The following is a 115,873-nucleotide window of genomic DNA, read 5'->3' on the forward strand; positions in this document are numbered from 1 at the left end:
TGAGAATAATTCTGTTCACTAACAAATGTTATGGAAAACTACTGATGGGTGGACCTCAAGGAGCTTGGTGATTCACTGCAGTTATGATAAATATCCAAAAAACACATACAGGAAATCAGCTAACAATGGCACAGGTCAAAGGCAGAGTTCAGGGTGAGTTGGAGATCTCTCTCTCTCTCTCTCTCTCTCTCACACACACACACACACCAGAAATCAATCAACTCTTCCATTCTCAGTGTACAGGAATTAAAAACTACAGTATTACCAAGACATAGCTAATCATCACTTGGAATAATTTACTTGTATCCTAATTCCCTTCCCTCTGTTCCTCCCCTCACCCCTTTTTTATTCTTTGAACTGGTGAGTTCTTTAAAGCACGCATTACTCCTTCCAGGATGTTTGACTAGTACCTCAGTAGTACCTAGCATATGATGGGTGTTACTGAAACAACCAAATTAATCAATAATGAACTTGTGAGGTCTGAGTCTCCTCTTGTACTGATTTTACACTAATGCTGTTCCACTCAGTTTAGCTGAGTTGCTCCTGATTTATTCCAGTGTAATGGAAAATAGAGTTTGGCCTCAGTTTCATAGCTGAAGCTTAGACATGCTGTCCAGACTTCTTTAGTCTACAAAACTCGTCTGGAAGTCTCATGAAAGAACCTACTGGGAGCTTCCCAGCAATTCCTCCTTCAGGGCTAGATGGAAATAGATACAGAATCCCCTCTGATGTGCCACTCTAGCTCTTCCTGGTATCAGTAGGAATCAAGCATTGATCAAAAATTTGAAAAAAAAATATTTTTTAAATTTTAAGGTTTTTTTAGCCTAGAAAAACTAAAATCCACTTCTAAAATGGAACAGGCCCACCCACCAGGGTTGACTACATCTACATGTGAAAGTTACAAACATGTCTAAGAACTATCACAAGGACAATGGATATAGCTATTGAGAGCCTGTGGGAAAAAAGCCAAGCACAGCCAAGTACAATGCAGAGGTTTTTATATTACATATGCTTCTGCAAACGAATAGCAGAGAATTATAAGTCAAGAGAAGCTTCTGAGATCTGCAGGAATCCTAGTCCCTGCTTTGTCTTTTCTCCATATTGTAGCCACTGCACCAGTTTACCATTTTTCATAAATAAAGTTATTTAAAGGTTTTTTTTGTGGTGTGTTTGGGGGAGGGGAGAGAAACAAACCCTATTTTAAGGCAACTGTCAAACAAAAGCCTCCGTTCAGAGAGAGCCAGGGTTGTAATGACAGATGCCCTACATCAGATGAAAAGATTATTAAGCCAAATTGTAAAATTGTAAACCGTTTATTATTTGTATTTATATGACAGTGGCACCTTGTGGCCCTGCTGAAATCAGAGCTTCCATTATGCTTTGCACTGAACTATCACCAACAAAGATACAGATCTTACTCCAATAGCTTCCAATCACCTGATAATAGCCCTGGTCTGGTCATTCCTTCTGAAGCATCTGGCATTGGCCTCTGTCAGAAGACAGGATTTAGAGCTAGATGTACCATTGATCTGACCCTGTATGGCAGTTCTTATAGTGGCTGTATTCTCCAAAACACTGCATTCTGCAACCAGACAAGGTTAGGATCTTACCTTTGGCTGGTAGAAGTTAAAGAGGAAGTGTCTCAATTAAGTGTGATAGTTACCCATGTGACAGAGCCAGCTTGATAAGGCACCATGTTAACATCAGAGACAGACTTAAAGCTAGTAATAGAGATGTAGCCGTGTTAGTTTGGTCTTGCTGAAACAAAAGACAGGACTATGCAGCACTTTAAAGACTAACAAGATGGTTTATGTGTTCACTTTTTTTGATTGTATCCCTTTGGTATATGTGGTCATGCCAATTTTCTTCCACAATTTGATCTGAGCAAGTGGGTCTGGTCCACGAAAGCTCATCACCTAATAATCCATCTTGTTAGTCTTTAAAGTGCTGCATAGTCCAGACTTAAAGCTGTTTGAGGAACCTTAATGCTGAATTTCCAGATTTTCAAATGCTTGTTTTTTAAAATATATATCTCCTTAGTTTTGTGTGGATACGGTACAAGAGTTTATCAGACCCAACTGATCTTTCTTTACAAACTTTGCTCTAGTTCCATGAGGCACTGTGGCTGGAGACTGACACCTATTCATATTTTGAACACCTTTGTGCTTTGAAAAGAGCAAAGGACTGAAACAGTTACACCCATCAACCTGCCTTATTGTTGACTTCCTTTCACAGGCATGTGTTCTCCCCAGCATACTCACGGGCCACATGCTGGACCTCACCTGCTCCTCACACAATAGGAATTATAAACATGTAAAACAAAGATCACCTGATCAAGAGGACTCTGAGACTCAGCAAGGTTCCCTATTACTTATTAGCCAGCCTGTCTGTCTCTGTCCTTGGCAATAAAACACAGATGAAAGGGAGCCGCTTATTTGGAGGCAGACTTGAAAGTACAGTAGCTATCTCAGCCACTAGCCTTATCAAAGCTTGGGACAGCAATCGCCGCACTATATGGAGCAACAAGGACACAGTGGGCTAGATTGTCAAACAGTTCTGCCCTGTGCAAAAATAGCACTTACACGTCCCAGTGGGCAACAAAACACAATGGGCATCTAAAGGTGAGCTTCAGCAGATGGCGCCTAACATCACAATTCTCAAACATACCTTCCTATGAAAGCATGAAGGCTGTGGTAAAGTCGAACAGGGGCACAACCTCCTAGATGGGTGAACTTTTCATGATTAATCAGCTAATGACGTCTCTGGCATTATTGTGGTCAAACGTCCCTAATCACAATTGTACCATGGCACTCGAAGGCACAACTAGACCAGACCCCTTGGAGCTGCAAAACTAAAAGCAAAATTTTGCAAACTCCATGTTTCTCACAAGCTTCCCACTAATTCTGCTTCCAGTCAAGCTGGAAACAAAGTTCTGTGAGAACAACCATTGCATATGTCACAACTTTTGCTTTTAGGATTGTTTGGACCCTGGAAATACAGAGGCATGGGAAATCTAATGCCATCACATGTAGTTTTTATGTGCAGTGCATACCCTCTTGTCAAGATGGCTGTCATTCATATATTAAGTTCATCCCCACGGTATTTGAACTCAAAGCTCCTCAAAGATCGTCTGATGTTCCAGATGAGGACCTTCATTGACAACTCTGTTCCCTGGGCAAAATGAAATTGCCTATTGTAAAAGGGAAGCATATGTGTACAGAAGAGCAGGTTTTCTCACATCGCCAAGGCAGTGGAATAAAACTCCCAGGGAACCACAAATAGCTAGCAAGGATTTTTTTTCTGTGAAAAATTATGTCTGCAAGTGGGGGGAAATAATTTGGCTTACATTTTCATATCTTTGGTGAAAATTTGAAAACGGAAAGACATTTTTTATGAAAACCAAAATGTTTCAATTTGAAAATGCTGCCATAGAGCCTTTCTGGAGTTATCATTTGTAGTTTTATCATCTCATTCTCTGCTAGAGGCCAGGCTCCTTATTTGGTCTACATCAGGGGTCCCCAACCTTCTGGGGCTGCCAGGCGCCCGGGGACGGGGCCACTCACGCGCCAGGCACCCGGGGGTAGGGCTGCACACGCGTCCGGGGGCAGAGCCGTGCACACTCCCGGGAGTGGGGCTGTGCATGCGCCTGGGGGTGGGGCCACCCATACGTTGTGTACCCTGTGCCGGTGCCACCCATGCACTGCACTCCCAGGGCCAGCGCTGCTACTGAGCTGCACGCCCAGGAGCCGGCATCACCCACACGCTGCGCACCTGGGACCGGCGCCGCTCCTGCGCTGTGTGTCCAGGGGAAGAGACGCCTGTACACCGCGCGCCCGGGCCAGCATAGCCCATGTACCGCACAGCCGGGGGCGGGACCGCCCATGTGCTGCGCACACAGGGGCTGGCTCCACCCATGCGCCATGCGCCCAGGGCCGGCACAGCCCATGCACCATGCACCCGGGGCTGGCACAGCCCATGCACCACGTGCCCGGGGGCGGGGCTGGCCCCGATCACTCGGCGGGCACACAGAAATGGCCTGGCGGGCACCGCGTTGGGGACCACTAGACATCTTCTTGGATGCAAGATTTCCCCTGGAAGGAGGAAGCAATTGTGTGAGAGATGCTGGTAATGTCACACTAAATGCATTATAGGGAGGCATCAAGAGATCAGCATAATGGGTGAAGTGTAAGAACCTGAGTGCAATAGAAAACAGAGTTATGTAGGGTCATCAAAATGCAGCCAGACCTGGAGACAAAATACTAGATGAGTCTCTACAAAAAGACTTTGGCTACGTCTACAGTGCAGGCTTCTTGCGCAAGAACTTATTGTGCAAGAGTTCTTGTGCAAGAGAATGTCCACCCTGTCATGTACTTTTGCCCAAGAGATGTGATTTTGTGCAAGAATGTCCATGGCAGTGTGGATGCTCTCTTGCACAAAAAAGCTCTGATGACCATTTTAGTCATAGGGGTTTCTTGCACAAGAAATCCCAGTTCCCATCCACACTGCCTTCTTGCAGAAGAGCTCTTGCGCAAGAGGGCTTGTTCCTTGTGGAGAGAGGAATAACTCTTGTGCAAGAAGCCCTCTCTTCTGATGCTTTACTGTAAATTTACTTGTGCAAGAACACAAGGGCAGTGCAGACGCGCTGCAAGTTTTTGCACAAGAACAGCCGTTGTTGCGCAAAAAAGCCTGAAGGGTAGACGTAGCCTTTGGGAGTCTTACAGATTGTGCATTTACCATCAAAGGCAGGTGAGATGTTGTCTTCCTGAATTTAGCATCGGATTTTGCATCCCATTGAGGAATATTGGTAACAAGCCCGCTGAAAGCACAGATATTTTGTGATAACATCTTGATAAAGTTTAGTGTGTTTAAGGACAATTAATGTGACATTTTAAAATATGGGGAACCAGGTTTCTGTGCTGCAGTTACAACTTTTGAGTCATCAGTTTGGAGTTGTGGAATAACAGATGCATATAGAAGGGAAGATTTAGAAAATTCTGGGCACTTTAGTACTGAAATTAAGGCACAATAGACGGGCTGAGTTACTGGGAATCTTGAACTTTAGCAACTTTCTGTTCTGAGAAACAGTGTGTAACACGTTGAACGAATTACTGCTCTGCTTTCATTTGAAGCTCATTGGTGTTACATTACTAACTTCTGTCAGTCCCTTGAGCAGTCTCTGAAGCCAGTTTCTCCATATTTGCATGACCATTACTACCTAATGTAAGCTAAGACAAGAGTCTATACTGTATAACACATTGCCTTGTGTATCTTTGTCATCCTTTGCAGGCCAGAGCACATTAGCCCGCTATTTCTTCCAGTTAATAGACTTTATCTAAATTTTCAAAAGTGCCGAGGGATTTCAATGCTTCCCTTTTTGGGATCCTGACCTCAAACATTTTACAGGAGCCTGATTTACAAGAAGCAGGTGCTTAACACTTTCTGAATAGCAGGTTTGAAGCTGGATACTCTAAAATTGGGGCACTTTAAATGATGGAGGCTTGTGCTTTGAGGATAGAGGCCCTGACAACCCAGTGAGAACTTCTTTACAAAACACTTTTTCATATTGTATATTGCTACTCGAAGGAATGCTACTGATGAATAAGTGCTCAGTGTCAAGTATGCCATGCAATCTCCCTTCCTTCCTCTGTAGTCCTCCTCAAAAGTACCTTGTCCCACAATCCTTCAAATCACAGTTTTCAAATTTCGTCTGAACAATTAAAAAACTTATTTTGAAATAGATCTGTAATTTTTATGTTTTAACACATTACATCCCATAACACCAAGAATCTGACAACTGAGTCTCTTTTCTCTCCTCCCATCCTTACATATTCTTATCTGGAACTTCCTCCTTTTTTCCAATCCTGCTACCTTCTCCCACTCCTTTGTCTACATATTATCCTTTTAGGACTAAATTATGCACCCCAGCTCACTTTGGCTGTTTGGAAAATGTCAATTATTTTCCATGGGAAATTTTTCCCCAGTCATCTCTGATTTTTTTTTAAAGTTTTCACCCTTATTTTTTCTGTTTGTCCTTTTTCCATTTTGCCACTAGAAAAAGGAAAGGAGGGAAGGAAACGAGAGAGAGAAGAGGAGAAAAATCCTGAAAACTGAAAAATGTCAAATGAAATGAAAAAAATTCTCATGACAACATTGGTTTTAGGGGGGGAAAGGTCAATTTTGGTCAAAATATGTTTTTGACAGAAACATGTCAAGTGGCCCTTCTCACATTGGTAAACAGTTCCTGCGAGAATAGTCCCATTGGGATCACGTGAGTAACTACTCACCAGCGGGAGCCTGACCCTGAGATTGTGAGCCTTGTGGGAGAGTGACCTGTTGTATTCTGTGTTTGCTGGGCACCTAGCACATTTTAGCTGCTATATGAATAGTTAGCAATAACAATTCTTATTAATGCTCCTCTTATTAAGGGTCACTGAGCTCTATCTGGTTCCAGCAGAGGGTGACACTTACAGGGATGCTTTTGAGAAGGAAGATTAGCAGTTTCAGTGGCACTGGCTACCCCCTTTCCTATGGCTCTGTAGGACACGTTTCTTGGCACAGAGAAGGCATTGACTGCAGCATGCTGTGTCTTAACTATCAGCATTGCTATTGAATTAATTGGGAGCAAAATCAGGCCCTATCTATAGTAACACTTGCAAGGTAAAGAATGAATTGAGTTGTCTATATTGAAGATGATAGTGGAGAGAAAGGAAATAAAATGAAGATGTCCTAGCTAACCATATAAGGTCACAGTGGTCCCTAGGGCAGGTGGGGGTGGGGGACTTTCATTTCCTGTACTTATTGGGCTGTTTAATAGACAAGGCAGGAGGTTCTCAATTGTTTTCACACCACAGGTACCTTCTGAAATCAGAGATATTGCTCTGGCCCTGATTCCACATGCTCTCTGTACCAAATTACAATGCTCAGAGACCAGAGGGTTTAGATTGTGACATTGGTACTTGCAGTGAGCAGTAATCTTACTCTGCTGAGAGCTGAATTGAAATCAAAGGGCCTATTTATGGGTAAGGGTTGTACAACTTGGCACAGAATGACAGCAACAAAATCATGGGTGTGGCGGTTCAGGTAACTCTTTCCAAGGTACAATTCCACTTCAGTCTATGAACTTTGGATTCAACCCACCTACCCTTGTTACAAATTCTATCCTGATGTACGAGTGTAGTTCCCATCAAGTCAACAGAAGTAGCAGACATGGTTCAGGGAGCAGAGTTTGACCCTTTGTGAGTACAGGCAGTCCCTGGGTTACGTACAAGATAGGGACTGTAGGTTTGTTCTTAAGTTGAATTTGTATGTAAGTCGGAACTGGTACATATTGTAGGGAAAACTCTAGCAAACATTTCTCCAGAGCTCAGTTTTATTCTCCCACACCTCACTTCCCTCAGTTCTTTATTCTCAAGCTGAGGTGTCTGCTGAGAGAAGCCGCTCCGCGTCTCCCTGGTCTGCTGGGGGGGGCGCTAGCTTTGCGTCTCCCTGGTCTGCTAGGGGGAAAAGCAGCTAGTGCAGGGTTGCCTCACCCCGTTTGTAAGTAGGGATCTGATGTAAGTCGGATCCATGTAACCCGGGGACTGCCTGTATAGTGGAATTGTAAAAAAACAATATCCAATTAAATGTCCCCCAGCAACTACATTTTGCTATAATTTCCACTGGTGCACATCCAAAACTGTTCCAGTGAAGTCAGTGGAATTGCGATGGATTAACTTTGGGGTAACTAAGAACAGAAACTGGCCACAAATATTTAACCGTGACTAAGACGGGAAATTATTCAGATAACAGCCCTGTGGCTGAAAGATGTGTGACTGGGATCAAACCAACTTCAGCTGCCTCAAAGCTGCAGGCAACTGCCATTAAATAAACAGATAAGATGAATTAGTCAATGTTTGTACAGCACAATGGATGTATAAAGCCCCATATAAATGCTAAGTATTATTACTAATGCAAACGCCCTGTGTCTTGGTGAAATTTCCCACAAAAGCAGTTGAATGAATGCTACAGTGAATGAACTGCTGTGTTGGAGGGGCTATCAAAACAAATCATGTCAATAAAATAATCTCTGCTGGACTGCACCCTATCCTGCCATATTAATGTCATGAGAGCAAGATTAATACCTACCTGTAGCGCCACTGTGACTAGAGTGATAGACACAGGGCTCAGGCAGGCCTTGCAGGCACTGCCCATATTAAGGGGCACTGAGGGCTCACTGAAAGGAATCCTGCATCATTTAAAGCCGGATTATGGCCCCTTGCTCAAAGAGTAGCACCTTAGTGCAGCACTGGGAAGGCAGCCCCTGAATGTCCAGCAGCTCTGGGAGGCATTCTAGCAAAGAGCAGATTCTAACCTCTTTACTTACGTGGGATGGCTCACTCCACATGACTTTCCCCCTTGTTTTCAGTAGGACTACTTTTGCGTAAGCTCACACTTGCGTCTACACCGCACCAGGAGCTCGAAATAAGCTACGCAAGTTGAGCTATGCAAATTGCATAGCTTATTTCGAGTCAATTTCGAAATAACTTATTTTGTAACAGTGCCAAATTTCAAAATAACCCCCTATTCTGAAACATCCCTTACTCCTCATAGAATGAGGTTTACAGGGACATAAGAACTGCGAGCCCATTATATTGCAAAATAACGGGCGTGCTGTTAAGATGCAGGATAGCTATTTCGGGATACCTCTGGCATCCCGAAATAGCACTGCAGCGTAGATGTAGCCACTGTGAGAAAGGAAATCAGAATAATTCCCCTAGGGAAAATGCCTTCCAGGGCTTTTAGTACACATGAGTGGTCTGATTGATACTGTATCCTCCATGGGGTGCAGAGTACTACCCCTTGTATGGCTGGCAAGCTCCACAAGCCAAAACATGGTAGATGGGTAGGGAGTTGATTCTGTTGCATTGGTGGCACCATAACAGCCAGCAGTCTCCAGTCCCTAATGAGTTGATTGTGCCCGATGTTAACAGCCTTGAGAGGCAATCAAAGAGTGACAGCTATCATGCTTGCAGTATATTAAAACAAGTGATATGCTGGCTGATGCATTTTCTCTGTGTAAACTTTCCCAGGATCATCTGTGTAGCTTTCCTCATTCCCTCAAGCACAAAGCTTAGAAATGGGATGAGTGCCACCAATATTCATTTCCACAGGCTTTAGGAAACACACACACACCAAGTTGCCTCATTTGCATTAACTATTATAATTGACTGTTGATTTATCTGTTTTGATGCACCATTAGCCTAACCAACATTTCAGACTTCCATATCAGCAAAAGCACATAGATGATCCAAAAATTCAAGGTGCAGTGCAGACGTCATACCTAGTTTAAGTAACTCATGCACATTCTGTGTCTTAGCCTTGTACTTTGGTGGGAAAGGGAACAGGAATCTCTTTAACAAATTTATAATAAGCAAAAACTTTTGCTAGCAGATTTTCCATAATGCTGTGCTCAAAGGAGCCATCCCATGCCTTTTGCCCCAACTTGCTGAGATAAAGGATGATGACCAGGGAATGGCAATAAAGGTGTCTACCTTCATTGGGTTTCTTAGTTAGAGTAAGGCCCTTTACAGCTCTTTCTTTTTGCCCTGCTACCAAATTGCTGTGAAGAGGCCTTAGTGTAATATTTAGGTATTGTAAAAATTGAGTCTAAATTCATTAACTTAAAAATAGAGATGACTGGTAAATCATTATTTTTCCCACAAAGAATGTCAGCTTCCCATCAAAAACTAAAAAACAGAAAGTTTTCAGTAAAAAGCAGAGTTTTCAGTTGTTGAAAACTGAAAACATGTTTGTGGCTTCTTCTTCTTTTTTAAACAAACACCTGAAAAAATCATGAAGAACTTCCTTTTTTGACTAAAGCTAATTTTTTATCACAAAAAATAACTTTGAAAATATTTTGAACAGCTCTACTGGAAAGCTACCTGCACTTTTTCTTGCTTATTTCTTTCAATTTTTCTGTCTCCTATTTCTGACCCATTCAGTTGGTACTTAGATACAATAATAACAGGCTTCATAAAAATACCTAACAGACATCTAAATCTTTCTTTTTCTTTTCTTTCTACCCATCCTTCATAACATTTTCTCTTTGTTCACATTTCTGGTCTTTTCTCTCCTCTCCTCTTTTCTTTTGTTTCATTTTCACCACATGCGTTATTGTCAAGCCCCTTGCTCTCTCCAGTATTACATGGGTTCTTCCTCTTTTGTTCTATATTCTATTTTTCCTGGCACCTTTAATCTCTGTGCTTTCATTTTTCTGCTCCCCCCTTATTCTTACCCATGAGAGATATTGTTTTCTCTCCACAGTCCTCACCATCTCTCACTTGCAATAAGATTTACTTTGACAATGCCGTGCAAATGTTAACTAATTAATCATCATACTGCCCTATGTAGTAAATAATACATCTAATTATCACAATTTTATAGATGGGGCAACAAGGGTGGAAAGATCAAATAACTTCACCATGGTCACGGAGAAAGGTTTTTTTAGTGATGGGGTTAGAAAATTATAAGGTTAGTTAAGCATTGGTTAACAAGGGAGGTTGTAGAATCCACATCATTGGACAAATACCTGTCACAGATGTTCTTGGTGTATTTATTCCTGAGTCCGCAAGGGAATGGACAAGACTCTTGAGGTCCATTCCATTCCTACATTTCTATGATAATAATATGGGAATCTCCTTCACTGTTTGTTAACTGCTCCCTGTATCACTGAGGCTATGTCTAGACTGCAGGCTTTTTGTGCAAGAAGCTTTTGTTGGAAGAGATCTTCCACAAAAACTTCTTGTGCAAGAGTGTGTCCCCCCTGCAAAAACACATCGAGAAAGCAATGCGCTTTTGCAAAAGAGAGCATCCAGATTGCCTGGATGCTCTCTCACAAAGAAAAAACAGTTTCTTGCCATTTCAACCAGAAAGGACACTGTCTCAACGACTTAACTACCTGCATCCTGCTACAAAGACCTTTCAAATCTGCACTTGAAAGGGAATCCTCTGAACTGTCATTCATGCTAAAATTCAACACTCTACATCTGAGTTTAAACAAAGGATCTAGTTATCTTACCCATTACAAAGATAGCTTCCCCAATTATCACCTCTAATATCATTAGCCCACAGACATTCACCTCCCCCCCATCCCCCTTCTGTTCTGCAATGTGATTTGTCCTTTTCATATGTGTTCATTTTTTTAAATTGTATCCTTTGGTATATATGGTTGTGACTATTTTCTTCCACTACTTGATCTGAGGAAGTGGGTCTGGCCCATGAAAGCTCATCATCTAATAAACCATCTTGTTAGTCTTTAAAGTGCTACATAGTCCTGTATTTTGCTTCAGCTACACCAGACTAACACGGCTACATTTCTATTACTATCTCACAAATAAGCAGTGATTGCTATGCACAGAATGGCCACCAGGACACCTGTGCTTTTTCCTCTTTCCTCTTATTCTGCAAAAAAACCCTCTTCCCCATCCACACATGCCTTTTTGCACAAGAGTTCTTGTGCAAAAAGGCATTCTTCCTTGTAGAATGAGGATTACCAATTGTGCAAAAACCCCTCTGACCTTTTGATTTACTTGCGCAAAAATGCGCTTGAGGTGTGGACGCTTTGCGAGTTTTTGCGGAAAAACAACTGTTTTTCCGCAAAAACTCTGTAGTGTAGACATAGCCTGAGATGCCTTCTACATTCTGTCTCCAGCAGACAGAACATCTGAGCCCTGCATAACCACACACAAATGCATTGTCTTCGGGAAGGGGACAGTTGTCTCCATCCCCTTCTCTTCAGATATTCTAGATGTTTTATCTAGAAAATGCTTGTGAGTTTCTGGGATGCTCAGGTAGCAAGAGGCAGTTGTAGAAGCAAGCTGCTTGCCACTCACTGGGTAAAACTGGGCAGCTTCTGACACCCAAGAAAACCTTTACGTGTTTTGGATTGCACCATGGAGTCATGCCAACCTACCAACATGACCAAGTAAGGTGGGGTAAACAGCTCTCTATCACCATTTGAGGATAGATGGGAGGCAGCCACCAGTCTTCTACTGAAGAATGGAAAGATGTATGTGTGGAGAAGACACAGGCAGAAAAGACTGTTAAATGCTACCTGAACCACTTACCCCTGAGAAACTAGAGGGCCCCTGGTGGCCTGTTGGAAAGATAGCCCATGGGTAAGAATAAAAACACGGATGCATTTGCAGCTGTACAAACCCCACATTTGAGACACCCAGAGTGAGTTTCAGGTTCACAAACAAAAGCAAAATACAGATGATTCTTTTATGTGGGTGTAAGTTTCTAAATGAAAAGCTCACACAGCTGTAAAGTGCATTGTGTCGTGAGTTATAGAACACAAATCTTCCAGTATGTGAGGGGTGATGGCTTCAGCGTTCATGACATTTGTGATTTGGATATTTTTTCAGATAGTGTATTATTTTCTGAGTCAAGTACGTATCTGGGTGTAGTCTGTTGTGCTTGTAACCAAGGACATGGAACATAAACATTCCACACCTAAATGGTTCCTTCTTTGGGATGCTGAAGAAAAGGAAAAACTAATAAACCTTGGGACAGGCATTCAAGGTAAACTGACCAGCTCTCAGGGACCACACATTCTCTCTGGGGCTTCCACCTTCCATCACAGTCCCAGATAGGAAATAAAATAAATCCCCAGCCCCTGTGTTTATATCAGATCCCTGGGATGCATGGGCTAGCCACTGCTCACATCTGCATGCAGCATAGTCAATGAGTGGTGGCTTTCCATTGTTTCAGCTGTGCATTTTATTGTTCCCTCATTTGGCCCGAATAGAAGGCTGATATCATGCCCAACAGCTTCTATAAAGAGGTGTCATTGCCCAGCATAACAATATCATGCAGAGCTGAACTCCTCATCCCCCTGTCCCCCGCCTTTTGCAGATATGGACCTAGAATAGATGATTCAGTCAATTCAGCCTTCATTCAGGCTATTCTTATGGAGAGTTTGAAGGGAGAAGATGACCATTTAAAGCACCTAAGTTTCCATGAGATGGCAATGGTATTTAGTCCAGAAATCACACATGGCAGTTCACAATGCACATACTTTATACCACTGTCCCACCTCGGGTTGTGATATTGTTAGCTCTCATGAGCAAAACGTGTCTGGGTTCCCTCAATACTTGGGATGGCAAACCAGTAGAGAAAAACCATGCGCTGAGGGAAGTGGGGATTTAGTAGGTGGCATTCTTCCTTCTGAGTCCCCATTGAACCTGATGGACGGGCATTGTGCTGCTGGAGATGCTGACTTTCAGATGAGATGTAAAACTGAGCTCCTAACCACTTGTGGTCATTAAAGAACCCATGTCCTTTCCCCAGTAGGAGAGGAATTAACTCCAGTTTGGGTAACATGTTCTACTTACCCACATTTTCCATTGTCTCAATCGGGCACCATATTCTTTGCTTCCTGTCCTGTGGTATTGCTACGCATGATGTAGCAGGATCTGTTTCACCCCAGATGTGGTTGCATTTCCCTCTGCAGGTGGGTGATGTGGTTCATATATACCGGGAAAAATTCTCTTTTTATGTACACACAATAGGTCTAAAGTGATATTTTTGAAATTCTGTGCTTTATACCCAAAACTCCCTCAGATGTTTATCAGAGTTCTTCATAAAAAAAGAGCACCAACATTATCACCTGCCACGAGAACTGATAATTTATCCCATAGCAAATAACTCAAGGGAGTTATGTAGGGCCTGATCCTGCAGGGTTTTTTTTTTTGCATCCTCAGGTCACAATAAAATAATTGGAAGCCCCACTGGATTCACAGGAGGTACTCAGTCCCTTGCAGACATGAGCCCTCAATATATAAAAGTTCAGGAAGTATTTGGAAGTCCTCCTACATGAATGCTGCTATATAAAAGCATGGGCCTGATTCTCTACTGTCTTGTGTAAGCAGTTACACTTTTGCAAAGCCCATATAAAATGCTTCCAAATTGGAATGGCCACGTTGTACACTCATTTTGCACTCACTCACCTCCATTATCATTGCTGACACAAGGTGCAAGGCAGTGGAGGATCAGGCTCTCTATGCCATTCTCCAAACAGGTACATTGTTTGGCACAGACTTTGTTTGGTCCAGGCTAGCCACAGTTAATAGGTGCTTGGGAAAAACAAACGAATACAGCAGCAGCTCCTGTAGGCCACTGTCAGTTACTGATAATTCCCAACAATTAGCTATCCTAAACTAGATCTGATGTTTCTTATGGATGATGATGATGATGCATTGCGTAGGTGGAGTGTCAATCATCACAAATTAAAAGTTGCTGTAGGGCAGAAACAGCCACTGTGAGACTTCTTCATGTTTGGTATTCACAGGGGAACTGTAGCAGAATCTCAGTGCAGTAGCTTATGTGCTTCACAGTCACATTTGCTTCATGTGCTGTGGCCAAGACACTCAAAAGCAAGTGACTGGGTAGAATCAGACCAGATTCTCAAAGGTATTTAAGGTTCTTATTTCCACTGATTTCAAATAAGTAGCTTGTACGTCACACGATCCCCACCCCTCCAAAACACTCCAGTGAGCACCCAGCATCTCCCATTGACTTCAATAGGATTTGCAGTCCTGCCAATTCCAGTTGTTCAAAAATGATGTCTGGGCCTCCAGAATCAAAAGATTTTAAAATATAATTATTTGCATTATCGTAGCACCTTGAAGCCCCAGCCACTGACCAGGGCCCTGTTGTGCTGGCACTTAGAGAAACACAGAATAAAAAAGACTGTGCCTGCCCCCAAAGAGTTTAAACACTAAGAATCTGGGGGCTTGTTTTAGGAACATTTAGAGGTCACCATTTCAAGCTTTTCTCCACATGCAGGAGGGCTAGAGTTTTAGCATGTGTATACCTGCATAAAAGCTGAGACTCTCAGTAACTTTTTTCCAGCGGCTTGGGCTTTAAGGGTTTGTCTTCACTACAATTACACATCTGATTCAGGCTGAGGCTGCGGGGCTGGGAAGGGTCATCACGGAGCAGACGTTTGGGATTGGGCTGAAGTCTGGGGCCTACGACCCTGTGAGGTGGGAGGGTCCCAGAGCCCAAACATTTACACCCCAATTAAACCACCCCACAGCCGGAGCTCCGAGAGCCTGAGTCAGCTGGCACAGGTCTTTAACTACAAGTGTAGACAATACCCTAAGAAAACATCAAATATCTTGCAACTTGCTATACATTCATGAGAAGTGGCAACACTGGATCTGGTGGAAGTACAATGCTTTGAAAAACAGTCCAGTAATTCAGGTGCCAAATAAGGATTGAGGAGCCTAAACATAGCATGGCTTCTTTACTCTTTGTAGAAATAAAGTGTTCTTAGAGAACTGAATAAAACCTGTCTAATTTTAGGTACCCATATTTGAAAATATTGATTTATTCTGAATAAGAATAGTTCCTCTAACATTAGATAAAACACACATTTACAACGGATATAAACTCTCATGCTTCAGGACCTATATGTAGTTGGGGTTCGGCGGTAACTTCTACAATAGAAATGCCAAAACTGTCAGCAACGGCGATTTCTCACCTTCCTGTATAGCAATGGTTCTCAACTCATTTCAGTCCACGGACCACCAGGCTAATCAAAAATTTTTCATTCACCACCTCCAGCACATGTAGCACAGGACAAACGACACAGCAACTGCTCAGCACAATGGCGGCAGCTACACTGACACTCAGAGCCTCAGACGGAAGTTACTGGCAACATAACGCGGTTGCTTCCTAGGTGATGCTATGGATGACACGCCGTGTGCTTGTGAACATGGCGTAAAACAGTCTAACAGTGGTCCCTGCTCACATTGTGTGACTTTGGACAATGTTCCTGTGGACTACTGAAAAAGTCACCATGGACCACCAGTGGTCCATGGACCACCAGTTGAGAATCACAGCTGTATAGATCCGGTACTAATCTCTATAATGCGTCCTAGATGGAACCAGTATGTCAATGGTTCATATAAAACCCTATTTCCAAGCAAATATCTAATGTTAAACAAGCAAAGCAAAGGAAAATATGAAAGAAACAGGAAGCACTCCATCCCAGCCCAAATTCAAACACATAGTTGAATGTTGTACAGCCTTTCTGTACAAAACCATCGAATCAACTATACTACATTTAGTCTGTCTTAAAATACCCCTTAGCTCCCCAAAGTGGTTTCTCTTTTGTTTGAAAAGTGTTCGCCACTAGGACTGGTCAAAAATTGTCTGCTGAAGCTATTTCTCAACAGAAAAGAGTTTTAAATAAATGTAATTTTTCACAAAAAGCGTCCATTTTCTGCAGAAAATATTGATGTTTTATTCAAAAAATAGAATAACTGAAATAAGTAGTATACTGGTCAAACAAAAAAATATTTCAATTTGGAGATGCCCTCATGGTGCCTCATGGGAGTTTTAGTTTTACTTTTAGTCCTGATGCCTTGATTGTCTGAGATTCTCCTGATGCATTGCCTCACTCCTTCAAGATGGCTGACTGTGGTCCATCATAGAAGATGGAGTCGGACCATTTTGCCCAGCCCATAGAGGAGAATGGGAACATGGGGCACCCAAATGTCACCTTCATTATGGCAACAAGACATTCCCAAATTGTGATACTTTGGTTTTCAGATGAAAAATTTTGAAGTTTTGAATTTCTGCCACAATACTGACATTTTCCACAGGAAGTTTGTTTTCACTAGCTTTGTTTATCATTCCTTTTCAAAGAAACAAGCTCAAGTAAAAGAAGTTAAATCAGGATTTATTTGCAATTACTTTTTTTCTTCAAAGAGGTTGTTGCTTTTCATCACACGCAATTTTCATATTATACATTTAATATTATTGAAACAAATTTGAAATTAACTTCACTAGATAATTTACCTTAATATCTTCCTGACAAGAATCCACATTTTGTCTCAATTTCTTCTCTATTTTAAATCCATGGGATCCCAAAGTGCTTTACAAATGTGAACATCTATATTTTTAACTATAGGTCACACCCGCACCTGGTGTAAACTGGCATAGCTCTGTCAACTTTGGTGGATCTTCACCTAGGATCTACCCCCAAACTATAGCTCTAGAGATCATTTAATACACCTCTGACATGCAGACAGTAGTAGTTTGACAATAACCTGTAGTCTTACACACCATTTTACGATTGGAAGCGAAGAAGAATTGTGGGGTGAATTTATATAAGCAAAATTCAGTTAACCAAGATGGAATTTGGCTAGGACTCCATTGTTACTTTCCTAGAAATAATGGTCATGTACTTCATTATACAACTCTTCTGACACTTCAGATGAGTCATTTTGGGCTTAATCACACAAGGTGATGAGCACTGTGGACTCTCATTGACTTTAATAGGAACTGGGGGTATTCAAACTCGCAGTATTTGATCTTTAGCTTCTTTGTGCCTTAACTCCCCAATCTATAGCATGAGGATAAAATATTTGCCACCTTGCAGGCCTGTCATGATGATTAATTCGCTAATGTTTGTAAAATGTTTTAAGGTGCTTAATTACAAAATGCCTTGCAGCTGTGATCCGGTCAAGGATTTATTTATGTGCTTAATTTGAAGCACGTGAGTAGAACCCTTGAGTTCAGTGAGACTATTTGCATGCTTCAGTGCTTTGAGGAATTGAAGTCTTTATATGCAAAGAATTTTATTATGATTCCCTTGGAAGCATCATGAGACTTAGTTGCTGTGTGTGCATCTTCTCTTCTGACCCTGCCACCTGCCAGAGGGAGTAGATTAGGTCTACAAGAGCTCTTGCAGCTGTAGAGAGGCAGTAGCAATTACAGAGTTACTCCTGAGCTGCTCTACAACCTTTGTGAGTCTCAGAGGGGTAGCCACGTTAGTCTGTAAATTAAAAAAAAAAAAGCTGAAAAAACAAGGAGCGGTGTTGTAGCACCTTAGGGCACGTCTACACTAGGAAATTATTTCATTTCAAAACAATGACTCCCAAAATAACTATTTTGAAATAGCCTGTCCACACTAAAGGGAAACTTCAAAACTGGTTCAAGACAGACTCCCTTAATGTGGACATGCTACCTTGACTTACAACCCCAGGAAGTACTGGGGAGTAATTACTTTGAATGACTCTGGGGAGTAGTTATTTCAAAATAGCAGCAGTGGAACATCCACACTCCTGCTATTTCAAAATAATTATTTCAAAATAAGCATCATTCGTTGTGGAAAGCAGAGTTATTATTTTGAAAGAATGGGCATGGTAGTGTGGATGCTCTGCTTGTTTTGAAATAAGGGGAGTTTTTTCAAAATAACTCCCTAATGTAGACCAGGGCTTAGAGACTAACAAAAAAATATAGATAGTATCATGAGCTTTCATGGACACAACCCACTTCTTCAGATGACAAATATGGAGCAAGAGGTACAGAGGGCCAAATATAAAGCAGAAAAAGAGGAAAGAGGGGAGAGAAAAAAACTGTCCATTAAAGTGTCAGTGTTAAATGAGACTAATAGAGAGGGCTGTAAGTGGAGTGATAAGCCTTTGTGGGATGATTCCTTCCCTCCAGCTCTTTCCTGTGGTCTATACCTGGCATCCAGGCTGGATTCTGGATAGAAGGACTTCAGCCTTAAGGTAATGTAAGTACATGTTATTGTGCAAAACCAGAAGTATGACTGTCACAACGTTATTTCCATTGGAATCAAGTAAAGACAGGCTTGAGATGCAGATCTGTGACTAGAGTTCAAACAGTCTCAAAAAGCCAGCATTGTTTTGATTCAGATTTCTGCTTCAGCCCACTATGGAGCTGGACCATAATCTCAGAATCCAAATACCCATTAATGACCTGAGCCTCCCAGATTTCAGATGTGTTTGAAAGAGGGGAATTCTGCTCTAAAGCCACTCCTCCAAAATCAGTATCCCTGAATCACACATTACTAATTATTGGATATGTTTATAAATAGCCATTATAATTATTAACAATAAATGTTTTCTGGAGAACTAAATTCTCAGGTTCTGTAAATGAATGGCCCTCCATTGATGTCAGTGAACTGACGCTGACTGACCCCAGTTATGTCTTATCTCATGGTGTATTTGAACCTGTATTATCATGACCAATCCATTTCTTGTCTATGAACCATATCCTGTGTCCTTGATGTCAGTAGGAATTTTGCCACATTCAGAGGAGAAGAGTTAGCCACATAAATCTCATGATTTGCTGAGCATAAAATGTGTTTTCCCCACTTTTGTGTTAATTAGGGAAGTGTGAACTGGTTTGAATCAAATTAAAACCAACTCCTGACTCACTTTTCATGTTACTCTAACAACTAGACCATGTTCTTTCACTCAAGCAGCCAAATTTCACAGAAAATTGGCCGTCACAGATACCAGAACTTTCACATGCACTGCCTGCACATGTGACCAGCACACCACAATATGTGGATCTCAGTCAGCAATTGGCAAACCTCAAAAAGTTCAGAGGTTTGGAATTGCATATCAGAATTTATTTGAAGCCTTCAGGGCTGGAAATCTGAGAACAGGCTCACTTGTGAAAATGCCTCGTGATTCTCTTATTGGCCCTGCTTGGAAAGACCAAAGGAGCAGTATTTTCTCACCCACGGAATGTACTTGCCATAATATGAAGTCATGTTGGCTCTATCCTGATGAAGTCTGCCTTGTGTGAAATGGGGTATTACAATTTGGGGCAAAAGAGCAGTTTTATGGCTATTTCATAGGGAAATATCAAAAGTGTCTTTCAAATTGGTTGCCACTTTATTGATAGTACTGTGTGTTGTGGTAAATGAAGAGAGACTGAGCCTGCAACTTGCTGCTTTGTTTGCATAAGCACAACTGCCCTCTACTGGATACAATCAGACCTCTTCAAATGTTGTAGTTTAGGAAAATCCCACCCTCTAAAGGGCTGGTCTGAAAAAGACACACCCTGCTACTGTTGACTTGCAGCTTGCTTGATACAGGCCACAGTTTCTGGAAACAAACATGAGAATATCCACATTGACCAGAGAGTTTGTTGCATGCCCTAAGCCACAAAACATCACACACCGTCAACAAGACGGTGCTAGGTACAACTGCCTAAGAGATAAAGAAGAGAAAATATGCTGGATATATCAGGCCAAATTCTTCTCTTTGGTGCATCTACACAGCGCCCTAAACTTGAAATAAGATAAGATACACAATTTGGTAGCAGAAATTGTGTACCTTATTTCAAAACTATTTCAAAATAGCTTATTTTGAAATTTGGCAAATTTTGAAAAACCACGCTATTTTGAGCCATCCCTTATCCCTCGTGCAATGAGGTTTACCGGGATAGCAAAATAGCATGCCTGTTATTTTGAAAAATATTTTGAAATAACGGGTGGCTTGTGTAGACGCGGGTAGCTATTTTGGGATACCTCTGGTATCCTGAAATAACCATGAAGTGTAGACGTACCTCTAGTTACACAAGTGAAAAATCAAAAAGTAGTCTGCTGAGATGAATTGAGTTACTCTGGGCTTACTCTGATGTCGCTGCCGGAAGGGTATGGCCCCTCTACTTGCACCATCCAGGAGGCATTGTGTATTCCTGTGGCACCTTCTATTAAAAGAGCTCCAAGCCTTGTGCCAGCACTAAATCATGTAACCACGACACTCTTGTGAAACATCTGGGTATTATGCACTCCCTTCACAGATGGGGAAACGAAAGCACACACTGTGTCAATGGCCTGCTTTAGGCTTCACAAGTCAGGGCAGAGCCAGGAATAGAAACCAAATCACCTTTACCCCCTTTTAACCTTTACATAATGTTTCTTCTTAACAGCAGGTAAGCCTTGGGAGAGGTATGACAATAGGAGACAGAAGGATTTCCTCCCAGGGTGAAGGCCATTCAGTACCAACCAGGCTCTAGTTTGGTGAGAAGTAACCCGAGAAATGCCATGCATAATTCAGATGCCTGCAAACAATTTGGAATGTGAAAGTTCAGATGTAGGAGGCAGCAGTGCCTGGCCAGCAGGGAGGGAGGGCAAGCCTAAACAATCCAGGTGGATGACTGTCAGGAGGTCTGACTGTACAATATGCCTTTCATCCATGTTGATGGCACAGTGCATCACATACTTTAAGCAGGTAGCCAGGCCAAAAGAGACGAATGCCAAATACCACAGCTGCAATTCTAGAGAAGGCAGATAAACTGCTTCTAGCTAAAAATCCACCCAAACATCAGCTAGGAAACGAGAGCCTGATTCAGCAAAGCATTGCAACCTATGCTTAATTTTAAGCACTTGCTTAAGCCCCTCTTTATTCAGCACAACTCTTAAGGACATGCCAAATTTTAAACACAGGCTTAAATCCCATTGCAGTCCATTGGTTTCTCTCTCTGGCTGCCACGGACCTGCTCTGCAACCTAGAGCACAGCTCCTGAGTTTATGACTCAATGCCTTTTTGTATGCATCCCTGTGGCAAGGGCCCCTCTTCCCCAGGCCACTGCTTGGGCTGGCAGCTTGCTTCCCCCTTCCCCAGGGGTTGGGCTTGCAGCTTGTTTCTGGGGTAGAGAAACAAGCCACTCTTTCTGGGACCCTCTACCCTGCTGTTTCTGCTCTAAAGCAGATACTTATTCTCAAACTCATGCTGTCTTGCTCACTTTCTTTCTTCCTATCCGCTCATGCTTCTCCCCACCTTCTAACTGGGGAAGCTTTTAAAGGCCTCCAGCAGGCCTGCAGTGGAGTCAGCTGGCCCCAGTCTGCCTGGGCCCGCTCCCTACCAGCTCCTTCTAATTGTCCTGTGGCCATCCGCTTCTATTTAGTAGGCCTTTTATCCCTTTTGGGCTGCCTTTCTCCCACTCAGTAGCAGCCCTCTGGCCTTGCCCTGCCACACATCCTCCTCCCTTGCTCAACACCACGGGGTCAGGCTACTTGGGTCAGAAAACTATGTACCCTCAACAAGCCATCTGTGTTCCCATGCTGGATTCCCAGCCTGTGTTGCACATGAAAGAGGAAGGGCTGCAGGGACAGGAACCACCTGGTTATCCTCGCATTACTATCCTTCTTTCAGTGCATCCATTGCAGTGGTGCATGAACGGTGACAAGGGTAAACTCTCACCAAAGGAGGCAACAGTGTAGGCTTTCTGTGGCCCATTTTGCTACAAGGCATTCCCTCTCTATGACAGCATCGTGTTGTTCCCTCAGCAGGAGCTTCCTGCTGAGATACAGGATGAGATGTTCTTCTTCCCCAACCATTTGTGATAATGCTGCCTCTAACCCCACTTCCGAGGTATCTTTCTGCAAGATAAACTCTTTCTTAAAGTCAGGGGCTATGAGAACTGGGTCACTGAAGAGGGCGGTGTTCAGATCAGTAAAAGCTTCTTCTGCTGCAGTGGTCCATTTTACGATGTCTGGGCCACGGGCTCTGGTCAGGTCAGTCAAGGGGTATGCCTTAGAAGAGAAGTGGGGAATGAACCTGCGATAATATCCAACCAGTCCTAGGAATGCCCTGACCTGCTTCTTCCTGGCTGGCCAGGGCCAATTTTGTATTGTTTCTACTTTGTTGAGTTGGGGCTTCATAATATATATGCGAAGTATTTAGCTTCGGCTAACCCGATTTCACACTTAGTGGGGTTCACTGTATCCTCAGGATATCCAACACAGCCTCCACTTTCTCTAGGTGTATATCCCAATCTGGGCTGTGGATAACATTGTCAAGATACTCAGCTGCATAGTGGGCATGTGGGTGTAATAGCTTGTGCATGAGCCTGTGGAATGTTGTGGGGGTCTCAGGTAGGCCAAAAGGGAAAGCCATATACTGGAAAAGACCCTCTGGAGTTGAAAAGGCCATCTTTTCCTTTGGGGTCAGAGGGATCTGCCAGTAGCCCTTGGTCAAGTCAAGAGTGGACAGAAAGCAGGCCTTTCCCAGTTGGTCAATGAGCTCATCTACCTGTGGCATGGGGTAGGCAACATCTTGTTCAGCTTTTGGAAGTCATTGTAAAATCATAGGCTTCCATCTGGGTTGGGTACCAAAACAATAAAACTAGACCACTGGCTACGGGATTCCTCAATGACTCCTACTTCTAGCATTTTCTTAACTTCAGCCTGGCTCTCCCCTCACTTTGCCTTGGAGATTCGGTAGGGTTTAACATTCACCTTCATTCCTGGATTGGTGATGATGTCGTGGTAAGCCTCAGTAGTTCTACTGGGCTTTGCAGAAAACACATTGTAATTTCTCTCAGTCATGTCAGCCACTTCTGCTTGTTGGTCTGGGGTCAACTAAGGGAATATTCCCTCTTGCCTTTCCAGGATTTCCTCTTGGGGTTGCTCCCAGAGCAATCAACTGTACTTCTTTGTCTTGCCAGGGTTTTAAGAGGTTGACATGATATGTTTGTTCCATCTTCTGCCAGTCAGGCTGATGAACCTTGTAGTCTACCTCCCCAATGGCCTCTGTCACATCATATGGCCCCTGCTGCCTAGCCAGGAGCTTATTTTCTGCCGTTGGTACCAACACCATCACCCAGTCTCCCGTGTGGAATTTCCAGATTGTTGCTCGATGGTTGTAATAGGCCTCGTGGGCCTCCTGCACCTTCTCTAAATGTTCCTGCTCTATTGGAGTAACTCAGCTATCCTTAAAAAGCAATAAATAGCCTAGCAGCACCTTAAAGACTAATAAAACATGTAGATGGTTTCATGAGCTTTTGTGGGTACAGCCCATTTCTTCAGATGAGTGGAGTATTAAAAGTCCAGTTCCAAAATAAATAGGGGAGGGGGAAAGGAAGGGAAAAAATAGTGAATTAAAGTGTTCATGTTAAGAGAAGGTGTTTACTCTCACACTCTGTTTCTCCTCTACCTCCCCTTCCATCCTCTCATTCTCCACCCCACCTTCAACTGGGGAGGCTTTTAAAAGCCTCCAGCAGGCTTGCAGTGGAATCAGCTGGTCCAATCTGCCTGGGCTAGCTCCCTACCAGCTGCTTCTAATTGTCCTGCTGCCCTCCGCTTCTATTTAGCAGGCCTTTTACATCTTTTGGGCTGCCTTTCTCCTACTTTGTAGCAGCCTTCTGGCCTGACCCTGCCACAAGCTCAAACTGCATTTAATTTGTTCTCTGCAGTGTTGCATTACAAATTTATATCTGATTTGCCCCCTGCTTTCCATATTTCTCCCTCACGCTGCATACTGATGTTTCTGATTTTTTTCCTTCCAGCTATGCTAGCTCCTTATTTCCTGACCATATTTCCTATCCCTCTAGGTCCCTTTGTGCTATTTCTCTGTCCATACTGCTGTTCACAACAGTACTAATTTTAGTAGGATGCCAAATTCAGATCTTCTTATTCACAAAGGTGGTTTCAGAGAAGTCCATCAGACTCTTTTTGGGTATGTCTACACTACCCCGCTAGTTCGAACTAGCGGGGTAATATAGGCATACCGCACTTGCAAATGAAGCCCGGGATTTGAATTTCCCGGGCTTCATTTGCATAAGCGGGGAGCCGCCATTTTTAAAACCCCGCTGGTTCGAACCCCGTGCACCGCGGCTACACGGGGCACGAACTAGGTAGTTCGAACTAGGCTTCCTAGTTCGAATTACCGTTACTCCTCGTGAAATGAGGAGTAACGGTAGTTCAAACTAGGAAGCCTAGTTCGAACTACCTAGTTCGTGCCCCGTGTAGCCGCTCTGCACGGGGTTCGAACCAGCGGGGTTTTAAAAATGGCGGCTCCCCGTTTATGCAAATGAAGCCCGGGAAATTCAAATCCCGGGCTTCATTTGCAAGTGCGGTATGCCTACATTACCCTCCTAGTTCGAACTAGGAGGGTAGTGTAGACATACCCTTTGTGACTATCTCATTCTCTAACATGGGTTAGAGAATACAGTCTGGCTCTTCATATGCTCTGTAGCCCATCTTCTGGATTATAAATGCTGTTAAAGAAAACTAGTTTTAGATTAATTCCCTAGGCTATTTCAATTAGACACCAGCCCACAAGTCAGAAAGTTGCAATTTACCAACTACCCGTTGTGTAGCAAGTTTTCAGGGCACAAGACAATACTAACTACTAAACCAGGTTGAATTATTAAGATTTCAAGTAAGCATTCATATGTTACAGTAATAAAAAAAATAATGAGGCATTATATCTAATGCTTTCCTTCTCTGATATCTACAGCATTTCCTTCATCTACAAATCAGGAGTAAAATTGTGTATATGCTATACAAATGAACTTTAAAATCTTGAACTTCCTGCACATTTAAAATTATATATTTTCTTTGGAATTAGTGCAATTCATTACAAATAAACACAGCTTGAGTGAGAGAGACTCCTGTACTTTGTAACTAACCAAAATGTGGTGCTGGTAGCTGTTTTGTGGGTATGTGTCCACTCCTGAATATACAGTTGCACAGAGTACACCAGGGCCTTGCAACATCATGGCCTTTATACAATGGAGGTCAAAACTAAAGGTGTCTTCTGAAATTAGCAGCTTGCACAGTTCCTTCAGGCAGTACTTAGGGTCAGTTCTCCCCTCCCCTATGTGAATGCATGTGAGGCACTGTGGCTGGTTTTATGAGTTGCAAAGCAATTGGATTGACTGAGTGTTGAAGGGCAGAGGGTCAACTGTCAAGCCCTTAGTCTGCTGCTGGCCAACTGGCAGCCCCTGGGATTCAGGGAGCCTGTGGGAAAGTATGTGTGGCCCATAATGATTCAGGACTTTGCATCCTTCGCCCCAGCTGCAACCATTCCCCCTCCCTTTAGCCGGTCTCCTCCTTCCATGAAGGAGTTTCAAACCAGTATGGCATACTCCTTATGGTTAAAGCAGCATAGCTTTCTAGTGTTGACAAGGCATTGAGAAGTGTCTGTGAACAGATCTCAGTTTCTCTACTGACAATTATTCATTGTCTAAAGTGATTTGAGAGCCGGTTTAAGCCAACTCACTTCAGCCTCTGGAGCACCCCTCAGCTACTTACCCCAGCTGTTGCTTCAGACAATTCCTCTACTTATTTGACTATTCACTTTTTGTGATTGGTCACTTTAGCTCACATGACTTGGGGTCTCCTTTCTCATTGGTTGTCTGAAACCCAAGATGGATCCCTGAACACTTCCAGTGCATACACTCATGGGACACACCTTTGCACAACAGGCATTCACACGTACCTCTTTGTGAGAATCATGCTGCTTTCCCTTTACTCAAGGTCTTGAAAGGCCCAAAGAATAAAAATTCCCATGTACCAGTGTTTGTGGAAAGTGGGTTAAAATGGATGTGTGAATGAATGAAGTGTTTATTGAATGGCTGCTTAGAGTTTTCAGTTATCACCCATCCATGGTCTGTGATGCTTCTGGCAGGGGTGGCCTTACCATGAGGCAAACTGAGGCGGTCGCCTCAGGTGCCAGACTGTAGAGGGGTGCCACTAGGACCCAGAGAATTGAGACTTTTCAAAGTTTTGGCCCAAGCGAGGCCATGTTCTTATGACATGAGAGCATCATTTGAGCTCCCCGCCTCAGGTGCCAAAATGTTGTGGGCCGGCCCTGTCTTATGGAATCTTCATCACTAGAGATTTTTAAGAGCAGGTTAGACAAACACTTATCATGGATGGTCTAGCTAATACTTAGTCCTGGGTTGAGTGCAGGGGACATAACTAGAAGACCTTTCAAGGCCCCGTTCAGTCCTACAAGTCTATGAGTTAACTTTTGCGTGCCTCCGTAATGCCTCTCTCAATGGTGTATGTTTGGTAAAGTTAATGGATTTAATACTGGTACAGCACTTTGAGCTCTTTGAATGTAATACTTTTGTATTAATAGAAATACAATATGTAACAATTATTATTCAAGTCAATGGGAATACTTCTGTGCTTAAGGTTAAGCATGTGTTTAAATGCTTTGCAGAATCAGGCCCAAGAGAGGTGGAAACCAATTGCCTTTGCTGAGATATATAAGGAACTGACAAACTACAACTTACTTAATAATATGCAATGCATATTTCATTCAATGAATTTAGCCTTTCCTTAACTGCGGAATATATCTTTGAGCAAATCATGTTTCCCATACATTTATTTTGTTAGTTAATATTTGCACAGTTTTTTCAAAGTTTTCTAAATCTTTGGCTTTACCATGAACAGGATTTTTTTGGAGGTGCCTTGTTTGCTATTCAAGCTGTACTGGTTAGCTGTGAATGGCCAGATAAGTCTCATGAAGTTGTTTCTGTTCTCTGAATGGATATGTGCTTGAAAACTTGTAGGGTGTGAGTTTCAAAAGTGCTCAGCATTGACCTTACATTGCTCCCATTGGTACCAAAGGGACCAGAGTCAGGCAAATACTAAGTGCTTTGAAGTGCATCAGACCCAGCATGAACTAGCATTACACATGTAATTCCATGACCACAGACACTTGCAAAAGTTTTTTTTATTTGTTTATGCAAATATTTGTGCAGGTAAAACTCAAACTCTGTAGCATTCATAGAAAACAGACAGATATAATTAAGAAAAAATAATTCATTACAATATTTTAGTGAATATTTATAAAACTTTTGTGCAATATGGCTTTTTTTTTTCCAGAGGGCACCTCAACCACCACCATGAAAGGGACAATTCTCCAAACAAGCCTTGGATCTATAGACCCCTGGGCTGCCTTCCACCAGTAAGACTTGCACAGATTCTGGAGAGATCAGCTATTTTCTCTGTCTTTTCTCTGATTGATTATAACAACAGAATCCAGATTATCCAGTTAATAAATGAATGACATCAGGGAACAAAATAGCCATTCTATCCTTTTCGTAAGTAGGTAGCAAAACTGCCAATCTGTTGGGAAATGGTAATAAAATAAGTAATCTTAAAATAAATGAATTGCCTATTTTTTTAATTATCTATGTAGTAGTAGAGCTTAGGAAACCTAGTCAAGAACTTGGACTGCAAAATGCTAGGTGCTATACTCAGACAGAACAAAGACAATCCCTACCCCAGACAGATTGCAATCTAAGTTGTGTGTTCCCTGGCTTAGAGTCTTATTCCATTTCCTTGTTCCCCTTTTCTCTCCTCTTTCTGAACTGTTGGAGCCATCTCTCCATGACTTTTCATTTAAATGCAAGTAGCCACTTAGCACTTGGTGGTTTGAAGATAGGGTGACCATATTTCCCTGTGCTCCCTCTGCACAAGGCTGTTGCCTGGTCACTAGAACCCTGCCAGCTACCCCTTCATCCCCATACAATACTGGAATGCTATATCCCCCCCTCAGCTCTGCCACCTTCCCTCCCTCTTCTCCTTCCCCCCACTCCCCCATGGGGCTGGCATCTCTGCTCCCTCCCTTGCATATTCTTTTACACCCCACTTTTTTGACAAAAGTGGGCATTTGTCCCATGGGCACTGGGCACGGACTGAGGCAGCCTGGGGGAAATTATGGTCATACTGAAGTAATGGAAGTTTTGTTCTTGACTTCAGTGAGGCTAGGATTTCATCCCTGCCTTACTTAGCTCTGCCTGTGTTACCTTAGGCAAGTCACCTCTCATTCTTCTGCTTCTGTTTATCCTCCTACCCTCTGCTTGTCCATTTAGGCAAGCTCCTCTCTGTGTGGGTGTATGGAGATTAGCACAATGAGGCTGCTGATTTCAATTGCAGTATAATAATAATTATTATAATCTCTCTACCTGGACCTGTGAATCATCCTGGAGTTCCCCCAATAACTGAAAGGCACATGGGTTTTCCAGAAGCCCCCCAAAAGCCACCCAGGTTGATCAAAGAGTAATTAGGGATTTTCCAGAAGAGACAATATGAAGAGTTTTCAGCCCCTACTGATCAGTTTACAGTGCCAGGGCTAACCCCACAACAGAAATAGCTGGTAAATTACAGGGTTTCTTTTGAAGTTAAGCCACAACATGTATATAATCTCAAAAATTAGGGAACCCCCAAAGCTATACACTCCAGTGGGTGGATCTCTGATCAGAGAACAAAATGTTAGAGGGATCACTGAGGACTCTGCTCGTCCATGGGAGGAGGCATGGATTGCACGCATAGGTTCAGGCCTACCTCAGGCTGCTCCGTGGGCTGCCGTATGCACAAGGAGAGTTAGGTAACAGTTCTTTTGATCCTTTGGTGCATTCAGTTCCAGAAACAGCATTTGCAATTGCACTAGGTAGTTTCCCAGAGAGATGAAACGCGGCTGTGCATGTACCATTTAGATCAGTTGTATGTGGGGCCTTTCAAATACCATTGAGTCAAGTACTGAAAGCTTTGTTGAGAAGGAGACTGTGAAGCTGGATCTCCCTTGGCCAATGATAAACAGGATAATCCTAAAATAATGAGAATAACTCTAGGCCTGTGGTTCTCAACTGGTGGTCCATGGACTGGTGGACCTTTTCAGTGGTCCACAGGAACATTGTCTAAAGTCACACGGCACGAGCAGGTGCCGCTGTAAGTCTGTTTTACGTTGTGTTCACAAGCACACGGTGCATCATCCATAGCGTCACCTAGGATGCAACTGTGTTGTGTTGCCAGTAACTTCCGTCTGAGGCTCTAAGTGTCAATGTAGCTGCCGCCATCGTGCTGAGTGGTTGCTGTGTTGTTCGTCCTGTGCTACACGTGCTGGAAGTGGTCCACGAAAAATTTTTGATCTGCCTGGTGGTCTGTGGACTGAAACAAGTTCAGAACCACTGCTCTAGGCCCTGAAGTGGATTCAAGAAGGAGAATCTCATCTCCACCGGAACAGGCTCCAGGAGCTCAGAGAAAGAAAGTTACATCACCATAACTATGGTAACGGCCTGTTGGAGTGTGAGGATCCAAAGCCCACTGAGGTAAATGCGAGTTTTTCATTGACTTCAGTGGGCTTTGGATGAAGCCCCTGTTATGTAAAGCATGGCTAAATAATGACAGGAAGACTGATGTACACATATTTAACAAATATAAGCAACACTAAGGGGTAAGGCGAGGAATAATATAATGAAAGTAAGCAAAGGAAAGGTTAAGCTGAACATAATTTCAGGTCTTTCAGACTGGAGTACATACTCAAAGGAAGCACCGTCCTTTGGACCAATCCCAATGAAACTTGATAAAACATTAAAAAGAGCAGCAATCCATTCTGTTCTCCAAGGATGGGGGATCCTATAAATGTCCTAAGAGACTTTTTCCATCCCTAATTTCTTTCTCCTTATCTGATGGATACTTATATTAGGCATGTACAGTCCTACTGCACTAATACTGGGAACTTTGATAAAATCAGGAATGACTTCAGTAAAGTCAGAAAAGGTTTAAAAATTGAGTTCTAGATCCTAAGTCAGCTTAGGTGATCTCTGAAGTCCTTCTTGTGCCCAGTGCAAGCACGGAAAGGAGCTGGCTGACATGATGGAGAAAGTGGTCAGGGTGTCAAAAGATTGATGTTTGGATTAGAGGAGCACTAAAAAAATCTGTGGTGATGAGAAGTGACCTCCAGGTCTATGGAGTACCAGTCTTTTGGGTTCAACACACCGCTGGTTAGTGGAGCTTCAACTAGACAGAATGCGGGGAAGGGTATTTTTGTTTAGCTTAGCCTCAGAGAATGCAAAATGAGACAGAAAACAAAGTTATTTCCCAGCAGAAAGATAAGAAGAACATTGTTGCATTAAGTTGCCTTCATATGGGGGAAAAGCAAATCTCGGTGATGGAAATTATGACTTGCTTGACAGTAAATGAAACCCGGTAGGTAGATTTTTATAATTAGAATGTCGTTGTATATGAGCACAATCAATCTATATACACTGACATTCTATAATTAGAATGTCAGTGTATATAGGCACTGACTCCATGGATGCTCCGAGGCTGGAGCACCTATGGGGAAAAATCAGTGGGTGCTGATCATCCACTGGCAGCCAATCTTCCCCTCTGGTCCCCTTCTCCCCACCCTACCCTGCTGGTGGCCCTGGGCCACCCCTCTCCCCCTCCCCAGTGTTTTCTGAGTGCTGCAAATAGCTGATTTGTGGTGTTCAGGAAGCCCTAGGAGGGCAGAGGAGGAGTTGTACTGGGGTAAGGAGGTAGGGCAGAGTGGGGAAGGAAAGAGGCTGGACAGGGGCAAGGGTTTGGGGGAAGGGTGGAATGAGGATAGAGCAGGGATGGGGTTTGGGGAAAGGGGATGAGACAGGGGCAGAGCAGGGGTTGGAAAAGGCAGGCCAGGGAGCCTGGGGGAAGAGGAGGCAGGAGTCCAGCATGCAGTAGCCCCCCCAGCTAGAAGGGAAATCGATGTCTGTATATCCAGGAATGATGGAAAAGGGAAGACATACTGTTCCATATGCCAAAGTTAAGTACAGGCCAGAAAAATACAATGGAGAAATCAGTGGGATAATTCCCTGGGTTAAAAATAAAACCCCCAAATCAAAACAAAACTAAACAAAAAACCCCACAAGGAATGAAAAGCAATAAAGAAGCTGCAGTGGAAATCTAATACAGATCACCAGAAATCTACACAATGGGAATGATAAATAGCTGCCTCAAACTTCAAGGTTCTTGGGTCACAGGGTATTCACTTAGGGACTCTTAATGCCTTGAGAGCTACAGGGTTACCTACCAAACCAAACATGTCATCAAGCAGATTCCTAAGTAGGGATTAGCCACTTCCTGATTGAGAAATCAGTGATTCCAACAAATGAAGAAGCCACTTTCAATCTGATCCTCTTGAGAATGGGAAAATAATAAGGAAGCTGGATATCAGCTACTTACATCCATCACAAGGCCTGGGATATCAAAAACAATAGATCAGAAGAATTACATTTTGAGAAAGCAAAGTTTGCGGGAAATTAAGCAGTAAAGTGGCAGCGCCGCACTGAGCCCGGGGTCAGCTGGAGACTCCCCAGTTGATCCTGGTTCCACCTGGCATGTCAAAGTGGCTGCACCGCACTGAGCCCGGTGCTGCCGCTTTGAAATGCAGGGGGAGCCAGCTCTTTATTGCTCTTTATTTCTCTTTATTGCTTTATTGCTCTTGGCTATGCCACTGTAAACCAGGAGTAATCCCAACAAAGTCCATGGAGCTATTGGGGCATAAAGCTGCTCTAAACAAGACCCAAATTAGATCTGTAGGGTCTGATTCATTGTTGGTACTGACACACTGCCATCTTCTCTAATTTCAAGCACCAGCACGTGTATTTGGGACAATATGTGCCTTTATCTGGACTAAAGGATGGATCCAAGCTCCATTGAAATCAATGGAATGGTTCCTAATATTTTCTTTCACTCCAGTGGTACTGAGTCATGGTCTGAAAAAAAGAACCCTTCCCCACTATTTTTGTAGGTATTGGAAGTCTTTGAAAAGATCTACCTCATTGCAGTGCTGCCTTCCTGGTATAGCCCAGCAAGTAATAGAAGGGATGAACATTGGTCCAGCCTCAACTCACCAAAGTATAGCCCCTCCAAGCCCTCTGCTGCTGCTGGCAGGACTTTCCAGCTTTTCCACCTTCCCAGCCACTACGCAATGCAGCCAGACACGAGGGTTGTGTGCAGCATGGCTACACGGGGGTTAAGAAATGTACACCCTATGCATATACAGATGCTCTCGCTCTCTCTCTTTCCCCTTCATCTAGCTCCCCTGCGCAGGGCTCATTGTAATCTGGCCGATGGTGTGTATTGAACCTGATTTAGTAGCGTGTGCTGTAAATGATGCAGAAACTGTAATCATTTAGCCAGCTTTAAAATGCTTGAAGAAGTTTGTTTGGTTTTTTTTAAGTCCATTGCTCCCAGAAAGTTTAATTACAATGCTCAGTCCATTTCTAAGTGATTGTGGGAAATCCTCACACTTCTCCACAGAGACAACAATGGAAGTCAGATTTTTTGCCACTTTTACAGGCACATACTTATGAACCTCCAGTAAACATATTAAGTACAGTATGCATTTTATGTGGGACAGTGACTTAGGGCAGTAGATTTAGAGTCAGGAGACCTGGGGTCTTTTCTGAACCCATAACTAACTCACTGGGATAAGTTACTTCTTTGCTCTGTGCTTCACTGTTCCCTTGTATAAAGTGGAAATAATACTAAAATCATTTGAGCAACACAGGAAAAAGCATAACATAATTAGTATGGCATGTTGCACAATTAATTATTTGTCTTCATCACCCCTTCACTGCTTAATCTTCATAGGCCAGATATATTCAGCTGGCTAGGCTCTGGGAAAGAAATACAACTGATAGCACTATGCAGTGTAGGAACTAGTATTCTCCATCAAAAAAAGAGAGGAAAGGCTATGTACTAACACTTGAAAGTCAACATTCCACTGTCCTATTCTTGTCACAAATGTGTCAGATAGTTGTTTCACTATCCCACATTTTCTGTTTGACGAGAAAGTAATAGTCTTGTGATAATGCAGATCTATCACACTTGTATAATACCTTTCATGGCTGGAATTAAAAAAAATATATTTTTCACACAAAATGAAAAATATTTATTTTTGTTTCACTTTTTTCTGCTTAAAATGTGACTTTGTCTTTTATACAAACCTGCGAAAGATATCTATCATCTTTGCCAATGTCACTCGCTGCCAGTTCTCCGAATAGATAAAGCAGAGGCTTACCCATTTTAAAGTATTATTTTGGTTCTAAAATCAACTAAAAAATAGCAGCCAAAATTCTTGGAGATGTTAATCTAAAGCTCCAAGCTTGTGGGGGTGGGAAGGGTTTGGCTTACATTTCTGTTAGTGACAATAATAAATGCCCTGACAAGCATAGATGGAAAAAAATGTGTCAGAAACCTGCTTTATATTTCAAACAGACCATGAAAGACATTCAAATTCTTCATCTGGAAAAAAAAGAGAGAGAGAGCGAGCAAGCGATTTCCTACTACCACTCGGTGAGAGATCGCTTCACGCTTCTCTTTGGGATGTTACATGGCCAATTGTAAAGCCATGTCATGTGAACAGATGGAAGCAAAGGATCTCAGCTTTCACTGAGAATGGGTTAAAGATCTGATGCCTGGAATGGTGGGCTAGACAGGGCCCAGCAGCGGGGGCTTTCTGTCCTGTGACAGCAAGACGTCTCCAAGGCCTGCTGGGGTGGCAAGAATCCTTACACTAGCACCTCGGCAGGTTCTCAGCAGACCGGCACCAGCTAAGCCCCAGACTTGTATAGGCACTTCACATTTAAGAGCATGTCTAATCCAATCACCAGCAGATTGGAAGCTATCTGTGTACCTCCCATATAGCATATTCTTGTGGGCTTGAAAACAATCTTCTCCTCCTCGGCCTTCCCTGTTGTCTTCCTATCAATCTGTGTAACCAGTGGAGCTCCCCCTCTTCCCCCCCGCACACAGAGCTAATCCTATTTACGCAGTCCATCAATTTAACAGCTTTAAATATTCACATTGGTTAGAAGGACACAGCTGAAACTGAAGCAGCATCCCTCTGTAAGAGAAGGGGAGAGCAGCATGGTGATCAGTGGGAGGCTGCCTTCCCATGCTGGCAAGAGCAGAAGAAAGTCATTCAAAATGCTGATGATCCAAAGTAGTGTGGATCTCTCTCTCTCTCTCTCTCTCTCTCTCTCTCTCTCTCTCTCTCTCTCTCTCTCTCTCTCTCTCACACACACACACACACACACACACACACACAGAGGAACGTAGATTATACAATTCATCACACACACACACACACAGAGGAACGTAGATTACACAATTCATTACACACACACACACACACACACACACACACACACACACACACACACACACGCTATCATATGCAAACCCCAGCAGAGTTTTTGTTCATGTCTGTTAGTGACTCATTTTAGGTTAGAAACAGACTTTAACATTGCCAATTCAACAAGCTTGTTTAAAATCATTCCTAGAAAGCCAGGCCTGCCACACTGCCTGTGTAGAATGGGCCAGAATATCTGTTTTCCTGCTCATGGTGTTGTTGCTGAGGATGGCTTTGAGGGTTTAACATACTACTCACTGGAAGTGGTGACAATTTGCATTCGCTTCGCACTAATGTAAATGGATATCCAGGGAGATGGGAGTACAATGTTTTCTGTGGTGTATCTGGCCCTGCTTGTAGGGGCTATAAAATAATAATGATTAACAATACATTGTCTATAGGATAACAGAAAAATTATTCTAAAATTCGTGTTTTTTCAGCTAACAAAAATTGGTATTTTTCACGGTAAGGTCACAAAATCATTTTGAAACATTAAGGCACTAGAGTCAATGGGAGTGTACAGTTGACTTGAATGAGTGTAGGACTCAGCACTGAATGAATGAAATATTAAAACAGCCCATGAAGTAATGAAGTAGCAGTAAACATATTATTAGACTTATTTTATAGATGGGTAAACTGAGGCACAGACACGTTAAAAGGAATTTGTCTTAGGTCATACATTAAGTCAGTAAAAACAACGAGGAGTCCTGTGGCACCTTAGAGACCAAGGCTATGTCTACACTCCAGGGAAAAGTTGGAAAAAGATACGGAAATTGCAAAGTGCAATTTGCATATCTTTTTCTGCTTTTCTTCCAAAAGAGGCTTTTCCAACATGGCCCGTCTACATGGGGCCAAATGTCAGAAAAAAAACCCTCTTTCAGAACATCCCTTCTTCCTCGTAGAACAAGGTTTACAGGGATGCCGAAAAAACGCATCTGCTTTTCTGAATTTTTTTTCAGAAAAGCAGACCTGTTCCTTGGACATGGCAGAGCTTTTCTGGGATACCTCTGGTCTCTTACTAGTGCTGACAACCCAACAGCTCAGCTGTAGATTTCAAGATAATCACTCAGTTGTTGTTTAAGGTACTAGAAGGCTGCATAATTTGTTGCTTCTATATGCCAAACTTCCCTATCTGCTTGTACTGACTTCTGTTTCCCTACAGCCAGGACAACTGCTTTCCTGTTACCAATTGTGGGAGCTCCACTATCGCTCTATCAATGTACAGCAGAGAATTTGGCCCAATCATCTTTCCATGTCTGTTTTCAATTATATTTATCTACAGTTGTTACACCTCTCTGTGAGAAAGAGCCCTTCACTGGAAAAGGAATGGAGTAGCCTCTCGATACTGGATGGATAACTGGCACATTGTGTGTGTGCTCATAGCTTGATGTTATTTCTCAAATAGAATGGGAGAAAAAAAATGCAATCCAGGAGCTCTCCAGACAGACAGGAACTGTGGTGTCGGAACTGAGTGGGTGGCTTGGAAGAATAAGCAGGAGCCCAGTATATAAGGAATGGAGAGAGGATGAAATCCAGAAATAGAACAGGATCAGAGCTGTTCTGATCAGGGGAGTGATCTGTAGAAAGGAGTTTGAAGAGCAGCTCAGAGAACATAAGGTCTAAAGAGAAAGTTGGGGAATTGTTGGATGTGAGTGATCCAAAGAGTGAGAGGGGTGATTTGGCAACACAAGTGGTGGAGAGGAAGATCTGGAGAGCTTGAATGGGTATAATACAGAAAGTGAGTAGGAACATAGATGGGATTTTGGAAAAAAAAGCAAAAAGTAAAGAGCTAGGAGAAGCATTTAGGCAACTAAGCTCAGTCTCACCAAGCTATTTGCTCACTCAGATTAGGGTGAAGTAACAAGTGAGAGAAATGCAGTAAACCAAAGAGAGTGAAAAATAAACAGCTCTATCCCCTGGTTTTATTTACATTTTCCTCTGCTCAGGATAGAATGACTAATAGATGGAGGGTGAAAGCCCACCTTGATGTTGATGCTTATGAATGAAGAATTTAAGGTCTGAGCTAAAAGATAGAGTAGGGGAAGGAAATAATCAACAGGTATTTGCTCACCACAAGCCAGCGTTGCGTCACATACTGTGTGCCACATTGGTCATCACCGTGTCTGAACAATCAGTATAGCAAGACACTCTATTATAGAGAGATTGTGAGCTGAAAAAGCTTCAGAAGTCAGTCACGATGGCTGTGTAGAACACCTGGTGCAAAACTGGGGTCCCAGCACAATATGGTGCATCTGACTTTCAGTGGTCTGATCTCTCTACAGGAACAGAAAAAGAGGGTTCCCTGGATGCAGGGATTAGGGGCCCTAATCCAAAGGCCATTGAAGTCAGTGGGAGTGTTGTCTCTGACTTCAATGAGATTTGGATCATGTCAGATGTGAACATAATAATGGAGTCCAGATTCATCATGCAGAGCTGAGAGCAGAATTGTGCACATCTATACTTATTATGAATTATTTGGTTATATCATCTTGAAGATAGGGTGTGTAACTCTTAAGTTTCCTTCACAGATGTCTATAGACTCTTTTGTTTGCCATCCCTAATATATTTAGCTGGTGGGTGCCATAAGTGGGTGTTTTAAGCATAGTTTGAATTTCATAAGTGAACACAACTGCCTGTGTAATTCAGTGGCATGATTTTTATAGCTTATCTGCAGGACGTCTACACACAAGGGCATTTGTTCAATAATGAGACAGATGGAAGAGCCAACACTACAGTCTGTAGCATTTACTAAAAGATATTCTTTAGCAATCTCCCATGCAAAAATTGATCATATCCATTCCTACCTAGTTTATGAGCCCTTGTAAAACCAAAATCTAAAAGGGTACATCTACACAGCAGCATTATTTTGGAATAACTGACTTTATTCTGAAATAATATAGTCCGTGTCTACAGTATAAGCAGTTATTTTGACATAACATCAAAATAATGGCAAGCTGGAGGACTTCTTATGCTGACTCCGGTAACCATCATTGTACGAGGAGTAAGGGAAGTCAGAGGAAGAGTGCTTTTTCTTGGACTTCCTGATATGTAGAAAACGCCAAAAGCCGAATTAAATTATTTCTACTTAAGCTACACAATTGACATAGCTCAGGTTGTGTAGCTTATTTTGGCTTTAGCCCTGCTGTGTAGACGTGCCCAAAGGGATGATCCCATAGTTCAGGTGTTCCCAAACTGTGGGCCGCTGCCCAATGGTGGGCGACATTACAGTTCCAGGTGGTCTGCTGGTGCAACTGCATTCTCCAGTCAAGCTCCTAGTAAACCTTTAACTCCATGTGAGTTGTGCAATTGAAGTAAAAGTCATATAAATGTAATGGTTTGTGCTGTATATATTGCATGGAGTCTAGGAAAAATATTTTTTAAAAAACAAGCTGCAATATACTGAGTTTAATTCTTTCAAGTACAACAGTGCGTCTCACTGCAAGGTAGCCTAGCAACATACACACAGTCTGCCATTTACAACTGTAAAAAATTACAAGAAGGATTATAATCTGACGTAGTTCCATTTATTTTTTGAAAATGAGAAGGGTACAGTGGTAGAGAAGATAATGAAAGTCCTGGACCTTCTACATCAACATAAAATGAGCCATCAAAAAAAAAAAAAAAAAAAATTAAAAAAAAAAGGAAAAGAAAGAAGTAAGAAATTGAATTATCCTATGCTGAATCAGATGAGTACCCATTGCCATAGGGTGATATAATATAACTGTTATGTTTTATTTTTATTTACAAAAATTGATTATTTTTCTAATTAGTGGAAAGAAGGGTTGGGACTTTACTCATATGGCACAGAAATTCAGACTGTACTCTAAAAAACCTGAAAACACAATATAGTATTCAAAGTTGGGCAACTACTTGGTTTTAAAATTAACAAATATTTTAAACAATTTTGCTAATATTATTCTGTTGCTTATTGTTCAGTTTTACATATTTTAGATTTATACATTGCATTGAACACTACATTTTGCTCTCAACAATTTTTAAAATGTAGTTTTACTAAAACTGTTTGGTTTAAAAAAATCCTGAAGCATTTTTGAGTGCATATTGTTAGAGATTTCTACCATTTCAATTGTTTACATTAAAATGGAAAGGAAATATGTACATTGCTTATAGCTTATATATTTAGAAATTGTGATTTGCAGTTAACATTTACTGAGGAATATTCTATTCTATTCTATTCTATTCTATTCTATTCTATATAGTAGCCCAGTGTCTGAGTCTGTAATGACGAAATGCTGGCTGTTCCCTCTGGGCGGCGCTGTTGCCTCCCTGGCCGTTCCCTCTGGGCGGCGCTGTTGCCTGAGTCACGTTCTTCGCCTCCCACCTTGGTGCTCAGCTGACTTCTGCGCCGCTCAGCTGGGCCACTGCGAGGGAGCAAGCAGTGCAATTGGCCATTTGGGCACCGCGGTCCCCATACAGTACCCCCGTGCTGTATGTGGAGCGCGGGGCCCAAATGGCCGCTTGTGCTGCTTGCTCCCTGTAGCCAGACAGGAACCCCCCTTGTAACATCCATTTTTGCTTGCCTGGAGCATGCAGGGCACACAGAACAGAAGGCCCAGGCTGCTGTGACCGTGAATGGCTGTAAACAGAGATACGCCAATTGCTGACCAAGAGGCTGCCAAGGAGTGTCCTTGACTCAAACCCATATTGATACGAACACACAACCGTCCACGGGGGGAGGAATCACTTGCCCAGTAAAAGAATATCCGGCACTCCTAATTTAGCTATCTTCCTCTCTTGCAAGTGTAAATTAACTTGAAACTTGCTTGTAAGAACTGGCGCCACAAAACGGACCAGTACAATTTGGCCTCTTAGATAAGAAAGAGGATACGGGCCCCCAGGGGTATATAGATGGGTCCAGCAGTACATTTACTCTGCGTGGCAATCTACCATCTATCTGCTGGTCGGGTTAGGTGTTTGATCTCCCGAGGTTCCAAGGGGACACCCACCTCGTATTCGTCTTTCCTAGGAATTGAGAGACCGGCCCTGGCTTGACACGCTGGAGTCAAGAGGCACAAAAAAAGGTAAAAATTGTACCTAGATGTGGTCCTTTGTCTTAAGTGTACACATAGACTTAGAGCTCTTTAAAGATTAAGCAGTCACTTGGTACCATTATTTCTATTTTCTATCTTTATTTTCTTTGTAACTATTTTTTTTAAAATCTATATTTGCTAGCAGTTAAAAAATAGAGCAATAGGCATTGTAACCATATGCTTTTATAAGTCTTTTTAAAAAACCTGTAACTGTTTAAGCTTTAACCTGACTCCTTCAGTTGCTGTAACAGAACCAAGCACAATTTAAATGAACTTCAGCCAGTCAAAAAAGACAGACATAGGAAGAGCTTAGGCGTTTAGATTTGTGTCACTCCCAGGTGGCAGATCCGTTGGGGCACCTCTCAGTCTTTCCCAGGCTGCCCGCTGCGAAGGAATCTTGCATTCTAGCAGCTAAAATCTAAGGTGTAATAAGCTCTTCCTATATAACAGGGCGTCTGTTGGCCTTCTGGCCACCCTCTGCGACGGGACCCCGGTCCTAGCAGTAAAAACACGGACGTTAAACCTTTTCTCTAAAACACACACACACACACTGCCCTGACCGTCGGCTGACACTCCCCCGCGGCAGCCCGGCTGAGCAGCACAGAAGTTAGCCGAGCACCATGGCGGGAGGGGAAGAGGGCGGGGCGCTGACGTACATGGCCAGGGGGCAGGGCCTAGCCATGTATGTCACTGCCCCACCCTCCTTAACATCCTTCTTCGCCTCCTGCCATGGCACTCGGCTGACTTCTGCGCCGCCCAGCCGGGCCACCGCGGGTGAGCCCAAACGGCCGCTTGCTCTGCTTGCTCCCCTGCAAAAGCCTGGCTGAGTGCCGCAGTAGTCAGCCGAGCGCCATGGCGGGAGGCGAAGGGGGACGGGGCGGTGACGTACACGGCCAGGGCGTGGGGCCTGGACGAGCATGCATCCCCGACAGAGACAGAGGAAAGTGGAGAGAGAGTGAGAGGCAGGAGGGGGAGAAGAGAAAGACAGAGACAGAGAGATAGGCAGAAGGCGGAGGAGAGCTGAGAGAGAAGAGGTGGAGGCAGGAGGAGGAGGAGGAAAGAGAGAGAAAGAGACACGGAGCGAGAGACCAGAGGCTAAGGAGAGAAGACTGACATGGAGGAGAGACCTGAAAATCCCGTCTGATGACGGGCTAATTGGCTAATTATGTTATGTTATGTTATGTTATATTATTGAAATGAACAATTTTCCTCAACAAGCGTTAGCAGTAGATCACAATGCCTATTGTAACTGCACAGGTAAGCATCAGGGCAAAATGTTTGGGAACCCCGGCAATAATCTACTGCTATGGCAAATTCTGTTATACTCTTGATACTAGAGTCAAGGAAGAAATTTCAGAATCTTGATCCAGAATGAGTATAGGCTTAAGTTTGGGGTTCAAGTCTCAGTTTGGAATTGATGGCACTGAAATTGTGACCAATATTTCCTCTAATTTTTTCCATCCGTGTGCAAAATAAATTTTGCTATGTGTACCAAACCATGTGCAGATACGCACCGCCAATAGAAACACATGCTGCCGGCTGTAAGATGCTGTGGGCACTCTGATAATCAGCGGGGCAGCATTTGAATCTCTTCTGGGTGGCCGCCCAACTGCTTATCTTACAGGGAACACTGTTTGTGACCACTTCGCAAATCTGCAGCACAATCAACTGTTTTGTCAAGATTTTGGCTACACATGAATCAAAACCAGAAAGCATGTCCCTTCTGGTTTTGGATCTGACCCAGAACCAAAGTGACATGGTGGGTTTAGAGATGGGGATTCTGAATTCAACGCTGAAGAAGCTGAACGCTTTGAATTTGAAGATGCATTTTTGCTCCATAGTGCATACAAGCCAAAATACTATAATCTTGAAAACTATAATCTTTAAAATAAATTTTCTGTGGATCTAAATTAAAAACCAAACTCCAAACTTAAATCTTACCACTCAAAAAAGGCCTGGTTAACAATAGGAGCCTTATAAATACGAAAACAAATTAGCTAGATTACATCAAATCTGCATATTGTTTTGGTACCAATTTAAAAATATGTCTACACTGAAGCTGAGAGCATGCTTTCCCGTGTGAGTACACAGACATGAGCTAGCTCTGTTCAAACTTGTAGATTAAAAATAGCAGAGTAGCCAAGGGTGGCATGGGTGGTGGCTTGGGTTAGCCATCCAAGCACATATGATGTGGGAATCCAGGGGTGTTTATACTCAGGTGGCTAACTTGAACCAGCTATTTTTATCATGCTAGCTCAAATAGAGTGTCTGTCTGCATGGGCAGAAGCATTCTCCCAGAAGCAATGCAGAAATACCCTAAGAAACTGATATTGTTTCTAGTGTGGGTCATACTGGTATAAAGATGCCCAAGCCGATATAGCTCATTTTAGTAAAATTAGGGGAATAAGCTTTATTGGTATAAATACTTTTATATTCAGATAACTGCATCCACATTAGGGGTTGGCATCAATTTAATATCACTTTCAAAATGGATATAGCTTTAAATAGGTACAAAACTGTGTTTAGACCAGTCTTTAGATGGGAAGAATGATAGTGGAGAGAGAAAGACAGACTGTTAGAGTGACTAGACTCTATGAGGAGTAGGAGTATGCTCTTCTGACCTGTTGTTGGATAAATGCTGCATGCCTCCGAAACGTATAGAACAGCCATTGCAGTAACTAGGCCACATTCTCATCTGGTATAAACCAGTACCGTCCCAGTGCCTACGGAGCCAATAATTTACCCCTGCTGAGAATTCAGTCCATGCTTTTTAGGCAATACTCTGCACTTCTGTCCTATCTGTGCTGCTGCTTCTGGCAAAGTCCGTAGCCAACCCCTAAAAAGGCAGAGGTCAAGCAGACATGCCTCTTTAAGACCACACAGTAACTCAATAGGCAGTTTGAAAATCAGAATTTTTGCCTAAACTGTGTTCAGTCGCCTCTATCCAATTTACAGGGCCTTGTATTATAAGTGCTCAGTTTCCATAGAAAAGGGGTTGTGGAGTCACAGCTTTAGGATGCTATTTTCTCAAGCTCCTGGGTATGAAGACGCAAGGGCCAAATGTCCCACATCCTCCTTGCCATTCCTCAATTGCTGTAGTATATATAGGACCTTATGCTGCACCAATCTCCACGCCCCTGGCCTCTCTTTCCTACCCCCACCTCACCTCACAGTCAGTTTAACTGGAGCAAGATTGCACACATCACTGTACCCCCCTGCTCTGAAAACAGAAACCCAAGTGACTCTGGTGAGTCTCAGGAGAGAAGCCATCATCTACAAATCCCTGTGGAGGGAAGGGGCTCTGTATGCTGCTGTGCACCAGTGAGAGCAGGCAAATTCCAAGAAGATGTGGTCATCAGCAGCTCTGTGAAGACTAGACAGTCATTGCAAATGCTTTCTTCCTCAGACAGGGAGAGATGAAACCAGGATCTGGCTGTAAGCCTACCTCATGCTCTCTGCTCATCTGCTTTTTGCAAGCATTCTGTGAAGCACTGTAGTACCTGTGACTAGGTAGTCGTGAAACGACACTAACGGGCAGATACAAAAGGAGCATGGTTTATCACTAACCAGTGCCACAGCATACAATGAACAGACAATAGCATCCACTCAGGAGGGAATGGAGAGAAACATTTTTCCTCTTAATTGAATGAGTCATGTACTTCGGGATGAGAGAAATGCATTAGGTCATGTAGACTATGTTCATCCACAGAGCACTCTCTAGGACCTTATGCACTGAAATTTCTAGTGATTCGAGTAATGGGGAACCCACCAAATCCCTTGTGAGATTGTTCCACACACTCCCAGACCTCATTGTTCAAAAGTTATTTCCTGATTATCCATTTCTTAATAACTGCCTTGTGCTCATTTGCATCTGGCATTCATGAACAGATGAGGAAACACACTGCAAACTTTCCCATCTAGACAGAAAACTGAACAATTAACAATAGGATTGACTTTCGGTGAACTCTGCTCTCTAGTCTAAAGTTTACTGTAGCATTTAAACAGCAGTTTATGGCTCCTATTTTTCTCTCTGCCCCAGCTCCATGTGCTGCAAAAAGAGAGAGTACTGGGTTTTAAGCCAACTTTCTGTCACCTCATATTCTGAGGTCAGCAGAGAAGGCAGCATGATTCCTAGTACAATTTAGAGCTACCTCAAGGCTTTTCTAACTTAAGCCAGTTTGCACTGCCCCATTAGGAACATTATGCCAGTTGCGAATAGCAGGATTGCAACATACTCTGGCTATGTGTCCTTCCTTGCCTGAAATATGTCCTCTACCTGGGAGCTGCAAGAAGGGGTCAGAGCATCACATATCTCTGTGCTACATAAGGAAGCCTCATACGCTAAGAGGTTCTGCAAGCTGTGCATCTCTTCTGCCTCTGTTTAAGGAGCAATTGCAGAACACATAAACTGGCCTTCCATTATCAATCCCTTAGATTTCAAAATTTCAGTATCACAAGGTTGTATTAAAGTTGGGAATTTGCCACAGTGGGTGTCCTTTAAAAACGTGCTAAATGTGTTTAGAAAAAGAGATAATATTCCTTTGATGTTTGTGGTATTCCTTGTATTGTGCTTCCCCCCCTGCAGTGAATCTCTGATTACTTATATTTGGATGAGGATCTGTCCTAGATCAATTTAGGAATAGAATAAAGTGAATGTAGTTTAATATCAAAACAAATAACACAGATGCTAGAGTAAAGCTTGTATTATGCAGTCTCTTAGGATACATCTACACTGCAGAACTATGTCGGGATCCTGGAAATATCCCAAAATAGCTATTCCATGCCTAGTGAAGCAGCTTGTTATTTTGAAATAGATTTCAAAATAATGGGTGGCTTATTCTGACAACCGTCGTTCCATGAGAATTAAGGGGCATTTTGGAATAGTTCGTTATTTAGAAATTTGGTGCTGTGTAGACAGCACCTAATTATGAAATAAGTATTTCAAAATACACTGGAAATAAGCTGTGTAGATGCACCCTATTTAATTACATTTTCAATTTACATGAAGCTGCCCCAGAAAGTATAGCCAGTTGCATCAGAATCTAGTGGCCTTTAGGGTATGTATCCATTGCAAAATAAGCCCAGAGTTTGAACTCAGGCCCCAACCTAATCCCCCTCCTGTCTGCATGCAAACAGGGAGAACCCAGGGTCCCAAGATCCATCAGGAGTTGAGGGTCTAAGCCTGAGTCAGCCCAGTCAAGAGTCTTCCCAACTCTCATCTCTACTCATATGAATCTTCCCGGTGCTCTGAAAGCATTAAATGTCTTAAGAGAGAGAGCGGCCCAGATCACTGATTTAAGTGGAAGTTAAGAGCTGGGTTGGATTTCCCATTAGGCATCAGCATTCTAGGAGCATCTAAAAATTCAGATTTTGCCGCTCCAGGGTTCAGGCAGGGGGTAGGGCTGGCTAAGAGGGAGATTGCTCCACACAGCTTTGCTGGAGTGCTTCTTACTCAGCCCAGCAGACAGTCTCCTCTGAGCAGGGCTGGCAGGTGTGGCCAGGGAGCAGGACTTGGGAGAGTGTGTTTCTGGCAGGGGAGGACCCTCTGGGTGAGAGGGTGTGGCACTGGGAAATTCTGGCGGGACTGTATGGCAGGCATTTGGCAATGGGGAAATCTGTGGGTGGAGAGGCATTTAGGCACCTCCAGGTCAAAAGTGACTGGATACCCCCACTGCTGATGTTTAGGAGTTCTGAGCCACTGTGGGCAGCTGGGTGATCCTGCAGCTCCCTTCTGCCACTGGGCAGTGGTGGGGAGGGCTTCAAGCCACTGTCCCTAGAGGTGCCCAGGTATAAATCTGAATCTGTTTAACAGCCTTGATACCTTTGAGAGTCTGGGTGAGCATAACTAGCACGGTATCGGGGTGGATCTGGACACTTGCATAGATGCTGCATCTGGAGTACAGCCAGACATTGCAATTCAAAATGTGGATACTTCCTGAGAGGACTGGAGATGTTCTGTAACAAGAAAACCAGACAGATTTGCTCTATGTGGGCATGACCCCAACACACATTGTACACCCTGTACATAAGTGCATTGTTTTCCCCACCTATTCAGGCCTAGCACCTGCCAGGGAAACTCAGACAGAAACTAACAGACTTGGCCCCCAAGTGGGAGTTAGGGTCTGTGTCTGCAGTTACTGTTGGAGGATTGAGGCCTTAGAACGATGTTTCGTAAACTTTTTGAGAGCATGGAACACCAAACAATAATTTGTTTTATGCAGCACACCTATGAAAAATTTTTTCCAAAAAAAATTATCTGGCAAAAAAAGACAAAAACAAAGAGCTCGCAGCACACCTGCGAGTTGTTCACAGAACACCAGTGTTCCACGGAACATAATTTAAGAAACAATGCCTTAGAAGGTAGATTCTTTGAAGGCAGGGTCCTCGTGTCTTACTTGTTCTGTAAGGGGCTATGCAGACTGTCAATACTCAATAAATAATAATAATGGTACAAGAATTCTCCCATCTACGTAAGAAATCTACACACCTCTGGGCAGGTTTGGCAGCAGCCAAGAGTTTAGCATGCTGAATAAGAAGAAAGGGAAATTGTAACCTTCTTCCAGGCAATCCTTAAAACACCACAGTATTTTAATATCCTGGCAAGACCTTGGTTTTCCTGCTGTAAATTGCATGGAACTCAAAGAATCAGAGACGCAGTCTTAATGTTCCAGAAAGACTAGAGATTGCAAACATGACCCTCATCATTAATACCATCCCCTCTGCCTTCTCTTCTTCCTTCCCCCATCACACATTCCCTACATCTATCTGCACCTGCGACATCAAGAGATGATGCCTATAAGACCATGAAAAACAAAGCAACACTATGGTGTTGTGTTCTAGATGACTAGTAGAGCAGTGAAAGTTTATAAAAGGCATTAGAAGCCATTGGTTAAGATGGCAGGGTTTTTAATCCATATTTCTTTTTCTATACCATAAGCTGCTCTATTCAGTACACAGTTCTCCCAAAGGGATATAGAGTTCTCAGATAGCACAGCCATGCTAGAAGAAGTCACCTGATGCTATACCAATGGCTGCATCTAGACTGGCAAGTTTTTCCGCAAAAGCAGCTGCTTTGGTGGAAAAACTTGCCAGCTGACTACACTTGAATTTCAGCAAGAACACTGACTTCCTACTGTCTGAAACCAATGCTTCTTGCAGAAATGCTATGCTGCTCCCGTTCGGGCAAAAGCCCTCTTGCGCAAATGCTTTTGCGCAAGAGGGCCAGTGTAGACAACACGGTATTGTTTTGCGCAAAAAAGCCCTGATTGCGAAAATTGCGATCGGGGCTTTCTTGCGTAAAACCACGTCTAGATTGGCACAGACGTGCTTTTGCAGAAAAGCGTCCATGCCAATCTAGACGCTCTTTTCCGTAAATGCTTTTAACGGAAAACTTTTCCGTTAAAAGCATTTGTGGAAAATCATGCCAGTCTAGACGTAGCCAATGGCTTTGACAACTAAGACTGAGGGTATGTCTACACTACCCCCCTAGTTTGAACTAGGAAGCCTAATCCGAACTAGCTAGTCCATGCCGCGTGTAGCCACGCAGCACGGGGTCCGACCTAGCCGTCATTTAAAAATGGCGCCGGCCGGCTTTATGCAAATGAAGCCCGGGAAATTCAAATCCCGGGCTTCATTTGCAACTCCATATGACTACATTACCCCCCCTAGTTCGAACTAGGGGGGTAGTGTAAACATACCCTGAGAGACAGAAGCAGCTGCAAAATCTTGGAGGCGAGATTGCTAAAACTCATCCTCATCAACAAGGTTCTTTTTAGTTTCTAAGAAACTATTATCTTGAAGACACCTTAACACACTTGGCAATTAGCTACTGACAATTTACTACTGAGCACTGCCTTAGGGACCGAGCTGTAGAAGACTTGATCATGGTTTGATTACAACAGGTTCGACTTCTGTAATCTGGACTTTGCTTGTATGGCAACATCTATGGTCCAGCATCCTTGTGGGGACTCTTGGGCTGGAGCAATCATGGGGAAAGTCACGGAACTGTCCTCAAGGGGGCTGACAGAATGGCCGGGCCCTGGGCAATGGGGTGTGTGGCTCCATACTCCTGGGAAAGGTCTTAGGCAGAAGAGGTGGGCCTGAGGCATCCAACTCTTGGTGCCACCTGGACTGTGCTATGCACCCCTACCCCTATCAGCCCTCAGAGCAAGCTGGAGTGTACCACGTGGGGTTTTTGGCATTCATTTAGACGGCAGTTGCCCACTTTGCACCCCCTTGTCAGAGAGCCTGCCCATGCTCAGCCGCTCCTCCTCCACCTTCCCAGAGCTTCTGGGTGCCTGCAAATAGAGGAAGATGGTGTGTGGGGGGGAGGTGTTGCTCAGGAGAAGAGACTGGATGGTTGTAGAGCCCCATGGCTGGGGGCAGGAGTGCTCAAGGCCTCCACAGCCATCCTGCCTCTTCCCCCAAGAGTCCCCTCCATCCCGACTAGGTCAATGCTGGCTCCGGAGCAGAACCCCACATCCAGTGGCAGCAGAGGGCCAGAATTCACCTCCCCTGGTCTGGCAAATTCCCTGGCTCTGAGGTTGCAGTCCAGGGAGGTACAACCAGTATTGCCTTTGAGACATACTTTCCTACATTGTCTTGGGGCTTTTACAGAGTTGGAGTTTAGATTTCATTTTCCTGTTGCTGCAACTTCAGTTGGATACTAATAAACAAAGCCAGGTTACAGTATCAAGCACAGTTTCCCACAAATGTACCATATTGAAACAAACTTTTGGGTTCAGTTCTCCTTTCACTTACACGGGTGTAATTTCACTGGTACCAGTGGAATTATTTCCAGCTTACATCGGTGTGAGGTCAGAATCAGGTTCCTTATCTCTGCTTAACCTCTTCCCAGAATATATCCTATTATTATCATTGTGAGAGCTGGTAGTGATTCTCCCTTCCCACTCCCCCCTCCCCCCATTTATGTTGCCTAACACTTTTGATCACAAAGGATTCTTGTGATTTTTTTTTTTGAGTTCTAACATCTCCATTGTTGACAACAGACCTTTGCAATTCATTGGGGGAAGCCTCCAGAAGTCACCTTTTTTTGTCCCATGAAATCCCATTCAGGTTATACATTGTTTTATAAGTCCATTTTTCTTTTCTTATTTGCATTCTTTCAGAAAATGTTGGTAATCTGCTACAATAGTAACTGTTCATGCAGGGCCATCCCAAAGAGGGGGGGGAGTGCAAGTCCTGGGGCAACCCCTCAGTGCCCCAGGCCCACGGCAACACCCTGACGGCAGGCCCTGCTCCACTCACCTGCGCTCCACTCCACCACGTTCTGCTCTACCACACTGCCCTTCCGGCCCGCTGCACCTCACTTTTCCACGGCGGCAGCAAACGGACCACCCTGGGGCCAGAGTGCTCTACTTCTCACTTCCACTGGGAAGCTGAGCACAGCAGGCCAGGAGAGGGCGAAGGGATGGGGCCACCATGGTGAGTATGCGGGGCAGGGGAAGGCAATCTCTGCTGTCGCCCTGCGCCAGGCTCCCATAATCCCTCAGGTCCCTTTCATCCATAGGGTAATTGGGACAGCCACTGCAGGGACCCCAGAAGCACAGAGGCTGGGGTGGCTACCCCAAACCATCCTATGGATGGGTCAGCTGTGTGTCATAAACATTCTAAAGAGTCGTGCTCATACCATGACCAAAGTAGCAGCAACAAACACTCTGCTGGGGAATACCTGGGAGCTGCTAGAGCAATTGTTGCTGCAGGGTGAGGTCGAAGTGGAGAGTGCTGGCCTGAGCAATCCTCTCAACCACACTGCCGGACCTAGCACATGGCTTCACCCCCACACTCCTGGGATAACGAACAGCTTGCTTTTGCTGCCAGCCAATGTAGAACAAGGAGTAGCTGTCTTCACTGCACTACTGAAGGGTCAGCATTCAGCTCCCATTGATGAAGGACGAAGAGGTGTACATAACTGAATTCATTTTTATCTTTTTCCTTTTTAAATAAAACCTAGGAAGTTACATAGGAAATTGCATTAAAACTATGTTATTTATGTTTCACGGTCAAGCATTTGAAACGTGCCAAATGTAGGATGTCCATGAAATTTTAATTCTGTTCTCTTGTTCAAATGTGTTATAATGCAGTCTTTGATTACATGATGATATGCTATTTTTTTTCTACAAGACCCTAACCTCATTCAGTTCAAAGTCTGGATGCACAAGAGGGCAGCACTAAGATTGCATGGGCTATTGTAAATCTGGCATTTTCTAACATTTGAGAGCTTGATTCTGCCATGTAAATAATGTTCTTTTCACAGCGCTTTTTGTATGTTTTTCATATTCACAGTAGTACCCAGAAGCTCCAATTGAAATCAGGTTTTAACCGTTTTAGGCACTTACAAATACATATTTACACAGTCCCCACACAACATAAACTTACAATCTAAATAGACCAGACAGACAGAAAGTGAGAGGGAAAATTGAGGCAAAGATAAGTGAAGGGATGTGACAGCAAATCAGGGCCCAAGACAAGAATAGTGCCAGTCTTTTTATTCCCAAATCTTATACCTTGTCAACTGGATAATACTGTCTTCTAAAACCTCTTTGTGCTAATTTTGAGGTTATCGTGATTTTCCTGCTTGTTGATATAACAAAGTCCCATTTGTAAGATATAGAAGAATTGTAATACTTTAATAGAATGATCAAATTTCTATTTGTGCAGGCCATCTGGTCTCCTTTGGATATTCAGGATTACTGGTACGTATCCCTGAGAACCTGGGGAAAATTATACTCACTCAGTTTTGCCCTACATCATGAGGCTATTAAAGATCTAAAGCTCTGGAAGTCTCTAACCTTAACCCTGATGCTCTCTCTGACCCTGCTTCTGACCCCAACCCTGACCCTATTCTGGACTGGCAGACTAAATATTCTAAAAATAAATATGTTGCTCAGGTTTTTAAACATCCTTAAAGTTGTAATGTGTTAGACAAGTTCTTCCAAGCACTGCATAGTGCTTCTACTACATTTATCTAAATTTGCTTAACAAACAGGGCAAAAGCTCAGATAGGCTGATACATGTGCACATCCCTCCAAAACTCAAGATTAATCTCCAGCGATCAGCTATCCAACAACAAAAGTGGAGACAAACTTATTATTATTATTGTCCCTCATGATTGTATTACATCATGAGGATTAAAAAAGCCTGAAGAGCCTTCACAACATACAAGATTTTTGATCATAAAGAGAAGAAAGCTCCTGTCTAAAATTCTCAGTAGTAACCAATAAATCTTGACCACGCACTGACTCCAAAGATGTCAGTAGTCAGGAGTTCTTTCATACTTGCTGCAGAATTTTGGTATTTTAGGTGCTCACACACATTTGTTCTCCTTTGACTTTATTATTAAATATTGTTATTTTGTTTTATGATTTATATTCCAGTAGTGCCAAGAGACCATAAGCCAGATCCATTCTGCTGGATGTTGCACAAAAGCACTACTGAGATCCACTATGCAAGTTGTACAGGAATACAAGTTAAGAAATAGTCCATGCCCCAAAGAATTTACAATCTGAGGAAACAAGACAGAAAAATGGTAGGGAGATTAAACAGAAGCAAAGAGGTTAAGTGACTTGGTCACCAGCTGGTCAGTGGCCAAAAATCAAAGTCCAAATCTCCTGAGTTTTACTCACTAGATTATATTTCCTCTCTCAAGAGCTGCTAACCTCCAGTCAGATTTTAAAGTGGGATACAGGGCAGAAGTTTCAAAGACAACTAACACTGACTTAGGAACTTAAGTCCATTGAATAAGGTGCTTAGGAACCCAAAGCCAAGATCGTCAAAGGTGTTTAGTATTTCAGTGGCTCCATAATGTTGATCCTGTTCACAAGTGAAGACAATTTCTATTGACTTTAGAGGGAACGGGGAAAGACTCTATATTCAGTTCTTAAGACATTGGTAAAAGAGAGATTTATCTATAATAGTTAATTACATTATTTTCTAGGGCTCCACTAGCTACCCTTTGATTGAAAAGTGTTATAAGTGCAAAACAAAAATTAAGGTTAATTGTCATTGGTCACTACATGAGGGCAATTTAAAAATGTAAAGGGTGAGGCTTTAAAGAAACCCCAAGCTCATGGAATGGACACCCTATAATAAACAAAAATATTCAGCATTTACTTGTGAACTCTTTGGGCAGGTCTACTGGAATTGTAGTAGAGACATAATTGCACTATGCCAGATGAATAGGAATGACATAGTTTTTTGAACAATGTATAAGTTGAAAAGGGATGTCTCTCGTCTCTGCTGCTATCTAAGCCCTCAGTACATTACTGCAGACTTGATTCATTTCAAACAAACTGTGGCAGTGTGTCTTTAAAGTTGTTGTAAGGACCTGAACTCTGAACTTCCTGACTTTCCTGTGCTTAAAATAAAAAAGCTATCAGTTGCATTTACACAGAGCTGTGTTTGGGGGTGGTTTGCACAAGGGCAAGTATATCCAGGATGGAAAACTGTACAGAAGTTAGAACTTACAGGCTATGTCTACGCTACAAGGTTTTTGTGTAAAAATGGCTGGTTTAGCGCAAAAACCGGCAGAGCAACCACACCTCAAGCACATTTTTGCGCAAGAAAGTCGACAGGACAAAGGGTTTTTGCTGGTAGAGTTATTCCTCTCCCCACGAGGAATAACTCCTTTTTGCACTACAGTTCCTGCGCAAAAAGGCAGATGTGGATGCTCCGGAGGGGTTTTTGTACAAGAAACCTGTATGGAAAGAAGCACAGGTACTCTGATGGCCATTCTGTGAATAGCAATCAGAACTTTCTTGTGCAAGAGTGTCTGTGCAGTATGGACTCTCTCTTGTGCAAAAGCACATTGCTTTTGTGATGCGCTTTGAGGTCTGAACGTGCTTTTGCGCAAGAAGATTTTGTGGAAGAACTCTTCCGCAAAAGGCTTCTTGTGCAAAAATCCTACAGTGTAGACTAAGCCACAGAGTATTGAGTACCCACAATTCTACATAATTCAAGCCCTTAGTTAGGCAATAATTTATGTGCAAGTAAACACTGGACTGTTATTATTGTTCAGACTGTCGATACTCCACTGACATGAACAATTTAGAGAATCACAAAGATTCTTTATGCAGCTTTCCTACCAGCTCAGGCTAGGTGGACACAGCTACTTCTGCCTTTTTAAGAAGATTAGCTGGATTTTAGTTGTCAAAGAATTTACATTGACAAAACCACTTACTACACCCAGGAAACAATCATTAAAAATGAGTAATTGCACATTCTTTTATTAGCTGTGTGGCTACCCTTAGAATCCTTAAATAAACACTGTGTGCAATAGTATATGCCCTGCAACATGTTTTCCAGGTCTTCCAGGGTACAGATAGTGCACCACTAACTCTTATTTACCCACATCAGCAAAATAGCAAAGATTGTGCATGGAATATACAAAACATTTCCTGAACTAGGCATGATCCTTGAATAATTACCTGACCTTCCACAATCCCTGCTCTTTTGCCCCTATGAAAAGCCCCGTATAATCCAGATTGATATTCTGGGGAACCGTCTGTAATAAGCAGAAGAATAGGGCCTGATTCTCCATTGCAGTAAGGGGCCTTTATATCTTTAATCTGCTTGGACAGTGTAAAGCAGCCTTTAGGTATAGGAAACCAATTTTATACTATGGTCTTCAATCAGAGTGGTATAATGTGGTCTTAATATAAATGAGATAAATCTGCTTGTTACCTAATCTCTTGAGAGCTGTGAAGGAAACACCATGCAAATGTATGTGACAGGAATGTAACATATTTGGGGAAACAGCAAAAGTTTAATCTGGCCCTTTAAAAATGCATAAGAGGGGAAAGCTCCTGTCTAAAATTCTAACCTCTTCCTCTCTATCGTTAATTTATTTGTATTCCAGTAGCAATTAGAAAGCAAGTGGATATCAGTGCAGCTTCGTGCGAGGTGCTGCACAAACACTTAATATGACACAGTCCCCTGGTCCAAAAACTTTAATTTGTACTTAAAATTACAATGACTTTTTTCAATGCAGTCCAGGATTTTCAGAAGGGACTAGTGATTTTGAGCACCTTGGTCTTTAGGTGCCCAACTTGGCACTTTGAAGAGGCCTGATTAGGAAAGTCATTTAAGGACTAACTTCATTCTTTTTAATCAGTTTAGAGGGCTCCCATACATGAGTGTACAAGCTCAAACAGAGGAATTAAGATAAACTAGCCCTAATTTACAAGGTGAAAATCTACCATGTTTGACTGGTGGTCATGAAGCTGTCACATTCACTCAAAATTGTATAAAAGGACAATGGCTTTTTTTTTTGTTTAGGAAAGAAGGCTAGAGATTTTTACAAAAGTGATGGGCTCTTAATACTCACCTCAACTGGAAGAAATGCATTTTAAAGAGAAGAAGTACTAAATTACCCTCAAAGGTGGAACAAGTTTGCCCTCTGCAGGTGCTTCACAGCATTACTGCCTAGATTAACATTTATATTTTTGTCTTGATTGTATTGTCCAGGATTATATTATTTAAAGATCTGAGCATTCCAAACCATGGCCAGCTAGAGCTCTGCTCTCATTTAAGTACCAAGTAAAGTAGCTAATTTTTTCAGAGGGATTTACAACTCATTGAGTGAGCTGGTTGAAACATGAAATCCTTATTTGTCAAATTTCAAAGTAGTTTTCATTTCAAAGTGTTTAATAATGATCTTCGGGGTTTTTTTTTCAAAAGTTGACATGGGTTAAAAATACTTTTTGTTTTTAAAAACAAAACACCATTAAAATGGTTACAGATATTCTGGTGCATTGAAAACTACATCGTCATCATCATGGCAAACTCCAAAGGGTCATGGACTCCTTGCAAACGGAATGCCATCCACCTTGATCTCAGGCAAAGTGCTTCAGTATGCTGATCATTGGCAATCTTGTTGTGCCACCCAAGCTTATGGCACCCTCAGGATTTTTGTCTGTGTAATGACATTCATTGGTCTTTCATTCTTATATTCTGTTCTCCGGGTATGGCCATGTCATAAGATATTAAGCTTCAGAGGGGTAGCCGAGTTAGTCTGTACAGGATAAACTTAAAAAACAACCAATGGTCTGGTAGCACTTTATAGACTAACAAAACATGTAGATGGTATCATGAGCTTTCGTGAGCACAACCCACTTCTTCAGATGACAAGAGTTTATTCTTATTTGAAATGCACTGGCCAGGAAGCAGTGTAAAGAAAGTTGAGGACTATATATTTTTCTTTACAGGCTGCCCAAAAGGGTTGCTTCAGAAAGGGGTGGCTATTATACATTTTACCAAAAACCTGTTTTTTGGGAAATGAATCATTTCAATTATCATTTCCATCGTGCTTTCAATAACTGTAAAAAAAAAAGCCCAATCCCAAATGGGGAGATTTTTTTTTTGTTGGCAAAATAAAACAAGGTGAATCATTTTGATCAAGATCAAAGATTTTTTTAAAAAATGTGTTTTTAAAAGGCTACTTTTCAACCTGATGACCTTCAGGCAGTAGCATTTCAATCAGAGATGTGTTGATTTCTTGTGGAAAATTTGTGAGTATCTCAATGGCAGTTGTTGAATGTGGCATGCACATCGGCTTCTGACTCACATTTAGGTGTGTAACAAAGAGCAGACCTCTTTTGAAAATCTAATCATAACGGGGGGGGGGGGGGGGGAGGGGGGTGCAGAGCCCAAGGAAATCTAGCTCTGAACTTTTTGAAAGATAACAATAATTAAAATGGATTCCTTGTATTGTGGTAGAACCTAGTGGGTCCCAGTCACAGATCAAGGCCCATTATGGTAGGTTCTCTACATACATGTAATGAATTGGAGACTATCATAAAGCATAAGCAAAAGATAATCCCACTTCATTTCCCTCCCCCTCCCTTGCTGCCAGCACACATACTCTTGATCTGGATCTGAAGTTGGTGGCCCATCTCTAGCACGTGTTTGCAGCATCTTATATACAAAAGCAGTTGCTCATTCCCACAGGCCTCACACAAAAACTACAGATTCTAAAACAAAATAAGGGCCCTGTAAATCCTTACTCATGTGGATGGCTCCACTGAAGCCAATGGGAATGCTTTTGCAAGTAAGGCTTGGTCATGGGAGCAAGAATTGGCTGAACAAGGCACTAAATTTCCAAGCCTTTAGTGAGGTGATACTTGCTCCTCCCTGTCCCCAGAAGCACGGGGCAAGGCTCCTTCCCTTCAGCTGCAGTGGCAGATGTCAGTAGCCTGAGACTCACACAGCACTTCTTCAGGCCTGCAGTCCCAGTTCAGTCAACAGAAACTCTCCATGCATCTTCTCATAAATCACACCCGTGTCCTGTAATCTCCACTGACTACCCAGCTCTTTCCAGATTAAATCCAAAGTCCTTGTCCTGATGTATAAATCCTTTCCAGAGTTAGGGCTGGGCTACCTTGAAGACAAACTACTACAAAAACAACCAGCAGTCCTATGGCACCTTAGAGACTAATATATTAGATCACAAGCTTTTGTGGGTAAAACCCACTTCATCAGATGAGTTGGAGTGGAAATTACAGAATCCAGAGTACATATAATAGCAAAAGCAGTTTACCTGTCAATTGTAGGACCAGTGTTAATGACTTATATACAGCTATCCTTGACCAGGGATGCTGCAACTTCACTGCTCCAGGATCAAAGCCTCAGGTCCAAGAGGGAGAACATTCTGAGGAACAGGTCAATGGAATACCCTAACTGGGGAGAGTATACTGAATGGTCCATCTCCAAAGCAAGTTTCACCTCTGTCATAAAGCCTTCTCCTAGGAGCAATATGACAGTCAGGACCAACTCACAATGGGGCTGCTAGAAGCTGTACAAAAAGTTCACTGGGAAAGGATGAGACACAATAAGATTACAGCATGTAATGTTTCATTGCTGTATAGCTCTTGAATGTATTGGTGCAAGTATTGTAGTCTTAGGGAGCTTCTCAACTTGCTGCACCATGCCCTCTTTTGACACTGTAGACCAAACTATAGCAAATTCTGGCCTTGGATCACTATGAAATCACCAAATCACATCAAATGAATCTCTGTGGTGAAGTGTAATCAAACCTGTTTCCATTAATTGCTCTAGCTGAGGGACTGATTGCTATTATGTAGTCACAATCTGGATCCTAATAGACAAATGTCCACATCATCAAATCATCACTATATTTAGTATCCTATCTGGCAGGCTCATAGATACTAAGGAGGTTTTGAATTTTCAAAGAGGCTTAGTCCCCATTGATTTTCAGTGGGAGTTGAATAACTGACTCCCTTAGGCTTCTTTGAATAGGCAGGGAAAGCAAACTCCTCTCTTATCACAGGAAGTAGTTCTCTACAAGGTCAGGAATAAGGCACAGTTGGGGCGGTCAGCACAAGAGGAACTTTGCCAATGCGCATATCTGTATCTCTTTGGTTGATTGGAGGCTTTAGACTCCAAAGCTGTCAAACCAGCACCTTACATAGACCCTAAATTCACTTTATAAAGATCCTTCTCTCTATTAGCTCTTTTCAGCCTGTAGTAAGGTTGAAGGACCTCCCTCCAATATGGAAAAGGCTGATGCCCACTGCTCGGTGCAGCCAAACCTACACTGCCCCTCTCACAGGAAGTGCAGGGGCAGGGGCAGGGCCAGAAGTACAAGAGCAGAGACCTGAAGCTCTTGTACTTCAGCAGAGCAGAGACCCGAAGTTGGGGCTTGACCAGGGAAGGAAGCAGACATTGTTCCGAGCCCTCTGCAGAACCAACGCCAGGCCACCGGCAGGAAAGGCACGCCTCAGCTTTGGGAGACAGAGGAGCCCAGGGAGCAATCAGAGAATGTGTTGTCTCACCACCAGGCAGAAGAGCTGACCCCCACAGCCGTAGAGCATTTCCCACCAAGAGCAGTAGGAAGTAACCCTGGGTAATCCAACCTTGTTCCAGTTGTGATGCTGGGAAGTGAGACAGTGTGCGCTAGTGGTTTCCCTGCAGACCCAATGGTGGAACCATCTGCCACTGTTGCGGCCCTGGGCTGGACCCTGGTGGAATAGGGTGGGCCCAGGTTCCCCTCCCCTCCTGCTGTCCCTCCTTGCCTGAGATGGCTGCCAATTCACTGTAGGCCAGAAGGCCTACAACAGGGATTGGGAGACTTTCTCTGAACTGCCCCACCCTGCTTGGTCCAGCCAGAAGGCTACAAGCCCTAAACCAGGACTACTCAACATGCAGCCCACAGGCCGGCCCATTTGTGGCCTGCAGTGCGGTTTGGGGTTTGCCACTGACTTCAAGGAGTTTTTGATTTCACCCTTAAACTTTGGGTGTGAGCTCCCTATAAAGAAAGGGTAACAATGCTTCCTTTATCTGACTTGTCTATTTATACTGTAAGCTCTTTGGGGCAGAAATGGTCTCTTACTATGTCTTTGCACAATGACTCCACAGTGGGAGCCAAATATTGACTGGGACCTACAGAGCATCAATAATGTCAATAATAACCATCTAAATATAGTGAATTATAGGACTGAGTGGGGGAGTTAAAGGCAGGGTTTAATGCCGTGATTTTATTTTTTTTAAAAGTACTTTCATTGTGTAAAAAGAGCATGCTATGTTTGTGCACCTGAATGAATCTACTTTTTTTCAGAGTCCATAAGTCAGAAGGAGAAGTACATGTGTAAATCTTTGCAACCAGGAGAGCCAGATTGGACTGAGAGGTCAAAGCAATTTAATGCTGATAGCAGGTCAAAACAGAAATTTTAGCATCAAAGAAATGAAGAGCAATTCTAAAGCTCAGCTCCCACAAATAGCACTTACAAGAGGTATCATATAAACGTAACCCTGCTGTCATTATTCCTGTTGGGTAGGAAATGAGGTGAAGGCCATGACCTACAAAGCAGAGGTCAGATGTTACAGGCCACCAGACAAAGGAAGTGACAATGGGGAAAAGTTTTTCTTTGAACAATTACCAGATGGTAGTTAATCTGAGTCGGAGGAGAAAGCAAAGCCACGAAATCTCCACAGACTCCCTGAATCTGACACTCAGACGTAAGAAGGGAAAAGAGCTGTTCTTCCAACTGTTGCAAGGAAGACCACACAGAGCAGCTAATACAGTTAATCATGACATTGTGCTGGCTTTGAAAATAAATTGTCAAGACCAAACACATAAGCTGTCTTAGCTGAGTAAAGGCTCCTATTTAAGAACACAGGTTTAAAATAGTCTAGAAGGACTGCTTGTTGTCTCTGCCCCCAAAACAAAAAAGTAACTTAGGAACTCCATTTAACATTTTGTACTTTTGCTTTAATGGTGTCAAAGTCAGGGCACGTCCAGCCAGATCCTTAGCTGCTGTAAACGGGGATAGCTCCCGTGACTGTCGCGGAGCTGCATGGATGAATGCCAGTTGAGGATCACTCCCAAGAAGCTCTGTGCATGTAATGAGTGAAATCTTGGCCCCTTGTAGTCGGTAGGAGTTTTGCCAGGAGTTCAGTGGAGTCCGGGTTTTACCCTGCATGTTGAACTTAGATCATGTGCCCCTTAAAATATGTTTTGTGTTTAAAATTAATAAAGAAAATACAAACTGGCCTAAATGTAGAGATGATGGTCCCCATCACTTATTAGGAGACAGTATAGCCTAGTGGGGCTACGTCTAGACTGCAGGCTTCTTTCGGAAGAAGCTTTTCGGGAGGAGATCTTCTGAAAAAATGTCTTCTGAAGGAGAGAGTCTGCACTACCAACACGCATCGAAAAAGCAATTGGCTTTTTCGAAAGATAGTGCACGCACTGAATGGACGTTATCTCACATGTAAGCTGTGATTGCTGTGGATGGAATAGCCACCAGAGCACCTGTGCTTTTTCCTCTTTCCTCTTCTTTCGAAAGAACTCCCTCTTCCCCATCCACACACACCTTTTTCTGAAAAAGATCTTTTGGAAAAAGGCTTCTTCCTCGTAGAATGAGGATTACTAATGTCAGAAAACCCCTTCTGTTCTTTCGATTTTCTTTTGAAAGAATGCGATTGTAGTGTGGACATAAGTGATGTTTTTGCGGAAAAACAGCTGTTTTTCTGAAAATTTTTTGTAGTGTAGACATAGCCTGGGTGAAACATAGGTCTAGGAGTCTGAAGATCAGATTTATCACTAATGAGCCATGAGTGACCTTTGGCAAGTTACTCTCGGCTTCCTTGCTCTTCAGTTTCTCTGCCTATAGAAGTTGGATAACAATCCCTATGCTGGTAAATGATTAACACAAAGCAGTGTGAGGGATCCAGAGCTGGAAGAGCGGGTGCTCTGTGGACTGGGCTTGAGATGCCCCTGTCAGAACTCTGTGTGGAAAGCACCTCCTCACACTTTACCAGCGCTCCATCTCCAGGACTGTTAATGACGGCGCTTGTGAGCCTGCTGAGGCTGTGCCGACACTAGGATTTTCATTGGCAAAACTTTTGTCCATCAGGGGTGTGATAAAACACCCCCTGACCAACCTAAGTTTCACTAATAAAAGTGCCAGAGTGGATAGTGCTACGTTGGGGTCGGGGTGGGGAAGAGACACTCTCCTGTTGGCATAGAGTGGTTACACAGAACACCTTCCAGCAGTGTAGCTGCAGTGGTACAAGTATGCCGCTGTAAGTTCTGTAGCATAGAGGTAGCCTTTGTGTTAAGCACATGATAAAATCCATCTCTACTGAGGAAGTCACTCCAACACATGCAAAAAGTCCCATTGAAGCCAATGGGAGTTAAGCATGGGCTTAAACATCTGCGCAGTGCTTAATTTGTAATGAAACAGGTGCCAAGGCAAGGCTAGAAGCGCTGGAACTATGAACTGCCAGTCCTAGCAGTGCTGGGGCTTAGGGCCATGGCAAGCCTTGGCACACATTAAGCACTGCATGTGTGAGAAGAGGTGAAAACTCCATCACCAGTTAAACAGGGCTAAAGCCAGGTAGGCACATCTGCTACATGTGTGCTGTAGTTAATTAGTTGCATCTTAGGGTGCATCTACACTGCACTGCTTTTCTGGAATAACGGCCATTATTCCGGAAAAACAATACTGGCATCCACACTGCAACTGTGTTATTTATAAAGCAAATCGAAATAACACAGGGCTTTTTCTGATGTTGGTAAACCTCATACCACGAGGAATAACACCTCTTCTGAAAAAGCTTTTTTGGAAGAAAGAGTGTGTGGATGCTCCTCTTCTGCAATGTCAAAATAGATCCCCACCAGGGCCATTCTAAAGTTATTCCTCCTCAGTGCCTCGTGGGGCTCTAAATCGAGATAGCGCAACCACATTAGGGGAGCCGGCCTTGGACTAATTTTGAAGCTTCCCAGTAGTGTGGAGGCTCTATTTTGAAACAAGCTTTTCCAGAAGATATCTTCCAGAAAAACTTATTCTGAAAAAAGCTTTCAGTGTAGACATAGCCCTAGACAGAACAGGCGGGACTAAGATGGTTCAGGTGATATTTCAATAAATACTTGGGTCTGAAGGGCTAAGGGAGCTCAGTGTGAGGGGAGGAAGAAGTATGGCATTTCCTGTGGTGGGGGTTTGAGTCTGCATGGGAACAGACCCCTTGGGGAGACTGTCTGAAAGGTAAGTGTTGAATACCCCAGCTGGGGAGCAGATTTCAGAGCAGCCCCCAAAAGGGAATGACTGTGGAGCCCAGAGGAAGGGCTCACTTCGAGACACTTTGGATGTGAGTTTGAGCTTCCTTTACCACCAAAGAAATCTGTATTAGATGCTTCCCAGCCAAAGGGCTGCATTGTGCATGAAAGCAATGGCTTTCAGAGATACTAAGGCAAGCACCAGGGCTGGCCTTACCATGAGGCGAACTGAGGCTGCCGCCTCAGGTGCCAGACTGTGGGGGGACGCAATTAGAACGCAGAGTGTAGAAAATTGTGTCTGCTGCTGGTGCATATGTAGGGAGCAGAGCAGTACCATGAGAGGAGTAGAACAGGAAGAAGGCAGAATTGAGACCTTTCAAAGTTTTGGCCCAAGCAAGGAAGCATGGGGGCCTCATTTGAGCTCCCCGCCTCAGATGCCAGAATGTTGTGGGCCAGCCCTGGCAAGCACCCACTCCAGTGCTATGCTCTGGAAGGAAGGGATACACTAGAAGGGAGTATGAGCTATGAGGATATGCTTTAGTGAACCGTAGCCTGAACTCATTAACCTCACCCTTGCAAGCAGTATCTGTTGCTATCCAGAACTGGATTATGTGTGTGCGCACACATGATTTCATACTGTACAGTGATACTTGCTTTGACCTATAGCACCTTGAACAGTCAGGGTATGTCTACACTACAGCGCTAATTTGAACTAACTTAGTTCGAATTAGTTAATTCGAACTAAGCTAATTGGAACTAACGCATCCAGACTAAAAAACTAGTTCGAATTAGCGTTTTGCTAATTCGAACTAGCATGTCCACATTAAGTGGACCCTGAACTGGGCTTAAGGATGGCCGGAAGCAGTGCTGGCAGGGCATCAGAGGAGGACTTAGAGCGTGGAGATGCTGTCTCAGGCTAGCCGAGGGCTGTGCTTAAAGGGTCCCAACCCCCACCCCAGACCAACAGTTCTCAGGGGTGCCCTGCTTGCAAAGCAGTCCTGGCTTGGATTGCCCAGACTGCCCACACTGGGCACATCACACCACTCAGCCATCAGCCCGGCTGCACTTGCCGCAGGCTGCCATCTGGGGAGAGGGGGCAATTGGGGGGCTGCAGGAGAGCTTCCACCCCCAGAAGCCCGCAGAGCCAGCCTAGTCCTCCCCATCGGGGGCTTGTGCCCCATTTCTCCCTCACCTCCTTCCACTTACCCTTCCCTAGCCCCTTTTCTTGATGTACAAAATAAAGGACAATTGTGTTCAAAAATGGAATCTGTCTTTATTGAACAAAACTGGGGGAGACTGGGAAAAGGAGGTGGGAAAGGGGAAGAGAGAGGGTGGGAGAGGGGAGGGCAACTACAATAATCAGGGGTTGGGAACAGGTCCCATATGAAGAGAGGCTAAAGAGACTGGGACTTTTCAGCTTAGAAAAGAGGAGACGGAGGGGGGACAGGATAGAGGTCTCTAAAAGCAGGAGTGGGGTGGAGAGGGTGCATACAGAAAAGTTCTTCATTAGTTCCCATAATAGGAGGACTAGAGGACACCAAAGGAAAGGAATGGGTAGCAGGCTTCAAACTAGTAACAGAAAGTTGTTCTTCACAAAGCAAAGAGTCAACCTGTGGAACTCCTTGCTGCAGGAGGCTGTGAAGGCTACAACTAGAACAGAGTTTAAAGGGACGTGAGATCAAGTCATGGAGGTTGGGTCCATGGAGTGCTATTAGCCAGGGGGTAGGAGTGGTGTCCCTGCCCAAGGTTTGTGGAAGGCTGGAGAGGGATGGCACGAGACAAATGGCTTGGTCACTGTCTTCGGTCCATCCCCTCCAGGGTCCCTAGGGTTGGCCGCTGTCGGCAGACAGGCTACTGGGCTAGATGGACCTTTGGTCTGACCCAGGACGGCCATTGTAAGCTCAGGGCTCAGGGTCGGGGGTCTCAGTGGACCCCCTTGATTTTAATGCACACCTGCTCCTGGGTGGCCAGGCTGGCAGCTCTCCTGCCCTAGCTGGCCACTTTCCTGTGCCTAGTGTGGAGATCGTTGATGAGGTCCACGATATCCGCACTAGCTCAGGTGGGTGCCCACCTCTTGCGGTCCCGGGCCAGCTCCTGGGAGCCGCCAGCCTGGTCCCGGGAAGAGGGGGAGGGCTGGGGGGCATCGGGTGGGTGGCTCGATCCGTGCCAGGTGCAGGGTCTGCTGGCTGGGTGCTGGCAGGCTTGCACCTGGCACGGGCACCGTAGCCAGCCCATGCCCCTTTAAGGGGTCCGGGGCCGGGAGGGGGGCAGACGAGTTTCCCTGGTGTTGGCCAGAGTGGCCACCAGGGAAACCTGGGGAGGGCTAGCCTCCCACTAGTTCGAATTAAGGGTCTACACAGCCCTTAAGTCGAACTAGTAAGCTCGAACTAGGCTTAATCCTCGTGGAATGAGGATTACCTAGTTCTAACTAAGCGCTCCGTTAGTTCGAATTAAGTTCGAACTAATGGAGCGCTAGTGTAGCGCCTATGAAAGTTAGTTCGAACTAACATCCGTTAGTTCGAACTAACTTTGTAGTGTAGACATACCCTCATAGTTTATTTATGGCTCTCATTATGACTGCTTGAGACAGAGAAGTGTATGGTACCAGGTAGCAGTTTAAATAAATTGTGATGTGTCAGGGATGCGGGTGGGGGTGGGATGTGCTGAGAAACGTTTACTCAAACCGTAAACCCTGTATATGATAGAAACCACATCAAGCCAGGAGGTGCAACTGCACCCCGACACCTGTAGCTGCTGTGCTTATCATTGCACATGTGTCTGGCGTGAACTGGGAGAAATATCATTCTCACATCATTGTAAAATGCCATATATGGGTAGATGTCTATATTTCCCTATGCTAAATATGGGACACTGGGTAAAATAACTCATATTCAAGCAAATTCAATGGCAATCAATCAGAACTCTGCAGTACAAATGTTCAAATTAACATCAAGGCGAGTGAGCCCCTGTTAAAAAAAATACTGTGTAGCTGGGGTCTTTATTTACCTTCTTATCTTTAAGTTTTGCCCGGGAAGAAGGGAGACACACACATTCCCAAACAGCTCTCTCACATAGGGATGGGGGTGGCTGACTGAACCCTCTCTACCCAGTTCTTTCCACCCTCTGTGCCTGGCTGGGCCCCCCCAGATGGACCCACCTCTTCTGGTATATGGAGCTGTGTCCAACACATGGGGGACATGCGGGGTCAGAGACCTCCCCCCATGTTTCTGAGAGGGTTCACACCAGACCGTGAGAAGCAACAGCCTTTTTAGCACCGTGCAGGAGGGCAGGGATGGAAGCTGTTTTTAGCTGAAGGGGGACAAGGGTAGGTACAGCCTGTGTCTTTTCCACAGGTCATCTCTTTTCTTCTGCCTCCCACTGCTCTATAACCCGGGGTTCCCCTGCGCTGTGATGTGTGATTCCCACTGACTCACCCACATGTGTATTGGCCCAGACACCTAGTCCCAGCCTGAGCAGATAACAAGTCTCTTCCCAAGGGGAGAGACAAAGGAAGGGAGGTGGTGACGGCCACCTGGCTGGGGGGCAGGGCATGGGAGTTGGGCAGTTTTTGGCTGGAAAACGATGAAGAGAATAGACTAAGCAGAGTGCTGGGAGTTGAGGGCCTATGCACCCTTGCCCCAAAGGGGTCGAGGGCTGCCAACCCCTGATTCCTTATGTCCACATCATGTCTATGCTGTGCTGTATCCTGGAGAAGCAATAAACCCCCTCTATTCTACTGGCTGGTGGAGTCTCATTTTGCTGCTACAGGGGTGCAGGATCGGGGGGATCCCCGACATGCCATCACATCCCCTCCTGCCTTCACAGTGTAGAAAGGTAGCTAATACCTCCAGGCTGCTGCTGGCCATCTGCCTCCTGTCCTCTAGCTACATCACAGGCAGGAAGGGTTAAGCACTAAGGATGCACTGAGCACCACGACCTGGGAAACCTGGCTTCTGGGGCTTCAGTGAGTTCACCAGTCAGAATGGTGGCTCAGCAGGGAGGATGCCTATGAGACAGAGCAGTCCTGCATTCCCTGGGGATAGGACCTAGGATGGGGGCAGCATGTGAAGAGGGTGCTAAGTTCCCCTGCCTGGGGTCCCTGGGGACCTGCAGGGTTGGGGTGCAAAGAAGCTGGAAACAGCTTCCTCTCTACCACTCCAGAGCTTAGTTGAGGGGCAGAGAAGCTTCCCCAGGCCAGCTCTGTGTAGGGCTTTGGCACATGCAGGGCGTGGCTCCTCCTGGCCCGTGACCAGAGGCACTCGGGGGAGGAAGAAGCCTGGCAGCCAGGCTACTGGAGAGCTGAATGACCTCACCAGGGGCTGGTTCTTCACAGTGCTGGGAGTAGGATGCACACTTCTGCGGGGTGGGGAGGGCGGTAGATATGGAGAAGAAGTGGCGCTCCGGTTGGGGGGGGGGGGGGGTCACTGCACTCAACAGCCACCACAGCAAGCAGCCAGTGCTGGCTGGAAACCGGGGTATGCGTGTGTGGTGGGGGAAGCTTTTGGCCAAGAGCTGGCACAGCGCAGGGACTGCACTGACAGACCAACAGGGACAGCGGTTGGTACTGCATACTGCAGCTTTGCCTGATTATCACCTGCACACCAACTCCCATTATCAGCCACCAGACCCCCCCCCCACACACACAACTACTGCTAGTAGGTGGGTGGCTGGTGAGCAAAGATCTGGCCACCAGTACTGATGGGAAGGGAGAGACAGAAAATATGGGACAATTTGCCCATTTTTTTAAAGTAGGGACTCCTGCAAGAAGGCTTAAATATGGGATTATCCCCTTGAAAGTGGGACGTCCGGTCACCCTATATATTGGCGTGTATGTTACCGAACCCACATGTTACATCTCAGAAGAGCCAAATCCAAGATTATTGCTTGTGGGAGGGGAGGGTGATAAGCCTTCTCCAGAAACCAGCAGAGAAAATATAAAAATCCTCTTCACTGGCACATTTGCTGCTGCTGCTTCCTGAGAGCAAGAAGTAGGTATGCCTCCTCCTTTCTCGTGTTTGATGACTGTTTTTCTGACATTAATCACACAGGAAGGGTAGGCTCACACAGAACCGCCCTCTGCCTTTTCATCAGATATTTACTGTCACAAGCTACAGCCCTGGCCCTTGACAATTTTTCCTGCTATTCTGAAAAAAAGAATGTCTTTTCTTCCTTCTGTCAGACCTTAGTGGTGATCCCCAGATGCCCTCAGCAGTAAGTGAGGCATTTTAAAGGCAAAGGACTAACTGCACCATATTAGGATGTGTATCCCAGCCATTTTTTGCACACTGCACACACACACCTGCCCCAGCCCTGAGCCCACATCCTACATCCCATCCCCTTGCCTCAGGCATGAGCCCCCCACACTCCAGCTTCCTCCCAGAGCTCACATCCCCTCCTGCACCCTAACCCCTTGCCCCAGGTTCAGCCCAAAGCCTCCTCCCACACTACAAACCCCTCAGCTCCAGCCCCAAACCCAAACCTTTCCAAACCCCTGCACCTTCCTGGTGAAATGAGTGATGGCGGTGGAGAGCGAGCAATAGAGGGAGGGGGTGGAGTAAGCAGGAGTAGGGCATTAAGGAGGGGGTGGGACATGCAGGGACCAATTAACGCTGTTTGGCTTTGTGTGCTTAGACAGTTGGCAACTCTATCTCTTGATGTTATGAAGGTCAGGAATATAACAGGGTTCAAAATATAACTAGGTAAGTTCGTGGGTGATAGGTCCATGCTGGGCAGTATAGTGTCCCCTAGCCTCTGTTTGCCAGAAGCAGGGAAATGGACTTCAGGGAGTGGGTGGATCACTTGATGATTCCCTGTTGTGTTCCCTCTCTCTGGGGCACTTGGCAGACAGGATACTGGGCTAGATGGACCTTTGGTCTGACTCAGTGTGGCCGTTCTTATGTTCTCCAACTAGACAAAATGCTTCATGGAAGGCATTGTCTCACATTGTCCCTGTAAAGTGCCAAATAAATGGAGCCCATAAGACACTGTTGGAATACAAACATGGGCAATACTGCATTTGTGCAGGGCTCCAGCAAAGAGAGGAAGAGTTCTTTGGCCCTTGACCTCCAATATGCATTTGTGTAAAGGCTAGGTATGGGCTGACCCTATTTTACGTTACAGTACATCAGTTACTTTTCTTAGTAACACTTTGAAGCTAAAGTCTTGTCAAAAAAAGTAGAGAAACATGTTAGAATACTGGTAAGAGATGCATATAATTCCTAGAAATGCTTTGTATCAGCATCAGAGTTCCTGCCATCAGTGCTGAGTGTTCAGCTGATACTCTGACCAGCTAATTTCCTTTGTAAAGGCAGCAACCAGTGTCTTTTAAACTTCTTTGCAACAGTTGGTGCCTACGTTTCCTTCCACCACAAGGCTTACTGCACCAAACCTTTTCAGCTGACTGAGGCTGCAAGCAAAGTGCATGTTCAGCTGACTTGAGGTGAAATCCTGGCCCCGCTGAAATCAAGGGGCCTTCTGCCTTAGTTCTTTGATTTGTTGAGGGAAGCAGAAAGGAAGAAAATTGTAGCAATGCTGATGGAAAAGACCATCAGAGGCAAAACCCAGCACAAGATAGTCCCTTGGCTGAACTGAAAAATCCTTCTTTCCTTCCACTGCTAGGTGTATGTCTACAATGCACGCTTCTTTCAGAATAAACTATTCTGGAAGAAATACTCTGAAATCATTTATTTCGAAATAGCACATCTACACTATAGAGAAGCCTCAAAATTAGTCCAAGGCAGGCTTCCCTAATGTGGATGCGCTATCTTGATTTAGAGCCCCAGGAGGCACTGGGGAGTAATTACTTTGAATGGCCCTGGGTAGGAGCTATTTCAGTATAGTGGAGCATCCATACCACTCCTATTCTGAAATAGCTATTTCGGAATAGGCGTTATTTCTTGTGGAATGAGGTTTGCAGAAGTTGGAATAAGTCATCTGTTATTTCAAAATTATTTTAAAATAATGGAATTGCTGTGTAGATGCTATTCCAAAATAACGTTGCTTTGTAAATGCACCCCTAGAGCAGTTAAATCCTTCTCTGCAGAACTCTTTGACCATGAATTGCTTTGAGATTTTGCAAGCGTGGGATAAAAGTGGCATTTAAAACTGTTAGCTAACCTGCGTTGATTGACATATCTTTTTTTAAAAAAAGATTTGGCATATAGTAGAGACAAGGAGAAATCATATTGAAAAAATCTTTCTGCTAGTTACGGTCAACACTAGGTATGGTCACAACTGCCATGAAAATTTTAAACCTCGCAGTGTTTGTGGAATGTTTACTGGAGGAGATTAGTGTAAATGAAAGCCTTTCTGTATAGCAGCAGCCATTTCCCAAAACCAGGTAGGCAAACACACCTTCCCCCTTGACTGAACTGAGCACATTCCTGGACTAACACACACCAGGAATGCTGGAAAGAATTCAAGCCATCAACCTGCAATTCAGATCTAGGTCCATTTATGAAAAGTGCCAGGGAGCATTGTGCTCTGTCCATTGCAGCTGGCTTTTTGGCTCTGTGATTATTTTTTTATTCAAAAAATTAAAAATGCATTCCCCATTTTGATTGATTAGTTTAGTACCACAGAATAATTATTTCATCATAACATTTTTTTATTTGAGGCAATTAAGATTTTTGGAGGAAAAATAAATTGTTATATATTTCAGTGGATTTTTGTAAAAAGTGAACAAATGCTACTGAAATGTCTTTTTTTAAAACCAGCATTACATACAAGTACCTAGACAGTTGGAGCTGTCTTTTCTTATGCTGAAATGGAAACCTAAATATGTTTCCAACTTTCTTCCTGGTTCAAATCTAACTACCTCTCATTCTGTTTCATTTTTCCCCGCTTTTGAATGAAATCTTAGCCCTCCTAGGGGGCTTTGTCATTGACATCAGTGGGGCCAGAGTTTCAGTCTGAATCTACAAACATTCAAAATGCTCTTAGTTTGACAGATGTAGCCAATTCTCTGCTGTGCTATAGAATATGAAACTAATTCATATTACTCATTTGAGACTCTAAGAAAAAATTCAGAAACACTCAAATGAATAACATGAAACAGTTTCCTCTATACAGCAGAACCTCATTTATCCAAGCTTCCATTATCCAGCTCCATGTATTAACTGAGCAACCAGCGCACCCTCAGGAATATGGGAAATTGGCATCATCTCCATAGCAACACAATTTTAACTGTCATGTCTTTTCAGCCTTGTAAAATGACAGTGAGTGGAAACACACAGTATTGTCATCACGAAAGTGGAGATTATTAATAAAATAAAAAAGGAAAGTAGCTCAAGATTTTAACTTTGGAAAAATCACAGTATTGCAAACCATCAGATTTTTTTCCCTTGCCTTCCAGTTTATAAATATTAGTACTCATGTACTTATTACTGTGCTGCAGCGGGTACCGTATCTTAATTTGATACTTTATTAATATTATTTGTTAGTTGTTACCATTAGTATTGCTGTTTGTTGCAACTTAATGATCAATTTGTATTTTTTAAAAACTGGTACAAGAGACCCTTAACATTTGTGGAATTGCTATTTGCAGTTCTACAAATTCGTGGGGGTCTCCTATCCCAGCCTGCAGTGAGGACAGGGGCCCGGAGCTGTGCTGAGTTCCCTGAAGCTCCCAGGAGCATATCCACTGCAAATGGTGAGGGTTTCCTGTATTCTTTACTAGAAGTATCAGCTTTTGTATACTGCAAACAATGCTGTTTTTAATGCTTTCCATCAGGGGTCAGCTAGTTTAAAAGCAACTTCGCATTTTAAAATAATGGATAGAAAATTCTTTGTCCATTCTCCTGATGATCTGAATTTTTTATTTTTTTCCGATCTGGCCCTGTTTCCTTCTAGAGCTGATAAATGGAGTTCTACTGTATATATCTCAGTCTGTGTCATATTAATCTCCCCAGCCCTCAACAAATCCCTATGTTCTGGTGTCCTGGTAGGTTCCAAAGAATGGCCCACCAATTGGTTTTTAAGAGTGTGTCCATATTGCAATAGACCCATTCCAAGCTCAGGGTTCAGCCCAAGCCAGATGTCCGTATAGAAATTTTTCTAGCCCTAGAGACTATGCCCTGTCAACCTGAGAGAGCTGACCTGGGCCAGCTGTGAGGTTTTTTTACAGCGGCGGATATATGGCAGGGCGAGCAGGGCGGCTGCCCCGGACCCTGCGCTGCAATAGGCCCCGCGCCGAGCTGCCGTGAGGGGCCCAAAAGGCCACTTGAGCTGCTTGCTCCCGCGTGGCGTCCCGGCTGAGCGGCGCAGAACTTAGCTGAGTGCCACGCTGGGAGGCAAAGGGGCATGGGGCGGTGAAGTACATGGCCAGGGGGCAGAAGGTGAAGAGCATGACAGAGGCTGCAGGTCCCACCCCCTGGCCGTGTACATCACCGCCCCGCCCACCTTCGCCTCCCACTGTGGTGCTCGGTTTAGTTCTGCGCCGCTCAGCTGGGACGCTGTGCGGGGCCCAAACAGCCGTTTAGGCTCTGCGAGTTAGAGGCAGGAGGGGGAGGACTAAGGAGAAGAGAAAGAGAAAGTGAGGCAGAAGGAGGAGGAAAAGAGAGAGAGTGAGGCAGGAGGAGAAAGAGAAGAGAAAGAGAAGAGAAAGAGAGAGAGGCAGGAGGAGGAGGAGAAGAGAAAGAGAGGGTGAGGCAGGAGAGGGAGGAGACTTAAATACAAATGAAAATTTTTAATTATTAATGCAGAATTTTGTTTAAGAATGACTTACAATATAATTAAAATAACTAAATTAAGTTTCTATCAAATTTACCCAATTCACATTTAATATGAAAATAGCCTTCAATTTGCGCATTGGATGCCTTTTTTCTATTTTTTCTCCAAAGGGGGGCCCTGTGAAATTGTGCTGCCCTGAGCCCCGCAAACTCTCATGCGCCCCTGTTTTTTTATCTACATTGCAGTTAAACACCCACGACTGGCCTCTGTCAGTTGATTTGGGAGTTCATGGGCTATTCAATTGCACCGTAAACATTTGGGCTGGGACACCCTCAGAGATGTATCTAAAGCTCAGTTGGTCAATATTCAGCAAACCTACTTTCTCATTCCTTAAAAAAAAACAAATGGTCTGGTAGCCAGTCATCTGGGCTGTGTCCAGACTCAGGGTTTTTTTCGAAAAAAGTAGCCTTTTTTCGAAAAAACGTCACCTGCGTCCAGACTCAAGCCGCGTTCTTTCGAAATTAAATCGAAAGAACGCGGCTTTTCTTTCGATGGCGGTAAACCTCAATTTACGAGGAAGAACGCCTTCTTTCGAAAGTTCCTCTTTCAAAAGAAGGCGTTCTTGAATGTAAATAGGTCTTCTTCGAAAGAGAGCATCCAGACTCACTGGATGCTTTCTTTCGAAAAAGCAAGCCGCTTTTTCGAAAGTTCAACGTACAGTCTAGACGCTCTCTTTCGAAAGAGGCTCTTTCGAAAGATACTTTCAAAAGAGGCTCTTTCGAAAGAGGCTTGCAGTCTAGACATAGCCCTGAAGAAGTGGGCTGTGCCCACGAAAGTTCATGATACCATCTACATGTTTTGTTAGTCTATAAAGTGCTACCAGACCATTTGTTGTTTTTTAAGTTTATCCTGTACAGATTAACTCAGCTAGCCCCTGAAGTTTCTCATTCCTGTCCCTCTGCTGCCCTCCAGTGGTTGTTTCATTTCACTCATTCTATGCTGAAGAATTTTTTTAAAAAAATTTCCATTGGCTTTTAATTTCTTTATTGCATTATTCAACTTGCCTCTGAGTCAGATAAACAAGGGCCAGAATCAGCAAGGTACCTTAAGCACATGTCTAATTTTAAACATGTAAGTAGTCTCATTGACGTCTGTGGGACTAATATGATTAGACTTCTGTTAAATACCGTGCTGATTCAGGGCTTAAATGAATAAACTGCATAGTGAAGAATGATATGCACCCATTTAGATGGCATTAACAAATGCCTAACATTTAAAACAAGCAACTGTTGTCAAGCAGTGGGTAAAATTAAAACAGAAGTGCAAAGAATTTAGAAACATGTTTTGTACAGATTTGTGTTGTAACTAAATACAAATAGCAATACTCAGTGTTATTAGACACCTTACATAGTATTAGGACCTGTGATAGGCTGTGTGCCACACCCTGGCCCTACAAGAGCTAAATTGTGCCAGGTGGGTCCAATCAGCTAATTAGGTTGCAAACAAGGGAGCTTTCAGCTGCAGGCAGCTAATTAAAGAGAGGTTTACCTGTGAGGGACAGGTGGGCTATTACAAAAGACAGGAAATTGGAAGTGGAGGGGGCTGTAGGGAAAAATATGTGGGTTGACAACTTTCTAACTGACCAAAACCAAGCTGCCCTGCCCTGCCCCTTACACCCAAGATCCAACTCCTTCTCTTTCTCTGAGGTCCTGCCCCTATTTTCCCCATCCTCACTCGCTTGTCAACTAGTCTCAGAGGGGGAGCCGTGTTAGTCTGTAACTTTAAAAAGCATTGAGTAGTCCTGTGGCACCTTAGCGACTAACAAATAGATATACATGGTATCAAGGAGCTTCTGTGGGCAAAACCCACTTCCTCAGATGAGATGAGCTTTGGACGCCTGACAACCTGTGGGGACACCTCCCTTCTTCAGGGCGTGACTGCAGGGACATGCAGGTTGCAGTTGCTCCTTGGGAGAAGGGAGCAGCAAAACTGGGAGATACAAAGAAGGGAGAACCAGGAGGCTAGGAAAGGGCCTAGGGCAGGGGTGTGCAAGCTTTTGGCTAGGCAAATATGGCTCAGTATGGAACCAAATATGTCTCTTTGTCATTCCCAAAACATACACACAACTTTTTAAATTAAAATGAAAAAAAAATCAAAATTTTAAAAATGTGTGATTACTCATGTCAAGGTGATTTTTTGGTCTATTTCACCTTTAATTGTTCATTTTAGCAACAATCCATCCTCTCCACTCATTGGGGGCCATGCATATTCTCTTTTTATTTGATTGGTCAAAAAATCTTTCCATCATCATACATGATGGTGAACTTTGTAACTCCCTAACAGTAAACATGATGAAGAGAAAGAGAGATGATGAACACCGAAATTTTCAAAAGGGGTGGACAGATTTGTATGTATTTGTGGATAGGATCGCCACACTCTCATCTGTAGTGAGAGACTGTTCTCAAACAAACAAACCAACAAACCAACAAACAAACAAATTTCGTGACAAAACATGCAGCATTTGCTACAAAATTCCCCAAGGGTGATGCAGGAAAAAAAAAAAAGTCCGCGAAGAGCCGCAGCCAAAAATGAATATTGGACAAAATAGTCTGCTGGTATGGTAAAAAAAAAAAGTAGGAGCTTAAACTCCGCACGTTTTTCAGGCTCATACAGCATTGTTCAAGAGAAGAAGCCTTTTACTGATGGGGATTATGTGAAGAGATGCATGCTAAAAATTGGTCATGAACTATTTGACAAGTTTCACAAGGACAAAATCAAAATTCAAAACATACCATTAATCGGGAAAAACATTCCATGCCAGAGCTGTGAAAATGGCCCATCAAATCAACAAGAAACAAACGCAAAATTTGAGTTTAGCTTCTTATTTTTCATTTGCTTTGGACAAGCCAACTAACATATGTGACATTGTGTATTCTGGGACGATATATTTGTGGAAATGCTGTGCATAAAGAAATGATGGAGATATTACCAATGAAAAATCAAATACAGGGGATTCCTTACTTTTGAACTTTCATTGCATTGTGCATCAGAAGGCACTTTGTGTGCAATCTTCTGGAACAGAACTTGGAAATGTAACGGGACTAGTCATTCAAAGTGTCAGTTGTATTCCTGCGTAAGCCCTTAATCACCATGAATTTCAGTACCAGGAAGGGAGGAGAGGGGGCGTCCAGACTGTATGGTTTTTTTTTGGAAAAACAGCAATTTTTCTAAAAAAACGTCACTTACGTCCACACTGCAATCGCGTTCTTTCAAAAGAAAATCAAAAGAACAGAGAAGTTTTTCCAACAGTGGTAAACCTCATTCTACGAGGAAGAAAACCTTTACCGATAGAGCTCTTTCAGAGAAAGGCATGTGTGGATGCGGAAGAGGGAGTTTTTTTTTAAAGAAGAGGCCTCCAGGAAAAAGCACAAGTGTCCTGGTGGACACTTTGTTCAAACTAATCACGACTCTATAGTTCCTGGCTCCTGCCTGCTCTTAAAGCTGCAGGCACCTGGATTAGCCTTGTGGCAGGAAGCTGGCCTTGCAGCAGCAACCTGATTGTGCGGTTCTGACTGCTAAAGGCCTGCTGACCCCTGGCACAGCCACAAGCCCCTTGAGGTCCCCCAGCCCGCACAGGGAGCAGTATCAGGACTTCAAGGATCTACCCAGGAGTACCAAACGCTGGGCACCCTCCTGCTCCAAGGCAGAGATCCTGTGCCTCCTTGAGCTGTGGGGCAAGGAGAAAACAATGCAGGATCTCTGCTCCCGGAGGTGTAATGCAGACATTTATGGGCACATGGCTGAAACTCTGGCCCAGAGGGGACACCATCCCTGCACCTTGGACCAAGTATGGAGCAAGGTGAAGGAGCTCTGGCAAGAACCCCACTCCTGCCCCTACTACAAAGAGCTGCACCAGATCCTGGAGGTGGGGAAGCTCTTTCCCCACCCTTACTGGTGGACTTGGTCCTGGAGACAGCCGTGCTCGCCTGCCCAGATCTCCCTGAGGAGGACAACGATGAACAACAGCTGCAGGAGGAGGAGGACACTGGCAGCGTTGTCACCCTCAGCCTGGAGCCAGTAGCCCGGGCCCTGGAGATCTCCCCGGCATCATCTGACATCATCTCATACAGCATCTCAGGCTTCCCTTGTCAACCGCTCTACGTCTAGACTGCCGCGCTGTGCCGGATCAGCTGATCGTCGGCACAGCGCGGCGGCCATTTTTATTTTAATGAAGCGGGGATTATTTAAATTCCCGCTTCTTTGACTATGCCGAGTAAACTATTTTACATGGCTCCGTCGACAGAGCCATGTAGTCTAGACGTACCCTGAGGCAGTGAACACAAGACTGACAGAGTCTGGAGAGCAATGTTAGTAACCTGATCACTGCTAACCATTTGGTGAAAAGTGAATCAAAACAGGGCACTTCACTCTTTAGCCATTGCTGTATTTTCTGTTGTCTTTCCTGTCTCACTGAATAATGACCTTACCCTGTCCTTGGTCTTTCTCTTACTTCTAAAGTATTTGTTATAGTCACATTAAAGTCTCAAGTTAACTTGTAGAACCATTTCCTAAAAAGTGCTGAAAGCCCTATTACTTGGGACTTTTAAAACTCAACTGAACAGAGCACTAGGATATGTACTGTATATTTCATATGAAATATCTTATTTTTACTTCCCAACTCACTCTGCACATTTTAGACTAAAGTCTTTTTCAGAAGGAAAGAAATTACTATTTCAGGCAAGATCTGGCAAGTGAGTTCTTGTCAATTGTCAAAAATGTCTTAAAGAACTCTGAACCCATGGCCACAAAATGACTCTCCCGGGCTACATATTTGGTCTTAGAGTTGGAACTGTTCTACCCTGTGACAAATTCTTCTGTCTGATCTGTCTTCTAGAATCATTTCCATCTCCCCTGGTAAGAGAAATGAAGTCTGCATTCTGCACTAATTAATTATCTTTAGGAGCAGGCCGCCAGGTGAAATGCTGACACATTTGCACATTTATTTTGTAAAAGGGTATCACTGAGCTGCTTTGACAGTCCCTCTGTCCTTTCTGCCTTCCAGTGTTTTAATTGGGAAACTAAAATAACAGCTAGTTCTCATTCAATAGTTGAGCTGTTAAATGTGTATGACTGCAGTATTTTTTTTAAAGTTATAGCAGGTTGTTTTGGGGCTTTTTTGCATAATGTATCAAGCACTGAGGGGATGTCTAGACTGCAGAGTTTTTCGGGAGGTATCCTGGAAAAGTTCCGCCACATCAAGGAACGCGTTTGCTTTTCCAAAAAAAATTTCAGAATTTTTTCAATATCCCTGTAAACCACGTTCTACAAGGAAGAAGGGATATTCTGAAAGAGGCTTTTCCCCCTGACATGTGGCCCAGTGTAGATAGGCCAAATGTCGGAAAAGCCTCTTTCGGAAGAAAAGTGGAAAAAGATACACAAATTGCGGTTTGCAATTTGTGTATCTTTTTCCGATAGAACTTTGCAGTGTAGACATAGCCTAAAAAGGATGATGTTACATACTGGCCCAGATCTTCAATACACTGATGTTGAGTGACCTTTCATGCAACTGTGCTGACTTACATGAGGTGAAGATTTGGGTTGGTGAGTTTCACTGCTTTTCAAAGGAGAAAATGCTCAGGACACTAGCTAGACACATGGTGGACAGTGTAGAGGAAAGACGTATCTTTGAGCAGCCTCCTTGGAGTGAAATTGTACTCTGACCAAGTCAGCGACAATAGGTTCCACTGTTCCTTACATGTGTTCCCAGCTCACTGAGGTAAATGGAAAGAAAGAAGAACATGAGGATCTCTGCAATGAAAGAATTCCCTCCCCCCAGCCAGTGTCTTTTCCCCTAGCTTATGTTTTGCTCCCCTGCATTTTGTGGCAGTATTTATCCCTACCGTACTCTAAAGTACAATTGCATGCCTTCTGTAGTCCCAGACACAGGAAAAGAACTTTTTCTACAGAGAAGCAACTATACTCAGGAATGAGAGTTCTCTTTTAACCGCCTCTGCACCCTTCCCTCCAACAAGGTTATCTCAAATGGAGTTTCTTTGACCACCTAAGTCTGGAGTTTCAACAAGCCCAAGTTCTTCTGTCTTAATAGGTATTGACGACAGGTCGGTGTTTTGTCTCTGTCTCTAAAAAGAACTGCAACTCTCAAACAAGCCATTTGCTTTCAAAAGGAAAGCATTGTGAATTCTTAAATGTCTCTGTATATCCATGTGTTTTTAACAGGGCAAAGCATCCACTAAAACACAACCAGCATGGAAGCTATATACGCTGCTATAAGCAGACTGAATGAACTATCCAGACAGTTTGGGGAGAGACTCTCCTCAGAAGAGAGTCTTCAGGAGAAAATGATAGAAATGTAGCCGTGTTAGTCTGGTGTAGCTGAAACAAAATACAGGACTATGTATTTGCATGAACATAACTGCTCTGCATTGGTATCCAGCAGACAGGAGTTGAGTGGCTCCAAGTGGTCAGTTTTGGCTGATGTTGGGTTGCAAATCACTTTCATAGAGAATGCTGAGGTAATGAGATGTTATCTTCAGTGTATGTCTAAAGGGAAGCTGAACTATGCTGAGTTTGTCTGGACTTAGGGGTCACCCTCAGCTGAAAGGAATTTGCTAAGCTAAAGGCTTGTTTGTCAGACCCTTGTGGAAGTAAGAGGGGTGGGAACAGGCAGGACCCTCCCTGCCAACAGGTAAAGCACACAGCCACATTGGTACCCCAAATGCAGTCATGCCATAGACAACTGAATGCTGGGTATAGGACTGCGCTAGCTCCGGTGGGCTGCCCCCAGCAGGCTGTCTGGGAGTGGGGGAAGGATGCAGGACATGGGGTTCAGGACATCTCCTGCTCTGTCCCTGTCCTGCCCCTATTTCACTTCTTCCTCAAAGAAACACAGCATGGGGGACTAACAGAGGGAGGCAGAGCTTGGTGCCAGCAGCAGGGGTGCCCTTCCTGCATTCAGTGGTGGTGGCAGCATGGGAAATGGAGCAGCCTGGCCCCAGCTCCCAGCCATGTTGGGGTGGGGGGGAGTTGCTTTTCACTTGTATGCAGCCTTGACTGATTTTTCTGGGTAAGCGGCCCCCAGCCCAAAAAAGGTTCCCTGCCCCTGCTCTAGCAGATCCAGAATTTAAGTGTAAAATAAGGTTGGTTTGAAGTCCACATTCTAGTCCCTTGAATTCTTCCCTTTCTAAATGCAGAAAGAATATAAATGACAAATTCAGCAACTTTTTTTTTCATTTCTATATTCCAGAGATATATTTTTTTAATTTTTGCTATTTGCTTTAGTAAAGTTTTCCATTCTGGCAGTCATATGCTTCCTTTAGGTCAAATCCAAAAGCAATATCACTTCCTAAAATAACTTACGTCAGTTGGCAGCAGCAATGAGAGGGTGTCTACACTGCAGGGTTTTTTCGAAAAAAAGTGGCCTTTTTTTGAAAAAACTTCCTCTGTGTCTAGACTGCTGCCACATTCTTTCGAAATTAAATTGAAAGAACGCCGCGGTTTTTTTGACCATGGTAAACCTCATTTTACGAGGAAGAACGCCTTTTTTTGAAAGTGCTCTTTTGAAAAAAGGTGTTCTTGAATGCAAACAAGGCTTTTTCGAAAGACAGCATCCAGACTGCCTGGGTGCTCTCTTTCGTAAAAGCGGCTCGCTTTTTTGAAAGAAGTGGTTGCAGTCTAGATGCTCTCTTTCGAAAGAGGCTTGTAGTCTAGACGTACCCAGAATGTCAGTGTTTATACTATGTGTGATCTGTGGCCTCCCATTATGAGCTTTCACTATATAGGCTACGTCTAGACTTGCATGATTTTCCGCAAATGCTTTTAACGGAAAAGTTTTCCATTAAAAGCATTTGTGGAACAGAGCGTCTAGATTGGCACGGACGCTTTTCCGCAAAAGCACTTTTTGCGGAAAAGCGTCCGTGCCAATCTAGATGTGCTTTTCCGCAAAAAAGCCCCGATGGTCATTTTCGCGATCGGGGCTTTTTTGCGCAAAACAAATCTGAGCTGTCTACACTGGCCCTTTTGCGCAAAAGCTTTGCACAAAAGGACTTTTGCCCGAACGGGAGCAGCATTGTATTTCCGCAAGAAGCACTGATTTCAGACAGTAGGAAGTCACTGTTCTTGTGGAAATTCAAGCGGCCAGTCTAGATAGCTGGCAAGTTTTTCCTCAAAAGCAGCTGCTTTTTCAGAAAAACTTGCCAGTCTAGACACAGCCTATATGTACAGAACTTTCATGCAGCACCTCCAGCACTTGATTTGCAATTTTTCTCTCCCTTTTTTCAATACAATTGGGTTATTTTCTCTTGACAAGAGCCTAGTTATGCACTTGCATAGGAAATCTGATGCTATTGTTGTTAACAGAGCAATATACAGCCTGAGAAGTCTGTGTGGAACTCCATTGAGATGACCCTCAAAGAGTAAACAAATCCTTCCTGTTCCCGCTGTTGATACAAATTCCCCATCCAAGATATGCTTAAGTGGACCTCACAGACTACTTCATCATGCATTGAAATCAAATTACCAGCTGTATTCCAGCAAATGAGGCAGATCTGGGTGGTCCTCCATCTGTACAGAATTCTTTTCTCCGGGGAATTTCTTTTCTCAATATAAGGGAAATCTTGCTATTTGACAGGTTTTTTTTTTATTTTCTCTTTCTCTTTTGCAGTATCATAGCAATGGGGGAAACTATTCTGCTGTTACAACAATGTGACTGTGGAACAGCTCCCTTAGATAGGACCAGACACAACCATTGGATTCTGCTAGCCAATACTGCCCAGAAAGAGGGCAGGGTCAATTAAGAAGGTACAGGCAGACCACTCAAAATATGTGCTGACTCCCAGATTTTAAAGCTGCCTTCTTCTATGACAACCTTGTGCCCCACAGAGTGCAGATGAGTTTTAGCTCACTGACTTCAGATGAGTTGTTCCAGATATACACGAGTGTAAATGAAAACAAAATTTGGCCCACAATACATGTCACTAAAAGCATCCATTGAAGTTTTGTCGGGCTAAAAGAAATAGCGGGAAATTTAAGTGAGTTTAAAATCTCTGGTTTCTTCCTACTACAAGAACCAATTAATATATATTGAACACTTAAATGAGCTTAAACTCCACTTCCCACTGCAGCGAGTGAGGTGCTGCGGGTACTAGGCCACCTGCTACTCCCCCAGGTGGCCCTGGGCCCTGAAGGGCCCCCCAAAGCACGGTGGCTGGAATGGTTTCTCCGAACCATCCTATGGATGGGGTGACTCTGTTGTGCATATTTGTTATTGTTACCATAGGTGGTAGGTATCAGAGGCAGCAGGAGGCTAATCTTCTCCATCAGCTAGGTGTGGCCCACCCACACTCTACCCTCCAGTTTCTCCCCTGCTTCCGTCCCATCATGGCTGGCTGCCTGGCCTCCCCACACTCTGGGGCTGAGAAGCCTGGGGCTGTGCTCCCCAGCACCCTGGAGGTGGGAAAGTTGGGACTGTTCCAAATCCTTAATCATTTTTGTTGCCCTTTTCTGAACCTTTTCCAATGCCAGTTGATCTTTTTTGAGATGAGGCTACCACATCTGTACTCAGTATTCAAGATGTGGACATAGCATGGTTTTATATAGAGGCAAGAAGATATTTTCTGTCTTAGTTCTCTGAAAACATCGACTCAGTGTGCAGCGGCAGTCAAAAAAGCAAAAGAATGTTAGGAATCATTAAAAAAGGGACAGAGAATATCTACAATGACTCTGAGATCTCTCCCTTGAGTAGTTGTAACTAAATGAGTCCCCATTATGTACAGCAGTCAAACCCGGAAGGATGCTATCGTACTGATGACCCTTAGTCGACTCCAGATGCCCCTGGGGAGTAAGCTGCTTTCACATAAGAAATATTGAGATGAAGAATGACTGTGGAGGCCCTATGCTCCATTAGGAGCCCAAAGGACAAATGATGAAATGATATTGTATGTATAGTTGGGATTATTTTTCCCAATGTGCATTACTTTACATTTACCAACATTAAATTTCATTTACCATTTTGTTGCCCAGTCACTTAGTTTGGTGAGATCTTTTTGAAGCTCCCCATTGCCTGCTTTGGTCTTAACTATCCTGAGCAGTTTAGTATCATATGCAAATTTTGTCATCTCACTGTTTACCCTTTTCTCCAAATCATTTATAAATAAGTTGAATAGGTTTGGTCCCAGTGTAGACCATTGGGGGACCCCACTAGTTACCTCTCTCCATTCTGAAAACTTATGATTTATTCCTACCCTTTGTTTTTTGTCTTTTAACCAGTTAACAATCCACGAGAGGACTTTGCCTCTTATCCCATGAAAACCTACTTAAGAGCCTTTGGTGAGGGACCTGGACAAAGGCTTTCTGGAAATCTAAGTACTGTACACTATATCTACTGGATCCCCCTTGTCCACATGTTTGTTGATCCCCTCAAAGAAACTCTAGTAGATTAGTAAGGCATGATTTCCCTTTACAGAAACCATGTTGACTTTGCCCCATCAAATTATGTTCATCTATGTGTCTGATAATTTTATTCTTTACTATAGTTTCAACTAATTTGCCCTGAACTGACATTAGACTTACTGGTCTGTAATTGCCAGGATCACCTCTAGAGCCTTTTTTAAATATTGGTATCACATTAGCTATCTTCCAGTCATTAGGTACAGAAGCTGATTTAAAGGACAGATTACAAACCACAGTTAATAGTACTGCAATTTCACTTTGCGTTCCTTCAGAATTCTTGGGTGAATGCCACCTGGTCTCCAGTGATTTGTTACTATTAAATTTATCAGTTTGTTCCCAAACCTCCTCTAATGACACCTCAATTTGCAACTATCCATGTTATAAGCCTGAGAAATGCTCATAGACCAGTTCCTTAGAAGTAACTGAAATAAAATTGGGATTGTGAACAAAAGCTTTACATGTCAAGCCTCACATACACAAAGGGTGTGATCAAGAATTTGAAAATCATATGAAAGACTGAATGCAGGGCATTCAGTAGTCTGCCTACTTCCATGACTCAGCAAGGATTTTTCCAGCACCTGGAGGAGAGTATAAAATAAAGGGCAGTGACATCCTTAGACCACCTTTCCTCCCTCACCTATTGTGAAGGCAACGACATCATTGGAACGACAAAAACATTACTAACGGGAGAGTGGTCCTAACTGGAAAAATGACCAGTTACACAGAGTGCTACAGGCTGTTGGGTAAGGGAAACCTTACTGCTTCAAAGTTCACTTAGCCTAGTAAAGTTTATAAAACAGCTTGTGGTTTTAATCTGTATAGCTTTTTGTAACCAGTCCTGATTTTCTATACATATGCCACCTAGCGGCTCTTAAAAATCTGTCATTCTGTAGTTAACAAACTGATTTAAAGATTTAGTGAAGCCTGTGTGTTTTTGATTGAGGTCTGGAGAATGTGCTCAAGTTACAAAGCCTGGTGCATATTCATCCCCTTTGATAGAATGATGAATTAATTAATGCATTCATTCTGTTGATGGGGATGTGGTGCAGTGGAAAATGCACATTTCTAGTGTGCAATGCTGGGACTAGGGATATGCTGGTGTCCTTCTGAATGTAATTAAAGAGTGGCCAGGCATTATCTGAGGGTGATTTGCATACCAGAGACTGGGATGAGTGGGCAGAGTGGTAGCTCACCCAGCAAAACAGGGCATAGTGCACACCAGACAGGAGAGTTAAGGAGGCACAATTATCCAACAGTCCAAATTGTACCCTGGGGGGGTGCCATCTCTTAATGAGACCAAATATATTTCTCCCAGGGGGAATTCTGCCTCCCCTCTGCCCCCGCCCCTGCCCTCGCCCCCACCCCCACCGCCGCACAAGAAAAAACAACCTATGCACACAGTGTTTTAAAATTCTGCCAAACTCTGCATATTTTATTAGACACAAAAACAAAATATAATCATCCACTGCTGCGGCTCCTGCTGTCATTCCTGCAACAGGAACACAGCTGCACAGGGATGACAGCCTTTGCCTCGGCAGGAAAAAGGAAGCATTTTGGGTTGAAATTTGGGATGTAAGAGACTAGTCGACTACTTGATAAGCATATGCTTATCGGGTAGTCGAGTAGTGACTTGACTTGTCACTTCTTCCCTCCCATACCTTGGTGCCTCTATCAGAGAGGTAGGAAGCAGGAGCTGGTGCTGGGGGGGAGGGAGCCAGCTTAAAAGCTGGTTCCCCCCAACACCATCTTGGGGAGCCAAAAGAGGCATAGATGTAGCGGGAGACCAGTGCGAGCTGGGAAGCAGCTGATTCCCGGCTCACGCCTGGTTCCCTTCCTCCCCGCCCGCCACTCCTCTGCCTTTAAAAGTATTAAGAGCCTGGTGGCAGAGCCACAACCGGGTTAGCTCCCAGACTGAGGAGCTAACCCCACTGATGCTCTTCAGTTTCCACCCTTATTGACTAATCGAGTAGTCAATGGAAAATCCATCGAATACTCGATTGACTGATTACCCGCAATTTAACATCTCTAGTGGGAATCACAAATTATAAATGAAAAAAATAAAATATTTGGAGGAACATTTATTCTGTGGAAATTTTGCATTATACAGTCATGCACATCCCAGACAGAGCAATATATGTAATTATTTTAGTCTTTTTCATAAACCAATTCATTCCAAACTCCCTATTTTGTTCCTCTTCTCTAAAATGCCTCCATTTTATCGATGCCTGTTGGGGTAAACAGATGGCTAAAACTAAATGCACCATTATAGATGTGGTTGTTTTAGAGCTATGCAAACAAGGACTATTGTGTCCCTGCACCTTGATATGATGCCTCTACAATATCTATAGACCACAACACAGTATTATTGCCGCCTTACTATATTGTAAATTCTTGTCTAGTTTGCTCTTCGTTATCATCCCCATGTCTCTTTAACGTCTGATTTCCTGGATTCTAGTTCCTACCTGAACAGTTGTGTTTCCGATTATTTTCCTGCTGCCGTCTTGCATTTTTCTAAATTCAATCTAGCTCCTGCCCGTATTTCCAATCACTCTAGATCCCATACTCTGCCTTCAGTGGTATTGTGACTCTTTCCTATTAGCATCATCTGTGAATTTGTCCTTCCAGATCACTATTGCAGATGTTACATAAGACCAGATCCAACATTCAGTCCCTGTGATATCCCACTACATGCTTTCTCCCAGTTCTCCACAATTTTTCAAATGTAATTTTCAGTGGTATAGTAAATGTGTATATACCCCTCATGCCATAGGATGATTATTATACATCCCAAGATGAATATCTTATACTTTCAAACTCCTACTTTGTTGAGGGAGCTGGAGCTGAAAGCCACAACCCCAAAAGTCTGCAATACTGACTGTGGGAACGGAAGTGGTAAAGGGGTTTGAGAGAGACATTTATGCATTGCAGCTCCTGGACAGCCTCGGGGTATGTCTACACTACCCCGCTAGTTCGAACTAGGAGGGTAATGTAGGCATACCGCACTTGCAAATGAAGCCCGGGATTTGAATTTCCCGGGCTTCATTTGCAAAGCGGGGTGCCGCCATTTTTAAAACCCCGCTCGTTCGAACCCCGTGCAGCGCGGTTACACGGGGCCCGAACTAGGTAGTTCGAACTAGGCTTCCTAGTTCGAACTACCGTTACTCATCATTCCACGAGGAGTAGGAAGCCTAGTTCGAACTACCTAGTTCGTGCCCCGTGTAGCCGCGCTGCACGGGGTTCGAACGAGCGGGGTTTTAAAAATGGCGGCTCCCCGCTTATGCAAATGAAGTCCGGGAAATTCAAATCCCGGGCTTCATTTGCAAGTGCGGTATGCCTACATTACCCCGCTAGTTCGAACTAGCGGGGTAGTGTAGACATACCCTCAGAGAGCAGGATGATCAAGGAATTTAAAGCTACCCTTCACTGATGAATCACTCCCACTCCAGAACAGTTGTCCTTGGGGACACAGAATGGTGCAAACTGTAATCTGACGGCACAAGGGAATCAAACCTATGAACTATTCAGCCCTGTTCAAACATGGCCTCAAATGAAGAGACAAGACTTGGGAAAGAACTTAAATCCTCCTGCCCTAGACCAGACTGTGCATGAAAAACATGCATGGGAATTTCAGCAGCCCTCAGAGGTCACAAGGTGTAAAATTCAACTGGTGGAGACAACTAAAAGGGACATGTGACAATTAACTTTTTCGACCACACTTCAGTAACTATTTTGTTCTCTTTTATTAATATGCTTGTCCAGCAGGAGTCAGTATAACTGATAATCTCGTCTCCTACAAATCAGTGGTGGATAGTCGAGTCTGATATGCTGCAATTATAATAGGTGCTTGCCTGGAATCAAAGCACTGCTGGTGAGGAAGAGAGAAGAGATGCCTCTCTCACAGGTTATTAAGCAGCCAGTCCAGCACTGGCAACCGAACCATATTGCCCAGGGCCTCGCCCAGTTGTTTTTCTTTCTCATACTTCAGCACTGCCTGTATGACTTCCCCCACGCTGTACCCCTTTTCCACTGCTATTGATGACAGTTGTTGAAGCTGTGAAATAAATAGAAGCAAAACACAAGTATGATACACCATAAATGGGCAATTTGAAAAGGGAAAAATGAGGGATGAGGGTATTGCAGTACATCTTATTCACCTACTTACATCCACTTCCATTCTACTTTCTTAGGTGTATGAGCCCAATAAAGCCTAGGTGCTACGGGAGGCTGACCTATGAGGAATGATTAAAAGAGCCAAATAGCAAGCCTGGCAAGGTCAGTTGTGAACAGGGACAAGATAATTCTCTACAACATCCAAAGAGAGAGAATAACTGAAGGTATGTCTACACAGCAGTGTTATTTCTAAATAATTGACATTATTCCAAAATAACATAGTCTGCGAGGAGTAACGGAAGCCTAGTCCGAACTACCTAGTCCGTGCCGTGTGTAGCCGCGCGGCACGGAGTCCGCACTAGCGGATATTTAAAAATGGCGGCGCCCGGCGAGATGCAAATGAAGCCCGGGAAATTCAAATCCCGGGCTTCATTTGCAACTCCGGTTGCCTACATTACCACCCTAGTTCGAACTAGGGTGGTAGTGTAGACATACCCTGAGGGTATGTCTACACTACCCTCCTAGTTCGAACTAGGAGGGTAATGTATGCATACCGCACTTGCTAATGAAGGCCGGGATTTGAATTTCCCGGGCTTCATTAGCATAAGCGGGGAGCCGCCATTTTTAAATCCCCGCTGCTTCGAACCCCGTGTAGCGCGGCTACACGGGGCTCGAACTAGGTAGTTCGGACTAGGGTGCCTATTCCGAACTACCGGTACACCTCGTTTCACGAGGAGTACCGGTAGTTCGGAATAGGACCCTAGTCCGAACTACCTAGTTCGAGCCCCGTGTAGCCGCGCTACACGGGGTTCGAAGCAGCGGGGATTTAAAAATGGCGGCTCCCCGCTTATGCTAATGAAGCCCGGGAAATTCAAATCCCGGGCTTCATTAGCAAGTGCGGTATGCATACATTACCCCGCTAGTTCGAACTAGCGGGGTAGTGTAGACATACCCAGAGGGATTAGTGCACAAATGGCATGGAAGAACACCCACTGTTTGAAAAGCAGGAGGCAAAATGGAGCAGAATTTGGAAGGTAAATATTAGGATATGTATGTGTATGTGTATTCACCCAGAATTTCTTTCCTTTTATATCTTTAGTCAGAGTACAGTGAGTATGGGCATGGTTTAGTATCCACTGATGTCCATTAAAATCCTCCCATTGATCTCAACTGTTTTTGGATCAAGCCCTAAGTTTTCAAGGCTTGGAAAGATTTAGATCAGTGTCTATGCTTTGTGGCTCAGCAGTCTGTCTTCTACAAAATAAAAAAAGCAATAACATTCAATTCTGAGCTTTTTTACTCCGAGTATAGAAATACAGGCTGGAGAAGACTTAGTATTGTTGATCTGAGGGAATCCATTCCCCACTGCCAGCTTGCTTCCACTAATCAATCAATTACCCAGGCTTTCTTCAGTGTAATTCTAAATGCCCCTAGCAGCAGGCTTCCAACACTTATGTTGGAAGCCGATCCACAGTTTAATTAGACTTATCTGTTAGGAAATGCTGGGTTTTCTTTTTCTTAATTTCATCTATTTACTCCTATTTACACCCCTTGAAAAGAGGGGGCACTTACCGACAATAATGCCTCTTCTCTGACCATATGGCTTTCACAGATCCACAATGCAGGAGTCAAATACCATTACATGCTACTGTAGAATTGCAGTAGCTGGCACTTAGGGAGGGTGCACAATTCCCCCACTTCCAACTTTCCACAGAAAATGTCACAGATAGCCCATCCTTTCTAACCATCCTTCAGTTCTTTGCTACTTCCAGAAGCCCTGTTTGTAGGCAGGGTTTGTAGCACAACATAGTAAGTGTGAGGAAGGGGACTATTTGGAGCCAATACATTCAGAAAACAAGTTACTATTGGTAAATAATTGATTTTTCTCCTTCATGACACTGCTTCCACAAAGGCCTGAGGTAAGAAATTAGGAGGCAGTGACCTTTCTGAGAGGATGGATTGTGGGATGCTATTAGATGAACGTTAAATGAAGCACTGATTTGTTAAAACCAGCAACTGCTCTTGGGGTGGTGTTGAGAGAATAGTGATTCATAATGGAGTGAACCAAACTCCACATAGCAGTCCTGTTGAGACAAGGGCATATTGTGATATATGCTATCAAAGCCGCTATCATTTGCCTGGTAAAGGCCTCAGAAGTTTCAGCACAGGAATATTACATAGTCAATAACATGACCAGATGCATCTAGAAACATTATATGATGGGGCTACTATAAGGTGGGTGCATAACTGTCTAGATAACTGTTCTCAGAGAGTAGTTATTCACAGTTCACAATCATTCTGGAAGGTCATAACAAGTGGGGTTACACAGGGATCTGTTTTTGGGACTGGTTCTGTTCAATATCTTCATTGATGATTTAGATGATGGCATAGAGAGTACAATTATTACGTTTGAAGATGATACCATGCTGTGAGGGGTTGCAAATGCTTTGGAAGATAGGGTCAAAATTCAAAATGATCTGGACAAACTAGAGAAATGGTCTGAAGTAAACAGGATGAAGTTTAATAAGGACACATGCAAAGTACTCCACTTAGGAAGGAACAATCAGTTTCACATACAGAATGGGAAGCAATTGTCTAGGAAGGAGTACTGCTAAAAAGGATTTAGGGGTCATAGTGGACCACAAGTTAAACATGAGTCAACAGTGTGACACTGTTGCAAAAAAGGCAAACATGATTCTGGGCTGCATTAATAGGAGTGTTGTGAGCAAGACATGAGAAGTCATTCTTCCGCTCCACTCTGCGCTGATTAGGCCTCAACTGGAGTATTGTTTCCTGTTTTGGGCACCACATTTCAAGAAAGATGTGGAGAAATTGGAGAGGGTCCAGAGAAGAGCAACAAAAATGATTAAAAGTCTAGAAAACATGAGCTATGACGGAAGACTGAAGGAACTGGGCTTGTTTAGTTTAGAAAAGAGAAGACTGAGAGGGGACATTATAGTGGTTTTCAAGTATCTTAAAAGGGTGTTATAAGGAGAAGGGGGAAAAATTGTTTTCCTTGGCCTATGAGGATAGGAGAGGATGCAATGGGCTTAAATTGCAGCTAGGGAGGTTTAGGTTGGACATCAGGAATAACTTCCTGTAAGGTCAGTTAAACACTAGAATAAATTGCCTAGGGGGATTGTGGAATCTTCATCACTGGAAATATTTAAGAACAGGTTAGACAGAACCTGTCAGGGATGATCTAGATGGTACCTGGTCCTGCTGTGAGGGCAGGGGACTGGACTCAATGACCTCTCAAGGTCCCTTCAGTTCAAGTGTTCTATGATTCTATGTCTTATCAATTTAGCCAACTTTTCAGTCAAAATAATTTGATCTGTAGAATTTTCTCCAAAGGCTAAATACAGGTTCAACCTTCTAAATAACTTAGGTCTGATCATGTCCGGATGAACTCACCTAGCAAATATCAGACAAGCCACTGATGGATTTATGTGATAATGTGTGAAGAGCCACAAGTTTTGCTATTGGAGGAGTTCTTATATCTGCCAGTTGCAGAGCAAATGAAGAAATTTTATTCTGGATTAACTATTCTCAAGGATTGTCCCATTTTAACCAAAAGAACAATTTTCTCTTTTTTGTTCAGGAACTACAGGCAGTCCCCGAGTTACGCGGCTCCGACTTACGTCGGATCCGCAGATACGAACGGGGATTTTCTCGCCCCGGAGGACTGGAGCGGCGGGACGCCTGGTTCCGCCGCCCGCCTCCTCCGGGGCGAGAAAAGCTGCTCCCCATCTCCCTGGTCTGCTGCGGGAGCCAGCAGACCAGGGAGACGGGGAGCAAAGCGGCGCAGGACCCGGGGCCAGACCCCCAGCGCTTCCAGCTGATCTGGAAGCGCCGCGGATCCGGCCCCGGGTCCTGCGCCGCTTTGCTCAGTGTCTCTCTGGTCTGCTGGGAGGGGGACGCAGCTAGTGCCTTCCTCAGCAGACCAGGGAGATGTGGCGCAAAGCCCGGGGCCTGTGGTAGAGCAGGTGGGGTGCTGCCGGTTGGTCCCGCAGCACCGCTCCTTGGCGCTACTGAACCAACCCGGCAGCACCCCAGCTGCTCTGCCCCAGGCATCCTGATTCAGCTGCTGATCAGTTTCAGCAGTGGCTGAATCAGGATGCCTGGGGCAGAGCAGCTGGGGTGCTGCTGGGTTGGTCCAGTAGCTCCGAGGAGCGGCCGCGCTACTGGACCAACTCAGCAGCACCCCCGCTGCTCTGCCCCAGGCGTCCCCAAGTTAGCCGCTGCTGAAACTGACCAGCGGCTGACTACAGGAAGCCCGAGGCAGAGTTGCTCTGCCCCTGGCTTCCTGGAATCAGCTGCTGATCAGTTTCAGCAGCAGCTGACTTGGGGACGCCTGGGGTTCTTAAGTTGAATCTGTATGTAAGTCAGAACTGGTGTCCAGATTCAGCGGCTGAATCTGGATGCCAGTTCCGACTTACATACAGATTCAACTTAAGAACAAACCTACAGTCCCTATCTTGTACGTAACCCAGGGACTGCCTGTACATCATACACAGAATGTATGAGACAGTGGTAGCCAGAAAGGCTATGCCCCTGGTATGAGAGAACCTGCACTGGCAGTCCTTTCACATGTGGGAGACAGGATCTGGGAGCTGTCCTGATGGCTCTGTACTCTAGCAAGTTTATGGGGAATTTTACCATCCAAGCTCTCCAAAACTACAACAAATTATTTGGAATGTACTCTGAAACCCAGATTTGAGGCATCTGTGGCTATCATTGTCTTCTATCAGTCTGCTCCTCAGATATTCTCTGCCAGTCTCCACTAAAATATAGTGTCTTTGACCTCCTGGTGGGAAGGGAGGGATGTGAACATGTTTAATTTGTAAACGCTTGGTTTGTTCATCCACAACTTTGCCTAGGAGGTGACTAAAGTGCTGGATTTCATCAGACCTAAAATTAAATCTTCTAACCTACATTTGGTTTTACTGATTGCCTAGATTAAATCTATGAACTGTCCTGAGGATAGGCAAGTCAGAGCCTTGGTGGATGCTAGGGAAGCCTCTCTGAAGGCTAGAATTTCAACAGAGAACAATGCAGATTTCTCTTTGTTTACTTTCAGACCAAAATACTACATAAAACTGGCCTTACCCAGAGACCTGAAGGGAGCAAGAAGGGCTGAGAATCTTTCCCAGGGAGAGGGAAGACATGTCTGTTTGGATTTTATTTTTTGGAAAAATAACCACAGGGAGAAGTTAGTTCACTCTGAACTTTGTCACAAAATGGTCTGTGGAGAAGTCTGTGCTACCAAAAGAAAGACTGGAAAAAGAAAGCCCTAGAACAGAGGTAGGGAACCTTTTTTGAGTTGGGGAGCGCTGACCCACAGAAAAAACTCAGTCGGGGGCAAGTGAGAAGCAACAAACAAACAAAAAACACAAACAACACCCCCCCCCCCAGCTGAGAAGGAGAAAGACACTCCTCACATTCCCCTCGCACACCAGAGCCTGGGGGGCTCAGGTTAGTAGATTTGATGTGCTCCAGAAACATGGTGGGCCACCAGGGGGGACCCCTGAGCCTCGGGGGCCAGATCCAGGCAAGCCGGGGGCCACATATGGCCCCCAGGCCTTAGGTTTCCCCACTGTTCCCCTAGAAGAATGAATGTTGGTTTGTTATAAAAGAAACTCCAAAGATGTGACCTTTTTGTTAATTTGGCCTGCCACATTCCCCATCAGGGCTATAGTGCCTTTTGGCCTCAACATATTGAGTCAGGGTGGAGAGCTGACAGCACTAAGGGTGCGTCTAGACTACAGAGTTTTGTCGACAAAAGTGGACTTTTGTCAACAAAACTATACCTGCGTCCACACTACCTCTGAGTTCTGTCGACATAACGTCGACAGAACTCAGCAGTTTTGTCGACGTATGTAAACCTCATTTTACGAGGAATAACACCTTCTGTTGACAGAGTTTCTGTCGACAGAAGGTGTTATTGAATGGAAACTGTCCTTTGCATCCAGACTACCATGTCGACAAAAGCAGCTTGCTTTGTCGACAGAACTCAATGTAGTCTGGACGCGCTTTGTCAACAGAAGTTTTGTCGACAGTATCTGTCGACAAAACTTCTGTCGACAGAAGCCTGTAGTCTAGACGTACCCTAAAGTACTTAAGGAGCTGACAGAAATTGACATTGTGAGCAATTTTCCTTGGAGTTGATCAAATTGCTTAAGGCAAATAGGAGGAATCATTTTAAAACTGTAATTTAAAATCTTAACTGTGGCCTACATTTAAGATACTATTCAATGTGTCTGAAGTCTTATATTTGTGGGGATGGAGTATTTTTAGCTAGTGAGAGACATGGTGAGATTGTCAGGGCAAAACTAAAAGAAATGGGGAATAATAAATAACATGGGGAATGGAGAGATTGATATAGGAGTACAGACTGAAAAAAACCCTATGTATTTGTATCCTGGCTAAGTAACAGTTCTGTGGTGATTTGATAAAAGCCTTCAAATAATTGAAGGGCACAAATCAAGGGGAGAGAGAAATTATTTTGGATAATACAAAGGGATAAAACTTAGTTGACCAATGACATTAAAGTGACACTGTCAACTCAAAATTAACCCATAATTTAGATTTTGTGAAAACAGGTCTAATAAAAACCTAAGACCAATACCAATGTTTCCTTTTTTGTTTGTTTGTAAACTTCCTATGCACATAGAACCAATTGTAGCAACCTGAAAGTAAAACTATTATAAATCACCCTAAAACTCGTGTTGATTGTCTAACGTCAGACTAAGGTGGCCACTGCCACAGCCCCCGAATACTGGACTGCACATGCACTGTGTGTGCAAGCTCATGCTGCAAAAGGATGCCATTTTTCAATACCCACTGCCCTGCCTCTGCTGGCATAAGCTTATATGAATGTTGTGTGGGAGACTGTGTCAGTAGGGGCTGGGGAGGTGGGCTTTAAAAACTGGCATCTTCGGTGTGTCCACTGACTTCACATGGAAAATACCCGACAAAACCAGTCCAGAGACACTACTTGAGAAAACCAGGACTGTCCAGCTGAAAAACAGACCAATGGCCTTCCTAGGTGAAAGAAATATAAAAAGTAAAGCACATACAGTGAAAAGTAATTGAGATTTTAAATTTTTTTCCACTATTAATGACCCAAAATTAGTAATTTAAGGAAAAATATGAAAATCCAAAATATGTAACTTTTAAATTGACAAATGTCCCATGCAAATAAATAACAATAGTGATAATAACTCTCAGATAGAAATTTTCATGAGTGGATTTAAAGTGTTCACAAAGGAGGTCAATTTCATAAAATGTATCATAAAATGGAATATCATGAAAAATGGTTTACAGTATTAATCTGTGGAATTAAGGGAAATGGTGGAAGTAAAATCACTTGGGTCATTTAAAACTAGACTCAGAGTAGCAGAGGGTGCACCACACAGAACAATGCTTCACTGGCAGGGGGATGGACTTGATGGCATAATAGCTTTTCCACCTCTAATGTTTATGATGCTGTTATTTCATAAAGCTAGTAGTGCCATCATCAATACTTTGAGTACTATTTTAGCAAGAGAAAAGGTGAAATATTTAGTTTTCTTTAGAGCAAAAGGTTATGCCACAAGACAGTAAAAAACTGAAGAAAGAACCTAACTTCCACCATGGTCTGTAGACCCTGCTCATCACCCTGTTACTTCATTGCTTACCTTATTTAGAAACTCATCATCCTCATCCAAGAAATACAATACAGGCACATTTGTTTGAGAGGCTGCTACCCACTGGAGAAGTGCTTGAAGCTGTTTGTTATGTACACTCTCGGAAGGATTCTGATTCATCACTACCACTTTGCGACCGGATGCACTGTCTTCACCTGATCCAAGTCCAGCCTCAGTCCCCGTGCCTTTGGAATCCATCGACCCGGTGCCCTCTTCCCTCTCCCTTATCTCTGCTAGAGCAGACTCTGGGTTGCTGTATTTGGCAATCATAAGACATAACTTTGTCACTGTATCCACCAAACTGTCAATAAATTGCCCATTGCCCTCCTCTTTGCCACTTATATCAAACTGATCGGTAATCATTTTTGTCAGTCCAGATATGGCCTCTTCACAGGACTGTTCAACTTCTGAAAGGGCATGTCCCTCAGAGTTTTTGCCAGGATTCCTGTTTGTTTCATCTGTCATGGAATTTCCTTGCTGGTCTTCTATTTTGCAGCCAGTCTCATTTATTAATTTTCGGATGAGCATTAATATGATACTAGACATGTCATTTTCAGGGTCCCGTTTTTTACATTCTGACTTCTGGGAATCTGATTCATCATTTTGTTTGGATGAATCCTGATGTTTTGCTGAAGACGGCCTGAAACTACTGCCACCACCTTTGTCATGGGATTCATGTGAGAGGAATCCAAATGCAGTGGTACCTGCTTTGTTAGTTTTGTCCCCTTCAGAAGTGCCCTTGCCTGCATTCTCTTGTTGGATAAGATGATACTGTATCAACAGTAGTGCAGTCACAATCAGGTCTTTTGCCCATGCATCTCCTGACATTTTGGCAATGTTCTGAATTTCTGAACCCCAGTGTGGATTTTCTGGAGGCTTAGATTCAGCTTCCTTTGCTGAAGGCTGAGACTTCGAGCATTTGTTGCATTTTTGTTGGTTTTGATGCCATAGAGTAAGCCCGTGTTTAATGATGTGGTTACCTACTGTTTCTGCACAGGTCATTTCTTTCTCTTTCTCTTTGGTAAATGTTTCCGTTTTTGCTGATGAAAACCTCAAGTTTTGAGCCTTTGCATCTGCTGATCGTGAACCTGTCTTCACAGATGCATACGCAAGGCTTTGAGACTGGGACTTATCTCCTGCTGGTTTTTGCACTATTAAGGTAGAATGTAAACGATTCAGCATTGCTTGTACTATTTCTGCAGCCTTGTGACTTCCTTGACTGAATAAGCTCCGCTTCACTGCAGAAACAAAATCTGAGTCAGTCATGAGTGTTCCCGTGACGTTGTGTAAATTTTTCATACAGGAATCTATTAAGTCTGAAACTACCTCCTTGGAGTGCTTTAATATCACCTTTTTCAACACCACACAAGCTATGCTTGAGTCATTCACTTGAACTTTCATGGTCTTCATCACTGAGACCATCATATCTGAAACCACATTATTGGCATAAACCAGAATCCCTTTGCTTAAAGTATTTGTAAATTCATCTGGGCCAAAGCGTTTTTTATGATGGCATGTTCTGTTCGCACTGTGGGCTGACCTTCTTTCATGACTCTGTTCATTTCTATTTGAAGACTGTTCGTCTACTTCTTTATAAAAAAATGTTTTCTTCTTGGAAGATGGATTATCTTCATATTTGGTTTCCTTCACATTAATATGAGTTGTGTTCTCTGACGGATTATTTTTGCTTTCATTTGTGCCCACTCCAATAGACTTGTGACCTGGTTCCCCAAGAGAGGCGAACAGTGACTTGTGTATGCACTTATCAGCCCCATCTGTCTTGTCATTAATCTCTTTACGTGCCATTGCAATGACAAGATTAGAGAGTCTATTAACATAAAAAGAGACTTCATCCACACCTTGCTTGGCATCTGCAGAAGTTTGTTGACTTTCTTCATCTTTTGGTTCCTTTTGACTTGACGTGGTTTTCATCTCCATATGGAAATCGGGTGACCCACTGTTGGATCTAATGTCCATGCTAAGCTGCTCATCATAGACACTGAAACCACCCGGGGAAGGTGCATTGCGCATCTGGATGCTCTGTCCGCCTATTGATGGTTCTCTTGAGCTCTCACAAGCCTTTTGTTTACCAGTAGACTTCAGCACATCCTGGATTCCAAGTGCACATCTTTCAAGATCTTTTCGGAGCCAGCTCAAAACTTTGAGTGGATCGGATGCAGCTTGTTTGAAAAATTTTGCTGAATCGGTCTAAGGATTGAAACATATTATACATTTACAATGGTTTCTTTCCCCAGTATTCATATTTCTTTGGTACAAAGACTGCGCTCAATTCAATGTATTGTATAAAAACCTACTGCAAATCTCATCTGCCTTGCCTATGTCTTAAAAATCTGAACCTGTATCATAGCAATGGCCAGCAGTGTTGCAGCTCACCCAGTGGTAGAACTAATGTAAGTGCTAGTGCAGACATGGTGACATTTTTACAATTGTGGCATGAAGGCATGTTTTGTGCTGGTGGTTTAGCAACTGCAACATGAACACTAACTCTTCTTATGCAAATGCACTGATTGGTATGAATAGTAAGACACTAGCTGACCTCAGGGGGATTTGGATCAGATTTCACACTAGTATGTAGTCTGGCCTCTTCTATATGGGTTATATAGTAGAGAAAAATGCTAATGATGAGAACTAAATGAATAGATGTAAAAATTTGATGTTTTAGCTATTGTGGAGAGAGAAGCAAGGAGATGTAGCTAGCTCTGAGCTTAATCTTCTCATGAATAACCAAACTAAGGTTCCAAATGTCATATATCATTCACTTAATTCACCAAGAAATACATTGTCTTTTAAAGACCAGGAGACTACTCTTTGGTTTACTCTTTCAGCACTGAGGAATAACATAAGAATGTCCGTACTGGGTCAGACCAAAGGTCCATCTAGCCCAGTATCCTGTCTGCCGACAGTGGCCAATGCCAAGTGCTTCAGAGGGAATGAACAGAACAGGTAAAGATCTAGTGAACCATTCGCTGTCGCCCATTCCCAGCTTCAAAGGCTATGGACACCATTCCTACCCATTCTGGCTAATAGCCATTGATGGACCTAACCTCCATGAATCTATCTAGCTCTTTTTTGAACCCACAGAGGTGACTAGTGGGAGCCACATATGGGAGTCATGAGCTGGAGGGGAATATAACCCCCCCATGTGATTTGTTCCCACCTCCAGCCCTGGGCCCCCCACGCTCTCCCTTTCTCTCCCCGTGGCACATTACCTGGCATGGGCGGGGGTCCCTCTGTCCTCTCCCGGGAAGTCTCTGGTCACAATCCTGCCTAGTATGTTGCCAAGTGCAGCTCAGCACCTGCCTGGGAGAATGCAGCCACTGCATTGCACCAGACAGTGTTCCAAGCAGGCAGCATGGTTGGTATTTCAGGCCTATATGCAGGAATTTCCGGGGCAGATGCTTTTTTTGTCAATTTAGACCACAGGGTGTGAATGCATTCCCCATGGTCTCCTAAGCAAGCAGGGAAATCAGCCACAGCCTTCCCATGGCTGGTCAGAGCAAGGGACATGTGATCATATATGCCCCTCCCACACATAGCCACTGCCTGTTATAATCTTGGCCTTCACAACACCCTCTGGCAATGAGTTCCAGCGGCTGACTGTACACCGTATAAAGAAATACTTCCTTTGATTTGTTTTAAAAAACTGATCCCTATTTCATTGGGTGATCCCTAGTTCTTGTGTTATGAGGAGGAGTAATTAACACTTCTTTATTTACTTTCTCCACACCAGTCAAGATTTCATAGACTTCAAATATTATCCCCCCTTAATTTTCTCTTTTCCAAACTGCAAAGTCCCAGTCTTATTAATCTCTCCTCAGACGGAAGCCATTTCATATCCCTAATAATTTTTGTGGCCCTTTTCTGAACCTTTTCCAATTCCAATATACCTTTTTAGGAGGGATGTTAGATGTTGTATATTTTCGCAAGTGTGTAGCTGCAACAATTTTTAGCGGTTACACGGTTACTAAAATACTCCTTGGGGGCAAGGCTGGCAGTCAGTGCATGCCCAGCTCCTGGCCCTGCCATTCCATGCTGCTGCCTCCGGACCAGAGACAGCACAGAATGGCAGGCAGAGCCGATCTGTGAGGGGAGCCAGTTTAAAAATCAGAGGCAGCATTGCAGGGTGGCAGCAGCAGCCTCAGTCTGTGGGGGGCCTGAGCTCCATGTGGGCAGTGGCTGCTCCAGCAGGCCACTTGGCTCCCCTCCCCACCGCTGCTGCCTCTGATAAAGAGGCAGCAGTGCGGAGTGTTTGTGTATGTTTGAGGGAAGGCGGCTTCGCGGCAGCCAATATGCGTAGGAAGCAAGCTTGAATGCTAGCTTCCAGCATGTACTGGCTTCCACCTGCCTCCCTCACTCTCTGTGCAGGTGGGGGTTAGGTGGCTCTACAGGTTCTCTGGGAGGCAGCAGTTGGGATCTGGTGGCTTGACGGAAACCGGTACATATAGGCACTTACTCTTGCTCCTCCCCTCCTGCTGCCTCAGATACAGAGGCAGCAAGGGGGTGGGGTTGCATGTAATCATTTGGATTAATCATTTATATGATATATTAATCGGTTAATCATTTATATGACTATATGCTAATATCACTACTTTTTAAACACGGGGAAACCACATCTAGATGCAGTATTCAAGATGTGGGCATACCATGAGTTTATATAAAGGAAATGCTATATTTTTTCTCATTATTCATACCTTTTTTAGTTATTCCCAACATTCTGCTCACTTTTTTTATGGCTGCTGCGCATTGTGCAGTTTTTCTCAGAGAACATCCATCATAACTCCAAAATCTTTCTTCAGAGGTAACAGATAATTTAGATCCCATCTGTAACGCGGGAGCCCGTCCTGCTCCCCGCCGTGAATCTGTTTGCCCCCTTTTTGACGTTCCCCTCACCACTTGTGCTCCTCCGTTCCCCTCCTCCTCGTGTTGTGTGCCGCTCCTCCAGTGCCCTGTGCCTCCTTCCTCCTGTGTCCTCCTCTCCTCTCCTCCTCCGCTCTTTCTCCCGCCTCCGCTCTCTCCCCCTTGTCCGCTCCTTCCTCCTTCACTCGCTCTCCGACTCCCTCCTCTCCTCCTCGCTCCTCCGGGCTCTCCCCCTTTCCTTCTGCTCCTTTCCCCTTTTGAATCCCCCGCCGGCGTCCGGCCCGGGCGACGCAACGCGCCACGTCACCAGGCTCCGCCCCTGCCGTGCGTGCGCGCGCCCGGCGACGTCAGCCGTCACGTCGCCGGGGCTCCGCCCCCGCCCTACGCTGCTGTCCGGGCGTAGCCCCGCCTCCGCCGCGTCGCCCGTTATCCGGGCCGCGGCCAGGGAACAGGCCCCGCAGTGCCGCCGCGCTCCCTGGGTGGCGCCCAGGAGGGACAGCGCGACCGCGGGCTGAGTGCGGGGCGGGCCGCCGGACGGGGTGTGGGGGAGGCGCGCCCCGTCACACACCTCCCCCTCCAGGTTTGCCCGCTCCTCCCCTCGTGTCTCTGGGGTCTCCTCGGGTATCCTGGAGAAAAAGTCTGCGTTCCCGTGGTCTTTCCCTGCCCGGTGGCTCACTTTGAACCGGTAGGGCTGCAGCGCCAGGTACCACCTCTGGATGCGGGGATTGGCGTCTTTCATAGCCTGGAGCCACCGGAGGGGTGCGTGGTCGGTCACCACCGTGAACGTACTGCCTAGGAGATAGTACCGTAACATGTCAACAGCCCACTTAACCGCCAAAGCCTCTTTTTCTATCGTTGAATACTGCTGCTCCCGCGGGAGTAGCTTGCGGCTAACATATACTATAGGGTGTTCTTCCTCTCCTTCCCCCTGGGATAATACCGCACCGAGCCCGCGCTCGGAGGCGTCCGTCTGCAAAATGAATGGGCGGGAAAAGTCAGGCTGCGCCAGTACGGGGGCTTGAGTTAGCCTCTGCTTTAGAGTCTCAAAGGCCTGGGCGCACCCGGGGTCCCATCGCACCCTCTTAGGGGCCGCGTTCCTGGTTAGGTCCGTCAATGGGGCCGCCACGGACGCGAAGTCGGGCACAAAACGTCTGTAATAACTGGCGAGTCCCAAAAACTGCCGGACCTGGCGCTTCGTGCTCGGGGGGGGATAATTTCGCAATGCCTCCATCTTCCCGATTTGGGGCCGTATCTGTCCTCCCCCCACCGTGTACCCCAAGTACGACACCTCCCGCTGGCCAAACTGACACTTCGCGGGGTTAACGGTGAGCCCGGCTTCCTGAAGGGAGGATAACACCGCCTCTATTTGCCGCAGGTGCTCGGTCCAAGTTGCGCTGAAGATGACTATATCGTCGATATAGGCCGCTGCGTATGCCCCGTGAGGCCGGAGCACTTGGTCCATTAGCCTCTGGAACGTGGCAGCGGCGCCATGGAGGCCGAAGGGCATTCGTTTGAATTGGTACAGGCCGAACGGCGTGGAGAATGCGGTTTTCTCGCGGGCCTCCTCCGTCAGTGGGATTTGCCAGTACCCTTTCGATAGGTCGATCGTGGACAAGTATCGGGCATTCCCCAGCCGCTCCAACAACTCATCTATCCTCGGCATTGGGTAGGCATCGAACACAGACACCGCGTTGACCTTCCTGAAATCAATGCAGAATCGGGTGGTGCCATCCTTCTTAGGGACCAGTACGATGGGACTTCTCCACGCGCTGCGGGATTCTTCGATCACCTCCCACCGCAGCATCTTGTCCACTTCGTCACGTACCGTCCCCCACAGTTTCCTGGGCAGTGGCCTGACCGGCTCCCTCACGGGGCGACCGGGTGTGGTCACGATGGGGTGCTGGACCAGGTCGGTCCGTCCTGGCGTCTCTGTCAGGACCTGAGAGAACCTCCCCAAGGTTTCTTGTAGTCCCCTGCTCTGCCCTGGTGTGAGGCCTAGGCCCAGGTGGGGCCGTGCGGCCACCTCGCCTTCCCTCGGTCCTGAGCCCCACCCCGCCAGGGCCTCCCGGGCCCGCCATGCTTTAAGCAGGTTGACGTGATAAATGTTGGTTGTCTTCCGTTTCCCGGGCATCCTAATCTCATAGTTCACGTCCCCGACTCTCCTGATCACCTCGAAGGGGCCCTGCCAACTAGCTAACAGTTTTGAGGATTGTTCGGGCAGCAGGAGGAGAACCCTATCCCCGGGCTGAAAGGTGCGCAACCGGGCATTCTGGTTATAGTAGCGGGCCTGCTTCCCCTGCGCCTCCTCCAGGTTGCGTTTGGCGAACTCGCCCACCCGACGTAGCCTTTCCCTGAGCCTCAGGATGTACTGTACTGTCCCTTGTACTCGGGTCTCCTGCGCCTCCCAGGCCTCTCTCACTATATCCAGGATCCCCCTGGGCTGCCTACCATACGGGAGCTCGAATGGGGAGAACCCTGTGGAGGCTTGGGGTACTTCCCTTATTGCGAACAGGAGTGCCGGCAGGGCTCGGTCCCACTCTTTAGGTTCCTCTTCCACGAATTTCCGGAGCATTCCCTTGAGTGTCCGATTGAACCGCTCCACGAGCCCGTCGGTTTGCGGGTGGTAGACCGATGTCCTCAAGGTCTTTACCCTCAGCAGGCGGCACAGTTCCCTCATGAGCGCCGAGGTAAAGTTCGTCCCTTGGTCGGTGAGGATTTCTCCTGGTATGCCTACTCGTGAGAAGATCTTAATCAGTTCGTTCGCGAGCGTGGGGGCGGTAGCGTTCCGAAGGGGTACGGCCTCGGGGTAGCGGGTTGCGTAGTCCACTACCACGAGGATATACTGGTACCGGTTCTTCGTCCGCTCCAAGGGTCCTACCAGGTCCATGGCGATCCTCTGGAATGGGACATCTATCACCGGCATTGCCACGAGCGGGGCCTTGGTTACCCTCCCTGGTCCCATCCTCTGGCATTCCGGGCAAGATTCGCAAAAGTCTTTAGCCGCCCGGTATATGCCAGGCCAATAGAACCGCTGCAGTAGGCGCTGCACCGTCTTCTCATACCCTAGGTGCCCGCCCCAGGGGTTGCTGTGGGCCAGGTCCAACAGCCGCCTGTGATGTAGCTTTGGTACGACCAGCTGCGTGATCACCTCCCCGTCCTCTCGTCCCTCCGTGATCCTGTATAGGCGGTTGTCTTGGATCTCGAAGCGTGGGTAGCCCCTTTCTCCCTCTGCCCCGGTGGTTGCGTTCTCCCATGCTTGCTGCAGGAGGGGGTCCTCCCTCTGTTCCCGGACGAAGTCGGGGGACCACTCACCCTCTATGTCGGTCGGGTCCTCCCCGGCCCTAGTTCCCGGCTCCCTCGTTGGGGCCTCTGTATCCTCCCCGGCCAAGGCGGCTTGATCTCCCTGCCACTCCCGGAGGGCCTGCCCGAACCCGCTCCAGTCTCTTCCAAGGAGCACGGGATATATTAGTCCCGGTACAAGGGCGACGTAGGCCCTCCCTTCCGAGCCCCCATCCTTCAAGCGCACCCAGACCGTGGGGTATGGCTCGACGCGTCCGTGTATGCATTGGACGAACACGGGGGGCCCCCGGGGCTCCCTGGGGGAGACTAGGTCGGCCCGGACCAGGGTCTGGCCGCAACCTGAGTCCACGAGGGCGGTGACTACCTGGCCCTCTACCTCCACCTGACGTAATATCCTTCCCGCGGGTTGGGGCCCCGACCTGCTCTGCCCTGTCATTACCTGCGTGAAGGAGCAGTCCATCAGCGGGCAGTCCCGCTTGAAGTGTCCCTCTTGGCCGCATTGGTAGCACGCTCCCCCGGGACCCCGTGCCGGGGGTGGGTTGATCTTCCGCTCTTCCTGGGCAGCTGGGCGGGGAATTGGCTCCTCCCTCACAGGGCGGCTCCACACCGGCGCTAGGCGTCTGCCACCGCGGCCGGGGCTGGGGGGGGCACCCGGTCCCCTCGTCTCCCCTTGCCGGGGCGGGGGTCTGGTCTCCCTTGCTGCCCCGCTGGAGTGTTCCCCTCGGGACCCGGGTCCTTCCCGGCCCCCCTCGGCCGACATATAGTCCTCCATTAGGGTTACCGCGTCGGCCAGAGACGTAGGGTGGTGCCGTCTCACCCACCGCTGCCCCTCGCCCGGAAGGATGTGTATAAACTGCTCCAGGACCACCGTCTCCGCTACCTGGGGTCCTGACCGCTGCTCGGGTTCTAACCAGCGCCAACACGCCTCCCTGAGCCGTTGTGCCACGGCTCGCGGGCGGGCCCCCGGGGTGTATTTTTCTTGCCGGAACCGCTGTCTATAGGTCTCGGGGGTGACCCCTAGCTGGTCCAGGACTGCCTCTTTCACTTTGTAATAATGTAGGGCATCTCGTGGATCTAGACTCCGATAGGCCAGCTGAGCTGGGCCGGTAAGGTACGGAGCTAGTAGCGTAGCCCAATGTTGTTCTGGCCACCGGGCGGCTGTGGCTACTCTTTCAAAGGTGACCAGAAAGGCCTCGGGATCGTCGGCAGGGCCCATTTTAGTCAATCTTACGGGGAGCTGGGCTAGGGCCCCACCCTCCGCCCCTTCCCCCACGACCGCTGGGGCTGGCCCCCGGCCCGCATTTTCCCACTGCCTCACCCAGTGGTCCTGTTGCGTCCGGAACTGCTCCGTCACGTCACGTAGTAATTGGGCCTGCTGCTCCCGGTGTTGCGTGGCCAACTGCTGGAGGAGGGCCGTCTGCTGTTGTTGCTGCTGGTGTTGATTGTCCGTCAGCCATTTGAACACGTCGGCCGCGTCCATGGCTCCTCGTTACGCTCAGTCGCGGTTCTACTCGGCTGTGCGTCCTGTTACACCGTAACCTCCTCCACCCGTGGGTTTTTTTTTTTTTTTTTTTGGTGAGTTGTTTGGGGTTGTGCGCTTTTATCTAGAGTTCAGTACCCACATTCTCCACCACGTGTAACGCGGGAGCCCGTCCTGCTCCCCGCCGTGAATCTGTTTGCCCCCTTTTTGACGTTCCCCTCACCACTTGTGCTCCTCCGTTCCCCTCCTCCTCGTGTTGTGTGCCGCTCCTCCAGTGCCCTGTGCCTCCTTCCTCCTGTGTCCTCCTCTCCTCTCCTCCTCCGCTCTTTCTCCCGCCTCCGCTCTCTCCCCCTTGTCCGCTCCTTCCTCCTTCACTCGCTCTCCGACTCCCTCCTCTCCTCCTCGCTCCTCCGGGCTCTCCCCCTTTCCTTCTGCTCCTTTCCCCTTTTGAATCCCCCGCCGGCGTCCGGCCCGGGCGACGCAACGCGCCACGTCACCAGGCTCCGCCCCTGCCGTGCGTGCGCGCGCCCGGCGACGTCAGCCGTCACGTCGCCGGGGCTCCGCCCCCGCCCTACGCTGCTGTCCGGGCGTAGCCCCGCCTCCGCCGCGTCGCCCGTTATCCGGGCCGCGGCCAGGGAACAGGCCCCGCAGTGCCGCCGCGCTCCCTGGGTGGCGCCCAGGAGGGACAGCGCGACCGCGGGCTGAGTGCGGGGCGGGCCGCCGGACGGGGTGTGGGGGAGGCGCGCCCCGTCACACCATCATTTTATAGGTATAGTTGGAATTATGTTTTCCAATGTGCATTACTTTTCATTTAGCAACATTACATTTCATTAGCCATTTTGTTGTCCAGTCACCCAGTTTTGTGAGATCCTTTTGCAGCTCTTCACAGTCTGTCTGGGACTTAACTATCTTGAGCAGTTTCGTATCATCTGTAAATTTTGCCACCTCACTGTTTACTCCTTTTTCCAGATCATTTATGAATATGTTGAATAGGCTTATTCCCAGTGCAGACCCTTGAAGGACATGACTATTTACCACTCTCTATTCTGGAAACTGACCATTTATTCCTACCCAACAAAGGTATTTTTAACCTCTTTGGGATGCATAATGTATTTTATCTGACAACATGAATGGGTGGGAGCAGGGAAGTAATTCTCAGATCTAATAAAGCCTTCAAGCTTGGACAACAGCAAACTTCAGCCCACAATAACATCTACATGAAAGTACACCAGCATGTCAGTTCAGGATCCAATTTCAGCTACACCAGGGCCAACAGACCTGCCCTGACTGTCATTAAAGAGAACTTTACAAAGTTTTGTTAGTTTCACACTGCTTTTTACTGCCATTGTAATTTGGGAGTCAGATAAACCCAAATTTTTCAGCAATACTCAGTGTGCACAGCTACATTAATCTGAATTCATAGAAATGTAGTATGAACCCAGACAAAGTAAAATCAACAACAAGAATCTCACAATTTCTTCAGTCAAACTTCCTGATTTCTGTTTTTGAATGTTACCATTGGCTCTCTGTGAGCTGAATTCTGCCAAACTTATCCAAGTTGTAGTTTTCATTACTTTGTAAGTCATTTGATCAAAATCATAGGTCCCTCACTCAAAAAACACAGTACCTAAATCACATTGGTATAAATCCAGAGTACCTGATAAGTTCAGTGTCATTAGTATGGACTCATACAAGTATAGCAGAATGTGGCACATTGAATCTGGTGGAGTTACTTTGGATTTACACCAGTGTAAAAGAGCACAGTTTAGGCCTAAATAATATTTATTTGTATTTTTTCACTTTGTACACTGAACCTACTAACAACTCTCTCAGCACCTTTAATTTAAGAACTTCTGTAATCAAAAGCTTCAGAGAGGTACCCGAGTTAGTCTGTAACTGGAAAAACTTTAAAAACAACAAATAATCTAGCAGCAATTTAAAGACTAACAAAACATGTAGATGGTATCATAAGCTTTCTTGGGTATAACCCATCTGAAGAAGTGGGTTGTACCCTTAAAAAGATCATGATACCATCTACATGTTTAACCATAATTAAATTCACATAGTTTGATGGCATGTACCTCTTATCTTATCCATAAGCTTTACCACACATTAGCAAGCTGGTTCTAATTACAGCTTCTGGTGGTATCAAGGCATTCTGGGTAAAAGAGCTGGATGAACAAACCACAACTAACAACTTATTTGACAAATGTATTAAACAAATCTGTGGTTTTAGTCAGAAATACTGCTTTGGGGGAACTTTTATTTGAACAAACTTTGCTCGCATGAATGTTTGCAAAGAGCTTATGAAATGGAAGTGAACAAAGTTAAAAGTAAATTGTTGTTGATCTCAACACATTTGTGAATAAATTTTCTCACTATTTACCCATAGAGTCATTGTACTCTATGTTTTCTTCGAGTACATGTTCTGTTCCCAGATTTATCAGCAAGATGATTGATGATAGACATTCAAAAACTAATTTTTCATTGAAATTAAACTAACATCTGCCAGCCATAAAGCTAACACATAATGCACAATAATGAGAGATGCATAACAGTTCTCTGAATTGGCACCTAACAGCAATCCAGGTAATCCTGCTTGTGTCAAAAACTACATTATGCAATATTGCTATATAGAACTGGTTGTGAATTTTTGGACAATTTGGTTTTCATTGGAAAATGCAGATTTGTGAAAACTGAAGCTTTTCATAGGAATGTACCAATTTTGACAAAACTTGCATTAAGAAAATTTTCTGGTTGAAATCATAGTAAGACCTATATCACAACAACCTGGTGGTCATGGCACTTGCCTGAGACATAGAAGCATGAGAGAGGAGAGATTTGTACCCTGCTTCCCCATACCCCAATGCATACCTTAGCAACTAGAGACTCTGGGGTCAAACTCTTGTAGTCTGTTTTTTCAGGAAAAAATTGGAACAGTCTCAGGTTTTGTCCCAGTGTGGAATAGGACCATTTTCAAAGTCTCAAAAATTTTCACAGGATAGGAGAACCATCCCCACCACCTTCACCAATTCTATTAATGAACCCTTAAGTGGCCTAAGAGGGAAAAATGCAATATTTTATTTTAGAAAATAAGGTAACGTTTATACCAAATTGTAATGAAAAAACTGTTGATCACATTTTCTTGAATAATAATTTTACACTATTTGCAATATATGAAGTTGAACACCAATTCCTCTCATTTGGAGAGTAAATCCCTTATTGTATGGGACCAGTTAACAACCATATTGCTTGCTACATCCTTGCTACATTGAAGGAATAAAACATACAAATAGAGAATAAAACTATTCAAATAAATCCAAACTTGAAATATAACTACACAAATCTGGCCTTTTTGATTACATGGCTGAAAATCTAAATGCAATGTCGAGTGCCCTGTTAACTAACAAATTCATCAAGTAAAACATTTACCTTTCTTTAATATATCCACATAGACACAAATAACTTTTCATGCTCTGAATGGCATTTTTGTCAGTTACTTTTCTAAACTGTTCTTTTTATGGAAATAGATTTATAAAATAATTCTAAAAAACAACACATTTCTTACTGTCCAGTTCTGTTCTTCTTCACCTCCTGGAGTATAGCGGTCCACTTTGCAGAGTCCATTTTGGCTCTGTAACCAGTCAACGTTTTCAGTCATCTATGATGAAGTGGAAAGAAAACCCAAATCAGAGGCACAGATAGGAAAGGGAAAGGAATGTGGACAATGCTGGGGACAATCAGTGATGATCTGCAGTAGATATATCCAAAACGAGATCTCTTGATACCACATGATCCTTCACCATACCAGAGATAAATTCAAAGCAGTACCCTCTCATTCAGTAGAAAATAATGATTCCTAGCCAATAAACTGAAGAAAAATCAAGGGCAATTCTTTGCACACACTAAATTCTTTAAGCTATAGAAACATTAGGCTGTTACCTGAGATTTCAGAAGATACATTTTCAGATAGAAATCAGAATTTCAAGATAGCAATGTTGCTTTAAGCACAATTTTTTCAGAGGGGATTGTGTATATGGAACAATGGATTTAGATAGGCATTGAGGGATGCATACCGTATTTGGGATTTTCAAAGACAATTCAGTGAGAGTGGGCACCTAACTCCCTAGGTTCTTTTAAAACCGACAGCCTGACAGACGATACAACTGCCAGAAAACAGAACTATGATTGTGTAAGGGAGGACTACATATTTTGAAAATCCAGACAACTGAATAATTAGACAAGCACTCACAAAGAGCAGAAAATCCTAAACTAATCATTGTCTTCAAGACACTTCTCCCAACATTTTCAGTACTGAGTTTTATTGTTCAAAAAAGTTATTTAAAGTTCAAATAGAATGAACAAACTCACTCTTTTCTAGGACACGTTCTGAGACCCAAGAGAAGTCTCTGAAAAATTGTGATTTTCCTCACAATTTCTGAGAATTGCTCCCATAGGCAGCCATGTAAAATCAAAACCTATAAAAGGAGAAAAATATTTCAGTTTTAAGACATCTTTGTAAAGTGGCAGCATCAACTTCCTGTTTTCCACCTGAAAATAGACTAAAAATAGCCCCATATACTTGAAAATATAAAAAACCACAAATAGCATCAGTGTCAATTTTTGAAGCTTGATTGGACGCCAGAAATAAAATCTTGAGGAGTATCTGGGATAGGAAAAAATGAAGCATTTCAGGACTAAACTCTCTAAACTTTCAAATAGTGCTCTCTAACCTTTATGCTGCAGTCAAAAAAAAAACAGGAACAAGTAGGAAGGCTGAAAAAACTGCAGAATAATACAATAATAGTTTAGATGTAAATAATAATTAATAGGGTATGGTCAAGATCCCCTGTACTCTGTAGTTGAGGACTTGCTGCAGCATTATGCTCCAGAGTCCTAGGCCTAATACTAGTAAAAACAGCATCCCCATTTGAACAGTGTGTACAGTGGCACAGTGTTGTCCATTCCCAGCGTGAGTCTGCACATATCCTGAAACCACAGCTCTGAGAAATGCATTAATTTGAACATCTAATTATGCAAAATTCAGTATCAACATTATTGACTATTGCATTGCTGATCATTTTCACAGCCAGCTAATGCGCTTATTTCAAACGTTAACTGCCTCCAAAACCTTGTCAGTTGCCAAAAAGCCTCAAAAGCTCCCTGCCCCAAGTCCCAAAATTTCCTGCTTACTTCCTGAATTTTTTTTAAGGACTCATCCAGATGAATAGCTAGCATGCAGCAAGCCGGCGGGGTATGTGTGTGGGGAGGTAAGTTTACATACAGTGCTTTAAGGGTGCTGTGCATTCATTATCTGTGTTGCCCTGTTGCCACACATGTAGGCTACATCTATACTGCAGCCTTCTTCTTCCGCAAAAGCTTATGCAAATGGAGTGCAGAGTAGAATATTGCTGTGCTTCATTTGCATAATTTGCATAATTAATTAGCAGCAAAAGGAAGAGTCTTTTGCACAATAAGGACCTGTGTAGGAGCATTTATTCAGGAAGAACAGCCCTTGTGCAAGAGAGTGTTTTTGCACAAAAAGGAGTCGTCTACACAGCTCTTTTTTGCACAAAAGCCTCTTGCGCAAAATGGCTGCTAATTAATTATGCAAATGAAGTGCAAAGATATTCTACTCTGTGCTTTATTTGCATAAGCTTTTGTGGAAGAAGACTACAGTATAGATGTACCCTAAAAGTTCCTTTGTGTGCTATGATCCTACTCTGCTTTGAAACAGAGGAACGTCAACATGCATGGGGAAACTGTACATATGAGTAGTTAATGTGTGGCAGGTAATGCACTGTAAATTTACACTTCAGCTTCTCATGCATCATTTGTTTAGACAAGCCTGCTAGTGATTTCCATTTTTTCAATAAAAGCTTTTACAGGAAAGTAAACATTATGAGGAAACATAAAATAAATACCAAATTAACACAAAGCTATTGTATTGTTGGTATTATTCATTTGGTTCAGAAGGATTTAGACTCATAACCAGGGGCGGATATAGGGCAGGGCGAACGGGGCGGCCGCCATGGGCCCCGCGCTTCAAAAAGCCCCGCGCATGCGCCGTGGCGCCACTGCACATGTGCCGTGGCAAAGGGGGGGCCCTGCGGAATTATGCTGCCCAGGGCCCCGCAAAACAGTCATCTGCCCCTGCTCATAACTGCCTTTAGGCCCTGTCTTGCAAAGACTTAAGCAACTGCTTAGCTTTACAGTAGTCCTGCTGACGTCAGTGGATCTACTCACAGTGTGTAAAGTTAGGCATGTGTGTAAAACCCACAAGAACACTCCATTTTAGCATATTTCCTAAACAAAATACACTCAAAAAATGCCACAGAATTCCTAGTCTGCTGTACTAGAGTGCTATAGAATCTAGATCAAACTTAACACAGTGTGGTACATAGAGATGTGGTTATGGGAAAGATAAATCGTCAACTAAAAATTACACTGCTTTATTAATATGTTGTGTCTACTATTACAAGTACCATTTGAGATTAATGTAGATGAAAGATTAGCGAGAGAACAATCTTGATTATTTCCATTTATTTACTTGGTGCATTTGATGCATTTTATCATCTGTTTCACTATTTCCCCTTTCTGGTCAATTTACCTTACTTGTTCATGTGGGAGTAAAAATTTAGGAAAATATTAATACAAAATTACAAAAATGATCAGGGATACTCAGGGATAGGTGCAGTAGCTGAAATAATTCATCTATTTTTTTAAGATGATTAAATTTCAAATTGACTAAGCCCATGAAATGTAGAGAATAGGCTTGATTCACTGAGTTGTACTGGAGGAACATAGGCCACGGGTCTTTGGTGACAGAAAAGCTGCCTTGGCTGAGGGAAAAGGAAATGGGCAAACATCAAAACAAGCTGCTGCACCCCCCATTTTGCTAAAAAGCAAGTGGGCAGGTCTAGCTACAAAGTGAGAACAGGACACTCAAGAGATGCAGTGACCCTAGATAGGGATGTTAAATTTCAAGTAATCAGCTAATCAAGTAGTCAATAGAATTTCCATTGACTACTTGATTATTTGGGTAATCTAATCGAGGTTGGGCGCTCATTATCCTGGTGGGAGTTGGGGTGTTTGTTATCCTGGCTGCGCCTCTGCCTTTTAAATCCTCCCAGAACCGGCTCCTGCTCTCTCCTCCCTTGCTGCCTCTCTCTCTGATAGAGGCAGTGGTGGGTCGGGGTGGGGGGTGGGGAGGAGAACTTGTCGAGCACATGCTTATCGGGTAGTTGACTAGTTGCTTACATCCCTAATCTTAGGAGCTTTGACTATAAATTAGAAGTTTGTTCCTGGCATAACCCTTAAATATTATTTCTTTGACTATACAGAAAGTGAATTCTCCTCTAAGCACAGCAAATTATACCCGTTTGTTACTGTAAGGGACAATCTGCTTGTGTTAAAACCCACACATTATGGATGACAGGAATACATGAATTTTGCTAATCATTCACTCCTTACTTGGGTGCTGCTGGGAGAGACTGCCTGAGCATGATACTGAAACATGTAATATATACTTCCTCCTTTCATCCAGCTTACATCCTGGAACCACAGGAAGAGCAGGGAGTGTTACTGTCCCCTGCTTTCCTTAAGGTTTCTACTTAATGGGGGCAGCTTAAAAAACTCTTCACTTTCTACAGTAGAGGATGTGCTTCCTCATACTTTGTGCGGAACTCCAACTAACCTCTTTACACCCAATGCAAAGGAGTCTGGGGCTGATCAGTGCCCCCCATCCACCTTCCTCCTGTTGGACTCAAGGTCCTGGTTTCTGGGCTATGTCTACACTGCAGTTCTATTTCGGGCTACTGGAGGTAGCCCAAAATAGTTATTCCGCATCTTTTGAGCGTGCTCATTATTTTGAAATATAACGGGCTTGCTATTCCGAAGTCCCTGTAAACATCATTCCATGAGGAGTAAGGGACATTTTGGAATAGTGATTTATTTCGAAATAAATGCTATGTAGACAGCGCCAAATTTTGAAATTAGCTATTTTGAAATAACATCGAAATAAGAGACGCAATTTGCATAGCTCAAATTGCATCTCTTATTTCGACCTATGATGCACAGTAGACATACCCTAGGTATAATACCAGGTTTCATTAAAGTAGATTCTAGATTGAATTTAGCCTGATGATAAACAGTTCTCAATTCAGTATTTGCCCAGATAAAAGCTCATCTTTACATGGGTACTAAAATAATTTTATTGAATGGGTCTGATTGTGAGCTGGACACATCTACTTTTTTCAAAGATTTTAAGAATATTATAGGAAAAGGGATTCTGTGGGATTCTGAGACAGACTCAATTTATGTTACCACAGTGGCAAGAGAAAAATGAAGCAGGAAGAGATTTCTGCTATTAAAGGGCTAATTAGGGAAAAGACAAAATATAAAAAAAGTAAAATAATGATCAACAGACATAAATAACTGGGAAAATTTCAGAGTTGAGATGTCAGTCCCCAAAATAGTCTACCGGGGGGAAAATAGTAAGTAATTATTAATAAACAATGCCTTTCATTTTTATAGCTCTTTTCATCAGTAGTTTTAAAAGAGCATTATAAAAGAGGTTTCATTATCTCATTTACAGATGAAGAAACAGACACAGAGAGATGAAGTGACTTATTCAGGGTTACTTAACAGAATAGTAGCAGAAGGGGGACTAGAAGCAAAGTCTCTTGGGCACTAATCTAACATTGTAGCCAATAGGGAACACTGCCTTCCCAGTAATATCTATAACTCATTTTTGCTATCTGTCATCCATAGCAATCAATCAAACTCCAGGCAGAACAGACTGACAAGTTACAACAGAAGAGAGACATTAAATGCCATCATGATATGCAGTGGTCTCTACAGCTGAAGTCTGTCCCCTTGAACCCTTCCATGTACTGCTCTGGGAGTTTTTAATCTAACCCAAGGAAGTTTTAACCTCTTGTGTTAAAGAGATTAATGGACAGCATTCCAATTACTTTGTTCTGGTTGCACGTGTTGTGTTCCAAGGACGTTTTCTATCTCGGTACGCTATACTGTGTCCCAGTGTTCCCCAAACTTTGGTTTCTCCAGTATAAGTCAGTAAATCAAGCCCACCCAAAATCCTCCACTGCCAGGGCTGGGAATAGGGCAGTGACTTAGAAGGGTCATGGACAGGGATAAGGGGGCCTACTCTGGGGCCACAGCTGTGGATGGGTTTGCCGCTATGCTAGGGGTAGGGTTGCCAGGTATCTGGTTTTGAACCGGACAGTCCGATATTTGAGCTTTCTATCTGGGAAACAAATTGAGAAAATACCGGACATATAAATGTCCGGTATTTTCTAATTAAGTAAGATTTATTATTATCAGGAGTATCAGTACATAGCTGCATACCGCCTGGCAGGTAGACATGCTCACACAGTAGAGAGGAGGGGAGTGGGGGTGGGGGCGGGATCAGGATGGAATCCCCGGGTCTGGACTCACCCATGCACCCCGCTGGGACTGTGAGCAGGACAGGTAGCACCCCAGGATCTGCATGTGCCCAGGCCAGCCCCGCTTCCCACCGGCCGGTCCCCGCTCTCTTCCCAGCCAGCCCCACTCCCCCTGATCCTCTCCCAGCCAGCCCTGCTTCCCGCAAGCCGGTCCCCCACTCCAATCTCCCCCGGCCAGCCCCGCTTCCCCCAACCTCCACCCGGCCAGCCCTGCTTCCCACCAGCCGGCCCCCGCCCCTGGCCAGCTCCTCTCCCCCCAACCCTCTCCCGGCCAGCCCTGCTTCCTGCTGGTTGGTCTCTCACCCTCGCCCCGATCTTCCCCGGTCAGCCCCACTCCTACCAAACCCCTCCCGTCCAGTCCCCCTGCCCCTCCAGTTCTGAGATCACATGTGTCCAGTATTTTTTGAAACCCATCTGGTAACCCTAGCTAGAGGCCAGGGATAAGGGTGAGAGTGGGAGCAGAGCTGTAGCTTGGCGATAGTAAGGGTTGGCAGCCAGGCCTGTGGCTAAGTGTGGCTCTGCTCCTGGCCTTGCCCTCCTGCAGCCAGTGGCCAAGGCTGGGGCTGGGAGCAGAGCCATGCTAGATTTTGAGCCAGATCCAGAAACTGAGCACAAGGCTGGGGTGGGGCCAGAGCAGAGCTGGGGGTAAGGAGGGACTGGCTGGTAGTCCTTCTCTGTCTACAATGTGGGCTATCCCAGTCCCTGCCCCACCACATTCCCCTATGCTCCCCTTTGGAGGAAGTGCTTCACATTTTAGGGAGCTCTGCTCTGTACTGTTAGCCAACAGCCAAACTTCTCTGAGATCATTAACAGAGATATGAGCAATCCTGAAGGTAGAGTTTATCTGCTCCCCACCCTGCCGCACATACAGATGACAAACTGGGGACAAGAGCCTTGGAAAAATGGGGATGGGAGAACTCAGGAAATAGCTTTAGAACTTTTTATTGTTTTTGAAAATTAAGCCATCTGGATCAATTCACTGGGTGATGATACAAATAAGAGGAACCTGCAGGGAGTAACTCGTGAACTAATTTTTTCCCCTTAATGAGACTGAATAATCTGCACTTTAGTCCATTTTGAGTAGGCCCATAAGAAAGCTCTATGTTACTGTTTAATCCTCATATTTAATAACTTGTGGGATAAAAAGCCAGTTGGACTTTCCTACCTCTGCGCCATCGAAGTGGAAGGCCCAAAAGGATTTCAAAGGACACTTTTATCAAGTAAGCTGCTAGGATGTTCTTGCAAGACAGCAGCTGTGGTCACCCACTTAACCTCCTCCTGTCAGAATGTAGAGTGACATCACAACGCTTTCTGGAGACATCAGTGTTTCTATAGCAACGATACCACCACAAGATCTAGGGTAGGTGGGCAAATGGAAAAGGAGACATACAATGTACATCTGATCCCCTGCTCTACTATCACATGAAGTAATACAGAGTTTGCAGTAAATTTTCTCCTTGCTGGGGTTCAGCAGGGAATGGGGAACAACTATATGACTGCTACAGTATGTGATTTTTTTTTGTCAGATCCTCAGTCATGATTAGACTTTTTGGTTTTTGGTTTTTATTTTCCTATGTTTCAAATATAGTAAGTTCTTTCTCTGTCAGCTTTGCCTTCCCAAAACGTTTTTAAAATATAAAGGGCCAAGTCCTATTCACTTTGAGTCGCACAACTAATCCCATTAATTTTAATGGGACACATTGCAAGATCAAGGCAAGAAGGGTTTATTTATTATTTTATAGGCTTTGTAAAAATGACTATCCCTGTAGTAATTGAGCATTTCTGACAAACTAGCAAATCTATGTTCACATCACTGCGAAACAGGAAAGCATTTTATATATGGAGAATGTATGGCACAGAGATGGAAAGTGAGTTGCACAAAGTCACAGAGGAAGTCTGTCACAAAGTCAGGAACAGAACCCACATCTTCGTTAAATCTATTGTCTCGGTCACAATCCATCATTGCTCAATATGAAAATAAATCCCAACATTATTACTTTATATATGTATCAGCACACATGTTCATGGCACTATAAAACAAAGAAAGAGTCCTTGTGGTACAGAGCTTCTAGTCTATATTAAGTATAAGGCAACCAGAGGATTTGTAATTTGGGAGAAGGAAAGGAGACCAACCATACAGCTGCTTGGTAGTTGAATAGTTTTACAGATTGAAGACAATGTGAACTGTAGGTGCTCAGCAATCCTTAACATTCACTTTTATTTAGATGTCTAAAGTACATACTCTCATGAGTTACATTTCTGAGGTTAAAATGAGACTGGTTTCCAACTGTGCTAGTTCTCCATGATTTCCTTGTGGGCATACAGTATTTACTGTATTCTGACGTCAGACTCAGACCTTATTTAAGCAAAAGTTCTATTGACTGGAATGAACTTTGTGTCTGAGAAAGCTCTGAGAATATTAAGTAAGGATTTCAGAATCTAGACTATACTGCCTTTAGTACTAAACTGCTACCTCAGCACTACTGTTTGCCCATTAAAAGATTAACACTGTCCCAAATTTTCAGCTAGCATAACGCATGCAGTGTGACGGTTACACCTATAGAGAGGCTGGCCTACTCCAGAACAATTAGGGCTGTTGATTAATCAGTTAACCCACACTATAAACTCAAAAAATGAATAACAATTAAAATTGTGATTAGTCACATTTTTAATTGCACTGTTAAACAATAGAATACCAATTGAAACGGTGTTTTCTATATTTTCAAATATGTTAATTTTACTTACAACACAGAATATAAAATGTATAGTGCTAATTTTATATTGATATTTAAATTATATTGTATTATTGTTTGACAGCATGATTAATCAATACATTTATTTTTAATTCCATGATTAATCACAATTTTTGTGTTCATTTGACAGTCCTAATAACAATACATTTGCAATTAACCTGGACATGGGCAGGATAAACTGTCCCTTATGTATGTGTATTAGGATTAAGTCCACTTAAGCCAATATAAACACCATATTATATGAATTCTTTTATGGAAGTATATGTCAAAAGATCTTAAAGGTTACTTAGAAATTATACCTGCATGAGATCATATTCTAGCCCATTTACTATCCTGCTTTTTTTTCAATGTGCATGAAGTTTGCTTCTTATATGTCCACAATTACTGGAACAGATCTTTGTCTTCCCCATCTCTAAATTCATTTTTTTAAATCCATGTTTTGAATTAACATGAGTGATCATTACTATGAGCTAAGCAAGATTATAAAATACTGGTCATTTGTATTCAAGATAGAGTCAAAAGCAGAAGGAATCTGTTGGAAAATCCATGCTGTAAAAGTGCATGTAGTAGATTTAGAGAACATGTATTTGGCTATGTTGCAACATTTACAGCAGGGATGTGTCTACATTGGCACCCTTTTCCGGAAAAGGGATGCTAATGAGACAAGTCGGAATTGCAAATGCCGCGGGGGATTTAAATATCCCCCGCGGCATTTGCATGAACATGGCTGCTGCTTTTTTCCGGCTCGGGGCTTTGCCGGAGAAAAGCGCCAGTCTAGATGGGATTTTTCGGAAAATAAAGCCTTTTCCGGAAGATCCCTTATTCCTCTTAAAATCAGGAATAAGGGATCTTCCGGAAAAGGCTTTATTTTCCGAAAAATCCCGTCTAGTCTGGCGCTTTTCTCCGGCAAAGCCCCGAGCCGGAAAAAAGCAGCAGCCATGTTCATGCAAATGCCGCGGGG

General features: G+C 44.3%; 1 protein-coding gene and 1 long non-coding RNA gene across 3 annotated transcripts; one reads left to right on the plus strand and one right to left on the minus strand.

Annotated features, from left to right (window-relative positions):
* The first annotated feature begins 39,224 nt into the window (after positions 1-39,224).
* LOC142818788 (uncharacterized) lies at positions 39,225-106,254 on the plus strand. Of its 2 annotated transcripts, XR_012896436.1 has the most exons (6): positions 39,225-39,556; positions 69,646-69,750; positions 85,424-85,570; positions 90,427-90,650; positions 95,881-95,998; positions 103,662-106,254. It is a non-coding gene; the product is annotated as an uncharacterized LOC142818788 (long non-coding RNA). The 2 variants fall into 2 exon arrangements; XR_012896440.1 differs by lacking the exon at positions 90,427-90,650.
* Positions 84,958-113,463, minus strand: AKAP3 (A-kinase anchoring protein 3). The gene is made up of 5 exons (XM_025184624.2): positions 113,325-113,463; positions 107,064-107,170; positions 106,261-106,353; positions 93,026-95,242; positions 84,958-85,287 (listed from the first exon to the last, which is right to left on the minus strand). Exons 3-5 carry the CDS (start codon positions 106,351-106,353, stop codon positions 85,132-85,134), a joined length of 2,466 nt encoding a protein of 821 aa, XP_025040409.1. The 5' UTR covers positions 107,064-107,170; positions 113,325-113,463; the 3' UTR covers positions 84,958-85,131.
* Between the last annotated feature and the right edge of the window lie 2,410 nt (positions 113,464-115,873).

This window comes from Pelodiscus sinensis, chromosome 1, assembly GCF_049634645.1.
Source record: "Pelodiscus sinensis isolate JC-2024 chromosome 1, ASM4963464v1, whole genome shotgun sequence".
In the NCBI taxonomy this organism is placed as follows: Eukaryota; Metazoa; Chordata; order Testudines; family Trionychidae; genus Pelodiscus; species Pelodiscus sinensis.

Bases quoted from the DNA above. Each gene is read 5' to 3' on its own strand.
- AKAP3 (XM_025184624.2), bottom strand. From the start codon at position 106,353: ATGACTGAAAACGTTGACTGGTTACAGAGCCAAAATGGACTCTGCAAA. The intron at 95,243-106,260 runs GTAAGAAATGTG...TTCAATCCTTAG, and splicing joins AAGAAGAACAGAACTGGACA to ACCGATTCAGCAAAATTTTT. The intron at 85,288-93,025 runs GTAAGCAATGAA...TTTATTTCACAG, and splicing joins ATGATGAGTTTCTAAATAAG to CTTCAACAACTGTCATCAAT.